Genomic DNA, 143309 nt, shown 5'->3' with positions numbered 1-143309 from the left:
TGCGTGTACATTTGCGTGTGTGTGTGTGTGTGTGTGTGTGTGTGTGTGTGTGTTATCTCACTGCAGTCCTCTTTCCATCCTGCCCACTGCTGGTGGACAGAGAGAGCTGTATCTCTGCTGCCCCTCTCAGGATACAGAATGCAACTGCATACATGTATCCTTTGTCAGTATTGCTTGCTTTCCTTTCTCTCATTTCTTCCTTCTCTTCCTTTACCATTTTTTCATCTACCCCATATTGCGTATGTAGTAATGTGAGGTTCCATGGTTCCGCATCCTGTTGATACCTCCCTCTATCTCTCTCTGTTTTGCTGTCTCTCTGCCTCTGTCTCTCTGCCTCTCCCTCTCTCTCTCTCCCTCTTTGTGTGTGTGTGCGTGTGTGTGTGTGTGTGTGTGTGTGTGTGTGTGTGTGTGTGTGTGTGTGTGTGTGTCGTGGAACAGACTCAACCTGAAGCTCATCCCCAAACTGTTCTCTTTTGAAAGAGAGAGAGACTTCCTCCCCACCCTCCTCAGCAAGTCCATCAGCACAAATACAAAGAGAGAAGGAGAGAGAATGAAACAGAGAGATATATAGAGGCAGAGAAAGAGAAAGAAAGGATAGCCATAGACTACATGTCAAAGGAATTGTCATTTTGAGCTTTAGTACGTCCACACATCCACAGTTTAGAGGAACTAAACTCTAGTCTTACTAAAGCATAGACTCTACAAGACCTAAAAGTCAGGGTGCATTCTTTAGATAACGGCTAACCTTTCAAAAATCTCTCAGAAAAGCTCTCTGAAGAAGTAGATCACATTTAGCCTCACCAGCACAGTCACGGGCATCACACGCTCCAAAGGAAAAACTAGTTTTATCATTACAACTCCAGATAACCTCTATTATATAACCCATATTAGGTATGTGAGGAACAATGCTGGATTTACCTCCTACAAAAACACAGGGCAGAAAACCACAGGGGTCATTAGAGAGAAGAGAAGCATTTGTGACATTTCAGCTGGAGATTTCACATCCCTGTAGTGTGTGTCTTCTGTACTTTTATCTCACTGTTTTTAAGGTTAAGTGCTTTTCTGCTTATGCTTCATATTCTTCCAGTTTTTTGCAGATTTCTGCTGACACCGCTGTGCTCATTTTTTAGGAGGTTATTACGTAACCTGGCACACATTAACACACAGAGATTGTCTCCCTCTCTAACACACATACACAAACACAAAAACACTCAAATGTACGCGTTCTGTATTCAGCATCAAAACTTCAAAGCCTCGTCTCCATATGTTACAAGGCTTTATATTGTTCAGCATATACACTTCCCAGTCTTTAAGGCTTTCACTCTCTTTCTCTTTCTCTCTCTCTCTCTCTCTCTCTCTCTCTCTCTGTCTGTCTCTCATAGTCATACACAAACAAATTTCTCACTCAAACGCAAACACACAATCTGTCATTCACACATTAACATATTCAAAGCATTACACGCTCAGTCTCTCACTCACCTACATGCTTCTACACAGACTCACAATTACATAGGCACCAATGCACAGCCCTTGCGTTGGATACTTTGTAAACAAAATAAGGCCTCTCCGGCCAGAAATTTAGATATTCAGAGCAGACTCTCTGTGTTGGCATATGAGCTCCATTTAACCTGAGACACTCTCCAAATCCTTTCCATTAGTTTTAATATGAGAAATGTTTGTCTATACAAACAATTACACCCAACACACTAATTATGAGCAGCCTTAGCCCATGCTGCATTATTCATACACAGGTATGCGTGTTTGTTCTCTGTAATTGTGAGAACTAATTTGTCAGGACTGAAATGGTGATTTTTCTTTGTTAGAGTGATCCCAGTGCTTAGAGAACTGGAGCAGATAGAAGTTATGTACACTTAGAGACAAAGTCAGAGAGGGAAGAGAGACAAGAGGAGAGACAGTGGGAGGGAGTGGGCGGGAGTGAGGACACAGGATTGAAAACGGAGGACAAAAGAGAGAGAGGATAGCTCTTTAAATTTTATTCCGCCCCAGTCATTAATCACCTAATTGCATTTAATTACCTGATTGAGTTTAATTACTGCCTCTGATTGGCTGTGCCCAACCCCTTTCATTACCGTGGGAACACTTAAGATATGCAGACTTACAATGGTCCTTCAGCACTCTGAGGGACCTTCAAGAGAGTGACACATCATCATCGTCATCATCATCATCATCATCATCACCTACTCAACATTACCATCATTTCATTGCTACCAAACACTGCCTACCTCTTCACTACACTACTGGGTTCATGTATTACAAATTACCAGGAGAAGTATGTGTGTAACCCTGTTCTTTTTATTTACCCATAATGAGAGAGATGACATGGCGTGCAGCCCATTCTAAACTGGATTACATAACTAAGTCAGGTGTGAGGGAGTGCTGACAACATACTCTCAGACCTTCATTAGTCAGCTGTGTCTGGGCTGTGTGTGTGTGTGTGAGTGTGTGTGTGTGTGTGTGTGTGTGTGTGTGTGTGTGTATCATGTCCTCTGGGACAGCTGCAGGATCTGTCCCAAATTCTGCCAGCTGTGCAGACCCCCCTCCTATTTGAATGACCTGTGTTCTCCCTTCTCCTCCCAGTAGTATTGGAGTGCTGCAGTGAAGTCCTGCCCATTTACACTACTGTGTTGTAACAGAACTCGCCATGGGAAAACGCAAAACCCTGAGAGACCGTGCACGCTGCACACACACACACACACACATTATCCTAAACACAGACACACCAGAGAATACTGTTTACAGTCGACACATGAACATTGCACATGCTTAAGAAATTCATAATCAGTCTAAGTCAGAAATCAGTAGTTTGCATAGGTTCCAAAAATGACTGCTTTCAACAATGAGTATTAAACTGTGCATTAACAAAATGTTCTGTTGGATGTTATTTTTCTGATATGGGATCATTCTCATGTACATGAAAATCACTAGGCCTCAGAGCTGTGGTAGAAAGGTATGTCTGATGTCATTTAAAAGCTAAGTTTGTGACAGAAATTCTGAAATGGGCAGAGCAAAGCTGAAAAATAACTGAACTGAATAATATTTCTATCATGAAGTTATGAAGGAAACATGCTGTTTGACAGTGTCGTTTACTCAATAATGTGACCACGGGAGAAGTTTCCCATGCCTCCCTAACTGCTTATCTGTAGTGTCAGTGCCAATTTTACTGTCTTTCCAAACACTCTGTCATTTACCTGGACAAGTATCTAACTGCTAAAACATGACTTTGAATATTGGGGAGTTTGCTGGAACTAGAGATGTTGCCAAGCAGCTCTGTGATCTCCTGTAGCCCAGGCCTGAGTGCTGCCAGGCATGGTAACAGACCTCAGATAACAACTATATTCACAGTCCAACATGTCCAATGCCTCACTGACTTTGACATGGCTAAAACGAAGCCGGCTCAACCACAGAAAGAGGATCTTCAGTGACACTGAACCTGCACAAATCCACATCATTGACCTCCGTGCGTTGATTCCAGAACTTTCTTCCTCTGGTCGAAACCCACGCCACCAGCCAGCCAGCTCCCCAATTATGAGTGATTAATTTAGGAAGTACTATAGATTAAAATAATTAACAACACTAATAATTAGACAACATTCCAATAGCATAAATACAGTGCACAGGCCTACATGCAGAGATTACACACTCATAGTAGTTACACTGTACTGATTACACATGAACATATGTTTACACACAACATAAACAGCCTTAATCAGTGCCCCCCCCCCCCCCCCCCCCCCCCCCCCCCCCCACACACACACACACACCTCAGCACATCGTCTCACTTGCCAAACTCTTGGCTCTTGTTTGGGGTGGTAGCCAGGATTTAGTTCACATGTTGGTACTGCTAATGGATCTGTGTGTGTATGAAAAGAGCCAGAGTTTCCTGGGTTCTTTCAATATCCTCAGGCTCAACTCTCCACATCCACATCTACATATCCTCTCCTCATTCCTCTCCTCTCCTCTTCTCTTCCCTCCTCATTCTTCTCCTCTTCTCTTCTCTTCTCTTCTCTTCTCTTCTCTTCTCTTCTCTTCTCTTCTCTTCTCTTCTCTTCTCTTCTCTCCTTTCAACTCCACTTCTCCTTTCTTCTCTCCTTTCCTCTCCCATCCTCTTCCATTCAGAAATGAGTTATTCTACAGAGTACAGAGGCAATTATGTCACTTCCTCTACAGACTGTGTGACAGTCATGTTCCAGAAATGAAAACCAACCTCTTGATTATTAGTGTCACCCTGTCTGATGAAGGAAAGAGGAAAAAGAACAGCAAAAGCAAAGTGACCAGTGCACTCATTTGCAGACATCATTCTGATCCAAAGAAGAGTCCAACACTTTGTATAAAATTTCATATGCTCTTGGCTCAATCATAGCATGTCAAAGGCACTGCAACACTTCACCAGTCAATCATATATGTCTCTCTCTCTCTCTCTCTCTCTCTCTCTCTCTCTCTCTCTCTCTCTCCCTCTCATTAAGTTACAGTGAGTCTGCATAGGAACAGATTTTGCAGTGGAATAATTCAAACTCTGAGGGGCGTACATTCTGTTCTGAGCTGCTGGCGGGATGGATCCCTTGAAGAGAGAGAGGGAGAGAGAGAACTGACTGATTGTGTATGCCGTTAGATATGATTCCTTTTTCCGCTGGATTTGTGTTTTTGGAAAGTCTTTTTAAGCAGCACGCTGCTGGCATACATAAATAGCCTACAGGCCAGGAGGAGGGGAGCTGGAAGTGTCACAGAGAGAATCAATTAAGACCACGCACCTCTGCAGCCACCCCCCCCCCCCCTCCCCAACCATCACCCCCTCCATACACACACCTAACCCAGCCCAACCAATCTCACCTGACTTAGAGAATCTCTCTCCATTTCTCTATCACTTACTGTCTCTCCATTACTCTAGCCTTCCTGTCCGGGGCAAGGCAACTCAATACAGTGGAAGATTAGAGGCATTCTCTCCTTTACCAGCATTCATGTCTCTGCACCTCCATCTACATTTGCATCAAATTATGCATACACGCCATCTCTCTCTGTCTCACCACCCCTGTGTCTGTCGCGCATCTCTCTTTCTCCACGGGTGTCAATCTATCACTTCCAGTCTCTCTCCATTTGTCTTACTCTATCTCTTTTTCACTTTCTGACTCTCTGTCTTATCATCTTTGTCTCTCTCCATTAATCTCTTTGCACATCTTACATTCTCGACAGAGTTCTCTCAAATAGCTTGCTTTATAGTGTTGGGATGAGACAGACATATAGACACACACACACACACACACACATATCTCCTCAGTCGGTGGTGTGGTTCTGTGCATCTCTACCCTAATGATGTGTCCAGCTCCATTAGCTGGGTTAACATCTTAGTGATCAATGTATTCATTATGCAGAGTTTTTACGCTCTGCGGCTGGTGTTCGCACACTGCTTCAATGCTCTTTGTACTTTACTGCAGAAGGAAACATGAGGCAAATCACCATCCAGACACATAATGATATGAAAGATGGAGAGCACTTGATGTCAGTGTCAAAACTGCTTTAAACTGGATGGGTCTGTCCAACTCAACTACTGGTCACCAGTCAATCAAAATTCATAGATATTGTCTCATTCATAGACACTGGTGCACAGTTTGTTTGCCTCAAAGTGAGTCTTTTACATTACTATTAGTGAAGAGGTGAGAAGAGGGTCAGTAGATGACCAATGTGACAATAACTCCCTAATTTCGGTGTGCTTTAAACGCAGACCATTCCCCTCTGGATAAAGCTTGGTATTGCACAAAACTATTCCATAATGGACTAAAGACATATTAAAAATCTCTCTGCTGGGTTTGAGCATACACCTTACATATAATTCCAGAATTTACTTATCAGCTCACGTCCCTTGCCGATGGTCACGCTTTCATGTGCTGCTCAGTTCCCTCTTTCTTTTTGTGCTGCTCTGCTGCTACAACCAGTGCAGCGCGTCTGCGGTTCTCCTCTCTGGGGCTCAGGATCAAAGCATCGCCGCTGGAACCCACATCACAGCAGACCTCTGAAGACCAATAAATCAGGGATTAAGATAAGGATCTGCCATCCATTGGAATTCATCTCTCTCTCTCTGTCATATCTGCACGCACGCACACACACACACACACACACATACACACACACGCGCGCACACACACACGTACACACACACACACACACACACACACACACTCAAACACACACATATAATATGAGACATATATGTATGTGTACATGTTTAATGTGACGAATTTGACTTGTGTCCTAGTGATTCTGGTGTCAGCCTAAGAGAAGTTGAAAAAAGAGTTTTTAAAAAATCTTAAATCTCCTACTCTCTCTCTCTCTCTCTCTCTGTCTCTCTCTCTCGCTCTCTCTCTCTCTTGCTCTCACTCACTTAATCTCTCTCCAGTTCTCTCTTTTTTTCTCTCTATCTTTCTGAAAGAAATATTTTACTTTCATATTAAAGCAATATTCCCTTTTTTGTGCCAAGCTCTCACTCTGATGTTCCATATAGCCGATCAGGCTGATAATGTGGGGACTTAAAGTGCTTCATTAAACCCATTTTTCACAGAGAAATTGCTGCGTCGCCCCAAGTCTGCAGTCAGCACTTTTCCCTCATGTCACTGTTGGATTGTATAAGCACTTCTGATAAAAATAGTGAAGATTGGCATCAGAGAGCATACAAGAACCCACACAGCTCCAGGAGACTGCCCCTGTAAGCAATCACTGTATAGTCTCTACAGCAACTAAATGCCAGCACTGCTGTGTTTAAAAACATGATTTTTTAAAGGAAAAAATTAATGTTATTTATTTATATGACAATGAAATGTCTTTGTAGGTCGAGCTATGTCCTAACGTAGGTTTAAAATGTAGCATTTTATGTCTACAACATGCTGGTCATGCAGACATGCCTGAATATCAACAACCTCTGTTTCTCTTTTGAGGCACTGGGCAAAGATAAATTTGTTTTTCATTACATGTACTCAAGATTTGACCATCCAACAGAGCCTTAACCTAAACACACAAGCACAGACACAGTACTCATTATTTTCACCTACAGAAAAATGACACAGAGAGAGAGAGAGAGAGAGAGAGAGAGAGAGTTACAATTCTCTTTCCAACATTTTAACAGTGATGTAGGATGGCACTGAAAGCCTGCAGCGTTTTTCTGGTCAAAGCTACATCCTGAAGCCTCACAGTGGTTTAGACAAGCAGAACAACGCTGAGAGCTTACAGAAAACACACACACACACACACACAACCAACTCTCTCTTAAACTCACAGACATAGAGAGACAGTAGTTGACAAAGTAACAGCATTAAAAGCTTAGAGGACACACGAAAAACCAGCCTCAAGTCAAGTTCTACTGAATCCTCACCACGGCAACTTTAACAGAAACTGACAACTGTTTCCACAAAACCTTGTCAAGAACTTTCAATTAAACCAGACTGGCTTGTTTTGGCAAACCTGGCCAAGGTCTGAACAACAACAACAAAAAAAGCACTGGTAATAGGACCAAATAGTGCATGTGGTTCATTAAGTTATGTTAACGAATCAGATACTGCAACCTTACGAGGGCAGTGGAAAATGATTTTCAGAACAATCAAGGGGATGCTCTGTCTGTGTGTGTGTGTGTGTGTGTGTGTGTGTGTGTGTGTGTGTGTGTGTGTGTGTGTGTGTGTGTGTGTATGAGTGTGTGTATCTTGTATATGTTAATGATGTGTGTATGAATGAATGGTAAATATGTGCACTCCCTTTTCAACCTTTCTTCTTGGTGACTTTATATTTTTCTGCACCGTGTCATCACTGAAGACACAAGAGGTGAGAGAGGGCTGGACCTTGACCAGAAGATATAAGAGCACTTACATATGTGCTCTGCCCTACCTGTACCCATGTCCCGCAGTAGACTGCTCTGACTAATCTTTGCATTGAACACACACCTCAGCTCATGTAAAATCGCCTCACTCCTTACATCTGTCTCACTCTAAATCTCTCATTTTCATTTCTCTCTTGCATTTTTCCAATCCACCATCCCTCTCTCTGTCATTTCTGTCTTCTTCTCTTTATCCCTAATTCTCTTTCTATCAGTTATTCTCTTTGCCTCTGTCCCAAACTCCCTCTTCCGCCCTCACTGGCCTTATGGCAAGCAGATCCTCATAAAGTCGACCGCAGCTGTCAGCGCCGTGGCCCGGACATGTCGCTGATGGATAGTGCCCGTGCCCTGGGGAGCCCGGGGACTCTGCTCCTGCTCCAGCATGTCACACACACAGAGGCCTGCCAGGCTAACACAGCACCCATGCTTCCGCCCCAGGCACTGATGGTGTGACCCAACATATACACACACACAGTCACGCACACACACACACACACAGTTAGTGGTAAATACAAAGGGAAAGATTGCCGTGCGGTGGAGGAGTATGGATGTATTGTGGATTGTGTGGGTTGAGTAGGTACAAGTGAAGAATTATTGAGTGTGGGATATTCACACACCAAGCTGAATCAGAATAACAGAGATATCAAACGGTCCAACCAACAAAGCAACAAAGAAAAGACTCTCTCTCTTCTCTCTCCTCCTCTCTTTCTCTCTGTAGTTGTGTCCAGAGTAACTGAATCCTAGGACCCTCACACTAAGAGCTGAGTCAGTAACATTGAGCAAAAAAGCAATGCAATATCTGGTCCCTGCCCTTCAGTCAACTCAAACACTCCAAAGGTCTCAGTCTACCCCTAAGTAATCCAGTTCATCCTTATATGACACACACTCAGAACTCCAGACACACACACACACACACACACACACACAAAGAACACTGTATTGATGTGATCGTGGTGCCAGTATCCAGGCCTTTTCTGGTTTGTTGCTTACATTTAATTTTCCAGCAACTATCTTAACCATGAATGATACTCTACACAATGAAGAGTTGAATATGGAAATAGACAGGATTTAGGGTGGTGATATGAATCAACCAAAGCTCTTTGTCCATCAGTTGAGCAGACACAATAATGAAGGCAGTCAGACCAATATTGTGCTGATTGGATTGAACCTTTTTGAACTGGGAAAACATTCTCATGAGCCTGCCACACATCAACTGCACAGCACATGCTGTCCTGGGTGAGTCTGTGCACATATTTCTGCATGTACAGAATGTGCATGCACGCACACATGCGCACCTATGACACGTGTGTGTGTGTGTGTGTGTGTGTGTGTGTGTGTGTGTGTGTGTGTGTGTGTGTGTGTGTGCGCGTGTGTGTGTATGTGTGTGCGCATGTGCTTGTGTGTATGGGTGTGGGTGTGGGTGTGTACGTGAAAGTATGTGCATGTGCATGAGAGAGTGTGTGGGTGTATGAGCTTTGTCTCCTCTGAAAAAAAGACTGCATTGCAGTCGAGTGGAGTATTTCCCCTGAATCTCTGCTACTCTCGTTAGTCCAAAATAAAAGAGAGAAACTGTCAATTCATGTGAAAATGTCCCCATTTACCCTGCTACAAAAAATGCAAATACCACTATTAGAATTCATGAAAATGTTCACAAGTGCACTACAGCAATACTTCTCTTTGTTAAATAAAAATATGAGCATGAACATCACCATGACTTTCATCCTTCTCTAACTCTTTATCTGTGTGTGTGGGGGGGGGGGGGGGGGGGGGGTAGCAAGGGGGCATGTAGTGTGTCTGTGAGGGAGAGAGAGAGAGGGGGGGGTGACAGAAAGAGAGAGATGGCAAGGAGGATGGAGTGTGTATCTGTGTGCATGTGTATATATGTGCCTGTCTGTCTGTCTGTCTCTCTGTCTGTCTAGCGTGGTTAAGAACCTGTTGTGTGTGTTTATTACACTGACTCACTAAGATCCTCATGCAACAACAAGAGAAAAATAATGCAGTCCTCAGATGCTGATGACAATGAGTTTGCCACTGTGAATTTACTTATCACAGATGCCAGGGAAATTAGCACTGAAATTATTCCACTGATAGAGTCTAAGCATCCCTGACCACAGACTCCCAAAATATATCTTTACAGATGGCAAGACAGAGAGAGAGAGAGAGAGGGAGAAAGAGGGAGAAAGAGGGAGAGAGAGAGAGAGAGACAGAGAGAGAGAGAGAGAGAGAGAGAGAGGCTTCAGAAACACACCCACTGCGGAGCCCATGGACTGTGACATTGTGCGTTACCATAGAAACCGGGTCGTGAGCACTTATGTGTTAACTGTTTGCATATAGATTGAAATGAATGTGTATCACACAGCCTGACTACTGTGGCTATGATCATAAATATTTCTGTATGACTTGCTCTCCCTATGCTTTATACGCTGAAGCTGCTCTTTCAATTAATGCCACGGTTAAATTCATTTAAAATCCCACTGAAACTTATTATCGTCATAATCACATGACAAGCATTATATCATTTTAACAAGTCTAATCATAAAGTATTACAACATGAAGAACCATATTGCTATAAAAAATCTTTCAATTTATGCAGTGTTCTCGTAAGAAAAAAAAAATCAAATGTCAGCAAAACATGAACATACAATAAAACTGAAAATTATAAAACTTTGATTGAACTGTGCTGTACTGGAATATCAAAATATTAACCAAGACAAAGGAACGATGCAAGAATTATAACAATTCGGGTTATTAGCAGTTTTGAATTGAATCTGCCTGTTTGGTTTAGTTAGGATTAACAGGAGCTAGGGAGTGAGGGAGGGAAAGTAGGGCAGAGATGTCTCACCCTGCGGTCTCTGTGCCATGGCTAGTGCTGATGGAGTGAGTGGGTGCATTTTTAGGTCAGCAGTGCCCGCAATCTGCACACACAGCACTCTTCTGCCTCACACCAGCTGTTCCCGCTCTGTGGCAAAGCATTAGCTCTATCTCCTCAAACACATCCTCTTTGTGTGAGGCCATGGCTAATTGAAAATAAGGTATCCATTTTTTTCCCCCCACTCGCTATAATAATGTTTGGATATTAAGGGGTGAGACAGAAGTGTGGAACTCCACCAAGCATGCAAATCTAAGCCATTAGAAAATATTGATCGTTAGAGCTAAGAGAAAGACAGGAGGAAGTTTCCCTTCGATTTTCTCTTTTTCTTTTTTTCTCACTCTCTTACACCGACTCTCTGTCGTCGATCTCTAAAGAGGTGTAATGTCATTACTTCTGTGAAGAGGAAGAAGAGCTGATTATTCAGGCCTGAGACAGTAATCACTGCTGAGCCTCAATGTTTTTAATTACAATCTTATAACCTTAACAATGCCAGAGAAAGAAGTAGATTTAGTGTGTGTGTGTGTGTGCATGTGTGTGTGTGTGTGTGTGTGTGAGGGAGAGAGATAGGGTAAAGAAAGAGAAAAAAATGTAACTCATTTAAATGTGAAGCTTTTTCTTTAATAACTGCCAATATTATGTGCAGTGTTGCTGTGTTAAGACACAGTACAATAGCAATCATGACCCTGTTGTTAAGCTGTGTGACCCAGCAATGCAATTTAATTTAACCAATTCAAGCACAGGAGTGCGTTTTTCAAAACAACTACTGCTTCCAACCACACGGAGCCCATTTTGTCAGGGAAAATGCTTTTCTTTTCAATGTGACAATGAAATACCTGTACATGTAATTGCCTCATCAAAAGAAAAGTGACAAACACATGATGCTTTGTCCTTGTGATCCACTATCATCAAAACTAGTCAATCAAAGTGCACATGAGAAAAACAGTGCTATGCAAAGTTTTTTTAAGTGTGACTTTTTACAGGAAGTTCGCACTAGGAGAGGAACACTTTTGAACCAAAAAGGCAGGATTTGCGTGTAAAATACACACAGATTTGAGTGCATGTAATATTTCAAGAATCCATAAAGCAAGGAAGAGAAATTCCATGGTGGTGATGTTGTTCTGTGGGCCTGTGAACATTACGCCTCTAATACAATTCAAGCAGTTTATGCATTTAAAGCAGTAATGAATGTGTGGATTCTTTACATTTGAAGAATGCTGTATATATGCAAGTCTTTTAATGGCTAATGTATAGACTCAAAGTCATGAATATGGATTAGGACAAGTAGGAGGTAGGAGTGGAGTGTTGGAGGGTTAGCTTTACGCTTTTAGCATTTAAATGCACTCATATAACTCTGATTAATTTGTTATTGTCTCTCTCCACCATTATATACTCCAAACAAGTCTGAATCAATACATACTTTTACCTTAAATTAATTCTTTTTTGTCTTCCTCTCAGGAATGTTCTTTAAAAAGCCTCAGAGTCTTTCAGTGAAAAGCTTAGCACCAAAGTACAGACTCACTGGTGGACACCACACACACAGGCACAGAGCTGAAATAACAGACAACAGGTACAACAAACTAGCACTGAAACATGACAGCAGGGGGGACACTTTCCAATTAAGCAAAACAAATTAGCTGAAGAGACTGTTTGTTCAGAAAGACTGCCATTAAAAACTTTCAAATGAGACTCTAAGTGTGTGTGTGAGTGTGCGTATGTGTGTGTGTGTGTGTGTGTGTGTGTGTGTGTGTGTGTGTGTAAGCAGGGAAAGGGTCAGTAATGGTTTATTTGGACAGTCTGACGGTTTGGCATAATAGCAGAACTGCCCTCACCAAATGTAGAGACATATGGACTGCGACAAACAGTGCCAAGACTGTGACAATATGTTGAACCTTGTGCTGTAACCATGGCAATACATAAAAAAAGGACTGGAGGTCTTCTTTCAGACCAGTAAAGGGACAAGATGTGATGAGCATTGAAATACAAAGCATTCCAGTAGGACTTTAGCTACAGAAAGAAAGAAAGAAAGAAAAAGGATTTCACTATATGAATAGAACAGGATAAACAATGTTGTTGACTATGAGGTCAGAAGTTAACAGCAACAGGGACAATGACAATAGGTACAATACATAGACTGTAGATGTAGCAATGGCTTTAGAATGTGACTGGTTAAACCCATTTGCAGAGTCGTGGCCCTGCTGTATTTTTAAAGCAAATGCCCTGTGGCTTCTCCTCTAGCAGTCAGGGTAGTAGACCAAGAAAGATCACAGGAGTCATTGACTGAGAGGGGCCCAGTGCATGGAGGGAAATGGAAGATGACAGAGAGAGATGGACAGAGAGAGAAAGAGAGAGAGAGAGAGAGAGAGAGAGAGAGAGAGAGAGAGAGAGAGAGAGAGAGAGAGAGAGCAGTATGGAGACATAGAACCACACATGAAAAGAAAAGGATAGAGAAAAAGAGGAACACAAGGCAGATGGAAAGTGGGAAGGGAGGAGAAGGAATAAATGAGAAGGCAATATTAAAAAAGAGATGGCCAGCGGAAAGAGTGAATGATACAGAATAGAAATGCATATATGAAACACTGGGGGAACGCAGAGAGAGCAAGAGAAACTAATAGGGATTGGGTTGTATTGAAAAAATGAAATATGCAGACTGTAGAGAATACACTAGCTGAAAACACTACATGCATACAGTGAAAGAGCTGAAATAACATAGCAGTAGCTCTCATTAAGAAGTAAACAAACAGACATTTAAAAAACAGATACAGTTTTGTATAAATTCAAGAAAGGAACAGTTTCATTATTAATAACTACGGTCATTGTCTGAGTCCCTCAGATGACTTCCAGCTGACACTTATGACCTAAAACATTTGAATTGAATAGAGTGGCTTAATTTCAATGCTATTTGAAGCCTATTGTTGAAATTCTCAAATTCTTCCATATTGCCCATGAGTAAGCCAAATAAATTACTAGCAGGTCCAATGTACACACTGTCACAAGATGCTACAAACAATGTCAGCAGTATAAGAAAACTGTATTTAATACACACAGATTACGATTATGAATTATGTAAGGGGCAGTGTGTGATGGCCGCCCTGTAGACTCTGAATGAGGGGCACTATTGTATGGCATGAGTAAAGAGCACACAGTAAGAATGCGATTGAAAAAGGCACAAAAGAGGACTTTCTATGACAGAGGTTAGGAGCAATCAAAAGAATGTAAATGAAATGTGCTGAATAGGACACGCATGAGGAGAACTAAGTGGGGCACAAGTGTATAATTCAAGGACGTTCAATGGGAAATAAGTCAAGGGAGCACCTCAAGGGCACTAAGTAGGTTCCAGGGTTCCAGACCAGGTATATAAAGAAGGGTGCGATTCAAGGACTCTCAATGGCAAGATTTGGGTAAAGTTGTTAGCAAAGCATACCAGGTAGGCTAAAAAGGGTAAGAAATGGGTCCAGATATATGAGTCAAGGACACTAAGTGGTTTTCAAGGGCACCTGGTAATGAGGCATGTGGTATAAGACAATGGTGTTATGTAAAATAAAAGGACAGTAGGGGCACCACATAAGGGACATAGTCCAGGGTGTTCTGCAGGATGTGAGTTAGTGGTGCCAAGGAACCTGCTGTATGGTGTAAGGAGATATGACTGTGGGGGAGACAGGGTATATTATACAGACCTGGGTCATATCTATTCCTGAGGGGCACTTGGGTGATGTAGGGGGGAACAACACTGTGAATGTTTATTTCATCATAAGTTCCTGCAATGCCCATCTGCAGTAGTCCATACCTCAGAGGAAATGAATACCCCTTGACTGCTATGGAATACAGCTTGTCATCTTTCAAGTCTACCGTTTCCTTTTCTCTTTCTCTTTCTCTTTCTTTCTTTTTCTGTTTTTCTCTTTCTCTTTCTCTCTCTCTCTCTCTCTCTCTCTCTTTCTCTCTGCGTTTGTGTATGTGCGTGTTTGTGTGTATAGTCATCCTGCAGGGGCGACAGGGTTGCCCGTGACGACTGACTCTAAATGGGCAAATTTCGGGGCTGACAGTAATGACAGGAGACAGGGCGAGCCATGTGACGCAACACATTACACTTTAATACCTGTCCCAAATAATCTCTCTCTCTCACTCTCTGTCTGTCTGCCTCACACACACACGTGCACACACACACACACACACACACACACAAAATGTTGGCAGTTGTACTCCAAGAGACTTAAACAAAGTTAGAAGCATCAGCCAGAACAAAGTAGGCAGTGATTTAATTACAGATGTCACATTAATACACAGTGATGCAGAGGAACTTCCAGAGGGGCAATGGTTTGTACAGCGAGTGTGTGACGTATAGGCTACGCACATGAACAGTGAGTGTGTGTGTGTGTGTGTGTGTGTGTGTGTGTGTGTGTGTGTGTGTGTGTGTGTGTGTGTGTGTGTGTGTGTGTGAGAGAGAGAGAGAAAGAGAGAGAGAGGAAACAAAGACTCAGAGAGAAAGAGAGAAGAATGTAACCAGAATCTTCAACCGACAATTATAATCCTCATTTAAAACTCATAAATGATCTGTGTGAGATCTTTACCTTCTGTTGTTGCAATATATATTTAATGAAATGTCTATTACTCATCCACATTCATATACATAACCATAACTTCAGCCAAACACCGTTTTATATGGAGAAGACCTTGATAACCAGGAATGCAATTTTTTTCTCTCTCTCTACATTTCATGTTCATGTCAGGCCAAGGACCGGCTCATTGCAGTCCATAGCCCCACAAGAACACAGCTTCTTTCCTTCATTGTTTTTTCTAATCCAGCAATTAACAAGAATTAATTAATGATAAAAAAGAAAAACAAGCACAGAGAGCCTTGAAGATATAGTTCTGCATCGTAAGCATTTAATTCCCCTCTCAAGGTCCTCAAGGTCTTTGCCTATGTTTCTGATCTCTGAGCTGAGAGAGATTGGAAGAAAGAGGCTTTGATATGCCCCCGCCCTCTCTCTCTCTGTCTCTCTCTCTCTCTCTCTCTCTCTCTGTTTTGCTTTTTTTGCCTTTTTTAAGACTACATGTGCACTTAGAGCCCACTGGAGAATGTAAAGGTCATGGCACAACTGTTTACCGGTACACACTCATTGCAGACTCTTTTAGCATAATAAGATCAGGAAAGATCAGATATCAATTCATAATTTTTGTTTCATATCCAATAATATAATTTGTCCCATTTTGGTTTGTTCTTTCCAAAGCTGAAGAGCTTTGTTTGAATAAATGTCAGCTTCAGTGATAGATAGTGCCACAACTGGAGTTACTATTCAATCTAGAAAAACACAGAAAGAGCTATGACTAGTAATGTGCGCTTGTGTGTGTGTGTGTGTGTGTGTGTGTGTGTGTGTGTGTGTGTGTGCGTGTGTGAGAGAGAGAGAGAGAAAGAGAACTTGTGTAGAGGAAGATGGAAAAGATAAAGAGTATTCATACTAAAGCCAACCACCTGGGTAAAAAGCCCAGGTACTGAAGAGAGAGAAAAATCTGTTTCGTTCCTGTATGACCTCTCCTGCCCCCTGGTGTTCATTCCTAATCATGTCTCCCTGCGAAAGCCGCAGTAAGCTGACGAAAGACTGAATAATTCTTCACTCCTTACAATCACAAGTTGTTGGCAGATATACTACGGTCTCTCAGACACAACAAAATAATGAAAACAAAAACTACATCATTGATTGTTGAGCTATCACTAGTCGTCTCATTTCTAAACTGATTAAACATTTTGGTATGTGCCAAGCTCTGTAGTGAATCAGGTCTATCTATATCATTGCATTACATTTCCATTTGTATCTAAAAATGCAAAAGAGGGAAGATGTCAGCACCACAGAAAGCACACCCTCACAACCCACTTTATCTCTCACAGTCATTACCAACAGTATTCTCAAACCTGTCTACTTTCTAAACAAGTCAGTCAGAGAAACACCTTTCCTACAGCTGTTGTCCCAGTGTCAACATGAGGGCTGTGATCTTCTGTCAATACTTCTCTATCTTGTGTGTTTCCCTCACCAACAGTAAATTCAGATGTGGAAGACTTGGCCTAATGCAGAAGAGACAGTAGTACCAACTAAATTACCCTCATTTAGCAACTTTATTGAGTTTCTTCAAATTTTGATTATGACCGGAAAAGTTAGTTTTTCAAGACACTGTGACAGTTCTCTACTTCAGATTGTAGGCTATAGATTGTTAAATATAATTTAATTCTAGATATTGACTAAGATATTCATGCAAATGACTCACAACATCAGGATTATATCTGTAGTGATACACAAATGCTTGCAGAGTCCTGAGAGGTGGAAATGCCGAGCCCTGCATGAGAGAAACCATCACGTGTGCCAGTATGGGCGCCAGAGACATTCTAAACATATCTTGAGCCATGTGTTGTCTCGTCCTTCATTTTGGGGTTACTCAGTAAACCTGCCCCTAACTACACTCATGCCCCTGAGGATGTGGCTCTAGAATGGTTCCCAGATGTCTGAGCAAGTACCAGCAACTTAGTGGAAGATGTTTCTTGTTAGGACAAGAGAGGGATGTTTTTGGAGAAATGAATATGGGTTTTCCTTGGAAATTTATAAGTGAGGCCAAAACCACACTTCAGTGTTAACTGACTGTGTGCGATGAAATTGATTTTTTTTTTTTTTTTTTGATCATAAATCAGTGTTTAAGCAGTCTTTGGAAAAACTTTTTTGGGGGGTGGGGTTAGTTTGGCATGGTGCACAACAAGAATCTGTTTGTTCTATAAGGAAATGCGGAGTTTTCTTTAACTTTGAAACTCAAACCTGAACATGGTGCTCTCTGGAACGTTACCATACCATTCCTACAGCAGTTCCTTTCATTCACCAGCAGATGGCATTAACAGTTAAAACAGCAGCTCTAGAAACAGAATGAAATTGGAAAGTCTGTTCATCCTGTCCTAACGTACTGAGACATTTTACATCTACATCACTGGCATGCCTCTAATTTCTCTCTCTCTCTCCCTCTCTCTCTCTCTCTCTCTCTCTCACACACACACACACACACACACACACACACACACACATTTTGAGAACTGTTTGTGTCTTCTGCGCATTTACACTCATATTGAATTGACTGAGAAAAACATGCTTCTCAAATCAATAAAACTACCACAGCAAGGATTAGATATTGACTAAAGTAATGATGTGGGGCTAACACTGCACTTGCCGCAGCCAGCTGGTGACTCCTTGACTGTTACATGGCCGACCAAATTCACAGATAATTTCCCACAAATAGTTGACACATACATAGTGGTGTGTATGTACACACAAAGAGGAGAGGAGAGACTTGTCTGTCTGTCATGTGAATAAGACATATATTGTGTGCAGGGATATGTATATTTTAATACATGAAAGTGCTGTTCTCTAAAAGGCACAGTATATGCACACCATGCAGGTCGTTAAAACCTTCAAAATCTTTAACACTTTCAAAAACAGATTTAGACTTGAGTTAAGTGGAAACTTATGGCTGGACATACAGACACACATCTGATAATGACGTCTAACAGTGACTAACAGTGAAATGACATCAGCTCCTTCAGTCTGGCTTAGATAAATATTAAACGCCTATAATTATATAATAGTTCAAGAAAATCCCATGGTTTCAAACATAGAAACAGGAAACAATACTATGTATCACTGGTTCTATAGCCTTCCTATGTAATTATCTGCCGTTAAGTTATAAGCACTTTATTTTCGACATCAGGTCAGAAATGCATTAATCATTGGAAGGAGCATTTTTGCTGATATTCCAGGTAATGATTTCATATAATAGGGAGCTACTATATACTCTCATTTTTCAAACTACATCTCAGTCCTGACAGCAATGTTGAGTTATGACATTTCTCTCTACATATTACACAAACAGAGTGTCTGGACTGTGGAGTGACAGATCCTGTAAAATATCTCCCTCCCACTCATAAATGCAATAAAATATACTATAACACTATAGCATTCGCAGTTATAAAACACTACATTGTTTCAAACAATTATGTCAGTTGTTACTTACCAGTTGCACTTATTATTTAGTTACTTACCTTAGCTGCAATATGCTAAATGACATAAATTTTTTAAGTACAGTAAACAATAAACAAGCCCCTCCTAGTATTCTTATACTAATACGTTGACCTCACTAGTGGGAAAAATCCACAAGAAATGCATTACTCTACCACGGGTCCTCAGAAACGCTTCTCACTCTTATGAAATGGCAGTGGGGCTTTTGGACGTTATGGATTAGACCAACTGTTTAGGCCAACGTTATGGATTAGGCCAACTACTGAGAAGGCCTAGATCCACGAATGCTGAATCCTTCACTAATACCAAGAACAATTTGGCATGCCCTGTATTGTTTTTCGTGCTGTGCTGCGCTGGAAATGTCCCTTGCAACACAGAAAGAACAGTTAAAGTGTTATTTGAATAGAACAACACTGGACAGAACTATAATTTGGCAGTTTTAGAGAAAGAAAGGAGCATACTGCTACCGAAAAGGCATGAGGTTGGCCAAAACACTGAGGCTGAGATCTACAGGAGTGTTTTGGTGTGATGGTAGTATATCTAGTCTCTGTGAGAAATACTGCTCTTTCTGGTCATCTTGTCAGAGCTCACAAGTACACAAAGACCATTTTCCTCCAGAACAAATGACTGCACTCATTCACCATTCTCAGCATTCTCCTCACTGATTTCCAGTGATGGGCTGAAAAACCTGATTGATGTTTGGTCTAGTATCTGTGTCTTCTGAGAACTACAGCATTGCTTTCATTAACCAACTGCTACAATAAATGAGATTACTCTACAAGTAGTTTTAGTTCCCTTCCATATCACTTCTTTAAAAACGCCAATGACTGTTCAAAGAATTGGAATGAGAGTGCTTTGTCCTGGTTTTAAACAATATCACCATCAAGACCTCCAAACACCAAGGCAAATACTACTCCATAACCTGATGTAACATTATAATGACAATGATGCAACATTACAACAAGAGTGTTCAGCATTATCCAACCACTCTACTGAATCTGTTGTTAATGGACAATGATTTGGTTTCAGGGCCATGCGAAACGAGCCCAAACTCAGGAAACTGAGAGGTTAATGCATTTGTTCTATCACAAACCTTAAAGACCACTTTCACAACCATGATCTTGCATAAAAATTCATGACAGCCAATGAGAAACAGTGAACTTTCAATATACACACTGGTGCAATACAGTAGAGCTCCAGCTACCTGAATTTCAGTTATTCCCCTTGATGTAATTATATTGGTATTGGTGAGTAAATGTTTTAACACTCCAGTTGCATTTTATGTCAAATTAGGTAAATTATATCTTGCAATGGTTTCATTTTTAAGAATGCTCCCGATCTTAAACTTCTTGTTGTAAAAAAAGATGTTACCATATGTTTACTGCTTACTCTGGCGACTATGTTATCTGTGTGCTGACTGCATCCATTGTTAGCTCGCTCATTTGTTCACACATCAACAAGCTAAAAGAGGAGACCTGTTTATTCGTAGTAGAGATGTGCTTGCATGTGATTTGTTGTCTGAGGATCTACTTCTGACTTATGCAATACTTGAAATTAAGCTCTGCATTGTGTAGATTAAGTCGTGCTGGGTGGTGTTCCAACCAGTTTGTTAAATGCCTTTTCTTCAGGCGCCCGCAGTGCCTGCGGACCAAGGGCTAAACGCGCCTGCGCATATCACTCATCGTTTTTTCCAATTGGAAATCAAAACAAACAAATACACGGTGCACCCTACTCTATCACGAGGACAATCATTACTGTTAATTTCATTTTACTGTAGTGAAGGAGGGGTTTGGGGCGCAACTGATCAATTTCAGATTCCTGAGCGACACTTCACGTTCTCCACTGGCGGAGTTTTGGCCGGGGATGCGTTCAGTACGCTCACGTGCGGACTGCTGCGCTCCAGTCACGCGGCAGAACAGAGTGCTCCTAAATATATACTGCGTGTCTACGGAAGATACAAACTGGCGCCGTTTACGCGTATCTAATAATATCCTGGAATATTTTTATTTGATTCTTTATAAATGTACAAGGTTTAGGTGCACCTAATGACACTAAAGCGGGATAGCATCACTGATGAGTGGCATACTGGATAAGTGAATGGATGAAAAATAAATGAATGAGTGAGATATGAATGACTGCTTGCTGCATATACATTGGCGGGAGTAGCCCACTGTTTGTACTGTGGTGATTTAAACTGGGACCATACTAAGTCATGAATGAAACGGGCATCCGAGACGAATGAACGTACAGTTCACTAGGCGCAAATAACTGAGCAAGAGGCTTTGTGGTTATCGATCTCTTATCGAATATCCTACGTAAATACACATTTGAGATGAGTTTACCCTGTTATGCAAGCAATATGTATAAAAATATTGATACCTGGTACAAAAGCGCTAGTGCAATAGCTATTTTTGCAGTGCCCCTAAAATTTCGAAAACCCATTTCGACCCCCGCCCCCCCCTCAAAACAGCATCCAACAAATTACAAGACGCACGATGTACTGACTAGGTCGCACGAGCTCCTCCTGACAGATGACTGCTGGAGCTCGGCACTTTCTATTTTTGTCCCTGTGGCGCTGTTTCTGCTCTTACAACAATTTCTGATTGCGGACGGGAATAAAACAGACCGGAGAGCGCTCTCCCCCTGTCCACCTCTCTGATTCGCATAACCCGGCCAGCCGTTTAAAATAGTCGTGTGTGTCGTGCGCCACCCGTCCTTGAGAACCTTAACGTTCTGAAGTAAAAAGGAGGGGTGAATCAGAAGATTATGGATTGATACAAATAGTTGCTCGCGCCAACCCCAGCCAGAGTTGAATTAATGTGTTACTATTTTTGGAACTCCTGTGTTTCCAGGGGAAACCTAATGACGCAATGACGTCAATGCAGGTCAACAGCAGACTGGAGGAATTGAGTGCTTCCATTAGATTTTGCAGTATTTTCCAGAAACACGAAAAGGACAAAATGGATTAGTTTAAACACACTGAAAACATCAAAGTGTATTTTGAAAACATAACGTTGAAAGACAGAAGCTGAAAAATATACGAATTCATAGGATGTGATCGTTCGAATTCACGCGGATTATTAAAAAAACGAAAAAATAACGATCTCCACTTCTTCGGACCACTGATCTTTCGGTAAGTCTTTGCCGTATTTTCTTTATCTTCCGTTAGGTTCCGCGACGTCTCGTGCCGCTCATTAATGCGGTTACCAGGGCTTGGTGGTATGGCTGAACCATTGAAAATGTATTTCTGAGTTGGAGATGCGTGATGGGTAGTCCTAGGGAATTGTTTTCTTCTCGTGGGAATCACCTTCTTCGACATTGAAATCAACAATCAACAAGGGGAGAACACCCTGTTTTAACTCTTCCTTAGTGAGTGGGTGCGTGAGCACCGTTTATAAGCAGGTATAAATAAGCTATAACGCTCGTGATTCGCCCTGCATCACTGAGCGTTGCTCAGAATGCATTTAGGCATAGTTGTTTTTTGTTGTTGTTGTTGTTTTTGTTTTGCTACACACAGTATAACGTGTGTTTTGCACCTTAGTGAGGATGTTAATTTAAATCAAGTTTTGAATCCAAAACTGCATTATGTAAATTCTGTCTCGTGACTGAATTTCTGATTCTAGTTTAACTTCGTGATCTGGAATAAGCTTCATGCGTAAACCCATTGGAATATTTGTATAAAAATGTATGATATTTTACATAACGTACAATTAGATACGTTAATGATGCCGTTAGCATACAGTTTTACATGGCTGATGAAAGGGCCAGTCGCGGGGATAGGGTACAAATGACAAGACAACCATATCCATGTCCATACACCATAACACGAACCATGTCTAACGTTACACTACACTGGCAGATGCGTCGGAAGGTATTAGCAACAAGTACTGAGGATTTATGGTGTGCGAAAATTCTTTGTTTATATATGCCTGCATGTATTTCAGTGTATGCAGCCCTCCCTACACACACACACACACACACACACAACACTCAGATATGGCCAAACATATGGCCAAAGAAGCGGTAGAAAGACACTCAAACAAAATATTTTGGTCCTTGTGAAATTTGGTCCTTGGTCCTTGGAAAATTGGTCCTTGTGAAATTTTTGGTCCTTGTGATACTCAGATTTTGAGGATTACTTCGTAAGTTACATAGTTCAGTTACATTGGGTATAATTTTTGTCGACTTTTGTTGTATCTAATTTTGTTATAATCATAACTGAACACACTTCTTTTTCTCATTCACAAAGTATGGTTGTGCGCTGCACAGGGCGTTCACCGCAGCGGGTGGGGGAAGAGACTGACTTCAGCACCACGGACAATTCTCAGCACCACGACGCGATCGCCAGCCCGTTCATAACCATGGACAGCTCCCTCTCAATTAGCGCGCCTCGCTCTCCAACCAAAACCATTTCACTCGGCCGGCTGCTCATGTATCACATCGGTACTTAAAATTACGATATTTTTCTTGTACAGGTGAGAATACTCAGAGAGAGATGGTTGGTCAAGTTAGGCATAAACGTCGTGGGCTAGAGATGACACTATTCACATTTCTAACAATGAATATAATTTATTGAAAACAACAAATTATTGTTTATTTTATCCAAGCGTTTAAAACGTAAGAAGAATAAGTAAACCATATCTGAGGCGCTCTCTGTATAAAGGGGAGGGGAGCGCGTGTAGGGAGGTGACACTTTTTACACATATGACGCATTTAGTGAGGTAAGCTTAATGGATGCCTACGTCTACAGACTTTGGCCTGTGGTAACAGTCTTCGGCCCGTGGTAACAAGCATTTTCAAGGGGCAAACTGAACAGGCCTCGTTAAACGAGATATTTCGTAAATGAAAGCATTTCTGAACTTAGTTTTACATATCATTCAGAGCTTGCAGTACTGAGAGAAACCTTATCTAAATTGTCCCATACATTTTAATGAAACACGAGCAACAGGACCCCAAATTCCTGGTTTTGAAGACTAGAACATGGATGGACCAAAAATTTCTTCACTCAAGCGGAAACTTAAAATTTGAATTCTATGGCTCATCTTCACTCTGAATGTGATGTGAACACAATTTGATGAAACGTATAGATCGAGACTGGTGTTTAATATTTACTGAAGCAGTGTGATATTTCCCAGTATTATCGTGTTACGTTGCGCTTTGTTGTATGCAGCAGCAACAGTTGTCATTTGGGATACATAAAAGCATTGTAAAAGAAACCTAGATGACATTTTAAATGAAGTGCCTGAGGAAAGAGGATGATCCATTAAGAGAATGTAAAGAACACTTGTCCATTTCGGGAATAAAGTAATGGATTGAAATCTGTTTGAAACAAGTATCAAAGATATGAACACTCACTTTCTACCAAACTGTGTAGTCTCTATATTGTATATTACGATCTACTGTCTAAACGATCCACCCACTGCAGTGTACATACACACACACACAAATATACGCACACACGCACACACACACACACCCGCACGCACGCATGCACACAGACACAGACACACAAACTTCTTACTGCACCTGCTGTGTTTATTCTCGTTGCAACAGAATATGATCTTGCAGTGAAAAAAACCATCAAATTTAGTTTTAAAAAATATTATTAGGAATTAATTATTATATAAATGATAGTGAGTCAGTGTAGAATATCATATTTTCATTGTAGACTCTACAAAAAAAAATTAGATTCAATTGCATTAAATGAAAACATACACTATGTCAGTCATATATCCATGTCATGCTTACCTCTCTCTCTCTCTCTCCCTCTCTCAATTTTACAGATGGATGAAAGTAAAGTTTCACAGTGGTGCTTTTTGTCCTTTTCAGGTCTTTTTGCGGTCTGGGCTTGCTGTTCCTTGCACCAGTAGCCAGGAAGCCCTTACCCCAAAAAGTATCTGCAGAGGGCCATAACATCTGAGGCCAGGCCCTCAACTCCCTCTTTAAAAGCCTAAGCTTGTACAGTTTTTTTTTCATTGCTCAGTAACAATAAAATCACTGCTATACAGTAATCAATTATTCAGTATGGTCTATACTAAAGCTTGTCCGTACAAAATACTGTAAACACAGAGGTTTCTAGCAAGCTGATTACACCTGCTTCCAAGGTAAAGAAAGAAAGAAAGAAAGAAAGAAAGAAAGAAAGAAAGAAAGAAAGAAAGAAAGAAAGAAAAGAAAAAAAATCAATCTGTAATTATGAGATGAGGGCAAAATCCAGCAGAGCTCCAAATATTCAGGACCGTATACAGGGAACCTTGCACATTTCATCTGCACCAATTCCCCATTTCCCTTGTCGAAATCCCAGGTTCTTTGCTCTCATTAGTGTTTGTCTAATGTATCAGTCCAGTTGTAGGTCGTTTCAGAGTTCTTCAAACCCTTGTGTGCACCCCTAGGCTGATTACTACAATATAAATATGAACTACCAAATTTTCTCTCATGCCTCATTTTGTTGAAAAAAGTTACAGTCCAAACAGGATGCAATTAACAACTATGGTTTTGAAATTCAGTGAATGTATCTCTGTTTCCCCTTTATTATATGTGATAGAAAAATAATCCGTGAAATGTCCTTTTGTTGGGTTTCACATAAAGCCCGACACTATCTCAGGAGCATAATTCTTTGGTTGCTCTGTCCTGCATTGTCTTGGATGTTAGTGAAACAATTTATCATGTGGCCTTGTCATATGATTCCTGAGCAAAATTTGTTATTAATGGTTAGTTGCATTATGATTACATATCACTATGACACTGTGCAATACACTGACATCGCACGGCTCAAAATCCTTTATGCACCTTCCTATATAGAGAAAATCTAAAGTTGTCGCATGAAGCATTATGAAATTTTAAAAGTGCCTTTTCATTGTCATGATAACTGTAATGGCTGGGCAAAAACATTAATTAACCATTTGGAATCTCTGACTAGGAGCTTCAGACAACTTTATATTATATAAGCTGAGTATTCATACGGTGCTTTGGGCATGCACACACTAATGTAGAAACTAGGTACTGTGTATATGAGCCCAGGGCATATCCTGTTACTTCCTGTCCATTCACTGTAATTTCAGCTGAGTGCTTTGATTGTGTAGTCATGTGACCTCTCTGTCCGGAGGCCTCAATACTCATCACCAGCATTAACTTGCATGACAGCATTAAAAATGAGTGCAAAGATCAGGTTCACATCACTTAGAAGTAACACTGCACATTATGCAAAAGAAACCATGATTTGGTAAGGGATAAGTCCAAAAGACAATTTTTGCTACCTTAGGGAAATTAAGAAAAAAACATTAAGCCTAGTGACGTAAATTCATTTAGAGTATTTTTTTTGCATGACTTAACCTTCATGTTAGCATTTTTTTTTTTTTTTGGAGGAGTGGGCTTTTGAATTATGAACTGCAAACATGATACACAATTTATTTGTCACAGTGTAGCCTTGGGAAATGGAGCAGCTCTTCATCAATGTCATCAACATCGGACATACTGTGTCAGATATGTACTTCTGGTCTTCTGTGCTTGTAACTGAACCAATGATGTTGCTGAGTTCGTATGTTAACAGTGGTCAATAAACAATATATTAAGGAGATTTATTTTCCAGACGAGAAAATGATTTTTCTGGGATGCAAAGGCCTCCTATTTGTATGGAAGAACTGCTTTAAAAGTACGCCTATTTTACCATTAAAGTACAATGCTGCTGTCCAAACTTTTTTCTTCAATCTGAATCTCTTTGGCTTCAATCCAAATTGCATAAATCATTTTAGAATCAGTTTTTAGCAACTTTAAACAACAATTAAAAATATGTAAAAGAATAAGCCACCGAAAACCATTCTGATTCTAGATCCTGTATTATCAAATTCAGACAGTAAGCCCTCATGCTCAACAGACACTCATTCCAACACACACCTACAGATAACAGTGGAGAGAAAATTTACACCATTTTGGCCTGTAACTGGAATGAGGAATGTATCACATTTTTGTAAACCTACCGCTATAATCAAAACTAAAATTTCCAATTTCAAAATTAAAAATGACCCAAGGTTCAGTGGAACACATTATCACCACATTAGCTAACACACATTAGTTAGATTGGGACTTTATCCACATGCATCTTAAAATATGACAAATATATGTGTTAATACATAAGATACCTTTACACCGATAATTTACAATTTAGCATTTAGCAGACACTTTTAGCCAAAGCGACTTACAATCAGTGCATCAGTCAGATTCCTAATACCTCATAAGCAGACATCGCTAAAAAGACTGAGTGTCAATTTACTCCTTCGTATTGCTAAGACACTTCAGACCAAATATGACAATGTTACAAATGTCTTTTCTAAATTCGTACAGAGCAAAAGAAAGAACAGACTCACTACTGAGGTGAAATGAGTACAGAAGGTTTGAATTAAGCAGCACATAGGGGTTGAGTAATACAGAGCAAAAAAATCCATATCTTGCTATATTATCAGAAAATTATCATCACAAATTATATTAAACACACAAGTCATTCAGCTGCACAATGAATTTTTGTCAGCCTTGTACTTACCTTTTTTTACGTGGTTATTTAACACACACACACACACAAAGAGTAGAATTGCAAAATAAAATCTGGGTAAGAGTTCACTTAATGATAAATTTTCACGGAGGCATCAAAAATAAAATTTTCAAACTTTAAAAATTGTGGGTCTTTTTTAATCATTATATTTTTATCAATGGTGCTTTAAAAGCGTGGAAGGCTGGTGTGTGGATCATGGTATGCCAGACCCTTACAGTATGAATTCCACACATATGCTCATGGTGAATCACACAACCCTATGTAATACACTTTTTCTCTCTCTCTCTTTATTGCAATCGTACTTATTTCTTTACAGTTACCTGCCACCTCTGCATGGTGCTCAAATATTTAAAGGATAAGTCACTGGATCCTCCTACAGGTCAAACGTAGAACTGCACTCAAAGGTAAATAAGTGAGAGATGTGATGCAGTATTAAGCAAGGGATACACTGGGGACACCCACTCTGCTTTTTTCAGTGAATTAATAACTAGCAGAAAAGTTCAAATGTAACATTTAAATTCACAGTCATATTTGCTGAGCAAAAAATGTAAAATGACTCAATGAACATGGTTTGGGTGTCTTTACTAAACAAACACAATTCAATGAACAATGGGTTGCTTCCATCCAATGAGCAAAAAGCATGAAAAGATGAGGGGATGATGTAACAAAATTCATAACATCACAACATGAACACAAGAACACAAATACGGTCAAAAGAGAAGGACAGAGAGATACACACACGTGTGTCTTCCCTGACCTGGCATATTAAGGACTGGTCTTCCTGTGCCCTTGTTTGGACAGTGATCATGTTCATGTGTCTGTGTTGTGACTTTAGTAGCACAGCCACTTATTCTGTTCATTCTTCTGGCTCATTTGTGATAGAAGCAACCCATTGTTCACAGAGCTGCATTTGTTTAGTAAAGAGACCCAGATACCTGTGTCATTGAGTCATTTTACATTCTTCCATAAAATATTTCAATGAGTGCCTTTTTAAAGACCTAGGTTTTTGACACTCAGTATATGTCTCATGTACTCTTACTCTTATATGTCTCCTATAGACTGACAATACCTGCCAACATTTGCTCTTTCCTCTCAGATAACTGTCTTTCCTCTAAATAACTGTTAGAGTTACAGCCGATATGTGAAAATTATTTTATGCTAATCCTGATTTAAGTACTGTACTCTAACTGTTCCTCAGTGGGTCTCTGTGTGGATCTGGAGACGATGTGGTGGAACAAGAATGAAGGGAATAATATACTCAGATGAGTTCAAATAAAAGATTGTATGGTAACAATAGCGGTGATGGTTTTTAGTCACTGATATATCACTTTATTAACTCTTGGATATAAGCAACGGCCATATCGCATTCCCTCAGTGTGCTCTCATGGCATTTACACTTGATACGTATTCTAAATACAAGGGATACCCAAATTTGATTCTATTACAAAGAGACCCACAAAAATTCTTAATACATTATAACTTTATCACAGACACTCACAGAAATAATCTTGATGCTTTTGTTCAATACTTTTCCGATACCTGACAGTTAACTGCTTTCAAACTGCCCACTCACAAAAAAGACCAGTTCTTTTCCCCATGATCTCAGATCTGAGCAGGCTTTTGTTTCAGCTGGCATGGGATGACTTATTCTACATCCGTTTTGTTGGAAATATACCGGTGGGCATTTTTTTGTCTCCCATTTAATCATTCCCAGATGAGGATTAGCACCATCACAAACGTCCAAGTAATAAAATAAGTGGTGCGTCCAAGCTGACTGTGCAAAACTGAGACTCAATGGCAGTTCTCCAGAAACAAAAGCGTGTCTGAAAAAACGTTTTCAATCCTGTGGGATAATATGAATTATCAAGGTCAAAGGAAGGTTTAACAAGCCAATGTGTTTCTTTTTTCACAGTGACAAACTGGAACAAACCCAAGGAAGTGTGAAAAGTCTGTTTTGATAATGGGATATAGTTTAATAGTTTTAGTGAGTGTGCTTTACAGCACCCCAATGGAAATAGCTTTGACATGAGACATACTTTTCTAAGCTGCGGTTCCTCTTTCCAAAGTCATTCCACTGACATGATTCTAATATGCTATTAAAAACAACAATGATCCCCTTCATTGCAGTGGGTACATTTTGTAATCATGACAGGAAATGTTTAAAAATTAGAATTATTTTTTAAAAATATGTCATGAGTGATCAGATCACTCTTTGCAGATTCAACACTGGGTAGTCACACTAAAGCACAAACGGAAGGAGATTGGGAACAACAGGATTTATGAAATATCTGCTTCCGAGAAGAGAACATGCACTATTACCATCAATGATGTAACACAGGCCAACAAAATTGTGCGCTGGACACACAATGGGTCTGCTGATTAGGCTATTTCTCACACATAGCTGAATCTCAATACAGTGTGAATTTATGCATCGTAGCCCCCCAAAAAAACAACAGTTCAGTGGACAATGCGCCAGACATACTTACAGTAACCAAGAAGAAGAGATAAGCCAAAGCTGATTACTCATCAGACATTATACAAAAAAAACCCCTCATCCACAGAACACGTTTAGGGGCAGGAGGGCGAGACATGCTGGATGGGGGAAGAAGGCTGCTATTAATTAGACCACTCATATGTTATTTGTTCAGAGGGCATGCAACCAACCCTCATTAGCCCAAGCTGTGTGTATGTGTAAGTTCACTGAAGGTTTAGCAGACATCATGGCTCACCAGTGTGTCACAACAGTTTGAATGAGACCCCAAAAGCTCAGAGCAGAGAAAACCTCTCACCAAACAGTGTATCAAAAGTCTCACCATTCCAACATGACATGAACTAATCCACTGCCAGTAAGCTCTCCCTGGACATCCAACAATATTGGCATCTGACAGAAACTCAGCACCATAAGCCCTGAGAAGAAAAAAACAGAATGATTTCCAGGAAATATATACAAATGACAAAGTTGTGTTGACAGAACATTTGCAGAGTCAGAGTTAAACTGAATCACTTCCACCTATCAGGTCACTCTTTTGAACTTTTAAATGGATGAAATGAGTCAGCACGTTAAGCTTTGTCCCTTTTTGAGACTCATTTGCCTTTTGCCTCATTCCCATATTCACGCCCATGACACATAAAAATAAAAAGAATGGAATATTCAGTAGCAAAACAGCATGAAAGAAGCTAACCATCATCATAAATGTATTCCAAATCTAAATTTAAGACTTATTTCAATTATATCAAGCCCGCCTTTATGACTGCTCTACTCGGAATCAGATTAACTGCTCATCAGTTAATGAATTAATGATTATTTTACCTCCTGTACATATAAAACAACTGGGACTATGTATACTGTTGTAGTGTCGATTTGTATCCATAAAATATGTTCTCTTCCTCTTCTAGATGAAAGGGGACTCAAAGTCTGAATGATTTGAAGTGTTTTCATGGATAGATGATTGAAAATCCTACCCACAAATTTTCCTGTCCCACAACACCAGATGTCAAGGTTGGACAGTGTAAAACATTTATAAAATGTCGAAATGGCCAAAACAAAAGATCTATTTATTCTGGGTTCTCTTTAAAGTGTACAATCTTGCTGATTCAAAAGTCATGCAATGACATAACTACTAATTTTTTTTCCAAATGCAAGAAGCACAAACACTGGTTTACCAAGATAAAACATTGGAAAAATCATATCTACAGTTCAATTACAATGAGACAACTGTCAAAATGGGCCCATATGTCCACAAGGTTTGTGCACTGAGCATGTTAGCAAAGAGACAAATACCCTCTTTGGCAATTTAATCCAGTTTATTATTGATATTTGATTTAAATTACCAAAACAACATGTTGAAAAAATGTACAAACAGCCTGGTGCATCACAACATAATATAATTGTCAATGTAACTGCTACATATTTTAAAGACAAAGACAAAGACAGGGTTAAATACTGCTCTAATTATTTTACAATGATGCTGCGGTGAACTGAAAATTTGGTAAAAACTTTGGTGTGTTGGAAAATGGCAGATGTGCATTATGAATTTTTTTAAATGTCCTGGGGGAGGAGCCCTTACCCAATTCGGTTCACCTAATAGTCAATTATGCCACTGGCATTAGCTTTAGTTTAAAAAAAACACACTGAATTCCATTCTGCCTCAGGGGATATGATAAAACTAATTATTATTAATCATTTTCCATGTCAAACACTGCACATATTGTGGTGGTGTAGCCATAAGGACTTGCCTTTCCCATGTACATTTAGCATTGACTGAAAACTTCTTAACCCAAAACTGACATCAGACACTGCTACTTGACCAACACCATTAATGGTGATTTTTGGCTAAAGAGTTTGTGCACCATTGTTAAATCTTAACTGCAGAGGTACGTCTACCTCACAGCTGTAAGAGAGGGAGTGAAGCACAGAGCCAGAGTAATCTAATACATGCCATTTCCAGGATTTTACACAGAGAGAATCGAGGACTGACGTCACAGACACAGACAGACATTGCAAAGAAAATGGCAATTGCTCTTGTCATAACAGACATCTGAAAGAAATTTAGACAGCACCCATGTGGGAAAACTGGTCCTTCAAAGCCTGACTGCCTCCTTAATGTGCTGCAAAAAAAAACCACTTTGTGCTGAAATAGAAGTCTCCATTTGTCATTTCAAAACCTTCACAACTTAGACAGTCAAGAGTAAGTCAAGTCAATGAGGTCTAATATTTGTGCCATGAATATGAGCTCCAGATAAAACAATATTTGTAGTCATGCAATTTTGACATACCATGCATTTATGGCTAGTACGTCACCAGTAATTAAAAACATATTAACACATCAGCAGGCTATATGTGTTAGTCATATTAGGAGATGAAGATCAGCCTGAATGTTGTCACAAACTATTTCATGATGGAAGACAAATGTTCTTTTTAAATACAATTAAAGTTTGACAGTTTACACAAGTTCATAGTTTGTGATTCCCAACATAACATAAGACATGATGAAAATTGAAATCATATTGTTGAGTCCTTACCTGGGACCTTGGAGCGAGTGTGTACGTGTGGGGCTGTCTTAGGGCAGTGTTCCTGCAGAAGACAATACTGGAAGAGGAAGGAGGCTCCAGAGCCAGTGCAGGGGGTAAGTGTGATTCATGCAGGGCCGATGAGTCAAGTCAGGGCTATAAAAGAAAGGAACTCTTACAGAACTTTCTCCATGTCACCATCCTACATGCCAGAAGAGGTAAGATTTGCTCACTCTCATGCATACACACACCCACACTTTGCATGCAGATATTTAAAACAGAGTGAATGGAACAAATGAAACTCAGCGCACTGCTTAATTTATCTATGCCAGACTACTTGAGCTAAAGACTAAAACACAAATATTTCAAATCAAATTCAGGTTTAAACTTGAACTGTTCATAATCTTTGGAACTGATTAAAAAACAAACAAATAAACCAAATGTGTTTTCTTTATATAATCATTTCCAAATTGAAAGTATATGCAGATTTATAATCATGTTAATCATCTCATACAGATTGTATATGTAAGGAAAATGCATTTTACATTGTTACCGAAGCAAAGATATATATACTTCTGTTGAAATGCACAGGAACAAGTCTATGACATAACTGTAATGTGTGTTTCATTCTCCAAGACAGAAGGATGCATTCCTCTCAGGCTCTTCTTTTAGTGTTAGTGCTGGGTTTGGTCACTCTGTCTGCCAGCCAGCCGACTATCACAGTGAACATGATCAAAACTATGGCAAGAACCACTGTGGCCAGAATTAAAAAGATTAAAGACGAGGTAACCCACTGCACCATTTCCTTTCTTTAACTGCTCGATGGTTCACAGAAATACCTACTAAAGGGCAGGATCAGCTGAAGAATCTCAAAAGATAAATGTGTATGTATGGTGTTAGGGTACTGTATTTTTAAAACACAAAAAGTTAAAGTTTCACTTTACTAAGTTTAATGAGTTAAAAAGTAACATTGTAGGTTATATCATAGACGGTCATCGTGTCACAGTATCACTTTGGACTAACAAAATGTATCCCTGTCTCAAAGCTATGTAAATCAGGCCTTGCATATGTTCACTGTGAATTAAACAAATAATTCAAATGAAAAAGCTTATTTGAAAGATTTCCCTCCTTTTTCAATTCATACAGCATTTCCAGATGTCCCCCGAAATTGACTTTGGCTCCAACTTTGACAACCCTGTTGAGGGTCTATCATCCATTATAGACCACCTTAGCTTCCTGCAGGCGAGACTCAAGGTTCCACCAACTCAGCATCTCAGGCAGGTTCAAGGGGACGTGGACACCCTCCTAGGTCACCTCCAACGGCTCGCTCTTTCCCGAGGATGCCCACAGCCGAAGCCCGAGAGCTACTTGCACAAAGTTGAGGCTGTTTTCCCTATTACCTCCAACTACATCTGCCTCCTGGAGCTACAGAGATACCTGGAAAAAGTGTGCCTGAACCTTGAGAAGCTAAAATCCTGCTGAGGTTTAACATGCAAGCTCAAGTAGCCCGCATGTACAAAATGCACATGCACAACACAAAAACCAGGGTTTGGAGCTCTAATTTATTCTAATTTATTAGGATAAAATTCCATTCTTGAATCATTGTGTTGTATTTTATTACAGTATAAAATGTTTGGTTACGCTTTTATGTAATAACGTCTGTTTTTAAGATATTCATGCACTGATACCATTTTCTGTAAACTATTAAGATACAGTCAGTTTAATGACTTTTTAGATAAGGATTGAACTTGTAATTGAAATTGCTTTTTCTGCATCTTTTGACTTAAAGTACTGTTTTACAAGTATGTTCACAAACCTAAAAATGAGGTTCTAAAATATTCACATTGTTTTGCACTATGAGGGAAAAATAAACAACAATGTGTTTTGGTAATTGTTCAGTATCATTCACAGGCAAATTCAAAAATTTTACAGAAAGACACTTGGCAGATTCTGTTTTTTGTTTTGTTTTGTTATATTTTGTTTTAATGTGGGGCAGATATCAGCCAAAATAACGGCACAGTGCCAGTAACAACCCAGTTAGCCAGTTGTGCATACGGCTACATTTACAATGTTCCTGATCAAAAATCTGTAACTTCAGGTAAACATTCGTTCCTTTGAATTCACACTTTGAAATATTACTTTGAAAATATGTATCAGACTTTATTTATATGGGCTGACATACACGTTCAACAAAAAGTGATTAATCTATTTTGACATACTGAAAAATACAGACTGATTAAAATAACTTGCCATAAATCAAGACGTACTTTTTCTGACTTCGTAATCGCTGGTTTTGTGAAAGGTTATCCGTCGTCTTGTGTAGAGACAGGCTATAGTCTTCCAATGCTCGAAGGTTAGACTGTTAAAGATTAAAATTTGGGGGTTTTTCTATCACTAATGCGAGAGCAAAGCTGTCTTAATCAGTTAATAGGTGTAGGTGGGCATAGTTTCCACTACCCACGGCACATAGCGCAGCAACTCAAACAGCGCTCATGAAACTTGCCTCTGTGCTAGTCTGGACACTAACATTACTGATATTGTGTGGTTACATTACCGTCGTCCAGCTCAAATCATTGCCGCATAACAGTTATTGCAGGGCTTTTGGTTTAAAAAGAGCTTTTTCCCATATTTGGCCAAGGTATGCACACCCTCGTGCGAAGGTGTTGTGATGTGAACTGGTGCAATCTATTGTCTGGTTTGTGATAAGCAGCTTAGCTTGTAATACATAACTTTCTGTCATGACTGATTTGTGGGAGCTACCATTGTCATAGTTTTCTGTCGATTAAGCCAGTTAACTTAGACCTCTCACTAAAAGAACAGTTCAGATAGACAATTCAGTAGGTCATGTCTCGACCTGTCTGAATGCGAGGTAACAAGTAACATAAGAACAACCGTTGTTCATACCTTTCTTTATTACACAGAGCAAGAGCTGTGTTAAACGGAACAAAGAATAACTTTAACGTGTCAACTTTCTCGAAGCATGGCTGTTGTTTTCTTCATCCCAGTTCATTAAAGCGGCACCTGTGCCGTGGGCTAAAGTGAGAGAGATGAAGAGCTACATTCCTCGAAGTTACTTCGACGTGAACATGAACCTGATGTGACAGCCACTGCAACATGAAGGTGAGGTCACATTTTCACAAAATGTTGTGAAAGCTCAGTTACAACAATGAGCTATGTTTTCAAACTATAATATGGAACTACAGGGGTCGTTGGATGCTAACCGATTTTTTTTAATTATACTCACTTAAAGGAAATCATTACTGCGCTGCTACCATGACGAGAAACTGTTCATTTGAGAAACAAAGCTAAATTTCAAAATGAGCTGTAAATGGCTACAAACCAAAATAAGTTGATGAGGGCATAACACATTCTAATTAGTAACGTGTCCGACGTTAATGGCATATCGAGAGCATGGTCATTTGCAGTTCAGTTGATAATATAGCCAGATACGTTTCGATTCAGCGATATTATTTGCAGCTATATTCCCATGTGATGATATGATAAACTATAAGTGTTAACATGTTTCGTTAACTGTGCGTAACCTGTGAAATGAATCGGTTTCTGAAGAGAACGTTTGAAAGAGAACCTCTGTTTGAAAGAGTTTTAAAATGGTCACAGAACTCCGTTTTCTGACTGTAATAGTCACCAAATCCTTATAATGATGTGTATTCCTTGTGGTGTGTTCATTTCAGTATTACTTGAATGACCTTGAATGGGTTATGGTCAACTCAAGGACGTGCAGACACAATTTATCCAAAAACTACGGTGCTTTATGAGTTACAGCATGTAAATAACATTATCATCAATATTTTTATATAATAAAATGGCCTTGTGATTCTGACATTTATGCTGTGAATAATCAAAAATATAAAAATAAATCCGGGTCTTGTTGGGTCATACTTTGGAAGAGTTAGTAACTCCACACTTGCACGCAACAAGAGAACAAGTGAATAAGTGGGTCTTGTAATGTTTTCAGTATTTCACCTCTAGAGGGCACACCGACTAAATTAATTCACTAGCAACACCCTCCAATCAGGGCAAACTGACTCCCATCAGATAGATTTCCATTAGAAATTGTTTTATGATAGCCTGTTGGAGAAAGGATGCAAATCAGAGTATGATATGCTTCATTCAAGGCTCATATGATCAGTCTAAATTATCTCACACATGAAGTTCTCCATTGTATTTCATTTTTACAGTGAAGCAAGAACAAGATAACTGGACACTAAAAAGTAAGTTAACGACAACAATATTTATCTAAATATAACTCAAAACAGTGCTAGGAAGGTCAAGCTGTGGAGGTACCATGATTAGAACTCTGAGCCACTTTAAATTGTCCATAAATGCAACTGTGATATACTTCAGCACCACAGGGTGGCATGAAAAGCCAGTACATTAATACACTACACATCTGTGTGTGTGTGTGTGTGTGTGTGTGTGTGTGTGTGTGTGTGTGTGTTTGGGTGAAGAAGAAAGCACTGACACAGAAACAGATTACTTAACTTCCTCATATTAAACCAGCCACTGGAGATGTGGTACAGTTTTAGGTCACTTCTGTCTTTCTGCTTTCTCATCCCATTCTGGCCCTGCCTCTCAGAGTATTCTTAAAAATTCACAGCTTTTTTATTTCAGAGCACTCACTTTGCGGGGCAGTCATGCATATAAATGTCTTATTGATGATGAAATACCCCAAGCTCAGAAAGCTGACCCTGTGGAGCCCCCCTAATCACCCCACCCTGCTTTCATGTATTTAACTGGTCCAACCAGCTGCCATTGTTCCTCTTTGGCCTTCTATTGTCTGATTGTTGGGGCTTGTGAGGGGGTGGTGTCATGCCTCTCTAAGTCTTATTTTTTCTGCACATAAGAAAGCCACTGTCAGAGTCTGTGGTGTGTTAAATTCCTTTTTTAAACCTACACATTTTTTTCCCCAGATAAGAATGGCCAGTTCCCTGTACTACTGGGCTTGACGTCAGTCTGGAAAGGTAATGTATGCATCCTTCAACACATGCTAAGATAATGACTCCTTCTTTTCGTTTGCCAGTTTATAAAGGTTCTCCACAGGTACACAGTACATGAGGAGGTCCATGTTATTTCCCTATATTTACCTGCAATTGTGCATGTCTCCTGTTGACACATGGAGTCACTGAAGTGAGAAGACAGGGAGAGTACCCTGTCCAACACACCCTCCCTGAACACAGCCAGTGGTGCTCTTTGTAATGCCAGAGTAAGTCAGTGGTAATGCTGAGTTCTGAACTCATGACCCCAGCTATGGAGGCACAGTGTACTTTACTGCTGTGCCACCTGAGTGTCCTTGAGTTGAATTCCTTCTAAATCTTTCATTTTCAGACTCTTCAGTTTCTCTCTGTGTTAATATCTGTTTCACTGTCTGGTGGTTTACTCCATTGCACATCTCTGTTATGTTTCTAACACAAGAGACAGGTGCAACACCAGTCCCCATACTATTGGTATCATTCTACATGTAGCAGCTGCATGTGACCTTCTAGGATAAACATCAACTGCTGCATTAAACATGTGCACATTGATTGACCATAGCTGATTTGCATGCCAGTAACCATTGATCTATGTCACTGTCATGAGCCAGAACAGCTCTGCTCAGCATTCCACTGTATATTACAAAGAGAATACTTCTAATATCAGGAGGCTCCTGAAGTTCCCTGTCTCTGTGCCCTGCAGTTTTTGAAGTACAGACATCACTCTGAAAATGGCTTTACCAGAGGTGCTGTTTTAGCCTAAGGGGGCTCCACTGTGCCTACTTACTTAAATGGAAATCAGTGCAGATACCAAGGTCATCCCCATCCCCCGTCCAGCAGTGGCCGCCAGCCATCAGAGACATCTCCAGGGATTTATGATGCATTATGACCGCTCCCCCACACTCCCACACACACACTTTTGGATGCACCAAACAGTGTTGCAAACACACATGTGCCCACACATTAATGCACATATGTGCAAAGGTGATACACCCATTGTATGCCCACACATGTTCTTTTACATGCATATACTTAAAATGGCCCATTGACTTAACATTTAAACATTTCTTTGAAAAGTAAAGCAGTAAAGCAATGGTAGAGATGTTAAATACCAGAGCTAAAGATGGAAGGATTCTGATTCTTCCATCAGGCTGTGCTGATAGAAAGAGAGGAGAGGGAGATTGTGTGAAAGAGAAAGACAAGCAATTCATGCCTTACTGTGAATCTTCTTCTCTTTTCGTTTTATATGATCCTTCTAAATAAAGATCCATCACTGAAACTCATAAATACATACACATGTGCATGCATACACATAGATTAACACTCATGCATGAATAGCTTGTCTATTTGTGTAAAAGGCTGCCTTTCTGATTCATTCTCTTTCTGAAGGCTAATGAGAGAAAATCACATATGTATATGAGAGAGGGATGAAAGAGGAGAAACAACATGTTAATCAGTTCATTTAATTCTATCATCGTGGCTCTTAGGTATGTTCTTGCCTGTGTATCTTGGAATTGCATTAATATTTCTCATAGATTTACACACAAAAACAATCTCCTGACATTGTACACTGACAATATTTACATATGCAGCAGCAAAAGATGACATCTTTCATCTCACAGTTTTTCACAGCCATGAATTTATAAACTATACTGGTTTGTTTTTGTATGAAAATGACTAAAAACGAAAAGAAGATACCATATCAAAAACACCTGTAATTAACATGTCAGTAGTGTCAGTAGTTTCCTAAGAAGAGGGGAGAATAAAGAAATGCTGAAAAGTGTTGAGACACACTGATAGATAACTCAGACCCTTAAGAGCCATTGTTTCCGTCAAACAAAGCGACTCCATTACTGTCACAAGCTTCTATTGTCTGGTCTTCTGGAGAATTGTGATGAACCGGGAGAGCTGAACAGTCTATCTTTGTCATCTATCGCTCTAAAAGTTCCTTAATGACTCAGTAAAGTAGAGCCCCTGCGCTGAAGAACTCCAAGATATTACACAAAGCCCTGATGTTTAAACCGTCATGAACAATGAAATAATACATCATATTCATTCTATCATTATCAGTAGGTTTAGTATGGTTCAGCTGCACTCAAGTCAGTCGCACTTCTGTAAAGAGCATTTGCCATTTTTCCATACAAGGATGACGACTGGCTGAACCAGTGAGAGAAATGTGATCCAGGAAGAAAAATGAAAATTAAATCATTCTTGCTTTTTTCACTGAAACATTTCATCAAGCACATAGAACACAGATCCACAGCATATGGCCTCATTGGAAATATTTAAATATTCATCTGGATGTACAGAATGCCTTGTCTTCAATCCCAAAAACAATTCTCATCTGCACAGGAGCTCTATGAGTCTTAAAAGGAAACCATTTGGAGAAGCTTTTGTAGAGCAGACAGCTGGTTACAGCACTGCAGTCTCTTTTGTAGAGCTGAAAATATGCTGGCATTGCATTGTTCCTGACTTTGAAAAGCACTAAAGGTTTGAATAGAAGTAGAAGATCGAGATCATTATCATTATGAGTAAACACAATGCCAGGAAACTACTGATGAAACAAAATAACTTTCAACTCCAATGAAGTTCCTGGAATCTTTGTCACAGAATTGGACTTCAGTTTTAATTCATGTTAGTCTCTGCAGTTAGACCAACTAAAACAGCCTGAGCCCTGTGATCAGTATCAAACATATCTCTACCACAGAATCATCTGTCATCTGGTTATGTTTGTGGTGTGTATGGATCCAGAGTGAAAGTTAAAGGTAAGAATAGTGCGAGCACGAGTCAGGGTTAGAGTGGTCCTGAGACACACAGCTTTCATCCAGTCAGACTGGACTCAAAGGAATTCAGTCAGAATAAGCCTTCCTGATCAGGAAATTACTTTTCCTTGGGCAGGGACATTTCTGATTGTTTCTAAGTTTAGAAGAATTCCAAGGGATCACAGAAATCTCCATTGTCAGAAATGTTCCTCTTTTTTTTCACATGGAATAGAATGGGACTTGAAATCCAAAATATGGATGACAGTGTAAGACCTAGCAATTTAAGTGTCATAAATGTCATGTTAAGTACAAGACATAGCAGTTTGTGCTGCTGAAAGTATGTGTAACTGTGTGCGTAAAACAGTAAATGGGAGACATAGCAATTTGTGTGTGTGTGTGTGTGTGTGTGTGTGTGTGTGTGTGTGTGTGTGTGTAAAATGTCTTCACATGGGTTTCTTTATATGGATATTTTCTGTATGGATACCTAGTCTACATTCAAAGTTCATTAATCTATTGTACGTTTACCTTTGGTAGAGTGTGTGTGTGTGTGTGCATGTACTCTTATACATGCTTGTATTGTTAATTCTTGCTTTTCTGACTCTGTTGCCCGGTGCAGGCAGTGTCTGCCGATGAACAATCTACTCAGTGATGTGTGACCACTGCTATTGTTAGTCTTCACAGTGGACTACTGATGGATTGTGAGAGTGAGAGGGAATGCAAGAGAGAGAGAGAGAGAGAGAGAGCATGAGCAAGTGGGAGGGTGGAAAGGAGAAAGAAGGGGAGGACAGACTATGGAAAGACCGTGGCAGAGAGAGTGAGAGAGGGAGTGTGTGAGGTGGAGAGAATGAGAGATCGAATGAGAGCGAGTGAAGCAGAGAGGCAGTGAGAGAGAGACCAAGGGAGATAGAGCGTGGATGAAACTCAGTTCCTCTCTCACACATACTGGAAGACAGATCTCTTCTGCTGCTGCTGCTGCTGCTGCAAGCGTGAGCCTGTCGTGGATTTTGTATTTTCTTTCCTCCTCAGCTGTAAAAGGGTGAGTGCTCATTCTCTTCCTACTGGTCCTTCTGAGAATGGTGCTTCTGCTGGTGGATCCTCAGGCAAACAAGAGAGAGAGAGAAACACATGTAAATGCATGGATACACACGACACACATACATATACACACACACACACACAAATTCACCATGGTTACGAAAGGGAAAGAAACATATTGCGTGTACAGCATCAGTGAAGGCAAACATGGACTCATCTCGCTTGTCTTTCTTACATTTGACACAGGTAGGGTTAAATCTGCAGATAACCCTATCCATAGTCAGAGGGGTGTGTGTTTATGTGTGTATACCCTTGTGTTTTTATGCTACTCATCCTGTGGATTTTTCTCTGGGATTCTGTGTATGTACTTGTGTTTATTAGATCTGTCCAAGGCTTTTCAGAGATAGACATGTAAACCATACAAACGGTTAATATGACACATATGTTATGAAGGTGGTGGTGAACACTGATCTGATTATTTGGTGAGCAGAATTAATCTCATGTAAAATCAGTGGTTAGGAGGAATAAATTCATCAGTCAGGCACATTTGGCTTTGGATATCACTTTGATGAGACCAGCAAGCAGAGCAGCAGGACTTGAAAAGAGAGTTTGAAATAATCAGGTGATCCAGATTCACTGAGTGAACACAGAGGAAAAAAAAAACATTAACATGACAAATGATCCAGGAGATTTTCACTGCCAAGCATAACTGACTCTCTCAGTAGTGCACCACCCTGCATGCCAGAATGCCTAAGGACAGACAGCAAATAATCAATATTCATCTTGAATCAGTTATAGGTGTACTGAGATGTTTCCATATGTTGAAGTTCTTGGCAATGAATTAATAAATAAAAAATAAAGAGGGAGAGAAATTAAGACAGAGACAGAACGAAACAGGGACCTGTCGACCAGTTGTCTGGATTTTTCGGAGAATCATATATCAGCAGTGGAATAGCTGTCAGATTAATAGCTGGATTCAGTTTAGATACGATGTATTTCGGTTGTCTTGTAAATTCTCATATTCTTTCACTGTGTCACATTCAACAAGAGCATAAACGAGGGCACCAAGTGCCAGTCAATACTGGCTGGGTACTATCGACCATGGTATATCCATGTATCTGCATATATGAATAATTGGATTGCTCTTAAATTAGTCTACTGTGACCGAAATGAATATTATGCTCAGATTTTATTTGTAGAATACACCGACCACAGATTGGGGTGATCTAAGTCTGGTGATGTGGAAAATTAGACCGTGTAGAAAATCAACAACATCTCATTTCTAGTGGTGTGGTGTGAGTTGATTCATCCCATTTACAGACTTTAATCAGTTAGGAAAACACAGAAATGATTTCACACATGAAAAGGCTTATAAACTAATATGATTTTCAAATATCTTAACTAAAATGGTGCATTGTTTGTTGTGGTTGCACGACTCAGGCTTCAAGCCTATAAATCCTGTTGGATTTTGTTTCTACCAACCTTCACATCTGTCTGACTGGCTGAGGAATGTATTCACCATTTTCATAGACAGAAATCAGCCTCTGATTATGTGGAACAGTCAAAAAGCAGCTACACTCCAGATCACAGCATTCCTGGGTTAAGAACAGTTACCCTAAGCAGTGTAGATCACAACAGACCTGTCATTCAGATTCACAGAGGAATGCACAACAACAACAGTAAATGATATTTGAGAATAAAAATAAAGACATGATGATGAGGAACACTATATTTCATTATGGCAGCATAATGGAGATTATGGTGAAGTTTAACTGAATTGTTACATTAATACTGCTAGTTAGAAGCTAATATTCAGAGAGTGGTGGTATTGCCCTTAGAACTGGAGATCAGTGTCATATTTTCACATATCTAATGATCATGTTTGAATGGTCACATGGGAAAGTTAATGGTACAGTGTAATATAGTCACAGAAGATGAGGAAATAGATCCATCTGACATTTATTTTATGAAGATGTGGACTTCAGAGTTAGCTAATGAAGAGTTAACATGGAGTTGGGGCTATAGAAAGAGTTGACCTCTTGACTAAAACTCTAGAAGCTCAGCTAGATGAAAAGTTTTACACTTGGGGGTCTTCATTTCAATGTCCAAAAGGTCATAAATATCTCTTAACCCACATGGGAGGCACCAAGCTCACAGTGGACCTGTAAATCAGTCTGTCACACGACACAGACCCTCAGTTTCCCAGTTCTCATGTGCTTATGGCACAGCTATTAAAGATTAGCAGTGTCAAGACAATTTAATCCATCACCTTTTGAGGAGCCCGTCAACGATAGAAATCCCTTTGCTTCACATATGATGGAGTGTCAGCTCTCAAATTCTCTTGTTCCCTCTCACCCCCACTTCTTATCTCTTTTCCTCCCCTTCCCATTGCTCTCACATTCACTTCTGTATGGGCTTGACTTGTACCTTTGAACAAACATAATTTTTCATTGTGCACTGTATTATTTCACTATTTCATTACATTATGAATGCATCTCAAGAAAGATGGTCCTGTTCAAACATTAGCCTGTTATCAGTTAGGAATAAAATGACAGTGTTTTATATGAGGTCTGACGATGGCCACCGCTAAAGCTGTTGTCAGAAATTTAGTAATTTGTTGTAAAAAAATGGAAAAGAATGAAAATTTATAGGAAATAATGATAATCCATCTTGCGGGATTATTGGTGTAAGAATGAAATTAGCAGGTCTATAGGGGCACTGCCCAAATATAGAGAGAACAAGTGAGGGATTTGATCCCCATCAGTTGTTCTCTACACTCTCTCTCTCTCTGTCTCTCTCTCTCTTTCTCTCATAGTGTCATTTAACTCTAAACATCCCAACAGTTAGGTCTCACTCTCAGTGCCTACGCTGTTTATCATAGTAAACGATTTCTGTGGATAAGAGTTACATTAGTTCAGAGTACATGAATGTACAGGCTGGAAAAGGTCTTGGCAAAACTCTCCCTGAGCCCATTTAGAAAGTCATGGTTTACTCTCCTCTCTGAGTGAAATAAGACACATATTCACTTGTGTAACTGAAAGAAAAAAAGCTTTGTCCCCCTTTTGAATTATTCACTTCTTTTATTGATCTTTTATTGATCTTCCATGGATCAACGACACACAAGACAAACAAGAAAGGAGAAAACAATACCACTGAGTACAATAATTAATTAAAACAGTCTGTGAGAAATATGATGATCATTTTGTCCTTTAAACAGGAGCTGAGCTCTTTAGGTCTGCCCCAAAGGTCTTATTGTTTGTTTGCGCAAAAAAGAGAGCCATTTTATTCTGGAGAGCACATTAAAGAAGCATGCATCCTAAATTGTTTAACTGTCAAAGTGGCAGAACCCCTGAGAACAGAAGCCAACAAGCATCTTGCAACTGATCTACAAGTTTTTGCGCAATGAGGAAGCACATGTCCATCAATCTTAATTTGATCCAAGAACACCAGCATTTTTAGAGATTCTTAACAGGTTCTGAAGCTTAATGAAATAGATTTAGCCAGACAGTGATGGAGAAGCCCAATCTCTAGCAAAGCCTTTGAGTGAGGTTATTTGAAAGATTGAGATGATAAAGGGTGATTGATTATTGAGTCTTTGGACGCTAGGATACACTAAGAGGGAAACTGTGGAGAACAGAGAAGAGTTATACAAGGGGGAAGAAAGGGAGTTACAGAGAAAGAAAGAGATTTAGAAAACCTCTTCCTCTGTTTACAGACAAAAAAGAGTGATGTTGCACCCAGTTTATCCAAGTTTGTAGAACAAATCAATGGTGGGCTAAAAAGAGAGAGTTGGGTGTTGGGGGGCAGGGAGAGTGGGCAGTCAAGTCAGAACACACAGGTTCCTCTCTGAAAGAAATTCCATTGGTGCTCCAATCTCCTCACTGAGGCAACAGCACATTGGCTTTGAACTACCAAATTACTGCCCTGCCCCAAAAAAACACAGAGCACCACACAACTCTTCCCAAGCACACACAAGAGGCTCCACTCCCCCATTCATGTTTCCAGAGATCACCATGCTTGGAGCTGCCCCCTCAAAGGAACACTGAGGCCAACCATTGATCCATAAGCTACAGCCAACCGCTATGAATCACAAACCTCTCTCGCTGAGTTCTCAAATCATAGATAGAAACATCTTAAAACATCACACAGAAAAAATGAAAAAAGAAATCTATATCTTGCAAGAGCTCTTTGATAGCTTATACTCAAAATATGTGTTGTAGGCACTGTTAAAGCTTTTGTTCCACTCCAAAAGCAGGAAAAAGACCATGTAAAGGCTGAAAGAGAACACATGAAATCAGTCAGGGAGATTCTATTCTGCCGTTGTAGAGGAGGAAAAAGTAGCTCAGTAGTAACTGGGAATGCTGGAAGCAAGGAAATCATAGTTGGGCAACTGGTGGAAGCAGCTGAGTCTTTTGCAGCTGAGTTTTTGCTGTGTCTGTTTGTCTTTTAGGTCACCTGACAGTGGTGTACAAGAAACTTTGCAGGCAACTGGATAAATGGAGGACATCATGTGACCAGTTGTTAGTGCACCGAACAGAGAGGCAACATGCTTCTCCTCCACAGAATGTTGGCTCTCTGTGTTTCCTTCTCTTTGCTTTGCACTGTAAATGTCTGGTCATTCTCAGGCAACGTGTCACATCCTAAATCGCAAGGCAAGGATGTCGCTATCAGCTCAGAGAGCTCCCTCTGGTCCACACTGACTTCCTTACGGAGCAGGATCTCAGATGTGAAAACACCCTCTTTCCTCTCCCTACCATCATTCAAACTGCCCTGGGGCTCTTCTTCAAAACCTGAGGACACTTTCATTACCACGACAACAGAGAGGTTAACAACACCCCTCGACAGAAACAGACAAGATTACACAGTCTCACTGGAGAAACCAACGAGCCCTACTTACTGGTCTACAGCGATGCTCCATAATACCATTACAACCCAACCTAGCTCCACCTTAACCTCACCTCACACCAACACAACCTCAACACAGGTGACAATGACAACCTCATCAATGATAGGTACTATGCTATTACAGAGAGGAATAAAACTGCCTGCTGATACTCTGTTGAGAAGTAATCAGCAAACAGGGAAGCACACACCTCTGTCTGAGCCTGACCCTAATTACGATCTTGACTTCTGGCCCTCAAACAAAGAAAGGCATACTGAAAAACCTCCTCAGACCACCACAAATGAAATACTCACCAATCACACCCCAGTGACCTGGAGAACAACTACACAAGCTGTCACAGCAGAAGGGTCTTACAAAAATGTTTTGCAGAGCCCTAAAAATGACCAAACAACTTCAAGAATGTGGCAGTCATCAACAACCACAAGTGACCAAAGTAGAACTTCTCTTATCTGGGCAACAACATCACAGCCAGGGTTTATGACAACCCCATCAAAAACCACACCAGACACAGTATTACCACAACCTGCTGTATCCAAGTCCCTATTTACTGTGACCACAAGACCATTGAGGCCTACCGTCACTATTTCACTGCCAGTGACCAACTCACGCAAAACTGAAGCTACAGAGGAGATTGTACCCACTGATACCCTGATTGATAGGGTTATTACAAAGGTCAGAGGTGGAGACCTGGAGACATCCACAGGGACAAGGCCAACTACAAGTGGAGTAGAAGAGGGCTTGGTTGTGGGAACTGTGTCAAATCCCACTTTCACGGCCACTTCAGAATCGCCACAAGGTAAGGAGACGCAACCTACCTGTATTTTTCTGTAGGCTCAACCCAGCCAGGGATATAAGTGGAGTCATTCCAATAGTGATATGCAACCACAGTTACTTCAAACTCTTGTTTTTGATGATCAGTTTGTCTGGTGAGGTGTTAAAGTATATCGAAACAGTGCTGTTTATGTGGGAAAATTCACTTTCTCCCTCTCTCTCACACACACACACACACACACACACACACACACACACACACACATACACTCCATGACCAGCTTTTCTGTCTGATTTCTGTTTATATAATGATAGAGAAAGAACCCTTATTGATTGATAAAACACACATTCTTTCCAGATCAAAGGGCAAATCATGCAGCAAAGAGACTTAAGCCCTGGAACAGTGCAATATAAATGCCCTTAATACTGATATGAGTAGGATAGTCCCTGCAAATTTATAGATTAATTCTGCTAGACATCCTCCCAATTCATACATCATAAACATGCTCAGTTATAATGTTTCTACAACATCTAATTTCTATGCCAGTATTTCTATGTGGGTGTGTGTGTGTTGGCTCCCAATGTAGTGTGTACTGTATGAACATCGGTGATCAGACAGCATACGCAGTGATACAGCGATGAATCCTGAGGGACGTTCTGTTTCCTTTACCGGGTGATGTTCATGGTTACTAAACATGCCTCTTGTCATTTAGCCTCTCTCTGCCCCCTCCCCAACCTCCCCTCTTTTCTCGCTTTGCCATTTTTCCCCCTCCAATCTCTCTTCACTCTCCCACCAACAGCCTGTCATTTTTTTTTCAGAGACAGTGAGCCATGGCGATGGCAAGATTAGACATACTTCGGAGGGAAAAGGAGTTAAAATGGAGGACATTCTGCTGTTTTCTCCTTTTCCCTCTCACCTACTTATTATCACCCGCACACAGAATATCAGTATTGCTCTGCAATCAGTCAGACATCGCAAATGAGCACCGCACAATGTCTCAAGCAAACGTGCCGTGCACGTCAAACACAGCGTGGTCAGAGCAGCGGGATGAGACTACCATGTGATACATTAAGCTGATCGGTTAATGTAGATGTCTTCACAGAATGCTTTTTGACAGAAATAAGTTAGCATGGGGAAGCATTAAGCTAGGACTAAAAATGAACAGCTCATTACTGGTTGCTTGTTTCTGTTTCTTTTTTGGAGGTGCAGGCAACAGCACATTGTATTGCTCTCTTCTGACAAGCACAATCCAAGGTCAATTAGGAGAGAACTGGTGAGGAGGAAGGGGAAAAGGACCAGAGACAAGAGGGGGTTGCCAAGTGTGGGGGGCTGAAATGAAAAATGGGCCCCTCTAAGAATGAGGAAAGAGTCTGTGTTCTGTGTATTGACTGTGTATTGTGTATTGACTCTCCCCCACACCTTACCTCTTTCTCTCTCTCTCTCTCTCTCTCTCTCTCTCTCTTTCATTCCAGAGAAACAGAGAGGGGATGTTAAAATGTGATCTGTATCATAGACTCCAATTTTATATCTAAAGCAGCACTTAAATCAGGTTCCTTTGTCGATACCCATGCTCCTTGCGAACACAGCCATTTGAACAGGCTGGTGTGAGGTTTTCAGGCTGTGGATTTTAACACTGTGATGTGTTCATCTTGAAAGCACAGAGTAGTAGATGATAAAAATCTATAACTATCCATGAATTATTTTATTGAAATTCTTACGGTAGACTTTAAGTGTCTATGGCAGTCAGATATAGGAATTAGTCCTTCACTCAAGTGAGTGCTGTCTGCTTTTGTGTTTTCTTCATGCCTGTCCAGTAATCCTGTGTTGTTGGCTTGGCATGTTTGCATGTGTGAGTGTCACTGTTGTGATGTGAACAGTCTGTTTTTAAACGGACTCTTTGAAGAGGCAGTGGATGGATCTGGATCACTGCCTTAACCTCACAGTGAGTCAACTTGACAGAATCTCTAAGAGCTCTGGACTTAAGAGTGGAAAACAACACTTCCCGTCTCCTTTGAACCCTTTTAACTTTGGCATAGAGTAGTGATGGGTTTAAATGAACCTGAATATCTTAAAATTGTGCATGAGACATTCCACCCTATTGTCCTTTCCTCCACTTTTTCTTCTTGTCATTAAGAAAGTGATTAGAGCAGAATGTGTAATTTTGTTAACTCTATAGGCCACGGCTGCATTATTTAATCTTCTCTCTGTCTTTCCTGCTTCTCAGACATGGGTGGTGTCATGTTGACAGGGGAGATAGACCTGCATAATGAACAGCATATTCATATAGTGGGTTTCATTAAAACCGGATTTAGGAAAAGGGCTTCTTATTGCCATTTCCTCTTCATATCAGCCCAGTAATGTCACCCAGATCTCCACGCTGGTCTCAGAGGATTACCAAGCCTTTTTGTCTAGACACTTCTATGAGATTGCATTCTTTAAATGACTGTATTTATTTATGAAATATAAAAACAGAATATTTAACAAGGTGGTTTGTTTGTTCGTGTGTATTTGAGGGGAAACAGGGAAACAGTACATGTTCCCTCTCCCATAACAGATAGAACTGCAGAAAACAGTAATGGCCAGCACAGCACATACTGAAAAGTGTTGCCATGACAACATCACTGTTGCGTTCTGGCTGCAGACATCTAGTGGCCATGTCCCTAATTCCCTCTGATATATGCTGAATTGACCGTTCACGAGCCTCGCGTATGCCTTCTGATATAGTGTTTCAGTCCAGGCTGAGAAGTCTTTAACCTTTAACCAGTTTGAGAGAGAGAAAGAGAGAGAGACAGAGATAGAGACAGAGTATGAACACTAAAGGTGTTTCAGGTTGGACTGGCTGTTTTATGGTTAAGCTAGTTAAGCTGCTGTGGAGTGGAGCACTGCTGGTGAATTAGGGATGGGTGCAGCCTGTGGCCTCCTTATTTTTCTCCTCGTTAGTAGTCTGCTTCTTTGGAGGAAGAATAACAGATCAGGTGGTCACAGCAATCATACCAAAGGAATACTTCCTATTACATTAGATATCATTACTTTCACTGCTCTCCATGTCAAAAAAAAAAACATTTATCACTCTAAATATTCAGGGCTTTTCTTGATAAAGCTACTTTGAAAGGGGACCTGATCTCAAACATTTTGCTGCTCTGTTTACCGTACTTTACAGAGCAGTTACTTAACAGCTGCTATAGTTGTTTAACACCAATTACAGTGTATCTCTGGGTACAGAGTTTAAAGGAACTGTATCAAAAAATGTAAATTTCAAGATTGCAGTAAAACGCATAAATATGAAACGTCCATTAAAAGAAGTGCCTAAAATATTTTGCCAACTTGATCTATTTTACAAAGATGTGTTCATAAGTTAGGCAGACTTTTGATGTTTATTGATGTGCTTTAAGCAGTGTATATGTGTATGAATGATCAGTGCTCAGGAAGTGATTCAGTACTAGAACTTCACTGTCTCGTTTAAGATTATACGGTCTGTCCCATTCATTTAGTTTCATTTCAGTCACCCAAGCATTAGGTCCTTATAATAAACCAACGTCTGTGTATCAAGCCATGGCTTGTATTTAGTTCATTGCGAGATGGACGATGTTAGAGATACATAATGGTATTCCATAACAAGCACAGTGTCACAGAGATGGAGAGAGTCAGTGTAGTTATGCTGGGCTAAACGAGGGGCTATGGTTGACTGGACCAAGTTGAGTGCATGAAAAGGATTTGTGTGACATAACTGGGTTAAAAAGCATCCCTCCCGTCACAGTTTCTCAGTCAAACCCTTTGAGCTCAAACTTTCTCAGAGTGCAGTGGTTTGAATCATGTGTTTGATTTTTGTTTGCAGGCTCTGATGTGAATAGCATAGATCTTGTGTCTGAAGATACTAATGGTTCAATGCCAGAGAACAGAGCTGGATTGAAGACAGCAGTTGCTATGGCAACACAAACACTAAATACAGGTAATCAGTTTTGTTCAATTATTTGTGCATTATCATCAGTGTTCATTAATGTTCCCCTGTGGTTACATCTCTATATGCAGTCCCAGCATAGAGTTTATCAACTTTTCCAAGAAGGCATTTAGACTTACTTGGAGAGTCAGTGGATAGAACATTTTGAACAGAGAGTTTCCAAATCATCTTCATAATCATCACATTGCAGTTCACAAAAGACTGCGATGCTGTTGCTCTAAATGGAAGTGACACTGACTGCAATAATGTGCCATGACAGATGTATGTTTGACAGGCATAGCAACACAACAATCCTTTTCTGCTCATGCCTGTGATACACAGTTACAGTCTCATATCCTACAGACTGTGATACACAGTTATACCTGTGATACACAGTTACAATATCATATTACAGAGACTGTGATACACAGTTATACCTGTGATACACAGTTACAATATCATATTGCAGAGACTGTGATACACAGTTATACCTGTGATACACAGTTACAATATCATATCACACAGACTGTGATACACAGTTACACCTGTGATACACAGTTACAGTCTCATATCACACAGACTGTGATACACAGTTACACCTATGATACTCAGCTACAGTCTCATATTACAAACTGTGCTATACAGTCATGACTGTGATACACAGTTACAGTCTCATATCACACAGACTGTGCTCTACAGTCATGACTGTGATACACAGTTACAGTCTCATATCACACAGACTGTGCTATACAGTCATGACTGTGATACACAGTTACAGTCTCATATCACACAGACTGTGCTCTACAGTCATGACTGTGATACACAGTTACAGTCTCATATCACACAGACTGTGCTATACAGTCATGACTGTGATACACAGTTACAGTCTCATATCACACAGACTGTGCTCTACAGTCATGACTGTGATACACAGTTACAGTCTCATATCACACAGACTGTGCTCTACAGTCATGACTGTGATACACAGTTACAGTCTCATATCACACAGACTGTGCTATACAGTCATACCTCCGATACACAGTTACAGTCTCATATCACACAGACTGTGCTATACAGTCATACCTCCGATACACATATCCTCTCATATCCTCTAGACTGTGCTGTGTCGGTGGCTGAACTCAATTCCATAACCCATCTCCTGCTGCATGTAATTGATTCCAAAGGGAGGTGAGACAAACTGTAGATTTCAACGTTTTTAGCACCTTTCCCTAAGCAGTAGGCAAGCAGCTAAACTGTGCAAGCTGCAGTATACAGTAACCTCTGATCAGGCCAAAGTAATCAGTGTTATGCATGCTGTCATCAGTGTGGTATATCACACTGTCTGCTGGGCTGATTAAATCCTATATTTCAGACCCAGTTTCTCTGTGGTGGCACCTAACCCAGTTCCTGCACTGCAGTCAGTAGGCTAACCTAAATTCCATTAATAGATGGACAAAATAGGCCTCCTGGATCTTAAAACAACAGGTGACCAAATGTTGTAAGAATATATATATACACACACACACACACACACACACACACACACATATATATGTATGTATGTATGTATATTTCTCAGAATGCCACCTCACATATCATAACCTGAGTGGTTTCAGAGCTGTCTTTGAAACAAAAACATAATTTAAAAAAGTGATCACATAATGTGTATGTAACTGATAAAAACAAAAGTCAAGTCTCTTTGGCCTTGTACAAGAGCCACTGTTATGTCTTGTCACAGAGTGTGCATGTTACGTTTGGATTAGCGGGTTTTTTCTTCCTTTTTCCTCTAGTCCTGCTTTTTAGCTAACAGAGATTAGACCTCATTAATATTCATGAGACTGTCATAGTGCTCACTTGGAGTCCTGACTGACTGAAAGTGAGGCTGAGCAGATGAAAACCAAATGAACCATTGGATTCCATGATGCCGTAGAGGTACAGCTCAAACTGAAGAGGCTGCTGTCAGTATTGAGTAAATGAGACTGGAGCTAAAAGTTCATCACTGTTCCTCATTTAGAGACAGGTCAGGAGAGAGGCTGAACTCATGTACAGTACAATGATATACACTCATTATCAAAACGATGATTCTGACCTTGTCCAGCATTATCTACCGGACACACATGAGTATGGCAAAAACCTGAGCCCTAGGGAAACCTCTGAAAGTAACAGCGTCATAAGTCTATACATTACATGGGCATATCCAACAGAAACCCTGTGGACAAATAGAGACTTTCCCCTTTCTAAGCTTCCTGTCCACTCCTCACCATTTCCTGTGCACACCAGCACAATACTGTTGTGTAATGTCTGGTTTGACGGCACCTCAGTTAACTCTTTGCTGTCATCTCTCCCTGGTGTTGACGGGAGTATTGACGGGAGTTCACATAACTGATGGCTAAATGATAAATGGATGACAAGGCAACATATAAGACAACGATGTAAATGTCCAATCTGATCATGTTCCAAATATCCCAAAAGAATTCAGAATGAAAGAGGTTTTGATTTATTGGCGTTGAGTTTCTGATTGAAATTCTACCGACCAGTCATTTTTTCCATACCCGGGGGCTTCAGGGCATTGGCTGGCGAAAGTAAACAGACAGACAGACGCATGTAGCTCCTGCTACAACAAAACCTCTTATCAGCCTCTGGGTCCCACACCACCTGCTTCCTCCTGCTGGTACAACCACCCAACACACAGAGCTATGAGCAACCACACTCAGGGAGGGCACCAGTTTGGGTTTGATTAAACTTGTATTTGTCTTTATAGCCATTATGTAATACTACAGCCAAATTGAAATGTGAAGTAATCTGTTCCTATGCAGCCTCTTTGCATTAAAACAACAGTAGGCACTGTCCCATTTTTCAGCTCTGAGAGACATTCACACTGGGTTCCTGGTCAGCCATTTCACTAAGTAGCGTGTCTACTCCTCAGAAACATTTGGTGCACACGCCTGCCCTAACTAGCTTACATGCTAATGACACACTGGGGCTCTGGTTTAACTGCATCTCATTTGTGATCATGAACAATTCAGCGGGTCTAATAAAAAAAATACTACATCATTAAAACCAGAGCCACTTAGAGTCTGTATGTAGTCAGTAAGTCACATAGGAGGGACGTCTTACGTCTGAGTATGCACAGAAACAACATATCAAACCACATCATCATAATGTCTGTCTGTCTCTCTCTCTCTGTCTCTCTGTCCCCCCACCCCTCACCCCTCTCTCTCTCTCTCTCTCTCTCTCTCTCCCCCTTTCTCTCTCTCTCTCTCTATATATATATATATATATCCTCCAGTAGAGCTTTCCTTTCAAGTGTCAGTTTTATTCCAATATTGACAGAGAGAAGGGGTAAATGAGGCAGAATTTTGAGGGTAGCCACTGACACTCCGAGGGTTACCCCAGACAATCACTAGACAACAGGGCTGACTGTGATCTAAATGTGACACACAGTTAAAATTATAAGTTGGCCAGCTCAGCTCTCCTTATAGCCCTGATGAGTGTTTCACAGTGTGTAGTGCTGTGGCTGCTCTGATTAGAGAGAAATGCCTGTTTGTTAGGCTAATGAAGAGAGAACAGACATGCTTCAAAGACACTGCGTATACCCTCTGTAAACACACACACACACACACACGCGCACGCACGCACACACTCACACAGATAATCAGAAAGAGAGAAACCAGAGCATCTATTCGCCAGCAGAATGAGCAGGAATGAGCTTTTCCAGAGCTCAACAGACATTAATGAAATAGAGGCCGGCACACCACTGACCAGACATGGAGGGGTATTTTTGGCGAGTAAAAATGGTCGTCAGAGGGAAAGCATAACTAGAGCAAAAATAACAAACCCACCTATGGGAGGGGCCCAGTATTTCTTGCGGCTTTTTTTTCTTTCTTTTTTTGAGCAAATGACATAAACAAAGCTCTCACTTTGTAGAATGGGTGTGTTAGGAAATATGGGGGCAGCACTAAAGGCCACAAACACAACCCAAAAACAAGCCAGGGTCTCACCAACACCAGTTATGATGTATTCTTCATTTGAGAGAAAGTTCAGACTTGGAAACGTGATGAAAGAATGAATGCATTGCCAGATTTTGTAGCATGATCACTTTGGGTAGAGATATTAGGCAGCTGCCTTCACTTGTTCATATGGCTTTCCTCTGAACACCTCATTTATCTCTGTCCCTGAAGCATATTAAGATCGCAGGCACCTTCAGCATATCTGATAGTCTCTGGTGGGACAGGCACTGAATGAGTTATGAGTCTGATTTGCTTTATAGACAGTGTAATTAGACATCTCCCTCTCTATGGTCCTATTATACAGATCCTGATACTCTGTCACACCCATGCAGAAGATACAAACCAGCATCATGCGCTGTTTATCTGAAACGACGAAATGCATTGTGGTATTTTCCTGTTTGTATTGGCAGCAAGATACCATGTTTTCCCCTTCGACTTGAAAGCATTTCTTTCAATCTAATCCCTTCTGGGTGCGATACAAGTCTTATATACAGCAAGCCCATAAAAAGTCACCACAGACTATATATAAGAGTCATGAATCAAGCACAAGAAAACAGTTAATGAAAGTAACACTCCTCACTGACAGAGCCAAACCACTGAATCAAAAACAGAAACTTTCTCCCACGCCATTCTGTTACATCCATGATACGGTCATAATTACGTTTGCATGGAAAGAGCAGATGTTGTCTATTCTACTCTGTAAAAGTAGCTATGGTCTCAACCTACTGATAACTACAGTAAGTCTTTCTCTCACAGACTTACCCTGGAGAAGCCCTCTTTGAGCTGTTTTCTTTAATACAGGATTAAGACATTGACCGTGCTCTGAAAGTCTTGGTCCTGTGCCAGCTTCTCTCAGGTGTTGATCAAATCTTATCATATTCTCCCATGTTTATTCGCATTCTCCTCAACAGTGCCCTCTTGTGGTTTTCATATGTTACTACAAGGCAATCCAGTATCTGTTTGGTAAGATAAACCATTGAGCAGTTGATGTGTGTTGTTTTCTGGTTAGGTCAAGTTTTATTCCTTGATTCCAATCCTGTTTTTAAAATTGGAGTGGAACAAACCACTTCTTTGATCAGCACTTCTGCCTTTTTGTTATTACAAAGCTTATCCTAGTTTCTCTTGTGTTCCAGAAGGGCCCACTACACTATCTGAAGACTGGCTGCCTCAGACAACCGAACATCCAGCACTGCCAGACTGCAATGCAGAACATTCTGCAATCTGCAGCTCCACAGAACCCTGGGTTCCCACTCCTAACACCAACAATAACAATGAAAACACAACTACTTTTCCAAACAACCAATCACAGAGTCCCCTCCTGATACCAGCCCTGCCCATGTTTGTGCCACTCTACTCTGACTGGAACAGCGCCATGGCAGCATGGGGCTTGGCGTGGGAGGCCCATGTGTATGGACTGGGCGTCATGTTTTCTCTGGTCGCCCTGGCCTCTGCCCTCAACCTCCTCTGCCTTCCACTGCGCTGCCCATCAGGCTGTGGCTACTTTGCTTTGGTCAGCCTTTTCCTGCTAGCTGCTGGCTGCACACGGGCCTTTGCTCTGCTCTACGACGCCTATGGCCATCAGGACAGGATGACCTCTGCTGAGACATCTTTGCTGCTCTATGAGGCCCCGTTCCCCTGTCTGACCGCTGCGTTTGGCCTGGTATTTCTTCTCCTCTCTATGCGTTCCCGCATGCAGCTCTCTTACTCGGCTTTCCAAAGACCCTGTTTCCTGGCGTGTTTGGTGTTCTTGCATTTTGCTGCTGCCTTTGGTCCAGTAACATTGCTGCGGGTCGACCAACGAGGTGCTCCATTCTGCCTCCTACTCTCCCTGGTCTCCAGAGGTGCCTTTGTGGTGCTTGCTTCTTTCCTATCTTCTGCCTACTTTGTGTTCTTCTGCTATGTGCGTGCCGACTCAAAGCACATCTACCACCTGAACAACACCTCACCAACGCCTGCTGAACGTTATAATCGTTGCCCATTTGCTGAGAGTCGAGACTGGGATCGTGCTGCTGCGGCAGTGTTCATTTCAGCCCTGTTCTCTCTGGCATGTGCTGGTCTACAGCTCTATGCTATGTTACATGCACTGGGCCTGGCTGGGGGAGTTGAGGTCTTCCAGCCTTGGCCTTGGTGGGCTTTCCAGCTGAGCTGCCGTATATGTGAGGTAGGAGTTTGTTTCACCCTCGCCCTGGTGGTGGCGCAACCCGTTTACTGCTCAGACCATCTCCCCCAGCCAGGCAGCTGCTGGACAGAGTTGCTGGCCTCTAAGTCACCCATCTTGCCAGGGACCTACCAGTGGTCTCTGACTCAGCAAGAAAAGCTGGCCATCTGCGATCCTATTGGGCACAGTGAGACAGAGTGTCTGCCCCTCTACACACTGGTGGATGAACGGCTAGGAGGCAGCCTGAATGGACTAGACCTTCTCTATCATAGTAATCGGGCCCTGGCTTACCGCGATCTTGACTTAGATCTACCTGATGCTGTACCCGACACCAGTGCTCCATCTCTGGGTTCATCTTGCACCAGTGACTCCACAGCAGACCTTCGGCCTCCATCACCAATCAACTTACGGCGAAGCATCGATGAAGCACTCTTCAGTGAGGCACTTTTTCCCATGAGCCTTTTCAGCCCTCTAAGGCCTTTCACTTGCAGTGACCGTTCCCTGGATGTAAGGGACACACCCACCAGTGGTACCCAAACCCTCAGGGAGACCCTGCCATCAGACCCAGGCCTCTACCGCACTTCCTCTTGTGTGGAGGTGCTACCACAGGCCCCTCTCCCCTCTAATACCCAGCAGGATGCTCCTGAAATGGTTTTTCCTCCATCCCCAGCCTCATCCATGTCCTCTTCATCTTCTTGCTCATCTACAGAACGCTGGCGAGGGAGTTCCAGCTCCTGCTCTCTGTACAGGGCATCTATGGGAGGCTCCTCTCTGGTGTTGTGCTCCAGCCCAGAGGGTCACCGCCCTCATCCCTCATCTGTCAACGGCTGCACTACGCCCTCAAATCATCAGGGAGCCACCAGCCTCCAGAGGCACTACAGGACGTTACATTCAAATTCCAACGACAGTTTAGTGCAACACTCTGAGATGGACCAGTCTGTCCAGGAAGAGTTCATCAGTGTCTGCAGACAAATAGACGCACTAAGTGTCTGCAGTGAGACTATTGACCTGTAAGGGATGTCCCTCTGCTTTTAAACACATAATGTAATAAAACAATGCAGTTCAACTGCAAGAAACAATAGATAGTGTTGAGATTAAAAAAAAGAACAACAATAAAGAAACAATAAAATCTACGATAGAGGCAAAAGTGAGGTGATGACGGTCTGTCTATAAGGCGCGATGGCTGATTTGCTTTTCCCTGAATATGACAGCACACGTTGGGCAGTCAGATGAAACTTTGCCAAATGTTTTATGGATTTTGCTGACTTCAGAAGCAACAGAGCTGTGGAGAAATTTTATACGTTAATAAGCTATCAAGGACCACAAAATGCCACAAAATCTACAGCAATTGTTTTTTTTAAATCAAATATTTCCCATTATTCTCAGACACCGCAATTTATTTTCCTTTTATGAAAGTTTTCAAGTTTTCACAAACGACTTATAATGTGATAAAAGATCTGTTTGTACACAAAAATATTCTCCTACAGTATAAAAACGACTGTGATTAACACTGACTTCTGACTACAGCGCTGTAAAATAAGTACTTTCAGTTTCAGAGAATGAAAAGTAAATAATACAATGGACATATATATGGTTATACAAATATTATTCCATTTCCCATTTAGAAAAGCTTTAACTTAAAGTTGAAACATTTAAATATGCTTTCTATGCTTTATATATTAGTGTAACTATGAACAGGACATGATGGGATGGCAGTAGAAGCTGTTTTTTGTGCTGGCCTATGACCTTATTCATTTTGTCTCACATGGCTTCAGAGCCTAATCCTCCATTGGCACTGGTAGGAAACATTCCCCTTACCATTTTATTACAGCGATCTCTGCTGGTATTGTTAGAGAAAAGCTCCTATAGTCCAGCTGAAATGTAGCATTCAGCTAAAGTGCTCATCATACCTCTGGATCAGGAAACACATTTCATAAAAGCTTATTAATTTATCAGCCAAAATATCTTACCACATTTACTCATTTCATTATAAAATAAAAGCAGACTATCCTTTTCCTCATTTTGTAGTGTGCATGTTTTTATAACTTCGCTGGTGATCTCTGTGCAACAGAGAAGGTTGATATAATAAAATGTTTTCATTTTTGCCAGTTATAATAATATTAAATTTATAAAAAAAAAAAGGACCATATCCAACTGGCTTCATGCAAAAAAATAAATAAATAAAACACAAGTCAATGATACTCAGAAGTTATTTGAATTTATTTGCCCAATATGATTGAACAGTATAGGCAACCTCAGTTGAATATACTGCAGTAAACACAGATGGCTGTCACACGGTGAAGGCTCTGACAACAGTAAGAAACTGCTAACAAGCAACAACCACTTGAAAGAGGATGCAGGTAGGCTAATTCGTTGCACATCTTCATACATATTTACTTTGTGTTTGTGCCACTGAAAGGATGGAAAGCGAATGTGCACACATCAGATGAGGTACTGTATGCCACATTTGACACAGAAGTCTCATAACCCTTCATGAGGTCCTAAAACTCATCTAAAACTGACAAATATAAATCCAAAAAAACATGTCTAAACATCACCTAACTGACATAACTTTCACTCCAGAAAATTCTGATTGGTATTGGAAGTGGACACACAGACAATGGCAGAGGACCCAGTGGGCAGTAGCAGTGTATTTCTTTAATTAAGACTTCAAACTGTCGCAGACTTCATTTATTCCCACTTCAAGGCATATCTCTGGTTTTCCCAACAGATAAAGCTGGGTGAGAGAAGATGTAGGAAAACAAACACACACACACACACACACACACACACTTAGTGGGGAACTATGTAACACAAAAAATGCTGGCAATAAACAGCAATAGATTTGGCTTTAGTAAAGAATTATTTTGTACAGATGTGTGTCACAACAACGCAAATTCTATTGGCAGTATGCAAATAGTAAAAAGTGTAGTATAAATATGGCCAAATTATGGCTTCAAAAAATAGCATGCATATCAAAACCCTTCATGCATGTTTAGCACCCGGATATTCCACATTCTGCCCAGAACTGATCATTCATTTAATGAGTAAAAACTCCAATCAAGGGATTATCATAAACCCATTGCAAGGGGGAAAAAAACCCTAAAAATAATAGCCAGGACTAACATTTGGTCCAGATGATGATAATATATGACATGGTATTCTAAAGAAACAAACACAGGCTTTGGTTAGTCATAGGGGTAGGTGACACCCTGCAGTCGTGTGTGCAGTAGGTCATCTCCTCTCTTACTGCTCAGTCAAGGGTGGAGTTAGTCATCAAATGGAATTTGCAGTCAAATGAATGTGAAGGACTCAAGTGTGTAACATCTGATAAAAAGAACAGATTGTATATTGAATGGTTACAAGTATAATACACTAAACAGTGCTTTGATACACATCTACTACGTCTGATAGCATGACCAGGATTTTTCAACACATGAAGAAGTGGAATTCAGATGATGCCTGTTTTTTTTTTTTGTTTGCTTTGTCATTTGTTTTGAGGCATCATTTGCTGGTGGGAGCTGATCCTGTCATAGGGTCCAAGGCTAAATGTCAGTAAAGCATCAGGGGGCAGACAAAGGACTTCACTAAACAGTATACGTTGTCATGCCAGACCCACTTCAGTATATAGGAGTGTGGTTGGCAATACCTACAAGCACACACACGTTCACACACACCTGCAGCTGAAAAACTGCCTCTCATTTTCATGCACACTACAAACCAAAAGACATCATTTACACACACACATATGCATTATAGCTGCTTGTGAACTTGCTGTGTTGGGCCTTTTCTGAGGACCCTGATGCTCCAATTTAGTGCAAGTCCCAAGTTTTCAAGAATACACTGAACAAAGACCCTTCTCCTCTGCGCTGCCCATTCAGGTGACTGTGTCAGAGGGTTTGAGAGTGGAGGTCTGTAGGGTGCAAGGGTGAGTTTCAAATACTAGATGTGTTTGGTCACTGCTGGGGTGGGGACATCAGGGCCTCCCCTCATCCGTGTCCGCGTCCCTCCCTCAGTACAGCCGCTTTTCGTAACTATGGCAACAAAAAAGGGCCACTGTTATCATGACCATCACCACCACCAATGCACAATCAACAGCCAAACACATGTTACACTACAGCCTACTACAACCAACAATGACTCATCGCCATATCAGCATTTCAATAATCCAATCAGCATTAACAACAATGAAATATCAGTAACCTGATGGTTTTAGGAGGAAAAAAAATGGGGTTTTGCTCAAAAACACCCTTATTATATTAGACAGCTTTGAGAGCGACAGCTATCTATTACTGTTACTGTCTGAATAATGCTAATATGGCAGGCAGCGCTACTGTTTTAACACTACTGTAACCACCTTCACAGGTCTCTTATTTGCTAAAAATGTACTTACATGGAACAAAAGAATATCTATGACAAAAGAGACAGAAAACAAAGGAACATTTCTTGCTGTAGAGTGTAGAGTGACTGAACAGTATTGTTTTCAACTGGCACAGAAAAACTTTTGACCCCATCTTTTAGAGAGTCCATTGTTTCAAGATGTGATGGCAATTATTCCAAGTGACAAAATATTCCCTTCTGAGAAGACACTTACGAGTGAAGGCCGTGTACACCTCCCTCAACCTGAGCAGACATGGTCCTCTTCTCAAACTTCAGCTCTCCAGAATACATCATGGAGCTGTGATGGACATACAAAGTCAGCCATTTCTGTTAGAGATATCTAGAATACAGCCACTCACGAAACCACAAGTGCCTTTAATCACAGACACATTCACAATTTGACCAAAAAAAAACAAAAAAAAAACCAAAATAAAAATATTCATAGAAACAAAGTGAACCAGCACAATGCATCAGCATAGACTGTGACCTCACCGAAGCACAGAGAGGCTTTTGGCACCAATATCCTGACAGCCGTGCTGAATGCCAGCGATGAGATAGGGCACAAATTTGTGGATGGAGCCTTTGTCCTGGACACAGCCAGACACGCCCTGAGCCACTTTCACCTTATCTCCCTCACTGCCAAGTGACCAGTCAGAGCGGGAAGTGTTAGACTCAGGTAAAGGACCACATTGAAACACATAGCAGGTTACAGGCTTCTTTGAATATACTACAAAAGTATGAGAATATTTGTGGAGTCTCCACTCAAATTCCAGACAAGTCCATGGAGAAACTGTACCTGAAGTAGCGTTTCTGGCTACTGGTGCTCTTGTCCATGGCGTCCAGTGAGCCCATGCCCCTGTATTTCTTCAGCCTCACTCCATCTGAGAAGAAGTACTCACCAGGGGCCTCCGTAGTGGCAGCAAGCAGTGAACCCATCATTACTATTGGTGGGAGTTAAAAGATCAGTTTGAATATGGTCTACTTGATTTGATTTTTTTGTCCATAGTTTTGCCAAATAATTCCTTAATATGTGGATCAAGCACTCTACAATCTTTCTGATGGTGGGAAAACCTGTGAAATACCATACTGGAATAAGACTTCCATTACGTTAAATCTCTGAACGTGTGGTGGTGTTTACTTTGTCAGCTATGAGAAGCAAAACAGTAAATTAGTGTGTACAGACCTGTGGATGCACCAAGAGCCAGAGCCTTCACCACGTGGCCCACAGTCTGAATGCCTCCGTCGGCAATAACTGGCACGCCAAAGCGGCGGGCATACTCTGCCACTTTATACACAGAGGTGCCCTGAGGCCGACCACATGCCATGACTGAAACAGAGACATCGATCGACACCCATCAGCACAGCAGCAAAAACAAATCTCGGCCTTTCTCCTGGGGCCATAAAACAAATCACAATGGAAACATGTTTTTGGGGGGGTGGGGTCAAGCAAAAGCAACAACATGCAAACAACTAATTTGATGACTTGGTTAAATGTATTTTTAAGGGTTCACATAACATGTGTAATGCACAGCCTCTTATTCCAGAACATTCTCCTGACCTTCCTGTGTGATGCAGATAGAGCCACAGCCCATTCCAACTCTGAGAGCGTCTACCCCAGCATCAATCAGGTTCTTCGCCTGGGCCGCAGTCACCACTACACACAGGGAGGAGAGGTTATTAGCCCATCACATTCCTGTATTTACCAGAGCACATGCACTCCTAAAACCCAATCAGAATTTATATGCCCCAGCACGCACTACTCACTCACCATTTCCACCCACTACTTGTAGCTCTGGGTACTTTTGTTTGATGTAATGTATCATGTTTATCTGATACACAGAGTTGCCCTGTGAGGAATCCTGCACATCAAAGACAAAAAAACTTAGTGAATGAGGAAACAAAATGTCATAGGAGAAAATGTAAATACATATTTAGAAACACTAAAGAACTACTGAATGAAAGGATGTAGAGCTGGAGGACTCACTAGAACTACCATATCCACCCCAGCCTGAATGAGCAGATCTAGGCGGTACTTGTCATCCTCTCTTGTGCCAATGGCAGCGCCACAAAGCAGCTGTTTGCGAGAGTCTTTCGAGGCCAGTGGGTAGTCTCTGTTCTTCTTCAGGTCAGTGCGAGCAATGATGGCTACCAGTTCATCATTTTCATTCACTATGGGCAGCTTCCCTAAATGAAAAATAATTCATTCATTAACCATGAGTATTGTCTTTTTGTTAAAATTTTTATTGGTCACACACACTCTAGGAATAGTGAGCAGTGAAGTTCAACCTCTGCATTTGACCCGTCCTATACACACACACACAAGGAGCAGTGACCACATACACACAACTAGAAGCGGGTAGTACCGCAGTACCGCGCCCAGGGTGCAGTTGTGGGTTAAGTGCCTTGCTTAAAGGCCAGGGGATCAAACCAGCGACCTTTCAGTCACAAGCCCACTTCTCTAAGCTTTAGGCCACGGCTGTCTCTTAGTTGAAATGAATGTTTTGTGTAAAAGTGCCAATCAAGGTTTAACTTTAACATAAAACCACAATCGGTGCTGGCACTAGTAGGCAAACATCACAGTGCAATTTAGGAATCATCAAAAAACCTGCATCCTCAGATCCTCACCTTTCTTACTTCTCTGGAGAATGTCATTGGCCTCTTTCAATGTCACACCTGCTGGGGCAACAACCAGCTCCTCCCTTTTAGTCATTGCCTAAGAAAACAGTCCAAGTAAAACTGAATGAACACACATAACTGAAACAAAACACTAATGAATCAGTCATATGTTATAAAATAATAATAATCCACTAAAGCTAAGTGTCCACGCCAGCACCCAAACACATACCTCCTCAAGGGGCTTGCTGTGATCTTTCTCTGAGAGGAAGTCAATATCACGTGATGTGACGATTCCTACCAGCTTGCTGCCCATCTTGCCTGTCTCTGTGATGGGGATGCCAGAGAAGCCATGCCTGACTTTGGCTTCAAACACATCACCCACTGTGTGTCGCGGACTCATCACCACAGGGTCTGTGATGAATCCCTGTTCGAACCTCTGCACAACACACAAGCCATAAAGACATACGATCATGATAAACAAAGGCATGTCCAGTATACACATCAAAGAGATAACCAACCCACAGTTAAACAAGTGAAAAATAACGCACCTTGTAAATCCATAAGCATAAACACCCAGATAAAAAAAACTAAATGATGTACGAATACTCATATGCATGTGTACATTATAAAGTTACCAGGCACTACAGGCTAAAAGATTTGTAAAGGTGCTAACTCATACCTTGACTTTGCGAACCTCATTGGCCTGAAACTCAGGGGTACAGTTGTGGTGGATGATTCCGATTCCTCCCATGAGCTGAAAGAAAAAGGAGTGTTGTTCATGTGAGTGACTGTCAGACAGGCAGATTCAGAGAAGTGAGAAGTGAACATAGAGGGGAAAGGCTTACGGCCATGGCAATGGCCATTGATGACTCGGTAACCGTATCCATGGGAGAGGAGATGAGGGGTGTCTTCAGAGTGATCTTCTTGGTCAGGGCAGAGGTCAAGTCCTGCAAGATGATAGAAGATGTGTGTAGTTTAACAACTGAACAAGCAAGCTAAGTACATGCATGCACACATAGACTCTAACGTAAATAACTTCAACAAAACAAAACTGATTAATAGGTTATCGACCATGTATTCCATATTTGGCCACAAGGGGGCAAACATAACTATATGTTGTCATCCTAGTAGATTTAAATGAATATCAGAGGGTTTTAATGGAAATTTGAATTGGAATTGAGAGAAATATCGCAAATGTATGTCGAAGACACTGCAAGACCAATTTTTAATTTTCTCAAGGAAAAATCATTAATTCCACATTAAGAAGCTAATGCTGACCAATTCAGTAGGTCTCAAACTGTGGAAACTCAAGGTGAGATCTGTGAAAAACGTCAGTGACCTTCAGTGAGACCTGCTGTTTGCCATGGGAAAATTCCTCATGCTCAGATAAGAACAAATATTTCTCTCTAGCCATAGCTCTAAACTCACTCAGATCTCACTCCTGTCCCAAAAATACCCACATTCAGCACCAAGCCGAATGTGAGGTGACAGACCGGTCCATGTGAGGCAGTGCTCTGGCACACTACTCTATTCCAGTGTTTCCCCTAGACTGTTACTGTGCTCTGCACTGACAAACTTCTGTGATGTAACAAAAAAAGTTCATTAATGTTTAACGTGACGAGACTTCTAAAAACATTTTTATAACTGCAGTCAAAGTAACGGTGTATCCAAACATCTCAGGTTTGAAATCTGACATAACTGTTGGACTCCATTTTAATAAAGCGAACTTTTAAAGTGAAATGTGTTTGCTTCAGTAGCCACCCATCTGCACTCAGCGTAGCAGTGTGGATACGGCTGCCTCCATAACCATCACTTATCAAGCCTGTGGATGGGACTGAGTGCTTAGTGATTCATTAGATGAAAGGCCACATTATAAAAAGGAACTGGCAGTCTCCCAGAGCTTTGCATACATTTTCATGTACATCAGCCCTAAGGGTGAGACATGTAAGTGGGCCCTAGATGTAAACAAGTACCAAACAGTGAGATGGAGAGCAAGAGTGGGCAGGAGGGCAGTCATTTGAGCTAAAAATAGGGTGCAAGCAGATAAAATTCAGACAGCTGTTCAAGCAAAACCAGCCTTTACACAAACAAAGTGTTGTAGGAAAGGGGACTCACCACTTCATCCGAGGTGAAGTCAATAAAGCCAGGCAGAATGAGGAAGTCACTGTAAGACAGACAGAGAAAAGAAGAGAAAAAAAAAAAAAAAAAACACACATTGTGGTCAAGACTCTGACAAAGATAATGATCATGGTATTCCTGTGGGCCCAACAACACACTACAATAATCAGATCAGTCCCCACAGTCTAAAATTTCTGAAAAGGGTCCTTCTCCTTCTCAAATCATGTACTTAGCCTAACTGATGACCTGAACAGAATTTCAGCAGTCATGACAATGAGTATGTTATTAATGGGAGGAAGAGAACCATCGACAAGCACTGGATAACAGTCACACCACAGCTAAAGACTTGGCACCTTATGGGGGACTCCTTACACTCAGAGCATGGTTCTTATCACAAGCTGCTTAAAATGTGTCATCAATCAGGGACCTGAACTAAATCTGGAGCTGTCTGGGTCTGGGTTAGATTTGGAGTAAATTTCACTGAAACTACAACTCATGCAGCAAACTCCAACGTAAACAGAAGATCTGAAAGTGACAGAAAAAAAAAAAAATCATTTAATTCGCCGAACTCTCGTCTACGTGAGAAGAATCCTCACTGCTCTGTAAAAACCACTGGTATGCATACTATCTACTGGTTAGTATATTACATAAACACAATGCTGGCCAGAGAGAGTGGCACTGAATGTCCTCTCCACCCAGACAGCCTGTACTCTGAGTGGTTTGGCAGAGGAGTGCAAACACAGCCACTGGAGAGAGAGAAATAAGCAGGGTTTTGTTTCATATAAGTGAGGGAGCAAGTGGTAAGAAACACAGGGAGGGAGGTGAAAAGAGCCCCGCCCTCCCCTCCAGACCACATAACTATACAGACTACAGATTTCTCCACTCCTCCACTTGCGGCGAGACAGCAAAGCTGAAAATAGGACCAGGTTCACAGGGAGGGGTGCAACTGTACCCACATGTACTGGCAAGAGTTGCTCAAAAACATCTGTAAGACACAAAACGATCTGGACCCAAAAAAAAAAAAAATCTGTCAACATTTAACAAATACTAAAGTCCTTGTTAAGAGCTCAGAAAGGAGCTGTGATACTCCACAAAATTTGATGAGACAGTATTGAAGGCCAAAAACAACATCTAATCTTCAAGCGAAGGTACTGGTTAAAACTTAAAGTGGAAAATGACTACCTATGATATTTTTCTATTTAGAAACAAAGTTTAATTCAACAGACAACTGGCCTGCATTCATCTAAGGATCTGGAGTACAAAGAGGACGTTTTGGACCATAACCAACAGCTAGACTGGAAGTGGACGGCATATCTCCAGTGAACTTTATTCTACCTTTCCAAACCAGACAAACAAATGACAATACATGCAGTGCTGCAAATCACCACTAAAAGCCCAAGCTCTTTGCTAACCAAACATCTCCTTAACATAGGTAAAGCCAATAAGATACAAACATCATCTGGAGCTCCTTGTCTTGTCTTTTAGATACACTTTTGATGGAAGCTTTCTCTTTAAAGTAATACCTAGGAAACTCTCATATGGTGTTGAATAAACCATGCATGGGGCACTACAACCAGTCCAACTTAGCTATGCATCTCCCATAATTTGCATAAGTAGGAATGCAAATTTGAATGAATAGGCCTAAACCTCATCATCTCATGCTCAGGAAAATGTCCATGATGAAACTGCATGCAGGCTATCTAAATGATCAACTACAGTGTGCTCAACCAACATCCATTACATTTCAAAGTAACGGATAATAACTTCACATTATTAACTCCATTTATAAAGGGAGCCACCACCTCCACTGACAAATCTTTTACATATGACACTAGAGTCCCTGAGAGTTTTCAGACATCTCTTTATAGCTTTCTGTCTGTAATTATGAACTTAAAGGAGATTGAAAAAAAATATTTCAGGCATATGATTTGGTGACGTGACATGATTTATTCAAATCCTTTTTTTCTCTTTTTTCAAAACTGAACACCAATCAAATGTCAAGACTGTGGTAGTAAAACACTGAATAGTGTGGTCAGGTAACATCTCTCCCAGACAGCACATAATGAGTTGGCAGCGTTGCTTTAGACCACCTGGGGTGTTTCCAATGTAGCCTGCAGCATCCATGTGTGTGGCACTGTCTGAAAAGGCTTAAAATGCTATGTCTAAGACAAATATTTCAGGCCTGGTGATTCAAATATTTTAGAAGATCAAAACATGCATAAGCTGCCTCCAGATATGAAGCTAAGAACCTCTGAGTCAGGCGACATTGAAAGCATTTACAAAGATCAAGCCAGAGATACTGGTCTGCCACCAATTAAAAACTGTGAATACAACTTATATAAAATGTTATTTCACAATACATGCATCTTTCATCTTCAGCAACTGCATCATCTCAGTGCAAAGGCTTCTTACATCATACCAGAGGGCACACTAGTGTGAGGCATTTAGCAAGGAGCTATCTGAAAGCTAAGACAAAATCTCTCTCATGTGTGATGAAGGGCTGAACATGAAATGTACAGTTATGTAAACATGCAGTCATACAGGTTGGCTACACACCGAAGAGCTTACTTATCTAGCACCATACCAGTCCTAGCTGGCATGCACATGACATGAAACTCATCACAGAGCATGTCTAAGTTTCTTCACTGGCTGTACAAATTTGTGTGTGCATGTGAGAGAGAGAGAGAGAGAGAGAGAGAGAGAGAGAGAGAGAGAGAGAGAGAGAGAGTTCACCCATTAATCTATGAGGAACATCTCCCTTTCCTTCACTTTAAGTATCTCACATGATGTCGCTTGAGGATAGTCATGTGCCCCATACTAAATCACAGCACGCAGTTCATTACCGATTAGAGTGGCATCATGCATCACACACAGCCTTCCACACTCAATTATCCAATTTCCATACCTCTCACAAACTCTCCTCAACCCACGACCTGAGCCGTACAACAGCTAAGGATAAGTACACTGTGCAAAAAGTACTGCAATGCAGAGAACAAGGGTCCTTTTGACTCTAAACTTACATAAATAAAAGATAACACTAAAGTAACAAACTATGCACTATGTATTTTTGAAAACTGACTACACAGAGAAGACACATTTTAAGTCACTGTGGTATTCAGTTCCTTTACAATATGATCACGAGAAAGAAAGGCACTGAAAATATACAATATTTCTATATAATGAACCCAACAGATCCAGCTCTGACAAGAAGGGCAGCAGATACTACAATTAAGCTCCATCTGATTGTCTTAGAGATAGAATGTTCACTACTTTGCACCACGGGTGAATGAAGCTGTTAGCCTGGAAGCTTGATTTACTGCACGGTATTATTCGAGTCCATCTTAGTTCCAAAATTAGTGCATCAGTAAAAGGGGTTATCAGAACAACCAAAAGTTACTGGTCAAGAAAGAAAAATGTTAAATGAAATTGACTTTTAAAAAAGAATGAACTTAAAAATATTACAAAAGCATACTTCATGTAGGATAGACAGTATGAGAGCTTTGTCTTTTGAGAATCAATGTAATATAAGACTTCAATACAGAGCCATTGCTTCAAAGAATCAGATGTTGTGCAATGTGATGGCAAGATGCAGCCATACCAGCACCAGAAATAAGAATCATTCACAGACATAAATGTATGATTAGTTTTAGAAATCAACTGCCCAATCAAATTCATTCACTTAAAGTTTAAGACTGCAAAACGATTACATAATATTCCCCGGGCATACAAATGAGACTGTATCCGGTGTCCTTGAAGAAAAAGCATTAATCAGGATCACCATGAAACAGAGAGAGAGGGTTTGCTTCTCTATACGTGCTCATATGAGAGACACAGCTTGATAGTGTAATTTTGCAAACAAATGAAGGTCCACTACTCACTTGTAAGTCAAACCGTCCCCTTTAGAGCATAGCTCTTCCGCCGTGAGTCCGTCTGCGACAGACCGTTGAACCGATCTGCCGATTCAAAACGTAATGTGTTGCCCATTACATACGCAGAGGCGTTGAGCCATCGTTTGGGGTTTACACACAAAAAACACCACAAAGAGGGAAATCATTTAGACTACACTTACTTGTAAGTGAGGCCATCCCCGACAGAGAAGAGCTGCTGAGCTGATAGCCCATCGTCTGGAACGTACCCCGTACCTCCACTAATCAGGTAATCTGCCATGCTGCAAAAGAAATTCAAAAAAATATACTGCACTGAAAATCAGGGTTTTAATGCTGCATTGTGGATCATCTTATTAGCACAATTTCAGTCTCGCCCAGCACTGCCACATAAATTTCGGGCCGTCGGACTGTCCTGCGACGTGCCATAATTATACACCATACAGTCACATTTGTATTTGAACTCCATCCAGTATGTTTAAATGTCATCCGCGCTAATTCTAACGCGAAGAAAGATGTAATCTGAACAAAGCCTTTGCTCAAAATAATGGACCGGGCGTCAAAGAGGCAAACGCGTGGATTCGACAACCCATGCTCAGATATATTTTCACGAGTAAGGCAATCTGTACAAACACAGCGGTTGACGACAAACGTGTCATCCACATGCTACTTCATCTACACGCTGCGTTTGTCAAAACAACAGGCTCGCAGACATTAATAAACAACTCTTAGCTGTAGTAAAACATGGTCATGTCGATATTATCTTTGACGCATTTGGTGCTGTTCTAGCCTACTGGCCTGCTGACCTACATTTTGTAAACACATTTACTGGGCAAAGCAAACCATCACGAAAATATGAAGCAATAAAGGGACGAACACCATGACCGCGCGAATAGCAAACCAAGATTTCAAGCTGACAAACCGAAGTATTAAGAGTCGTATTAAAGAGTTGAACCAGCTGCATATGTTATTTGCACAGCCCCTTACAACACCAGGTTGTCATTAAAATCATAGAAACAAAGGGAATTGCCTATTACCGATTTCGCCAACCGTATCATCGCTGTTTACAAAGAATTATTACAGAAGACGTCTGTTTGTGAACGAGGGTTAAGGTGAGCCCTACACAGTTGTTGTAGTCGTAGTTGAATAGTCTACATAGTTGTTACTAGCAAATAGAGAGTGTGTGTTTCTGATGTCTTTCAGAGACTCTGTTGACAAGAACCCACGCCATGCAAGAAGATGAAACTGTCTGTGACAACAACGGCTAGTGTTAGCGAGTGTTTTGTTACGTTCGAAAGACTACAAGCTGTCAAACCTGAGGTTTCAGAGCAAGATGAAATAATGCTGGCTTCAAAGCTAGTCAAATAACCACAGTAAACTGAAACGAAAGAAAACAAATTCCAACCTCTCCTAAAGATGACAAGATGTACACGTTCTCTTCCTCGGACCCAGCTGGCTGATGAATGGTGCGAAACGTGGAGAGCAAACCGGAACGACCTTAACTCTGAGGTTACGAACAATGGAAAGAAATCGTTACAGGGAGAACACAAAAAAATCTGTCTTTGCAGGTCAGCTAGATGCTGCAAAGTTGATCTTGATGATTGTTAAGTGCCACGCCGTTTCGTCTTATGTAGACTGAGAGCCACATAAGACGCGTCACATCCTCCTCATGCAATGGCAGGAGTGCATTATCCACGTGGTGACGGCGTGGTTAACTCTTTCATATCGCACACACTGTTGGCCCAACCAGCCTACTGGAAGTACGTTTAGGTTTCGTTCGAGTTTAACCTATGACTGCAGTTAGGCTTAGTAAAATTGCTGCGCTCGTGTTGATTTGGAGTACATTACCTGGTAAAGTTTCTCAAATCAAGTCAATAAAGGACTATCAGGTCATTTAAAGAAATTAAGTTCAGTTCTGACGGACCAGAACTGATCAGAATACATTCTCAAGGATGGGATGCTGTACGTTGAACAGTGCTGTTTTGGGGGGGGCATTAGTTGGTTTTTAGATTCCTTGTTCATTATAATAACTGGTCTGTCAAGTCTATATAGTTTGAGGAGCTTCATTACCAAAACCTCTATGAACAATTTTTTTAGCATCGTCTAAAAACTCATTCCCTCTTTCCACTTCTTCTGTATTCCTTAATTGCTTCATTCTCTCCGTTTTACCTTTGTTAGTTCCATTGAAATCAGTTCTGCTCCAAAAGGTACTATAGCTGAATAGCTAGCCAGGTTCACAAATTGGTTTATTGCTTTGGTACTTTCATTACTTTTTGTAATGTTGTCTTTCACACTAAAATTATTCTTGTGTGACATTAGGAATGCCTGTATTAGCTGATGAGAGGCAAAATGATGTATGCTGTAGGCCTACCCATGCCTTACTGTATCACTACTGTGCCTCCCCAAGGGTAAAGTCAAGTCCAGTGAAAAACATTATGTGCTTAGGGCTTTAAGTGAGTCCAATGAAGTATGCATTAAATAAGCAGCAGGGACAAAGACCTCAGCTTCCATTAGCCAGGAATAGAGACTTCACTCAGATACATCCAGAAACCAAATGCCTTGCACTCACAGCCAGTGCATAAATGTTCACTTTATCATCATATGCTTTTCCACTGGGTCAGTCAGTCTGTTATTCATTCAGTAACAGAATCACTTCAGTGAAGATAACATACAACTTTTCTGTGAACAGAACTGGACAACATCAAGATCAGACTTGCTGTAGTCATGTCTGATTATCATCTCAGCTCCTTAATGTGAACCTCATGTGTTTACCTCAGAGAGGCACCTGACTACTAGGGCCAAAATATAGGGGGGTTACAATGAAGATCACTGCATTACTAATGGCTATGTCTATAGCCTATGTGTCTTTGTCAGTAACAAAGATCTGTTAAAGTTTACAGACGCAATATCATTCTCTATTCTTTCAGCACATAAAACTGTGGCCATGATATATAAAAAGCATTTTTCCCCCATTCCTGAATACTGTAATTAATCACAAACAGTTTCTAAAATAATTTAATTGCAAAATGCAAGTGGTAAATTTTATCCTCAAACTTTAGTGTGATAGGTTGGGAGGTGTTCTAGACAAAGAGGAGGTGAGACCAAAATATGCCTAGATTAAAATAAATTGCACGTCAGGACAGAACTTTCTTAAAAACTGAGTGCTGAATGATTTTAAAAGCCAAGCCCCTAATATGACAGAGGTGTTTAAAATAATATCTTTCACCACAAAACAAAGCAATCCAAATAGCTCTGGCTCAATGAGAAAAAAAAACCTTTAATGCTGTGAAGAAAGAAGAACACCCACAAACCTTCCCATATTCAAAATTATCAGCACATTTCAAAGCAATTAAAATTAATGCAATGCTCCAACTTGTTTCCATTGCCCAGGTAATCTGTCTCACCACACTACTACATTAAAGCCTGGGTACTCTGTACTTTAATGCCAGATCAAGGTGACACATCACTGGATATTCTGACAGCAAATGTCGGTCAGAAGAAATATAGGTCAAATATTCCTAAAGCACGTGGGGCTATTTCAGGTGCTAGTTCTGACCTATCTGAATTTCAGCTGGACTTTGCACCTCACTCTGTCACCGAATTGCTTGTGGGATCTGATCCACCATCCCCAAAATAGCTCAGAAATCTCTGAAAGGCCAAAGCAGTTGTTTTAGTGGCAACAGCCGATAAGCCACCCTTTTACCGACCACTATTTTCTCCACCACGGTATCTGTTTTAGAGACACATGCCTTCTAAAGAGTATTCTTATGAAACCACAGTAACAAAGACTACATGATTAATACAGTATTTACTCTAATTAGAATTTCCTATAATTTATGTTTGCACTCAATTCTAGACAATGTTCCTTAAAGAAACGTAATGTCTACTTCAGTACATCTAACATTATTTTGTCCTTTTCCTCACCTCTCTGGTTCAAATCCAGCCTGAATGCGAGTAGCACTGTACCGCTGGGCAGCAGTCTTGTGTCCATGCCCGTATCCATGGGAAAATCCCTGAACATTATAGTTGCCATCCACCAACAGAACATGTGGGTGAGGAAGTTCATTTTCATCCACTATACTGTTGTATTCCATCTGACTGCTTTCCCTCTCAGAATCCACTGGAATCCCCTCCATTTCTTGGACTGCAGGGGAAATGCCCTCCAGGTTTACCTTTTCAAACTATGCCACCTCTTCCTAAACGTCCCGTTTGAGCTGGATGAGCTCAAGTGTTGCTTAACACACTTGCCTCGGTGCAAATTCAAATTGTCCACCAACAGGGTAATGGATGTAACCAAAGTAGCTAAGCAGTGAATTTGAGATTCAGATTTAGGTATTGAAAACCACACCAGTGGATTACGTCCACACTTACATGAATGTAATATAGACAGTTTCCCTTTATAACAAGCATTTCACAAAAGTTGTAACAATTTTTCTCATAGTTTACCAGAATGCAGTCTTTATTCCACTTGTGTTTTTAGTCCAATGGAGACGGAATGCAGAGTTCAGTCAGATCTGTGGAGCTGAAAGTCAAGCATAGCTCTCAGGATACGGAGGAGGTCTCTGCATCTGTGCTGTGTGCACTTGCTCACACATAAACATGGCTGTAGAGGGAGTGTCGCCGTGGAGATAGTCCCATCTCAGTGTCCCTCTGGCCTGAGCGTGAATGAGGGTGTAATGGGAAGAAAAAGGGAGAGAGAGGAAAGTGGTGAGATTATAAAGGAGTCTTCAGGCCCAAGGCAACAGCAGGCAGCTTTGAACACAGAGAAACATAGTGGCAGAGAGATATAAAAGAGACTATTTTTGTTTTTGTCCAAAAGCTCACTGTGTAAATCTCTCTCTCTCTCACTCCCTCTCTCTCTCTCTCTCTCACTCCCTCTCTCTGCGTGTGTGTGTGTGTTTTGGTGAGTGGCTTAACCCCCCTTCTTCTGTCAGTAGCACACATCACAAAGAGGATTGGAGAATTAAAGTAAATTGGACTTCAGTTGTATGCAGGGCAGAGAGGACACTTAAACACACCTGTTTTACTGTTACCAACGGTGTGCATTTACATGTGACATAGACTGAAATGGAGCAAAAATGTTGTGATCTTCCAAGGGTAAGGGAATACTGAGTAAGGGAATACTACCCTTGAGTACACACTGTTGAACATTAGCACAAACTTATAAAATATAGAATATAAAATATATAGAATAGAGATATTAAATAATGTGCAAAGGAAAGAAGGGAAAGAAATACAAAGTGTATAGCAAAGTATAGTGTAACACTTGTCTGTGGTACAGTTTCCAAAGGTGACAGTAGCAGCTAATAGAAATGTTGTTTAGCTTTTTAACACAATATATGTGGTATTTAAGACATTGGTCCTTTGTTGGCTGATAGATTGTTGCTTAGGCAGATCTTGTTGAAAGTTCTCCAAAACCTAAACTTTCTGATAAACCCTCAGTGCGGTGCAGTGCTGTTTACGTAAGCAGAGGCATAGAAAATCCTCTTAGTGCCCTTATCCTGCACACAGCCTGCTGCTACACATATAGCTCTGACAACACCATAAAACTGAAGCAACTCTCTCTCTCTCTCCTCTCTCTCTCTCTCTCTCTGGAATTTGGAGCAATTGGATAACATGCCTTAGATGTTATGTGGCTTTATTCAAACCACTCCATGAAGACCTTAGGAACTTTATCCTTCTCTTCATGTGATTACTGTGACAATGCGTCTCATGCACATCTATTGGATATATCTTTGAGTGAAACAAATATAAGCACATGACAAATGCCCTCACCCATTGATCACTGATGTGTGTGTGGTGCATGATAGATATTGGCAACAACTGCAGGCACATCACAGAACATATTCCGTCAGGTGATCTAGTAACTAAGTTTGTGCAATAACCTCAGTCACATTTTGTCACTAAAGGAATAAATTCTTCTTTTTCTTAACATGTTACTGCAAATTAGTTGTGTCACCATGTCCCGACCCTTAATTTCACATGGTTATCTTTACATGGTCGAATTACATACCATGTGGTCATTAAGTGGAGCCATTTTCATTTTCAGTAAATTACATTATAATATTAGTTTATCTCTTTATCGTATGTAGGTCAAGCTGCTTACATGTAATTTATTTCTTTGAATAAATTAAATCTCACCAGTGCATTTCTTTAAATGAATTAAGTCTGACCACCTAACATAAGACCTTAGGGCCGTTTAAATCTGAGCCCAATGTTCTGTGAAGTAATCAATGTTCTCATAATGTGGAACTGAGTCCATCTAGTGTCGTATCTTTGTAACCACAGTATTAGCGCTAATTCTGTACTCTTTTCTAGTACAGCATCAGGAGACGGAAACAGAGACCATGAATTTATAATATTACAGGCAACATCGCCTGTGATGTGTAAAGTTTTTTTAATAATCCTGTTGTAAGTCTGGTCTTTTGAGGTGTAAAGAATAGGTGCACCGGATCACTTACGATAAACAGCGTGTGTCGGGCGAAAGTTGTGAGGGCATTAGCCTAATTACGTTGATGTTCCTCTTCTTCTTAATATTATTATCATCATCATCACCATCGTCATCATTAGTAGTAGTGTTGCTATTTAGACATGTTAACACATTAATTTCCTTTCGCCTTGTGCATTTCTCTCGCTCACTCTCTCTGTCCATATCTAAATTTCTCCTAGGCGGTCAGTGCCCGCGAGGGAGGCGTGTCCTCCAGCTCATCAAAGCAAAGCACATCTTTCTCCGATTTTCTTCTCAAATGTCTAGTGACTGAGAATAAATTTACGATGCACCCGCAAACATCCATAAATCCCAAGTGTGGACTCGGGTTTTACAGAAAATATGGACATCTTGATAAAGTGTGGCAAGACCCAAAACTTATCGGGCCTATAAACGGTTCTTCAGTTTTATAAGGCTACTTCATTTGTTTACATCTTGCATTGCGTTAGTATATGTGAACATACCAGTAATTCCTTAATAAAGAGACCTCTTTGACAATATTAAGTTGACATGTTTTACTCGATACTACTTTGCTAAGAAACATACATTATATGGAAGTGACCATTGTAATTTAGCCAATGTCCTTCGAATCGAATCGGTGGCTGCTGAAAATGAGGCCATCTTCGATACATGATCATGTATCGACATGGGTGTCCTTGAAGGAGCTTCTGAAGGAGCTACATATACCACTAGGTCCCTTCGGTTCTGTTCAAATTGTGCTATGTTTGTCCCCGGTACAGCACGATTCCACTGGGTCTGGCTTCATCATACCCATGATACTTCATTTTAGATCACTGGTAGAGAATCTTGTTCATACAAAAAGAAAATCCCCGTGCTTTCTCGTGAAACTTGGAAATTCCCATTAGGTGAAAGGATCTGTGATGTCATCGTTTCATTTCCCATGAAAAGTGAAGTCGCATTGCTTGAGACGCACTGATTATTAACACTTAAGGCTCAAGTCTTCAGGCTACTGGGGTGTTCTATAAAGTTTAACTCAAATATTTACCAGCAGCAGAACACGACCATCGGTAAGAGCATTGAAATAAACACTGGTCTGTGAATTTCCCACTCCTGTGCATCTTTTCCGTGTGTTTCAGAATATAAATGTGCTTCCGGTATTTAACAGTGGGCTTAAAATTAACTTCATGATTCTTTTTAGGTGCTAAGAGACCAGAAGACACCTTTTTATCATGCCTGAATTTGGACTTCTAAAATTGTCGCTAATTTCGGCGGCGTTTTCAATGTTGGCAGCTCTTTTCTTCCTGTGTGATTCTGTTGGGGGTCTGATGTACATCCAAGGAGCTGACAAGACCGAAGCCAACACAGACAAATATGTCTGCAAGTCTCGAAAGGCTTCGCTTTCTTCCAGCCCTTTATCAAGAGCATGAAGTCACTTACAGGTCCTGTTTGTTTTGCACTGATAAAGAACGATGTTCTTTTGTCTTGCATGCAAAAGTTAAATTAAGCAATTTACTGACCCAAATATTTGCCTACGCACGCTGTTCCAGTGCCGTATTGCACTATGGTGGTGTATAGGAATGTGCATACCTCATTAATCCCATCAGCCTTTTGTGTCTATCAGCACAAAGTATTGGTATCTGTACTGCCTTGTTTTCATTTAACAAGAATACTGTGAACTGTTACTCATACAGTGTACTCCAGGGATGGAAGAGATTCTAAGAGCAAAATCAGCTGTCGTAGCCTATCGCTTAAGGGTTGAACTTGATGGTGTGACATTCTGAAATACACCATTAACAGGCTAATTTTTATGCCTGCTTGTTACACCGCCATTGGTTGCTTGGAAAACATGGCAGCTATATATTCGGACACTAGGATACTGTTTTTATTGCTGTTATCTTGAGTTGAAATTACTGTTTTCCTTTGTCACTGACTAGACTGTTTTGTATTTTGATTGAGCAGCTATATGACTGTGGAATAAATAAAATAACTTGACATGTATATGTCTGACTAAACTTGATTTTTTTTTAATGGAGGGGGGGGGTGAAATGGGGTACATACATATTTATTTAAAAACACTCTCTGCAACAATGTGAATATAAAATGAATACATGGATAAACTTTAGCAACTTTTTATGGATCAGGTTGAAGTGAGTTCTTCAGCTGCTCCAAATGAGAGAGAGAGAGAGCATGCAAATGGATACTGCAATGGTTGCTAAACCTTACATTAGCATTAAGATTACAAAAGGGCAAAACCCATAGTGATTTTAATAATTGTTCTAGTGAAAGACTGTTTGAGGGTCAGTATTATTATTTACTTGATGTAGTTTAGCACACAGCTGTGTTCTTCTAAATGGAATACTTCTAAATGGAGCTGCTGTCACCTGGTAAACCAAAGACCTACACAGCGGATCTTTTTTTCTTGTCCTAAGTAATCCCCTTCTGAGAAATATCTTACAGTCATGCAGTATGGTGTCTAGACCTCTGCATGTCACAGAGTTTTTTCTCATATTTGAATGTGTAAACATGTAAGCAAATAATAATGATAAATTGATACTTGCAGAGAGATGTCATGTTAGCACCATGTGGAGGCTGTGTCAGTTTTCTTGCACTTAGAGGATCACCGAAACACAGCTTTTTGACAAGAAGTGTCCAGAGATTTGCACACAGCTGCACTTTATTTTAGTCATTTCTCATATCTCCTATGAAGACTTTAGAGTTCTCACTGTTCTAAACAGTACAGTATTTAATACGCAAAATAGTCTTTAAACCTCAGAACTTTCTTTGTGGACTGAATGATGCACACATATGGCTAAGTCTCAGACGTTTGTGTCCAGATTTTCATCCCTTAATACAGATCAAAAACGTTTAAACTTGACAAGAAAACTGGGGCATAGCCAAACAATAAGCGGGTACATCGACGCGACAATAAATGACGCAGCATCGTTCTCAAATTTGGGGACGTGGCAACTAGTAACCAATCACACGCTAACCTATGAGTACAACACAAGAAAGGCATTTGCCAGTCCACTTTAAGTCGCTGAGCTCGTCTGTAGGTATTGATTGGCTGTCTTCATGGATTTTACCACTCAGGATCTAGTGCGCTGTGCAACGCTGAATAAAACCCCTAGCAGTTGTTGCACAGCCTTGTCATCATGCTGAAGTGGACCAATGATGATCGGGAGATGCCTACTCTGCAATCCAATTGGATATAATTTTCCCCATTAAGGAAATGGTGGGATATAGGGGTGTGTGAGTAGCGGTACGCTGGTCTGGCTTTCATTTGGAAATCAAGTGTTCTGTGAGGAATTTTTATCATTGTAAGTGATCCAGCAAAATTTCCTTTCCCTCTGTGTACCTGAAGCTATCTAGTTATTCCTGAATGTCCATGGACGTCGCTCATTTATTCATTTTCCTTTGAAATTTAATGAATATTTGAACTATTGAGTCTGCTAGGCTAGTTAGCTTGCATGTTAGCCTTTGGAGTAACGGTTACTTGTACCGTAATTTTTTGTTTGCTAACTTAACTCTGATGTTCTCTTTCTTCAGATGAAAACACAGATGAATGCATTTTAGTATCTGTACAACTATGTTAATGTTTTAAGCGGATTTACTTTTCAAAGCGGAACGTCAGAGGCTTAATGCAAGTGATGCCTTGTAAGATGAAATCGTTCTCTTTCTTGTCTTTCTATGGTTAAGTAGTTAGTTGCCTCAGAACTGGAGCCTACACAGTACATATTTAACACCATGGGTGTCGAAAGCGGGTCTTGGAGGCCCAAAGTCCAGCTGTCGTTAATTTTCACTTCTTGATTACATGCTGATTTTTAGCTGGAAAATCAGGTGTGTGCGCACTCTTCAGAAATAAACTGCAGGACTTTGGCCATCCAGGACTGGATTTTAACACCCGTCCTTTATGATGTGTTTGAATAGCCACGTCTATATCTGGTGAGAGTCGGGTAACTGATATTTAAGGGTTAAAAACCACCCGGTGCGGGCATTCTAGAAAGCAGAGGGCTGTACTACGAAGCGAGGTAACTGGCATATTTAGGTAACTTCTGGTTAAGTTAACTCGGAGTAAATAGTAAACCTCCCACCAGTTTTGCTTTTACCTTTTATCTCGCTTCATAGTACAGGCTTCAGGTTTAGTGAAAACTCAGTTAACTCAGAGCAAGTAGTAAACATCCTAATAGAAGAGCCCTGTGGCTTTGTTTTGGTAGGAGAATGAAGCCATAGGGCTCTTCTATTAGTAGGTTTATTACTTACTCTGTGTTAGCTGACTCTGAGTTTTCACCAAACCTGTTTTCTGGAATACCTCCCAGGTCCTTCTGGGTTGTTTAAAAAGATATGGGAGGCACTTAATTTTTTGGTAGGGTCCAAATAGCCACAGTAAAGGGCCAGGTTATGATGGTATTTCAGAGCATGGCTTGTCACACTTTTTTGCTGCACTTTTGTTGACTCATCTGTAATATTAAGTGAGGTTCAGGAACCTCCCTGTAAAAAGCATCAATAAAGAGGTAGATAAGTGTATTTCCACTCCAGTTTTATGCATTGGTGCTGAACTAGACCAAATACTTGATGATATCTTGGAGTAAAGTTGAGAAACACCAAGTTACACACTGTCCTTGACTACGCAAATATATAAAACGGATGTGCATGTGTTGACATTTTTCCTGTTTAAAAAAAGTGACATTTCTCTGTGGAAACCATATATCTAAACTATATCCTGTCACAAGTAAAGCTTGACTTCCTGCCAAGAGTGTCACTGCAGTATGAGCGATCACTTGACCTCAAAATGGCATTTTTCATTGACGCATCAGATCCTGTAAGATTGTCCTGAAGCAATGAGACAAAAAAAAGTCAGATTTTTTGGGGGGGGGCTGATACATTGTGAAGATCTCCATGTTTATGTTTGGATTGTTTTAAATCATCACATTTGGTATTACTGTGTCAGACCCTCTTTTTCCTTTTTTTCCCCTCTTGCCCTTTAGGGTGGCCGGTGAGGATGGAAATAAGGCCTTTGCTTATGTGCTTTGCTTTGTGTGTGGTGTATGCCACTAGTAAGCCCACAGAAAAGAAGGACCGTGTCCACCATGATGCGCCTCTCAGTAGCAAGGAGCATGATGACACAGAGAACTTTGAATACGACCACGATGCCTTTTTGGGAGAGGAGGAGGCCAAGACCTTTGATGATCTGACCCCAGAGGAGAGTAAGGATCGGCTTGGGTAAGGGCACTAGAATCTGACCTGAGGATGTGGTGGACGAAGCATGGCAGAGTTTTAAGTCGTAAGAAATTATTAGAATGTGTTTGGGTGATGGGCTTTCAGAAAAAAATTAGTAATATCCCCCCCCCCCCAAAAAAAGTAATAATAAAAAATTAGAGCCTATCCCCTACGTTAGTGATATTTTTCTTTATTTTAAGTTCAGTACTAACATTTGATTATTTAGAGCAACGTAAAGATGTAGGCTAACACTTAATTCACACAATTCATATGAGTCTGAGCCTTGATCACCATATAACAGAATCTCCACATAGCCATTATCTTGTTTTCTATTTTACAACCTGTTTTATTCTCTCTCTCTCTCTCTCTCTCTCTCTCTCTCTCTCTCTCTCTCTCTCTCTTTCTCTGTCATCTTTCATCAGCAAAATTGTGGACAAGATTGATGCAGACCAGGATGGCTTTGTCACAGAGGCAGAACTGAAGGCATGGATCAAGAAGGCTCAGAAGAAATACATTTATGACAATGTAGACAGACAGTGGAAGGACTTTGATGTGAATAATGATGGGAGGGTGTCTTGGGAAGAGTACAAGAATGTTACATATGGCTCATACCTGGGTAAGAACGATATGGGCACAACGAAACGCCTTTAGCTGTTCTTAACTTGAGTGTCCAGTCAGTCTCTCATATCTGCATGCTTTGGTTTTGAGATCACACAAATATAAACAACATTTATTTGAAACAAGTTATTTTAACAAGGCAAGAACTGTATTCTTGTTTTGTCAGTCTATAGCATGACATCATCAAAATGATTAGTGTCTGTATCATTAATTCACTGTTGTAACACAGAGTAGTTTTGCTATACTGACTTCCACACTTTGATATTCTCGAGGTACACGATTAGCCCTCTCTCAGAGGACAAGGTAAGCACTGTGGACGGTTTCTGACTCCCGACACCCAGCTTAGTGGATATAAGTCTCGTCTCCTTTGTACCTATAGATGACCCAGAGCCAGATGATGGCTATAACTACAAGCAGATGATGGCCAGAGATGAGCGACGTTTCAAGATGGCAGATAGAAATGGAGACCACATTGCAGATAAAGAGGAGTTCACCGCTTTCCTCCATCCTGAGGAGTATGAACACATGAAAGATATTGTGGTGTTGGTATGCACATGTACCTTATTGCACTCTTTTTTTAAAAAAAAATAATCATTGGAAATTAGAATGTTTGCCCCTCTGAATAAGTGACACTTGTCTCGACACCTTTCTTACCAGGAAACCATGGAGGACATTGATAAGAATGGGGATGGTTTTATTGACCTGGAGGAATACATTGGTAAGTAATGTGCACTTGTATAAATACATTAAAAATATATTTATATAATATAAATATAATTTTATATATTTTCACCACATTCTTCCCTGTCCAGGGCTAAGTAGGTTCCCTTGCTTTCTCATACATGTAATGTTGGTTAAATTGAAGCTGGCTGATCATTTTAGCGGTCAAGCAAAAAGAGAAGGACGAGACACACGGTACTTTAGTTATCTGCATTTATCTTTGTCTTATTTCACCCTAAGGTGATATGTACAACCATGAGGATGAAATGGACGAACCAGAGTGGGTAGCGACAGAGCGGGAGCAGTTTTCTGAGTTCAGGGACAAGAACAAGGATGGGAAGATGGACAAAGAGGAGACCATGGACTGGATCCTTCCCTCCGATTACGACCATGCCGAGGCTGAGGCAAAACACCTGGTGTATGAGTCTGACACTAATAAAGTGAGTTACTGTTACTGGCCATGCCAAATATCCACAGGTCTGTTTTTGTCTGATGTTTGGCACAGAGGCTCAATGCTACCAGTACCTATATTAAACCTCACATACCATACACACCACAACTGAATATAATCTTAACAGGGCAGGGGAAGTTTGTTCATTTTGGAATTAAATTTGTTTTGGTGCTACGAAGAATTGATTTTCATTCACAACTTTTGTTCTTTCTTGACAGGATGGCAAACTCACCAAAGAGGAAATAGTCAACAAGTATGACTTATTTGTGGGAAGTCAAGCAACGGATTTCGGGGAGGCGTTAGTACGGCACGATGAGTTTTAATGTTCTTTTGTAGTTAGATAAAACTTTTAAATTTGACCTGACAAAAATATTTATTTTATACAGTATGCAGTTCAAATACTAAACCAACTCTACTTGGTTTTTTTTTTATGTTCAATTGTTTTTGCATCCAGAATTAAACTTCCATGTTATTTTGTATGTAATATTTTCTTGTAATACACATTCCCCTACATTTGTGTTCACTGAAATAGTATTTTTACTACGTGTTGAACTCTCACCAGTATATTAACCTACATGGTATACATTTATGCTTCAGAGCATGGCAAGATCTTTAAATCTTTATCTAGCAGTTGAAAGTGTAATGCAGAGTATAGTCCGTGATGGGCTAGAATGCCTCACTCTCATCAAAGGCTCTTTATACTGCCACATGACTGGACTTTTACATGTCAAACCAACTTGGACTATGCCTCACAGTCATACACAGTCACAGTAGCCAAGAGACAGAGAGAGAAAAAGGTGCAGATTTCCTTCCTATTCCAACTTTATATCTCCTTAATCAGTTTGTGCCTTTTCTAGTCTAGTTGTGACTCTTGTGTCTAAATGAGAAACAGTAAACTGATGTTATCTTAAGAGCAAACGAGGCTGCTGCACTGAAGATTTGTGTTAGCTTTTTTTGTTTGTTTGTTTTGTTTATTTGTTTTGGGGGGGGGTTTGTTTGGTTTGGTTTTGTTATTTGCTTAAGAGCAGATTTTCCTTCTTGGTGGATCCCACTAAAAGCAGCTCTCTGACATCACATGGTGTGTTTTGTTTTTCAACACAGTGTTATTATTTCTTTTGGAGAGCTCTCATCCCCTCGTTTTCAAAGCCTGAATCAGCAATGGTTCCTCTGATTCTGAGGTCCTGTTTAGCACATGTCACATATTTGGGAACAGACCCATAACATTAGTTAAAGCACCTTTTTTTTTGCCAGTATATTGATAGTGCTTTTGTATGAACAAAATGTCTTGAACCTGTTCTAAAGGGTGTTGTAGACCAAGCCTGTGTTACTGAGCTCTCGCTGTGTCAGCGGCCTCCTGTTCTGACTATATTACAACTGCTGGGACCTTCATGGACCGGTCAGTATATGATTAAACCAGAATGCAGTACAATGCAGATGTCATTTGTGATTATGTTTGTTTAGACTTTCCCTTTCACTATTGATGTGCAGAATATGTGAACATGTAAGGATTTGAAACAAGTTCTCAATAAAAATATTATTTGGGAAAAGATATTTGTTCCCTGACTTTATGTTCCAGTTGATAATTATGTATTGCATCCTTCATGTATTTGTAACTCTACTGCGAAATCCATATCCAGTTCCACAAATACAGATAAATCAGGTAATTTTTGTGTGAAAGAACAAGGCCCACCACTGTTTTAGAAGTGCACATGATACAAATCTTTATTTATGCTATACATATATGCTATTATCAGTCATTACAGATAATGAACTGTACTGGAACTGATTCACGAACCCATGTTTCTTTTTTTACACCTTGAATATGTTAAAGGGTTAGCAGAATCTTTTCCAAGGTTACAGTTACAAAAAAAATATTTTTTTGTCTTTTATTACCCCAAGTGAATTGGGGTTTTGCTCATTTGAGTTAGTTGATTATCAAGTTAAAATTATACTTATATATGTATATTGACATTTTAAACATCCTGGTGATATTAACTTCCTTTAACACATTTAATCACAGATGTATTCATATCCAAGGTATTGTTGAAATAGGGTAGGCTCTGTGCCAGTCGTAAGATAAACTTGGGCAATGTAAGGACGGAGCAGTATGGCCACTGATCTGAAGTATTTTGACCTGGGGGTAGACTGGACGTCTTTTGACCTGAGGGTTGATTGGACCTCTTTGGACACTGGTTTCCACATGCTCCCTTATGCAGCCACAGAGGAGGTCTCGGTTTTGGAGGAGACCTCTGATGACTCCTCAATCTTCTTCCCGAACACAGTCTCCATGATACAGGCATTGAACTAAGAGAGCGAAATAAAATGTTACATTAAAGTGATTTTTAAATTCAGAAGGTTTTGAGAACTAACAACAAGTTTTCAAATACAGGTGAAATGTGGAAAGGATAAGAGAGTGTGCAAGTGAATTCACCTGTTTGTTCAGGAAGCAGTAGATTAATGGGTTGTATACTGAGGAACTCTTGGAGAAAAGCGCGGGGATGGTGACCAGACGGTAGTCCTTAGGTGTTTCGTGGTCCAACGTGTAGTACATAGCGGCGAGGGCATACGGGGTGTAGCACACCAAGAAGGAGCCAACCATCACAATGATCATCCTGGTCACCTCTCTTTCAGCCTTCTGGGTTGATGCAGATTCAGCCTGTTGCGCTGCCACCTAAACCCAAATAATCATAAGAGACGTTGTCCATACGCTCTCTCAAAACGATTATCACTGCTACGAGGATGACGGAAGCATTACGACGGAATCTCAGGAGCAGCTTTAAATATTCATATGTCGAGGTTACTATGTTCATGAACATGGTCTTTTAAAAAATATGTTTAACTGTTATAGGATTAGGTTTATTATGTTAATTGATAATAGTGGTTAAATCATGACATTATTTTAAAAGATGAAATGTTTAAAATATTCCAAGGTCCATTCACTAAAATGGGTTAGTACTTACAGCCCGGAGAGCACCCAGCAACTGTGAATATGAGAAGAGGATGCAGAATAGAGGCGCGATAAAGCAGGTGACCATCAGGAAATAAGTGTAGCTTTCCGTGTTGTACTCTGTGCCAACTGTATACCAGTCTGGTCCACAGGAGCAGCCCAGACCCTCAGGAATGTATCTGGATTTCACACAAATAATAATAATAGTGATAATAATTGCCGTTAAAACTTGTAATAATCTTTGTGCAGGTTGACTTTTGTTAAATGTTCGTTACTTGAGTACGGATATAAATTGGCGAGGTTGCTGTGCAAACGTGGCAAAATTACGCAAAAATATATAGTGATGAAGGCACATGAAGCGGTTATTTTTCAAGCTGTCTTGGGTCGCAAATATCTATAATAAAATTTTAAAGCATGCAGCTTACCTGCTCCATCCGAAAAATGGAGGGCTAGCACATCCGACTCCAATGACCCAAGTGAAGCCTACCGCTAGAAGTGCCTGAGTGTTCCCAAATTTGAAGTTTCCGAATGGTTTACAGATAACCACGTATCTCTCAAATGCGAGGACGGCCAGAGACCAAGCTGTAACCAAAGCTGTAGAATGCAAAAATATCTCCGTTACTCTCTGTCACCGGCAATGTCCAGATTTGTATAATATTCATCTAAAGCAATGTCTTATATCACAAAATGTGGGCGACTTGTAGTGAGCCAGGTCCACTAACAATTCATCATCAGAGTCATCAGAGAAATGCAGTGACAGTTATTAAAATAGTGAGTGAGTTACTTTACCTGCTATTGTTCCCATGGATGATTCCAGAGCACACATAGTATGACCTAAGAAATAGTATCCCCGTAGACTGGCTAGGAACACTTGACTGACTGAGAAAACATCAAAAATGAAGCCTCCAATACAGATGTTGACAAGGATGTAGTTAAGTGGTTGCCTGAGCTTCTTGTATTTCATGGTAACAAAAAGAACAATTGCATTGAGAGGTGTGCCACAGAAGAACACAAAGCCCATAAAAGCTGCCTGTAGATAAAAGAAATATTTTGGTGCCAAATGGTACTGTGGCCCTTCAAAAGGGCTGACGCTGGAGATGTTCTGATACAGATAGAAATCTTTCGCCATCTTGAAGCTTCCTCGATGTATGTGGCACCCACAACCCCGTAAAATGAACCACCAAAAGGCACCCAGAGAGGCCCTTTTTATAAGGTCATAAACCACTTAAAATCATGGCAGGAAAAGTCTTCCGCCTCTAAATCCTGATCTTCTTGAAGGAGCAAATTTTTGGATTAAGGAACAATTGTCACACACCCCCTCTGGCATTAGATGCTTTACTCCACCCCTTAAGGTACTTTAATCCCCTTTGATGAAGTAGAGACAACATGTTCACAGAACTCATTTCCTCTAGCACTTTAAAGGGAGAAAATGACATCCACAAAATGACGTACCATTTTCATCTTATTGTCATTAGTCTGGTATATTTTTGAGCGAAGATGCCTTGACCCCAAAACTGTAACTGCAAAATTCCTGACTTACAAGTTTTTCCTATCAAGAATAAATTGACAAATGAGTGTATGTTTCTGTTAGTGTATATTTGAGACTAGTGATAAATGTAAGGTGACCATGAACTTACATGAGTGTCAAACTTTAGTTCTGTTGATGTGTGAGTTGTGGTGTATCTGATTGTGAATTTTGTATGTTGTGCATTAGGAGGTCAGTGAGGTCAATGTTAATTACATTGTATATTTGCAAGATATTGTGAGAAATGAAAAAAAAGTTAAGCAAATAGAAAGATTGCATGCATGTACTATTTTACATGTTAGCAATGAACTGTACATGTTCACCGTTGAACTGGATGTTTTCTTAAGAGGAAGAAATTCTTCTCACCTGCATACATCATTAAGCTGATGTCCTGTAGAGAGGGATAATTTGTGTCCTTGTGTGTGTGTGCACCTGTGTGTGTGTGTGTGTGAGCACCTGTGTGTGTGTGTGTGTGCACACGCGCACATGTGTGTCTGTGTGTGAACTAATTAAAATGGACTTACATCTAATTCAGATCCGTACGTAACCGATGTGCTGGACCAGTGCAACTACGTCTCACTTAATCCTCAGTGTTGTCCTCAAAGTAACACGGGTCTTTCATTCTGTAGCCGACAACTTTTTTTGTATATCTGAGAAACAAACATGATCCTCTTGTATTTTGCCACATTATTTTTGCAATGCTTGTACATTATTATTCCCTTAGATTAAAGAAAGGCTGATAACATGATTGAGGGCCGTGTCCTTGGGCTCATCTTATCATTACTTATTTCCATTTCCAAATGTCTCTCATACAACAGAGACTTGTCTGTCAAATAATCCAAGCTGAGTGAATGTATTTATTACTGTATTTTCTGACAAAATGTTTCTTTTCTCCTTCGAAAACTTCCCTGTAATATGGGACTCTCAATCTGTGCCTCTCTTTAAGTAAGAAGTTAATCATATCAAAGATTTTTTTAAGTACACATTTTTTTTTTCTTTTCCACTAATCATATTAACCAATATATTTATGTTGAATCTCACTCATTCTCCTCAATGTTTGTTGAACAGAGATCACAAACAAAGAAAAGTGCATCAAATGATATAAATCTTTATTAATTCTAAGTACAGTACAAATGAATATATTCACACATACTGTATTTGTTTTTCTAATTGCAGTCAAACATATAAAGTGATGAAATAAATACATGCATTTCAAAGACTGACAGAGGTCACAGCCATAGAGCTGGAATAGAAGTTAAATAGGTGTCACCCTCAACCATTCACCTATTTAAGTGGATGGTCAGGTTGTACCATGTGTACAAAACCCCAGTAAATGGTATCTCAGCTCAGGGCAAGCGGATGGTTGCAGTTAATTCCCTGTGATCTGATATTGCTCAGCTTAGCTGCAAAGCCTGGCGAAAGTCTTTTAAAGTTGTTTAGAAAAGCAGGAGCGAATAAACCTGTGTCTCCACTTGTAGTCTTCTCCTCCTCGCGCATGGCAATGCGCATTTTACTTTTCAAACTGCATTTTACACGCCCTTTAAATTTGGAAGGGTAGGATGATTGCCTGATTAAGTAGTGGGTCTTGCTGTTACAATACCAGACATGCCACTACAGAAACAGAACACGCATCCTGAACTAATGTAAAAGCAATATCAAGGTTGAACAATTCCACATTGTGATTTTTTTTTCTGATTTTATCTTGCAGCAATACAATTAAATATTCTACATCATGAAAGAAATTATATTAACAAAAGTGGCGAGCAAAAGAGCACTATTGTATGTTACAAAAAATAAAATATGCTGTGCAGGAAACAGTGAAATATCTTGCACAGATTGAGCATTGTTCGGACAAAATGCTGAAATACTTCGGCCATCAGCTGATTTTAAAACTGTTAGTCTTCTATAAATGAGAGTTGGGTCACAGGGGGGCAGGTCCAGAGGAGCTGTAGGTTTAACATGGGAGCATTTATGCAGCAACAGAGGAGGTCTCGGTTTTGGAGGACACCTCTGATGATTCCTCAATCTTCTTCCCAAACACAGTCTCCATGATACAGGCATTGAACTGGGGAGGAGATAAAATCCAGCGTAGGTTAAAACTGTATTTAATGTTATTTATTTCATATATGTTGTTGTGCTTTTGTGTGTGTGTGTGTGTGTGTGTGTGCGTGTGTGTGTGTGTGTGCGTGTTTGTGCATGTGTGTGTATGTCCCTGGTTTACACACCTGTTTGTTCATGAAGGCATAGATGAGGGGATTGTACACACAGGAACTCTTGGAGAAGAAAGCTGGGACGGTGACCAACCTATAGTCCTTATTCTCATCTGCAGCATTGGCAAAGTACATTGCAGTAATGGCATATGGAGCGTAGCACAAAATGAATGAGCCAACCATCACAATAACCATCCTGGACACCTCTTTCTCTGCCTTCTGAGTGGAAGCAGATTCAGCCTGTTGAGCTGCCACCTACACAAGACAAAATAAAAAATCTGATTGATTTCTGAGATTCCACAAAGCACATATACTTCTCAAGGGTCCACCACTGTCTGGTCGATTCTGTGTTTTTCAGTATAATTTGAATATACAATTTATGATTCTGTGGATGTCTTGTGACAACAAATAAACCAAAGACAAGGTGGACGGAGTGAGTAAATCTGGCACACGGCTAAAGTGAATAAGCAAATAAGAAATCCCCTTTCTTCATTTTTAGTCTGCAAGACAGCTGTACACAAGTACTCCTAAATACAGTTTTTAGTCACGTGATTAAATATGGGCACAGACCACAGAATTGTTACATTAATTCAGAGTGCTTATATCCAGTAAACCAGTGTGCTGATCTCTTATTGGAGGCTGAATGTACGAATATGTTTGAAGGATGAACAGGTAAAGATAGAACTCACAGCACGAAGAGCAGCCAATAGCTGAGAGTATGAGAAGGTGATAATGGTCACAGGCATCATGAAGCAGGTTATTATGAGGAAATAGGTGTAAGACTCTGAGTTGAACTCTTCACTCTTTGAGTACCAGTCAGGTCCACAGGAGCAGCCCAGGCCCTCTGGGATGTATCTGTACAGAGCAAAAAAAGTCAGATAAGACACCAGCATGTATAACTGGCAAACAGCTTGGGCTACAAATGCAGTATGAGTTTCCATGTGTTGTTCAGGCCACTGATGCATTTCAAAACTAGAATGTTTTTTGACTTCACAGTTAGAGGATGGTTACTGGCAAAGGCAAGACTAGCTTACCTGCTCCAGCCAAAGAATGGAGGGGATGCACATCCAGCACCCATGACCCAGGTGAAGGCAACAGCCCCCAGAGCCTGGTTGTTCCCAAATTTGAAGCTGCCGAAGGGTTTGCAGATAACTACATATCTCTCAAAAGCTAAGACTGCCAAGGACCATCCTGTCACCAGTCCTAGGGGAATGTATAAAAACAACAGTGTTAGACAAGCTGAAGTTCAAAACAGATTTTTTTAGTTATGACAAGTAAGTCTACTTCTAAAAACACCATGATCTCTCTTTTTTTACCTGCAACTGAACCCATTGCTGCCTCCAGGGCACACAATGTGTAACCAAGGAAATAGTATCCTCGTAAGCTGGCCACAAACACTTGACTCACGGAGAATGTGGCAAAAACGAAGCCTGCAAAACATATGTTGACCAAAATGTAATTTAGCGGCTGCCTCAGCTTCTTGTACTTCAATGTTACGAAGAGCACGACTGCGTTGAGAGGGGTTCCAACAAAGAACACAAAGCCCATGAATGCTGCCTGTAGGTAAAAGGCCCACTTTGGTGCCAGGTGGTACTGTGGCCCCTCAAAGGGTCCCACTTTAGAGATGTTTGCGAACAGGTTAAAGTCAGCCATTTCGGAGCCTGAGGCCTATTCCTTGGTAACCTTCGCCTCTGGGATCGCTGTATCATCCGAATAACAGAGTCTGGCTGGTAGGACCTTTTATAAAATCCCCAAAGTCCTGTGGGGTGCGAAAAGAAGGGATGGACAGGGATGAAAAGGAAGATCATCCTCCTGGTTATCTTCCGGACATGCTGCCGGGATAATCCTTTGTCCATGAGCATTATGCTAAACTCTCTCCCTGCTTTTTCTGTGCCCCAGAATAACACATGTCCAAGCCACACGTGTGTGCTCAGTGACAGGTGGATTGAGATGATCAAGGCCAACAAATGAACTTGCATAAGATTCACTTTTTGGTATTTTTCTATGGGTCATTCCGTGTCAAATCAGATAGGGTTGTTGCAGCACCATTTCAGATTTTGGTCAAATCTTGTCTATGTCATGGATAGGTCCCAAAACCAATGCCTCATATTCTTTCGGCCCTTTATGTTATTTCATTTTTATAGCCTCAAAAATGCCTTATCTCGCAAGCCATGTTTGGGCATTAATATCTTTAAAAGTATTGTTCCTAGCCTCACCAAACTTTGTAGGATGGAAGACAAACATGTTTTCAGTATGACTGAACCATTAAATGTTTGTACAGCATCCCTATTGATTTTCTATAAGGCCCTTGATTTGGAATTATTTTTTCTTCGAATACAATCTTTTATTAATATCTGAGGTCTCTACCATCAACTTACATGAAGATATTATGAAGAAAACAAGGCATGGTAGCATTTTTTGGTCATTTTCATAGGAGCAAAAGGGTATGTGGAGTAGCTAGTAGGAATGTAAAAATGTACATGGAAAATGCTTGATGTATGGTTATTAAGGGTACAAAGTGCCAATGTCCTTCTGTTTTTCCTTCATACAAAAACAGACACAGATTTGAGAGATATTTTACCTATCGCAGAATAACATCCATTTCAGGATTACATTTTTTGCAAGGTATGATGCCACATTTGGGTATATATATCAGGTTGGCCAGTATTAGGGAGCATTGACATTAAGCCTATCTCAGGTCACTCCCAACCATGGCCACACTACCACCTTATTCCACTGCATCTCTTTTGGAGAGAAAGACTGTAACAAAACTTCATACTGCTGTTCCTCTATGATTGAAAGAAATGCTGTGCAGAATGTTAACCTACTCAAACACAGAACTGGATTGCAGTTGATTTCGGATGACACTATATGTCCTCACGACCAGGACGCTTACAGATTTATTCTTTTTTAAATATGGGATATAACATTTAACCGCTCCATTGCATATAGCATCTATCCGAGTTAATGCCTTATTCTATAATGAGTCCCTGATAGTAAAGAATATAGCCTGCATTAATGACCTATAGTAAAATGAGCCTACAGAAAACATGTATTTCTTTGATCCAGTCAGTATTTCAGAGGGCAGGACACACATAAGTAGAGATAATATGGGAAGACCCTGTTTCTTTACTATGGATGTTGTTTCCTAAAGGTCAAACAATGCCTTTAACTATGTGTATTTATCTATGAAGGGAACATGGAAGAACATTGGCACTTTGTACACTAAATGACCATACATCAAGCAATTTCCATGTACGTTTTCATGTTCCTTCTATCTACCCCACATACCATTTTGGTCCTATGAAAATGACCAAAAAATGCTACCATGTCTTGTTTTATTCTTAATGGCTTCATGTCCATTAGTGGCAGAGACCTCAAATATTGGCACAAAATTGATAGAAGATTGTATTTGAAGAAGAAATAATGATTGATACCATATATTGAAAATATAAAAAAAATATTGGGTTAATAATACCCTCAATATCACTCTTGTTTAGGAATTTTGCACTTTTTTCCAGAAAATCAATAGGCATGCAATACAAACTTTTAATGGTTCAGTCATACTGAGAACATGTTTGTCTTCCATCCTACAAAGTTTGGTGAGACTAGGAACAATACTTTTAAAGATATTAATGCCCAAGCATGGCTTTCCAGAAAAGGCATTTTTGAGAGTGTAAAAATTTTAAAATATCAAGGGCCGAAAAAATATGAAGACATTGGCCTTGAACAAAAATATTTTATAGGCCTTAGTTTTGGGACCCAAACATTATATAGACAAACTCTGAACAAAATCTGAGATGGTGCTGCAACCACTCTCCTGGATTCTGTTTGATTTGACACGGAATGACCCCTGTACATTTTCATTTTTCCAAAAGTAAAATATTTTGTATTGTACAGAGGTACATTCCAAGGAAGTGATTAAGTAACTATAACTGTTGTTGCACTCTTACAGTTGTTACATTTGTTATTGGTGAATGTTAGCATCTCATATTTGTTTGCACATTTGAAGATTTTAACTCAGATCAATCTTGTGACCCATCTAGTGGTGACCATACTACTGGCATTAATCAGCTCTCACTTTAAAAACAGGGTGAGCGTGTTTCCATTTTACGCATTTTGTTATTTCATCAATGTTTAGACAAACTGGTGTTACTTTTCAGGAGTGGCTGGACATCTGTTTTGCATAGTTATTTCAAATAGTCTGTTTATTTACTGAATATCACGCATGCAACACATTAGAAAGTAATGAGGGGGAGTGATTTTTTTTTTTTAATTTCTTTCTTAGTTTGTCTTTGCCTTGATAAGTGCCATGCTGTCTACTCCCTGAGTAAAAACAAACTCAGAGGCAGTTAAAATTATTCCATATTACACAGTCTGAACCAAGCCTGTCTGCTATTTATAGATGGCAAATTGATAGTGTGTGACCTTTTATCTTAGTATTTTGGTATGACAATACAAATATTAATGGCAAAAGGAGGCAAGTCAAGTCACTGACCAGGCCAGAGCAGAGGTTGATAGTCAGTGGCTTTAACAGTATAATCTTTACTGATAGGATGTTAGGACGAAAGACAGCCACACACCTCAGGGTCATATTCATCCATTGTCTGCATCATTCCAGTTACTGTTCTTTACATGTAAATGTATGATGCCTTTGACTAGAGAGCCATTTCACAGCCATTTCTCTGTTAAATTATGAACTAAGAGGGTGTATGTCTGAAGTACTTTTCACTATGTAATATAATGTAAGTTCTGTGTATTTTGAGTATTATATATGCAACTGATGTGTAGCTGTCATGGCTTGGTTGGTGAGGTGCTCCCCCCTCGCAAAAAAGTGAGGGTCGGTAGTTCAAGCCTGGCTAAGCCACAGTTGACGACAGCAAGGGCATGCAGTCAAGTAAAGTGTTGCACTGCTGCATCCGAAGTCCCTGCAAAGGGCACCACCTTAGCCTCTGTACAAAAGAAGGGGGAGTCCCTGGTGTAAAACAAGAACAACATATATGCAACTGATGCGTGCCTGTATTTATGACATTGAGCCTTGTGAACTAAAGGCAAATTCCCATTATATAAACACAACAGAAAATAAAGTTCTCCTTTCTATTCTTTTATTTTATTAATTGAACATCAGAATATATTCTTCCCCTTTTTAAATTTGGCAATGATTAGGACAAAGAAAAACTTGCACCTTGACATTTTAATCAATATATTTTTAGCATAAAGCAATGTAAGACATTCTTTATTCGGTTGCAAAAGACCAATCCATAAGCCAATTAGGTTTGACGTACACTGGGTCAAAGACAGCATTCATTTGAGATGTAAGTCTATTTGAATAACACTGTCCTCTTGACCAATGGTACCCAGCAACTTTAAGTTATTTCTGTTACTTTGGTATACTTTAAAACAATGTTAACATTAAAACAGGCTGCACAAGCATCAAATTACCATTAAGATGAATGACTACTTGTTCTCTATTAAAATCTTCACTGTCCAAGTGAACTAACATGAGTGCTTTATGTCACTTTATTCATAATAAGTGCAATCATGAATTTCCATGAGACATGTAAGATGAAAAACATTTAACTAAACAGGAAACGTAAATGTAACGAGTCCGTTATAATCTCTGTGCTGACACTTTAACTGAAACATTGGCATTCCCTTGTGTACACTCCAAGAAAGAAATTTAGTGTCAAAGTTAATTTATATAAGCATTGGAGAGAACATAAGCAAAGGCAAAATCAGCTGGTGATGCGTGTGAATTTTTCTTTTTTTTTTTTCTTTCTCAAGTTTTATTCTGTCCACGAAGTCATCACAGTCAATATCTCCTTACTTTCATGGCTAGATAATTGAGCTAGATTTTTGCAAGATCACTGAGAGAAAATTATTTATATTAACTAATATGACAGTAAAATGATACTTGACACATAATTATTCATCCTTATATTTAATGTAACTGTGTACATTAGTGGGAATATCTAGTGCAAGTCTGCAATCACCCATGCTAGCTAAGTGTCTCTACAGACGGAAAGACTATTTTAAGAGGAAACTGAAGTATTGTATATATGGGTATGACTTGCTCCAGTTTTTTTGGAGAGCTGTTGACTGTCCACACAGGCAATGTGATCAGCCCGCCAGGTCTTGGCCTCCCCTGCCTAAGTACTCGCACAAAGTGGAACAAGGCAAACAGGAGTCTTAAGATGCTTCAAGCACAGGGATGAGCTTTAATCTTGAAACAAGATTTACCTGGACAATCCGGAAAATCCCTACAAACCACACTGTTGTTAAAGTAGGATTATGTTCAAACCGTATGTTTATCTTGTTAGCTAATACGTAGATTGTGGTTCAGGTTTGATAATCTGGGGATGGATCAAAAAGGGGTTAACCATTAAATCCTATACCTCCGTTCCCTGTTTTATAAACCTCTGTTCAGTTCCTACTCATCTTCTTAGTACTTCTTCACTTGTTCTTTTCTGCATCATCTTTCTGTCTTCCCTGTATGCTCAGGTGGGTTGTGATGTAAATAGTTTTAGATTAGACTCTCTACCTGTGTTTAAACAGCTTTATAAAAACCAAATTCACTTTGTGTTTTTTGCTTGTTTTTAATATTGCATTGTACCTTCCCATCACAGGTATTTATGTTTATGTAATGGTTATTTCTCAGTTGTATGTTTTCAGGTTCATGATTTTCTTAAACAAGTTTGCTCTCAATTTCTTTTTTGCATAGGTTGTTATAGAACAGATATGCATGTGTTTGCCACATCTGCTCTCAAGGATAGCAAACTTTTGCATCGTTTAGTTGTGCAGGCTAATGGTAATCTAAACTGACAGCACTCAGATGCTTTTATCAGTATGGACTGTAAACATGTTTTATGGTCTTCATTTCCTCCAATGCTCTTGACCATTTTAAAACTGGCAAAGCATCTTAATCGTTTTAAAAACATGTTTACTGCACTACTTAGAACATTATCAACAGTGTTCTTAACTCTAATTTATTCAAAGTTTTTATTTACTTACATAGTTATTTTATATTTTTATTTTAATACCTTCACGCATCTTTTCACATGTAGTTGAGGGAATTTCATGATGGTAAATATCACACATTGTCACTGTATTATGGTCTAAACTGTATTTTGTTGCTGAGCAAGTCACTGCTCTAAACTATATTAATCTACTGTTGTATAACACAAACTCTTAGCATTGCAGGTAAACACCACATCTGTATTGTGTCTTGGGAAGATGAAGCTGAGATTCGATATAAAACTGCCATTAGAAGCCCCCCTGTAACCCGGGGTTGTATCGTAACCAAGCTGTGTGTCTTAGGCGCATGGGTATGATACGACCTGGGTTAGATGAGGGTAAGCCACGCCTGTTATACTGGACCACTGTGCATGACTTTGGTGATAATTATACATTGAAAAAAAATGTGTTGATGTTTTGAGCTCAAAAATATAAAAAGATATTGCCTAACATCTGTTGTTGTCATAGTATGCAACATCACTTTGTACCCCCACTATCAATACTGTTATATCACCTTAAAACTCTATCATCTTTTTGGACTGCCATTGTGAAATTTGAATCAACATGCTTAAATAATCAATACAAAGAGAAACAACATAATTACAGGTAAGGTTTTTAATGGGGTGACATAGATCAGGCTTCACATAAAATAATAGGAACGGCCACTGAAAAATGATTTGAACTTTGATGTGACAAAATCTCACTTTAAAACGATTCTACATGATTCATATTAACTTCAATACTATTTGATGATACATTGTTGCTATTAGTGACTTTTTGGGCACACTTTAATATGGGGTTTCCAGCATTAGTATCCGGAATCCGACAGATTTGAGGTGATATAGTTGACACTAGAATCCATTTTCAGGAATGTATTTATGGGAGTAACATCAAAAACAGGATACATATGTAAAACAAGGACAACTTGTGTCAGGAAGGTGGAGGAAGTTGAAGTTCTGCAGGGATAGATGGGATTGGATAATGTGGTTACTGAAATGTACCAATCTTAAAGAGAGAAACAGAGAGAGGGAGAGAGAGAGAGAGAGAGAGAGAGAGAGAGAATCAAAAATAAGAAAACTAAAAGTGGCCCGTTAAACTAATCACTTCAATGATTAATTGTTTATGTCCATGATCAATTAGCGCATTCATCAGTAGAGTTTATTAAAATTAATTAAATCTTTCAGTGAAATTTCATGACAGATGTCAACCATATGGTTAAATCATAGTTTCAGCCGTTGTATTAAATTCCATTGGTCAGATTCTGTATTTGTGCCGCACTGCTGGCGAGGCGATCGAGAACGGTGTGATACCTTCACAGGGCCAAATTTCTGTGTTACTATAACGGACGGCGATAACGTGTCCCGTGTTATTATTGGGAGTCGGTTAACTGAATTCACAAAGTTTTAAAACTCAGCCGCTGCAGCTCCGTCTGTCCCAATTAATGTTTTACCTGAAGTTGTTCAAACAGAGCCGGTTATGTTTCTACTGAGAATGTAAGATAGGGTACAGTATATTGTTGTAGGCTGTTACTTACTATCCGTGTATAGTCGAGGCCATGAGCAGTAAATCACTGAAAATTATATGTTTTTAAATCAAGCTTGTAAAAGGGGCTACCGCGTGTTATTAATAAACCGAGCAGCTCATTCTTCAAATCTTGTTAGTGCCGGGGATCTCTCATCGTTAACCTACTTCGCCAACCTACATCATACGTTTTGAACAAAGTGAACGCTTCAACTTGCTTTAACTTGCTTCATTCGCAGCTATTTAGGTAGGCCACATGGTAAGTAGTTGGATACGTCCTGCAATGTTCTTTTAAAAAATAAATAAATAAATAACATTTTTAAAATTCTCATTTTATTGTGTCATGATATATTTGTCAGTTTGTTTTTCATGTATTAAATTGTCTAAATTGTAGTTGGATGAGATACTGCTATGACAACTGAATGTCCAGTTGTCCTTCTAGTTTTTGAAAACATCATCAAGCTGCTCTGAGAAACTTAAAAATATCAGTCCATTCAAGTTGGCTAACTAATCAAAGTTTGAGAGTATTTCCCTTGAATCTATGCAAAGCATTGTTCTGCCTCGGGTGTCGCTTGACCGGTGGGATTTGAGCACTGCATAGTCCAGTGAAGAAGAATACATCGTTTGGATACTTAATCCGAGAATTAGATTTAATTGCTTTTCTCGTTTTGTTCAAATATATTTTAAGTTTTGTTTAACCTTGCTGCACAAGTAAGAAAGCCTTACTTAAATTATCAGTATTACTTACAGGGAGGCTCGCGCAAATCATTTCAGATGCTGATTTATTGTTTCGTTGTACAGCAAGAGTAAAGAGACGTCTTATTTGTGGGTGTAGTTTAAGCAGTTTATACATTATACAGGCTACAGTTCAGCTACAAACAGCTAGTGATTTCTGCTTAAAGCAAAGACTGAAACAAACAAGAAGTGTTTATAAACTCTAAACAACTTGGCTGATCTAACTTGACTGAAGATCAGTCAAGTTAGATCAGCCAAGCTGTTTGCAATGCATAAACTAAAATGTTTACAATGAGAGCATTTGCGTGTTCAGAGAGCCAGCTAAACAAATGTAAATTTTTGGATGGGTCTCCTAAGCTTTTTTGACAAAGTCTACCTGCCAACTGGTTCGTAGGAAATCTCCTTATCCGTTGGCTGACAGGGCAGTTGATAGTCCGGATAGAAAAAAAAAACTTTGTCCATGTCCTGTTTAAGAGCCATGTATCTGAGTTAAAAGTACAGATGTTTTTCTCTCTCTCTCTTTTAAAGTCAATTTTACAATCACATGTTTTCCAGTGTTAAGGTGTGGAAATAAAGTTAGCGTTCTTCTTAAACATACTCAGCGGTACGTTGCATTATATAGGCTACTAGGGGTTGTGCAGAGTAGTCGAGCATCCGAGTACTCGAGTAGTTAACTCTGGAGTTTCTAATATCATCGAGTACTCGTTAAACGCGTGATGCTATAGATCTCGCACTCAGTCTCCAGTTAGAGCCCATGGTAATCAAGAGAAAGGATGGCGACAGCAGAAAAGGGTGAATCAGTTGTTTGTTTGCTTTATTGTTGTTTTTCCCTGTGCCAATTTTCTTTCCCAACTGTCGTTATGATGAAATAAACGTGCAACAACCGAGTTGTGTACGGATTTCTCAAGGATGGCTCTAAGTCTGTCATGTAATAAACTAGGCTACGACACTAACGCTGCTAAACAAATTAATGTTGTTAAAACACAGATGCAAGCTAATATGACTCATTTCATTTTTATGTCGATTAGGCTTGATGATGACCAGGGGGTATTCCAAGTACGTGGTTTCGTGATTTACCCGGATAAATTAACTCAGAGTATATTAGTAAACCTCCTAATAGAACGGTCCTGTGGCTTCATTCTCTAAGCAAAACAATGCCATAGCGCTCTTCTATTAGGAGGTTTACTACTTACTCTGAGTTAATTTATTTGGGTTAGTCGCTAAATTGCGTACTTGGAATACCTCGAAGATTTCTCTGAATTTACAAAAAAGCCGCTATATCCAAACACAATATGAACACTTAACGGAGAAATAATTATGCGTTTTCAAATTTACCCGGGTTAGTGTGGACAACCTACTTTGTCGACTGAACTTTCTATCTCGGGCAACAGTAGAATGTTGGTAACAATAACGTTAAAATCGTCGGTAATACCGACTCGGTATCATCCATACTTCACCATTGCGTAAGGTAAGGTAGGGTAAGGTAAGACCCACAGAGAACTCGAGTTTTTCAGGAAAGGAGTACTCGAGTTGTAAAATTGTGCACTCGTGTGCAACCCCTATTATATACCAACCATAAGTAACCATGAAATATTTTATCTGATAGATAGATAGATAGATAGATAGATAGATAGATAGATAGATAGATAGATAGATAGATAGATAGATAGATAGATAGAGCAAGTCAGGTTCCTACATTTTATCTGAATTATGTAAATACAGAGCTATAGCCTATCTTTAAAATGTGTGGGAAGTGGATTGCAATGCTGCCACCCAGAGGACAATTTCAAACAGCCAATAGTTAAGTTTGCTCGGCTGTGATGTCCGAAAAGAAGTTAATAAATTAAAGTAGAAGTAAAAGCTCAGTCAGAAAACGTTAGTTTTCTGAATCTCGGCATTATGTTCATCACGGCATTACGATGTTATGTTCTTCAGTTGCCTTTAAACAATAAACAAGTTAATTATTTATGACTGTTTGGATACACCCAGTTCCTGTATGCTTTTTTGACATAATGCACTTTGCCTATTCACGGCACCTTTATTGGCACATATTGCTATTTATAGATTTTTTAAAATAGTTTTAAATGGTTTTAGGTGATCTTAAAGACATTACTGAACATTTAATTAAATGGGCGTAAGCTAATGGATCTGAATAATAAAGGACATGGGTGGTAATAGAACGTCGTTGATAACGTTGTCAGCAGTATTTAACTGTGACATTTTAAGAGATGACGGACACTTCTATTGTACATAAAATGTTAAATTTGATTAAACGAACAGGAAGCTAACTGCCAAGTTTTTGAAAGTGCTCCTGTTTTTCGAGAAAGGCTTTAGAAGCGTCGTTGTATCGAGTTAGCCACAGTTCCTACATATTTGTTTCCAGACGAGGACTTTTGTCGAGTACACAGTAACCCTGTGTGTGTTTGAGATGGCGGTCGGAACGGAGAACATCAAGACTGAATAAAAATAACTACCAATCCTTACTCTCTTGGGAACCTTATAGCGTTTTATTGATTTTACTTCCACCGTTTAAACAGTAATATAGAATAGATATGGATGGCGGCAAACCGTCCCTTTCACTTGTGTATCAAGCGGTTCAAGCGCTTTACCATGATCCAGATCCTGCCGGCAAAGAGCGAGCCTCGGTGTGGCTCGGGGAGCTGCAAAGATCGGTGAGTAAACGAGAAAATGGGGGGCTCCGGAAACGGCCTTCATGGACGCTTTTAGACCAGAGACATGGGTGCTTTCGGTTGCGACAAAAGAGGCGTTGTTTGCAGTAGTGCTGTACTAATTAGCGACACATACATCATATGCTAACAACTGTGTTAGCACAGGCTAGGGAAAGTGGTGTGTGACTGTCAAATCGCGTTGAAAGTCTGTGAGGTAGCCTGCTAACTTACTAGCTATCAGATAGCCCTGGTGAGTCACACAACGAATAGCTACTAGCTAACTTGGGTAGACCCTATATTTTGGCAGCAGTATCCGCTGTATTGGGGCTGAATGAAGAGTAGTTAGCTGCTACGAACAGCATATGGTGTATTTTTGACACGCAGATTTTGGTGTTTGTGATTTTTGCAACTTTTGCAGTGACGACATGAGACTTATTTCCAGTGAAAATACCCTGTTAGCATAGCTTAGACCGCTAAGTTACAGATACTTCTACATAGCATGGTTAGCTTAGAAGTTGTGTAGAGGCGCGTTGAAGCTTAACCTGCAACACTCAGCTGTAGGGCTGATGCCTTCATCAAACAGTCGATAGTTTCCGCATTGATATTTCCGCATCATCATTTGACAGATATGTAAATTTATATCCAGATATAGGCCTGAACTGTATTGTCAAGCCCATTACATATCGCGAAGTATTTTACACATTTGTTAACTCGAAAGTGTGATAATCTGACTCAAATATCAAGGGGTTGATGGTCAGTTGTTAAGTATAGTCATGCAATATAGCAGCTTTGTGGCTGATGGTTTACAGGCAAAAGCGCAGAAAAGTTTTACCAGTTTGCATAAATGATTATGCATTTGTATATTGGGCAGAGTTTACCAGCGTGTAGACGGAAGTGGTGTGCCGTAAACAAATAGCCTACAGCCCCTGCTTGTATGCCTTACGGTAATAGGCCACAATGTTAACGAATGTAACGTCAAACATAAGTAAATGACAAATATGCAAGTTATGACGACATTGTGTCCGCATGAAGGCTATAAGAGGTAAACACCCAACAGCGTTAGAAGCTTTAAACATTAGAACTACAGTATCAAGGTTTTAGTCGAGTAATTCAACTGTTCAACACCTTTGTCGAACATTGCTTCCTAGATTAATCCACCCCAAGACGTCACAGTAACAGACTCCAAGCCCTCAGCTTAATGCACATCCAGTTGCTTTGTTTTGGGACTGTGTCTGAACTGACTCCCAAGACCCGAATGTGGGTGAATTTGTTTGAATGAACCAGTGACATCTAGTCTTTTACCAGTGAATACCACAGTACACAGTACACAGCCCATAGCCTTTGTGAGCCTCCACAGTAATTTTACTCCAGAACATAAGTTTTCGTCTTGCATAAGAAACATGTAATATGCTACAGAGTACCTGAAAGTGATTGGGAAGCAGTACTCCATCATTAATTTGATACTTTCACATTGAAACAGGGATAGCATCACCTTCCATTTTGTAATGACTCATAGAGAGAGTATTGTTTTTGTCAGAGGTAAGCACCCTCTTCAGTGCTGAATGCGGAGTATTAGAGGGACAGGAAGCATGTACAATGCAACACTGTTAGAAGACAGACTGAATTGCCATAGTGGAGTGATTATTTGCTTTCATATATATATATGTATATATATACACACACAGACACACACAAGAAGAAGAGTCCTGTTCCTAGACAACATTAAGCCTATGCATGCTCTGTTTTTATTTTTTGTTTTGCTTTTTTGTTGTTTTTTTTTAGTTTTGCTTTGAATCACCTCTAAAGATCTATAACTGAATTCACAAATTTTGCAGTGTTGTAAATCTTCATATGCGCACATAGGCCGACCAAGTTTGAACCTGTAGTCTGAATAGCTGCCATTGCTTGACTCTGAAAAAGAAATACCCAGAGTGTGCATTTCAACTAACGCGGCAAGGAATCATAAGTGTAAATCTAAACTGCTTTTATTATTTTTCCAATATTCTGGCATAACCTGTAAAAATTCTTCTTCCGATTCATTTTAGATGTCAATTTAGAAGTCATACCATATGAGCTTTTCCTGAGGGAATGCTTTGTGCTGTACCATCCCCTACAGATGTATGCATGGGAGATCTCAGATCAGCTGTTGCAGCTGAAGCAGGATGTTGAATCCTGCTACTTCGCTGCCCAGACCATGAAGATGAAGATCCAAACCTCCTTCTATGAGCTGCCACCAGAGACACACATCTCCCTCCGCGATTCGCTGCTCTCACACATACAGAACCTCAAAGACCTCTCACCCATCATCATCACCCAGGTAACACCCATCCACTTCCGCTTTTTTGGCTTAAAAATAATCACAAATGATTATTTACTGTTACACCTTACAGAATGTCTTGCTAACCGTTGAATCGCTGGCTTCTAATGCAGATGGGACTTCAGTGTTAAGTACTACATAATGGCATGCATTGTGCTGTTGCACTGGGAATATGTTGTTAGCCCTGTAAATAGCAATGTCATTCTCTCTTCCAGTGTCCAATGTCTTTCTATCTTCCAATGTCCAATATCTTTCTCTCTTCCAATGTCTCATGTCGTTCTCTCTTCCAATGTCTCATGTCGTTCTCTCTTCCAATGTCTCATGTCGTTCTCTCTTCCAGCTGGCTCTGGCAATCGCTGATCTTGCCCTGCAAATGGCTTCCTGGAAGGGTTGTGTTCACACCCTTATTGAAAAGTAAGACAAAATCATATATATATATGTATGTGTGTGTGTGTGTATGTATGTATGTACATATACATTTTTTCCTCTGTATCTTTACATGTTTAAAGTTACTTGGACACATAAAATTAACCACTCTCTCCATCCATACTTCACCTCCTCAGGTACAGTAGTGATGTTTCCTCCATGCCTTTCCTCATTGAGATTCTCACAGTTCTCCCAGAGGAGGTTCACAGCCGTTCTCTCAGGATCGGAGCAAACCGACGGACAGAGATAACTGAGGATTTGGCCTACTACTCAACCACTGTAGTCACTCTCTTGGTAAACATATGTTCTGGTGTCTTTCCTTTGACCGTGCTGTGTCTCACTTTCATCCAAACCATTCTAGACAAGAACAGCTCCAGTCCTCATATGCTAAAATGGCTGATAATTCTTTTGCAACCTTATGTAGGAAGTTGATAGTTTATCACATATATCGCTAATATGATAAAAGTTTAATTGAACTATAGCTTTATCTTTCAATGCTAAGTCCCTGACGTACATGTTTCCTGTCAGAATTTTATTTGGAATAAGTGTATCTCCATGTGCCTGCACCTCTACACATGCAAAGGTAGAGAATTTGGATGAAGCTCATTAATCTAGGTGGATCGTTTCAGTATTACATTTATGTTGAATTACATTTTTGTGGCTAAAGCTTTCTTGCATAAGTATCACTTGGCACATGTATAACTTCAGAGCTAGTCAGTAATGTGTGGTTACACAGCTGACTCTCTCCCTTCCAGCTTTCATGAAAGAGAGTAGATTTGAACCATACTATGAATGCACACTGTTCCTGTGTCTTTTGTGTGCAGGTGTCATGTGTGGAGAAGTCTGGGAATGATGAGAAAATGCTGATTAAGGTGTTCCGCTGCCTGGGTAGCTGGTTTAATCTAGGAGTTCTAGACAACAATTTCATGGCCAGCAATCAGTTACTTATGGTTCTCTTCCAAGTGTTGGTAAGCAGCATCAGTCCCTTCCACCTCTGTTCATTTAATCAAACACTTTTTCATCTATTTTCATCCACTTCTGACTGTGTTGTAGATGCTATCCTTGTTTCCCCGAGCTTAATACAGTACAGCGTTTTATAACACCAGTAAACAAAGGCACACATGTTGTCTGATGCTCTCTGTTACCATTGTAATAGTTTTGTGTTTAAACCTAATCCCAGGCCTCTCCAGTTTATTTCTTACTCATCCATCTTTGACTCTGACTAAAGTGTTGTGTGTTTGTCTGATGTGTAGCAGAGGGATGAGACGTCCACTAACCTGCACGAGGCTGCCTCAGACTGTGTTTGCTCAGCACTGTACGCCATAGAGAATGTGGACACACACTTGCCTCTGGCCATGCAGCTCTTCCAGGGTGTTCTCACTTTAGAGACTGCCTACCACATGGCAGTAGCCAGAGAGGACCTCGACAAGTAAGATTCCAGTCTGTTCACCATGGCATTGATAGTACATGTATGATGTGTGGTCTAGAGACATTCATGTTATATTGACATATCACAGGAATGAAGGTCTTTTATCTCAGTTTGGCATAATCATAGTGTGCGTGTGGTGTTGTTTTTTTTGTTTTTTTTAAACTAATTGTTCTTCACTGTCACACTCTGGCAGAGTGCTGAATTACTGCCGTATTTTTACCGAGCTCTGTGAGACCTTTCTGGAGACGACAGTGAGAAGCCCAGGTCAAGGCATGGGAGACCTTCGTACCCTGGAACTGCTGCTCATCTGTGCTGGGCATCCACAGTATGAGGTAAGGACTTACAGGGCGTGTGCTCATAAACCTCCAAACGCACAGTCTCACATATGACAAATAACAGCTGAGGATGGTTATAGACACCTCAGTCACAGTGTTACACATGGGTCTGTGTCTCGTTCATTAGGTGGTGGAGATCTCCTTTAACTTCTGGTATCGCCTCGGGGAGCACCTCTATAAGACTAATGACCCAGCGCTCCACAATGTGTTCAGACCTTACATCCAGAGACTGCTGCACGGACTGGCTCGCCACTGCCAACTGGACCCAGATCATGTGAGACTTGTCCTCTATTTTTCCCCTGCCTCAGACAGAACCTTTCTCTCTCTCTCTCTCTCTCCCCCTCTCTCTCCTCAGCATCCTGGTCTTTCAGCTTTAGTGGAGTCTGTATAATCTCACTGCTTCCAAATTTCCTCTTCAGCAACCTCTATACATAGTATTCCCTAAACCCTGTAACCTACACTCACCACCTGCTCACTGTGTCCTGTCTGATATTGGTCGGCTCTCTAACATGTGCAGGAGGGAATCCCTGAGGACACCGATGATTTTGGGGAGTTCAGGATGAGAGTGTCTGATCTTGTGAAGGATGTTATTTTCCTCGTTGGATCCACAGAATGTTTCTCTCAGGTAGGGTGAGTTATTGTTATTTCAGTAGTCTGAAGGGAACAGTGAGATGACAGATGAGACAAATTTCTCATTTCCATTTTCATGCTCAATCTCTTTTTTTGGTCTTAGCTGTTTTCAACTCTGAGAGAAGGAAACCCACCTTGGGAAGTCACGGAGGCTGTTCTCTTTATCATGGCCGCCATTGCAAAGAGTGTAGATCCGTGAGTGAAACCTTACTGAAATCACACATACTGTCTTCGCATGCGCCCGCTGTATCAGTGTAATTACACAGAAAACAAGTGTCTCAGTTTTGCATTTCTTCTGTCTAAAGTCAATACACTTTGTTAAGCTTTGAATCTTTCTCGATTCAGGGTTTCATTTTTCAGCTCTTGAAAGTTTGACTAAAATCTGAAAGCCCTCCTTCTGTATGCAGTGAAAATAACCCCACTCTGACGGAGGTGTTGGAGCAGGTGGTCTTGCTTCCAGAGACAGTCCATATTGCCGTGCGTTACACCAGTATTGAACTGGTCGGAGAGATGAGTGAAGTTGTTGACCGAAACCCACGCTTCTTAGGTAAGTTTTTTTTTTTTTTTTTTTTTTTTTTTTTTTATGCCAACAAATAGTGCAAATTTCTTTTACTAACCTTAAAAGCATTTCACAAAACAAAGGGAGTACATAAAATAAACCCTCCTGATTTCAAAAGGAGAGACTTGTTTTATAATGACAGGTGGGTGGTGGCGTGTTTTTGATCAGACCCGTGTACCTGTGTGTTTGGTCCCTGAGCAGATCCAGTGCTGAACTACCTGATGAAGGGCCTTAGGGAGAAGCCCCTGGCCTCAATGGCAGCTAAAGCCATTCACAACATCTGCTCTGTGTGCAGAGACCACATGGCCCAGCATTTCCAGGGCCTGTTGGACATCGCCCGCGCCCTCGACTCCTTTGCCCTATCTTCTGACGCAGCCATTGGTCTGCTAAAAGGTGTCTCAGAGTTGAACCTTTTTCTTTTTTAGCCTGTAATGTTTTTCATGTTTTCAGTTAAGGGACTGAAATCGCCAGGATCGTCCTGCCCACTGTTGAGTGTGTTTGGCCATGGGTAGTGACAGTGATGTACTACGTAACATATGTGTATATGATAGAGAGAGGATTTTTGATTTGGCTGTTTTCTGAATCACTCTGACAGGCACAGCCTTAGTGTTGGCCAGGCTTCCCCTGGAGAAGATCTCTGAGTGTTTGAGTGACCTGTGTGCAGTACAGGTCATGGCTCTTAGAAAGGTCAGTAATGCTCCTCAGCTGTCATTGTTTTAAGTAGAAAAGATAGTGATGTGTGTGTGAGAGAGAGAGTGAATTTAACTGTGTAGATGTGTGGTTCTCACAATCTGTGTTTGCGTTTTAGAATATGGCAAAGTCTGTCTCTCAACAGCTTTTAGCTCAGGACTCCAGCAATGGTAAATCTGCGGATCCTACCATTTGGCTTGATCGACTGGCAGTCATATTCAGGTATGTCCCCACACAGTTTTTGTTTGAATAATGTCTCCAATGTTTTTACTCTGTTGCTCTGTGTTAAAACAGTGTTGAGGATTGATCTGTGATGTTGATTTTTACAGACACACAAATCCTATAGTAGAGAATGGACAGACACATCCATGTCAGAAAGTAATTCAAGAGGTTTGTATCCTTCCCTCACAGTAGTTTCTTTTTGTAATGTGTTTTTAAGGTGGGCTCTGTCAGTGCTGTTTCTACAAATACATCAACAGAGACTCTTCTCTTTTCTCTTCAGATCTGGCCTGTCTTATCAGAGACACTGAACGCACACCAGGCTGATAACCGCATTGTGGAGCGCTGTTGCCGGTGCCTGCGATTTGCAGTCCGCTGTGTGGGAAAAGGCTCTGCTTCATTGCTCCAGCCACTTGTCACACAGGTGTGTGTCTGTCTGTGCCTGTCTGTGCATATGATTTGTCACATACCTGAAGAATCAGAGTTTGTATTGTCAGAATATATGGTGAATATATTACGTGTGTCTATTTGAAACTTATTCTACCTTTAGAGTAGTGTGTCTGTGTTCTTGAGGCTTCTCTTGCTCTCTGACTGTGAGTCTGACTGTGTGTTTGAGATGCCTGTGTGTGAAAGTGAATCTGTCTGACTGTGTGTTTGAGATGCCTGTGTGTGAAAGTGAATCTGTCTGTCTGTGTGTTTGAGATGGCTGTGTGAAAGTGAATGTGTTGACTGTTTGAGATGCCAGTGTGAAAATGAATCTGTTGACTGTGTGTTTGAGATGCCTTTGTGTGAAAGTGAATGTATTGTGTATGGTTCTGCTAGTCTGACTCTGGCCTGTGGTTTCAGATGGTGAATGTATACCAGGTTTATCCACACTCCTGCTTCCTATACCTGGGCAGTATCCTGGTGGATGAGTATGGCATGGAAGAAGGCTGCAGGCAGGGTCTATTGGACATGGTCCAGGTACATCTCCTCCTGTCAAAGTACTAAACTTCGTATCTCTTGGTTAATCAACTAATATCTCGACATGCAGTCAGAGCCTGTGAGCAGAGCTGAGTGAGTAGAAACTCTACTCGGTGTGAGTGACACTGCTCCGTGTTCAGGTCCTTACTCTGCTCTGGTGTTGGTCTTGTTCTTGCTCAAAGGATTTCGCTCCAACTTGGGTTTTCTCGGATGCATCATTACTTGTGTTTGACGTCACCTATATGAATCAGTTAACCTAGTAGCCCAATTTTGGTTAATGAAATTTATTTAGTGAAGTAGACTGCTTCATGAATGGCAACATAATTTATTACTTTTATTTTTATTGTGCGTTTCTAAGAATAATATGCCTTGTTGTAATATGTCAAATTCCATTTGGAAGTTGTATCTACCACCAATTGCATGTGGTAAGACGATGGTGAAGCAGAGCATTCTGGGTGGCATCGGGGTGAAGTGGACGGGAGTTGAGAGGCCTGGAGCAATAACGCTTCAGTCTTGCAAACTGTGCTCCTCACTCCAGTGAAATAATGAACACTCCTTCTCTGCTCCACTCCTCTCTTTCTCACACTCCTGTAGCAGACAAATCCAAACTGGACTAAATGTTACATTAGCAATCATTTCTCTCTTGTCCTCTCAGGCTCTCTGCATGCCTACCTTCCAACTGCTGGAGCAGCCCAATGGTCTACGCAACCATCCTGACACTGTGGATGACCTGTTCAGACTGGCCACCAGGTAACGGTGTATGCATGTTTCTCATTAACCAGATGAACGAACTCACACTGGTTTTTTTTGTTTTGTTTTTTTTGCATGGTTAAGACATTTAGACATCCTCACAGCTTTAGAGATTAAGTTATTTAGCTTCAGTGAGCAGTTGACATTATTGCACTAAAATGGAAAAGCACTGCAATTTTTGTTTCTCTCTCTCGTATTTCTCTCCTCATGCATTTTCTGTCCCTGTCGTCAGATTTGTCCAGCGCAGTCCTGTCACACTGCTGAGTAGCAACATCGTTGTCCACATCATCCAGTGTGCCATCGCTGCCACTACCTTAGACCACCGAGATGCCAATTGTAGTGTTATGAAGTTCATCAGGGACCTGATTCACACAGGGGTCTCCAATGACGTGAGTGACACTTAGCCATCTGTATGTAAACTGACCAGTAATGAGGAAGGACAGGAACAAAGCTGATTGGTCTTTGAGCAGTACAGCTTGATTAATAAATAATGAATATATAGGGTCATAATGTTGTGTCTTATGTGACCAATAAAGTCAAATGTCATCATCCTGTCAATGCATGCTAGTCCTGCCTTATTCACTGACCAGAATGTCATTAAATCAGATAAAATCTCTGATGGTCATTGTTTATTACATAGTCTAACTGGCCTTGGTTTGTTTCCGTAGTTTAACTGCTGGATGGGTATTGAGTGGTCCATTCATTTGTTGGCTGTTGTTTTAGCATGAAGAAGACTTTGAGGTGCGAAAGCAGCTGATCAGCCAGGCCATGGAGCAGCACGGCCAGCAGTTGGTCACTCAGCTGTTGCACGCCTGCTGTTTCTGCCTGCCGCCTTACACACTGCCCGATGTCGCAGAGGTGCTCTGGGAGATCATGATCTTTGATCGGCCGGTCCGTATTCACATACACGCGTCCTCGCTCATACACTTCCACTTTCTCTCTCTCTCACAAGTGCACATGCTAGTGCACATAGATTCTCTCCATTCTCTTACTTCCTTTTTTTCACTTATTTTTCCATTCATACTCGGTCACTGGATCTGACAAGCAATCCTGTAATATTCAGCAGATTCGATGCTGAAAAGAAGCGCAGTTTCTCATATACCAATTGTTTATTTTAGCATAAGGTCACCTATTTCTAACCTAATACATTGTATTTAATAAAGAATGAGGAAGTGCTTTTAGATAATCATAACTACATTGGGACCATTAGGGTTTTGTTGATGCTGTTTGCCCAGTAGATTCTGTGTATACCTACAGCTTGATGGATGACTGAATGTTTATGATGTTGTGAAATCTTCCAGACGTTCTGTCGTTGGCTAGAGGCTGCGCTGAAGGGTCTTCCTAAAGAGACATCAGGAGGGGCCATAACTGTCACTCATAAGCAGCTCACAGACTTCCATAAGCAGGTCACCAGGTATGTTTAATCCTGACCTGTTGAAAGACTTATTGTCAGAGCTACATGTTCATCTTGAGAGGATTTCTCTCTCAGAACACACTGTGCACGCTGAGCTGCAGGCTCATTTTGGTCCTAACCCAGAGTGTGACTAGACAACACACTCAGTTATACTCAAGCAAGTGCAATCCCTCCTAAATGGGTGTTTAGGAATGGTCATTTGATGAGGTTTTTTTTTTTTTTTCTTCTAGGTCATAGAGCTTGTGAAAATCGGTTTGAGTAAACACTTTAATGCAATCAGAAGCAGTCGGTGTATCATTAGCCTAGTTTTTATAGCTGTGCATAACCATTAATATTCTCTCCACTAATTGTACCTTGAGCTGTTATTTTCTCCATGGCCAGACAGACTATCATACAGCTACCTGTCTGTTAGCCAATCAGAGAAATGCTGTGGTTTTCCCAAGGCAGCTTCTACTGAGCATGCTCATTAGGTTAGACCAGGAGCCATGCTGCAGGGTGGGGTGGCTGAAACACACTGGTGTATGTGGGTAGATTCCTGAACAAGTCTCAACCTGACCAAGAAGATCAGGACAAAGGAATTCAGTCTTTCACTTCTATGTGACCCGTCTCCAGTTTGAAACAAGCTTTGACTACTCAGTCACATACTCAGAGTATTTGACTGCATGTTGTGGTAAAATGTTAACACACTCAGGTCATGAAGCGGTGTGTAGTACTTGGAGTGTGATCTCAGTAACACGTGTTACACACCATTAGACACACCATTAGATGAGTGTCACTGGCACTGTTTGGCACGGGTTAGGGGCTGTATGACTCTAATGGATCTGCGTTTGGAAATGCAGGTTTTTACAGCTTGTGTTATTTAATGCATTTAATGAGGTGTACGGTGTCTTCACAGTGCCGAAGAGTGCAAACAGGTTTGCTGGGCGATCAGAGAGTTCACCAGGTTGTACCGATAGTCGTCTTCACTATGTTACGCCACTAGACCAGGTAAGACAGCAGACATGCTTTTTAAAGGTCAACTGCATTCAGATAACAAATTTAAATGGCATCCAAGTCATTTGTATTATTTCTGCCTGTCTGTTATATTTTTGTTTAAAGTGTTTAAAAAACTTGTTCTTTCTTTAAAATGATCAATATCTTAACCTCTTCAGGTCAAACCTTTTGTTTGCAAACATTGAGTTGACTGCTGTTGAGAAACTAAAAGGAACTCCTACATGAAGGATGGGTGGGACTTGGCACCACTGAAAGCCAATGAGATGCATCACAGCTTTGGAGTGACAGGGTTAAACGAAACTCAAATTGCCTTGAAGGTGCAAAAAAAGAACAGACAAACCCCCTCCCTTCGCCCTCATTAGCCTGCTGTCACCACGGCTGCAGCAAGATGAGGTGTTGGGAGGGATGGCCTCTTTCTTGTGGGGGTTGGAAGAAGTGGAGTACACACCGACACAATGAAATGGATTTATTTTTTCAGTTGGATTTCTGTGGGATCCATCTTAAAAAAGGAACACAAAACGGGAAAAATGAGAAACAAAAATGAGGACATAACAAAGATGTGCCTGGTTGCAAATCATAATGCATTATAAAAAAAAAAAAAAGACCTAAACGTTTTTAAAAAGATAAAAAAAAAATGGAGAGGATTTATTTTCTTGGACATGTCTTTAGAAATCAGAAAATGGCTTTGCTGTTTGTGCCATAGACAATGAAGAGCAAACCAGTGACAATGACACACATCTACAGTGACAGCCTGTGCATGTTGGATGTGAGGAATTGGCAGAAGAGTGATTGCTGGGACTATGGCATCGCTTTTGTCCCTTTTAAAGATGGCTGGAATTTTACCATTACGGAGTTATTGCCAGATAAAGCTGTAAGATGCTGTCGCTTTGACTCTGGCAATCAGGTTGGGTTGTTGTTGTTGTTGTTTTTTTTTTTTTTTTTTTTTTTTTTTTTTTTTTTGTTCCACCTTTTGGCATCACCCATTCTAGAAAGAAGCAGATATCATCTGAAAGTGTGTAGCCATCTTGTCAACAATAAAAAATGACCCTGAGGAACAAAGGCTTGTCTGGTTATTTATTTTTTATTTTTGGAGTGTATGGGAACCTCGACATGCTCTCCCCCTCTTTCCTCTGGGAACCTGTTTGACTAGATTTTTTTGCAATAACACAACCCTCTCTACACACAGAATTTAATCTGTCCTCTATTGTCCATTTGCCCTCTGCCTCTTCAGGGCTCCAAAATGTGTCACGTGTCATTCAATTCAGCCTGTGTCACCCCCAGAGGTAACAGTGTCATGTTTTTCACCATTGTTTGATAGTATGACTTTTTCATCTAAACACCATTTACCACACGCAGTCCTGTGTTCTCCAGTTCAAATTCAGTAGCTTAATATCATGCCTTCAAATGAGGACTCCTACTTGATGGAACAATTAAAAGTATGTCATGGGACATGAATGAAAAACCACGCTAAATTTGCTTGTTTTTTGTTTTTTTTTAAGACACTGAACCCATGCAAGTAAAGACAGGACTCATCTGATGTTGGTTTGTGTCATAGTTTCTGTTTAATTAAAGCATAATGATAAATGTATCAAAGACACTTATGGCTTTTCCTGGGATCCACATAATGCAATAGACAAGTTTTACGTTTGTAATAGTGTCCTATTTGAAAAGAGGTTAAATGTCTATACATTCAGGTCTTAGTTCTGTAAGAGCAATGAAGTTTTTTTATATGATCACTTTAACTAAGTGAAAAAGAAGAAAGACACAAAAACAGGTGAATACTTGCAGAGGACATAGAGAGTGTCTGCAACCAACTAAAAATACTGCTATGGTATTTATTGAAAAGCATTTTCTCAGGATGCAAAAATCAAAACAATAACAAAAAAAGGAGGGGGGGGGGGTTGCTGAGACAGTTAATTGAAGTAAAAACACAGAAGTCTGGTCCACAAACATCTCTTTGCTGAACAAATGACCAAAGGAAATTGTCTCCAATGGGAAATTATAGTCAGATGTGGGGTTTTTTTCCAGTAAGGGAGCAGCACTGGTGTTCAATGGAGGTGCGGAAAGAACTCCTGCTCCACAAAAACATCACGGCACAAGCAAAAGTGGGGACATTCCAGCATTGCTTGGTCCAAAATGCCAGTATTGTGTAAAGCAGTTATAGGGCCCTTTCTACTGTATGACCATTTAATGTGGAGAATCCAATGCTACTGGATGTTTTGGATCCAAGGGCCCTGAGCGTGCTGACTCTGCAGCAGCCGCTGCAGCTCTTTGAACTGCTCTACTGTCTGGTCCTTCAGATCAGGGTTAGAGATTTGGAGACGGATGCTGTCTGTGGACCAGGAGAGCTCTCCTGAGAACATCTCTGTGAGGATCCGAGCCACTACCGGCACCACCTGTATTTAGTGGAGAGACAAAGAGGGAATGAGTTACACCAGAGGCTATTGTTAAGATCTCTTTTTCAGCAGTAATACTGTCCTTATAATATCTGTCTGATACGAAGGGTATGTTTAAACAATGCAATACACTAACTAAAATCTGGCATTAAATCTACATACCTGAACAATTATCAGCTTCTTCTCTTTGGGCTTTCTGTCTGGCCAGTCCTCTCCAAAGCAGAAGTAGATTTCAAAGGGAGGAGGGGTGGGAGTTTCGCCCTTCTGGTACAGGATAAGTTCTGTAATGATCACAAAAAGCTATTACAGCTTTGACAGTTTCTTTAAAACTCAATCACTGATCATACAATCACTGAGTCATCTTCCCCGAGCACGGTACTGCGGCTGCCCACTGCTCCTAATGTGTGTGTATAGGATGGGTCTGAAGCAGAGGTTGAATTTCACTGGTCACTGTTCCTAGTGTGTGAGTGTGTGTGTGTGTGTGTGTGTGTGTGTGTGAGAAAACTTAGGAACTCACTTATCTATGAGTGTAAAAAAGTACTCTTATTGCTGAACAGAATCAGACTGAAGAATATACACTAACTGTTTTACTTTCATAGATATGACAGATCACCCAGTAAAAGAGACATTCTTTCCAGGGACATTCTACACAGCTCTCACTGTATAAGCAGCGAACACTGGCATTTGAATAAAACTATTAAAATTCATATACTTATTCCAACTATTTGCTCCATTCTAAACTTGGCAACCAGGCTCAACCACCAGAACATCCAATTGTGAAACATAATCTTTTCCTCTTTCTTTATCACCACAGAGTATAATCTTAAGTAAGGTCTTCACTTCAGAGGTAGCTTTGCTCACCCTGCAGAAAGCTGTTGAGGCTGAACACTTTAATCTTCCTCTCTCTCTCCATGGGATTGGGCGGGCCCTGCTCTGGCACTCCAGGCCCTGACCAGAACACTTTACACTGGCAAAGTCGCACGGCGTAGATGTCTTGCCCACGGATCTCCAGGATCAGTCCGCGGTCCATGACATCGAGGAGGTGGTTTGTGTAAAACCTCTGCTTATCATTCTGAATTTCACCAGTTCCAGGAAACAGGACTTGGTGGAGAGTGACTGGGCCAAATAGCTCCACTTGCTCAGGTGTGGGCTCTAGGTGGCCAGAGTAGAGCCTGCAGCCCTGAGGGTTGCTCACTGTCAGAGACCCAGCTGCCCGACCCCGGTACTGGAACTTGATGTCAAGGTCAGTTACTGTAATTGAGATTCAAATCATTAGATAAATACCTGACAAATATTTTAAACATGTTGAATGAAGAGACCTTTCCTTTGGTTCCAATTTTATTGGATAGTTGCTTGATAAAAGTTCATTTTTTGATGGTTAAGAATATACTACTTCAGCTGAGAGTTAAGAAAAGCTGCTGCTATCAGACATGTTTCGGATGAAGTAACTGATGTTTAAGGTTAGACTGAATGAATAACGATACAAGCATGGTTTCAAGACCAGTCATTCCGTACACACCCCAGTAAGTAAGGGAACCAGAGTCAGTTAACGAAAACGAAAGGGCGGGACAGACAGTTCTCTGAAAGGGAAGTGCAGGTATGTCTACATTTGCGACTGGTTTACATTGTTTGGCAATAATTGAAATGAGCGATAATTTGTCCTTACAGGGTAGCATGTGAGGACTACTCAAAAGGTCATAGATGCAAGGTTGCACTTGACTCTCCCCTTCAGTCTGTATTCCTGGCATTGGGCTCTCCCCCATGGACACTGAAGGGACAACCGGAGGCACGGAGATTTCTGCGAGTGTGGGAACGGACATAACCCCGCTGTCCACGCCACATCTGTCAGACAGACCTCTGCTGTGCACAAATCCAGTCGAGTCCACGTCAACAATCGGGACTTGACACGGAAACTCAGAGGGTGTCATGGTGGGCTGGGAGAAGTCTGTTGTTATGGCATTGCTGCCATTGAGATTACCATGCAGAGGCATATGAGGGTTCAGGTAAGTGGTGGTATACTGATTCACGTTGATGCGGTTGGCCGGAAATCCTGGGTAGCTTGGAGGATCGTTGTTTCTGGGATCTGCAAGTGTGATGAAAACAGGAGACATAAGTATGAAAAGAATATACACATACATATATTTTCCATGAAATACAATAAGGTTCAATATTTTCTGCAAGTTGCATATCTCAAAACATCCATCTATTAATAGTGATTGACATGCAGTGGAACATTTGGGAGATTAAATATCATACATGCAGCAAACCAAACTAATCTGAAGAAACTGAACAAAAACTGGTTAGTTTTTTACACCATCTAAAGTGTCCTGAAGCTGATTACTCATTACAGCCAAGAAGAGAGAAAGACCTTACCGATTGAGAGGTGCTGAAAATTCGGTATCTGAAAGCAAAGCAGAAAGTTCTAAGTACAAGGAGACAATACTGGGCACCTCTGAATTATTGCCTGTAGAGGGCATGGATAAATAAATCGTTGTCACTTTTTGGATTTTTATATCCATAATGTTAGCTCACCTCTTCTTCTTCATCATCATCTGTAAAACAAGGAGAAAAAAAACCCTTCAATTTTAAAAGTGATGGTTGTGTAAACGTAAATATACTCTGTAACGTTAACTGCCCCTCATGTTCTTTGAGGTTATGGGTACAGGTTGACTAATCATTTTTAAATATCAAAGTATTCTACAAGATGCTTATATTTTTGTACCTCCCCAACGCATTCATGGTAACGAAATCAAATTTAGGGCTCATCGTCTCCAAATCACTCTCCCTCCTCACCTTCGTTGACTGGCTGGTCACACACCTCATAGATCTTATAGGGTTGAACAGGAGTCTCCTTGGTGCCATCATATTTGAGTCTGAACTCCCGACTCTTGTTGAGTGCACAGCGGAGGTTGGCCTTCCACTTGGCTGGATCTGGTTCATCTACTCCTTCCTGAAACTTCCCTGTCTCCAAGGCCCAGGCCTGAGCATGGAAATAAGAATTCAAAGTTCATTATGATACAGTCAGAGACTTTCAGTGGTTTTATGTTAGGTTTACTTAAGTACAAAGTTAGTACAAAGCTTATGCTTAAACAGGCCCTGTGAAGGTTCACTTAGTTAAAATTATTGGCAAAGCTGGGCATGATTGTTGTATAATGAAACACTGTATAATGAAATATTGATTTCTCCTTAATACCAAATGCATAATTTCATTTTAGATCTTAAATAGCAGTAATACTGCGGTAATTCATTTAAAAGATTGAAACACCCGATTACAAAAACCTGGAGAAATTTGCTAAATTGTGGACAACACACAAAAAAGGAGAACATAAAAGTACATGTTAAGGGTGAGTGAAGCAGTTTTTAAGAGACCTCATGGCCAGAACTTCCTTAGAGTTCCTCTTATTAAAACCCAGAGCATGGGATAACAGTGAATTGAAACTAAAGCCCTTTCAGTTCTCTAAATCTGTTGTAATAAGAACACTGAACAACCCTTCCCCATTCAAGGCAGCAGGTCTAAATGCAAATCTTTTATTTTTATTCTGTTTCTGTCTTTTCATTTCATGAAGTCAACACAGAATGGGCTAAGGATTACGACAAATGGGCACTGTAGCCCCGCAGGTCTCGATCTGTACGAACAGATGGTATTCTTACTGTTGCAATCCTGACTAAACTGTCAAAACATCAGTACAGTATTCATAAGAAACCTCGGCATCCACTTGAGTATGTTAACATCGAGGCTGACAGGAGACAATGTAATATTATATTGTCTTGCTGCCATGTCAGACTAGGTTGCACATGCAGATTGTGCTAAAGGTTTCACGTATAAAGGTTTCGTGCCATTCAGGCCACCTGGCAATCAGCACTCACCTTAAATATGGTGTTCTCCTCCTCCAAGGTGGGTGTGTGACGTGTGGCATGGCGCCAGGGAATTCGGAACAGTTTGTGATCTGGACTGAGCCAGTGAAGACCTGGGTACTTCCCACTGTTCACCTGTGCCAGCAGCCACGGCTTCAACCGTATCCGCCTTGGCTGAACACTCATGATGATGGTGTACAGGGATTAGGGTAGGGTGGGGACGATCAGCACAATTCCTCGGATCTGCTCCGGTGAGAGGAACAGGAAAAGGTCTGTATGTGTATTGGGATAGGAAAGCTGCGGGTGGGGGACGAAGCCGAACTTAGCAGCGTTTGCACTGACGATGGTAGCAGTTCTCTCCTCTGGAAATGCGAACACAGAGACAGAAACAAAGCAAGTCAAAGACGACCTAAACTGATGTGAGGATGAACACCGACTTGGTAATCTGTACGCAGTCACTGTGATGCCTTTTGAATGTTTCAACCCATTCTGAATGGATTTTTAAAAATATAACTTGCCATTGAGGTAACCATAATAGTATGCAAGAATAAATATCAGGCTTCTGTGATACAATTACAAGCTTTAAAAGCAAGAGCATTCAAGTCCTACAGCAAATTAAGTCCTTGGGCAATTCCAAAAAGAAAGCAGCTGCTTGAAATGACAGTGTCAGTATTTCATTAAAAGTGTTTTGTCAGGGATAGGTCAAATTACATACATGAAACTACAGAAAAACTGTCCATGAAGTAAACTGTTAATGTAACCTCACATTATTTGGGAAGAGAGAAAATGCATTTAGACCTGAAACTGCATGATGACACCTTCACTGCAGTGGAAAAATTAAGTGAAAAATAATGTTACAGCTTTGAAATATAAAGCCTGTAGTATCATTTGTCTATGTTAAAGCTCTATGTCAATGACAAGTTCAGATTTCTCCGATTAAGACGAGGTCCGTGAACATACTCATTCTACACTGGCTCACTGCACACCTACTTGTTTGAGAAGCCACGGTTATCTTCGGTCGGGGTTTGAAATTCTTCAGTGAGAAAATACAAGTGGATTCCAAACACTTTTCTCACTTAAAATTACTTAATGTACACACATTTATATTATTGGTCTTGCTGTCATATAGCCTAGGCCTTCGCACGAAAAAACGATTTGTCTATTTTAAAAGAAACTATTAACTGGGGTTAATAATCCACATTATGACAACCGATATATTGTAAATATAAAGAAGCCTTTCGGCACGAAACAGAACGAGACCGATGCGAGAAAATATGGCTTCCTCAAAACACGCCGAGATTAACTTCCGATTTGTCGCAAATGGTTCAAAATACTTCAATTAGCTCGGAGATCTCAAGTTTTCAAAGTGGTTTTCACCGTGGTTTACAGACCCAAATCCGTGAGTGATTATACAGGCCCAATAGTTTACTAGGTATGTGCAAAGCCTACAAAGAGTTGGCTTTTACGCCAAGTACAACAGAACGGTTACTTCAAACATCATATTACAACAAATTCAACTTGTACATTGCCTAAGAAAACAACCCGGTAGAATCCAAACTTCTACTCACCTTCCGTAAAATGGGAGGGCAGAATCCGTTGTGTTGTGCGTTGATAAATATTAAGTAGTTCCTTCAGGCAAAAAGAAAACACAAGCGGGCGAGAGGTAGGTGTGCGTACAGGTAGAGCAATGAGCCGGAGTCGATATTCCTGTCAAAAAGTGAAGTTAACTTCATATGAGTACTACACTTATGCGGTTATGCCGACGTATTATTATCATAAACTTTTCCGCGCCCCCACAGAGAGGACTTGGGCTACATCGCATGATGAGAAACAGCGTGCTATGGTGTTTGGAGAACTTATACAGGTACCACCCTTCCGGGTGATGGGGCAATATGTAGACGGAAGCAGTAGTTTATTCAAAATCCTGTTATTTTGGTCCACAGGCAGGTGAAGCTCACTACCGTTTTTATTCAACTACTAAATTTCCCAGGTTCACAGCAATTACGTATTCAAATCTAGACTAATCTTTATTTTATATACATAGATTTTTGGTAAAGAGGCATATAAAGTAGATCAGAAGTAGGGCTGTCATAACCATATCAGATTTGATGCAAGGGACGGCAAGTAGTTTACAAATTAGGGTCAAAGATTTGAATAAAAATCAGATTGTGGTTTGAATCTCAAAGAGAACCACGTAGCCTGATAAACGTCGCTGAAGTTGGAAGCTTCACCCGTAGTGGTGCTGCAGCCCTTCAATGTCATTTGTATACCGAACATATGAACAAACAGTTCAGTTTAAGTTCCTCTTTCTAGATTTCATACTTCTGTCAAAACGAAGACAAAACAAAACATGCAAACAATGCACTGGACTTAACACTTTAAGCCTTAATAAGAATAAGAAAAAGAATAAGAGTAATGTTATTTTCTCGACTGGCTTCAAGTTGTTGCAGTATTAAGCTGACGCAGTATTAAATGTTGACTAATATATTTCAGTGTCACACTCTATGCCACTATGAGGCCGTAACAACTCCGCACATCGTCGCTAAGCCTAGTTTCGGTGAAGACAGCATGAAATTCAAAACCGACCCGGGTATAAACTAGGTTTTAGTGGGGTCAAGATTGCCGTTGGATAGATGTGTGTGTGGCCCTAGTTCACAGCGGGACTGGTTACGTTTTAAAGAAGTTCGGAATTTCTGAAAACTATCACCTGAATGTAGCCTATTTTGTACATCAGCTTGCTGCTTCTCTATAACGTTCACCTCTATTCTTTCTATAAAAAACAAACAAACAACAAAAAAAAAACTGGATGAATCATCTTTATAAGAGATGTTCAATTACAAGCCATGAAAATGATCGTTCGAACAGTGGAGACTTTAAAAATAAACGTAACGTTAACCTTGTATTTCAGCTGTTTTTTTGTTTGTTTGTTTTTTTCTTTTTTTTTTTTTTTAATTCTTGTCAGTTTTGGTAGATTAATTTGTTTTGCTGTCTCCCCTACATATTCGGCTTTCATCTTCATATCCAATTAATTATCTAAGAGGTTAAGGATTTCAGATATGAGTTGCGTACGCAAACGACGTAAAATCGAACAAATTCGAAAGGGGTTGTTAAGAGTAGCATACCCTTGCAGTTGTGAGGCTGTCATTTGGAGTGCTTAATCAACATCAGTTTCTGAGTTCTCCCATGGTACGTCGGGTTGCTTGCCACTGAATGAATTAAACAACTTTTTGTACAACAACCACTTTCCCTTCATCTCCTTTCATTTATGCAATAGTGATCTATGGCATGTCCAAAGCCACAAAAATACCCCCTTGTATCATAAAATAATTTGCTTACGTCACAAACCTCGGAAATAGGCTATAACTTGTGGCCTCACTGCTGGAACGTAACCTAGTGATGTCCTCCGAGATTGGCACTGACACGGAGACGAGGTGGGCCAATAATTGACTAATTAATTGCTTCCTCTTATTTATTCAAACGTCCATTTATCAATGATTTGTGTTTTGCGATACAAGGAAAAGCAGGCTGTATGATTTAGTGCGTTTGGTAGTTCAGTCATCCCATCGTTCTGTTTAACTGAATGTTCCTTTCGCTGACGCTAGATGGCTGTACAGACTTTTAGTAGCGAACCTCCGAATGTCTTTATTAACTAAGTTGGTAAAGGCTTGTTCTTTTATCACATTATGTGCCAGAACCAGATTTAGGCTGTTAAGGATTGTTAACTACTCTCTATCATTTGATTTCAACAATGATCCCTTGAAAGTCATGTCCTGCGCGTTTCCAGGTTGACATCTGAGAACGCTGTGATAAGCAGTGTGCCACAGTATGTAGAGACCTCCCTGGTCTCTGGTATCCTTGTGCCACCCACTCACCCTCATGACCTTCCCAAAGTACACAGTGATGTTGATGATGGTGTCAGTGGTGGTTCATCTTCTAACTCCAGTGCTCCTAGCAGTAAAGATTATTTACTGACTATGAAGCAGCAAGATGAGTTTGATAACTTTGCTCAAAAACAGCATCACGTCAAAGGTGAGAGATGTCATAAATACGGATTTTTATGATCTTTTTGAAATTCTATGCTTGTGTGACTTGTGTTCCAGGAGCTAAATTCCCATAGGAAAGTACACTCAGGGTAGCGTAATGGGCTGCAAAATAATGGCCATAAATAACATCTCCATATAATTTTATGATCATCACAGATTCATCCATCACAGTCTGAATGTGCTAAAAAGTTATTGTTTAAAATAAAAATTTTAGGTAATTAAATTGTGACCTGTGATACATAAGTGTGAGACATTTTGAAGTGAGCAAATCTCTTTCTTTTTATATTTTCCAAAAGAACCGTTGGTCAAAAAGGACAAATTCCAAAATCTCAAGAAGCCAGACAAGACAAGCTGCCCTGAAAATGTTGAGCACAGACCAGTCATAGGAATTCACCAAGGGCTTAACTCCAAGGTATTATATGATCAGTGTGGAGAGATGATTAGGTTAAAATCTTTAAAAAAAAAAAAAAAAAAAAAACTTTATACAATGTGACCAGTCTTGCTTGCTGAAGTGTGATGGCGTGATTGTCTCATCTTTAAGGGGCCTGATGAGTTGGACAGGGAGATGAAGGTTCCTGAGGACAGACAAAAAGAGCACATGTTTGAGACCACAGCTTGTGATGCAAACCTGAAGTCAGAAATGAACATTTCTCTCATGGCATCTTTTGCTAGACTTTATGGCAGAAATATTCAAGCAAATGTAGTCCAAGATGCTTTGTGGCTTTGCCTTGTAAAACTAATAAAACAGTGTATCATGCTGTGTTTCCTTTGTGTTTTAGACTAATGCAAGGAACAAGCACCCCAGACTCAGAAGACCATCTACACCAGTTCATGAAGAGGTAACATCATATGCGTATGGAATACAACAAATTATTATCAGAGAAAAATTCAAAAATTGTTTCTAGAATTTGTGTCTCTCTCTCATGTCAGAGGATCTTGTCAGATTTGAGTGTCTTGTTTGCCCCATATCAAAAGTATGATTAGATATTTGTTTTAACCTTGGTGTGTGTTATAGCTCTTAGCCATTTTTGCAGGTCAAATACAATGGCTCATAGGTATTGTCACAGAATCTTCCAGATAATCAGCTTTCCATTCAGCCTGATTTTAGTTTTCATCATTGAGTTGATGGCATTCATCACACAGAATATAATTAAGGTAAGGCACTCACCTGGAAATAAAAGCTTTCTGGCTGCTGTTTTTTCAAATATTCAGCTCTTGTTTCAATAGGAACACAATATCTCTCATTTATATAGCTATCTAAGTTCATAAATATATTGAGTTAATAATCCTGTTTGGGGATGTTATACATTGTACATAGTATGTTTATACAATATGTATTGTACATGTCAATCACAGAACACAAAATGGCCGATTTTTGACAGATGTACATGTAAATCACAGAACTCAAAATGACCAATTTTTGACAGTTTCTATGAAACTTAAAACAGCTTTGTACAACCCCATTTAGATTTTTATGTTGCATATACTTTTAGACTTTGTCAAAAGTTTAACCAAAGCCCATGTGATGTGAGCTTATTAAGCATGAACAATTACATTTTGTGTGTGTTATTTTACTTTAGTTTAATTTAGTTTCTTAATATTTGATTTTGATCACGCTACATTATCTTACCATTCCAATTTATTCTTGCTGAGCTGCAGGACTGAAATGTACACATGCATAATCCAACTTGACCTGGTGAAAGCGAGTTAAAAGAGACTTTGTGTTCACCCGTTTGTGTATTTATAAACAGGTACTGATACTTGGATTCGTCACAGTACTAGGAGACCATGTGATTGCAAGCCTTATGAAGGTGGTGTTTAACCAGATTATTCAGCCAGTGCTCAGTTCACTTATCAGCATGTCAGTGAGTGTCAGAGACATACTGCGACCTCTTCTCGACATCACAAAGGAGATTGCACTTCAGATAGCATTGCCTCTTAAGACCTGCCGACTAGTGGAGATCAACAATATTGAGAGGGCTCAAGGAAAACAGGACGTGTGAAGTCCAAAATCTGACCCTTCACCGTTATGTACATAATGATTATAAAGTAGTTGAAAGCATCAAAGATATCTGCAATCAATCATTTTAGCAAGTGACACCAGTAGATGAAGTATATATGAACAAACCCTATTTCTAGTCACAAAATGTTTTATGTACAGAATGTAAATGGTAATTCAAAGTTTACTAATACTTACAGGAGTTTAAAGCCAGATTTTTGCATAGGTTACATTCAAATATGGGTAATAATATGGAAAATAGTTTTTGTTATTACAATGTGTGGTTGTAATACAATTTTTTCCATGTGTCACTCTAATTAAGACCATTGCCCAAATTTCCAGCATGTGCAGTTAAGGCTCATAATTAACAATTCACAAAAAAAAACATTTTTTCTCATAGTCCACATATGTCTCAAAATAAACTTAAGAGGAACTTTCCCAATTCTATTTCCCAAGTTGGGTTTTCATTATTTTTTGGAGAGATGCCTCTGTGTTCTTATTTACATTTCTTTAAATGCCTCAATTTAAAATTCAATTGAATCTTCCACAAAATACAGAAGCCCAGCTTGTGAAGGATCAGGCTGAGGGGTCAATTTGACAGCAGGGCCTTCATCTGATATAGATGATGTCTGGTCATTTCTCTTGGCTCCTGAATCATGTTGCAGTTTGTCCCTGTTAGCCTGGGCAGCTCTGTTCATTTGGTAAAAGCTTTTGTTGCTTGGTCCCTCCTTTCTTCTGGCCTCCTCATCACTGACAGACATTCCAGAGCGCATGGACTTTTGTGCGTTTTGTTGAGCTTGCTCACCTTCATCCCTTCTTTTTTGACCCTCTTTATGTCCTGCTGCTGTTTTTGGTCTAGAACTGTTTTCTGAACTCTTCTCCATGTCCTGGTTGTTTTCACTGCTTACCATGCCAGTCACTTCTGCCCTGGTGACAATAATGGACTGATTCTTTGGGAGCACCATTTTCTCTGTTTGTTTATCCTCACTTGGCCATTTTTCTTCCTGTGCACTAGTTTTGTTTTCCCCTGCATTGCCTTTTAGTCTCTCCTTCTTTGCAGTTTCGTCCCTTGAAGAGAAAGATTTATCCATCGTCTTCCCATTGGACACCGCAGATGGTGCCTCAGGAATCACAAGTATTGGTAACATGTCCTTTGGAGGCATCGATTTCTCAGTCTCTCTGGTAGTGTACAACCCAGCTGGTGGTGGAGGCATTTCATCTCTTTTGGTGTAGACTCCTTGTCTCCCATGGAGACTGCTGGTGCTTGAGGCTTCATGGTCGATGAATGCCTCATTGTGGTATGCGGCCTCCTCCCTTAAGGGTATTGGCCGTCCTGAGTTGACCTGTCAATCACGAATAAAGGGCATTTAGGGTATCCTTGAATAACACTTTTGCACCTGTCATGTCCATTGTCGAAGTCCTGTTTCACTCTTCTAGTTGTTGGAATCATCTGAACTGATGAATCATGTACAGTTGATGCTTTCTGTATTCATTGACTTTTAGTCTCCTTTGATCCAACACAACTTCACAAAACAGATTACTCACAACACACATCCTACAGTGGATACCACATAAAGCAAACGGGGGTATTTACATACTGACCAGCTTAAATTTGATACAGTTCCAATTCTACAGTACTTTGGAACCTGTCAATTTGACTGCCTGATGTAAGCTGGCCTGTATGTACAGAAGGAGTCCAACACCAGAGCACCATCACACTTTCACAAAGCACAGGGTCACCTCGGAACATACGCCACTCTACTGTATGCCAAAAACGTACCTGCTGGAACCACCTTAAGCTCTACATGAGCAGCATTTGTAAGGAGATCAGAGGGCATAAGGGAGAATGGGTTGAAAGGTGTAGATCCTCAAAGATTTAAAATACTCCTGGACATATTTCAAATAGTGATAATAATGTATGGGTTTGTAAGATTCCATTTCTGATTCGTAACATTAAAGGCACACAATATATAGTCTGAACATTTCTGTTAGTCTTACATTGTTTTTCTTGAACTGATTTGCCTTTTTGATTTGTCCTTGAGTAAGAGGGTTGTTGTAATTTGTGGACTTTGAGTTGTGCATATCTGTGTAGATTTGCTTATCTTACTCTTTTCCTGTTTGCCTTGAGATAAGGAATATCTCTCTTTTTAATGTAGTTACTCAAGATTTTATATTAACCGCTTTAATTTTGTGAATGTGTGTAGTTCATGCATGTCTTTCACTATTTTATATGTATGTACAGGCATTTAACTTGTCTGCCTGCCTTAAAATGTAAGCAGCAGTCATATAGTGTCTTCTTTTAGGTGTTACTGTGTCGTGTCTTAAGAGTGCAGACTATTTTCATGTCTTAAAAGTCCATTTTAGATCCTGTCTTGAATTTTAACATGATCATAACTTGCAGCCATGATATGTTTATGTAGAGTAAACAGAGTCAGGCGTGCATGTCACTGCATGAAGTTAGATAGGCATCTCTTACCACATTAGGGTGTTTTCCCAGGGCCACTGAGCCTCTGTCAGCAGGATCCTGCCTCTCTCTCCGTCTCCTGACCAGCCGGATTAAGAGAAAAAAGGCTGCGAGCGCCAAGAGCAGCACCATAGCAGCAATACCCCCAGCCATCCCTGCATTCATGTCTCCAAAAAGTCGCTCCTCTCCAAATGGATTTCGGGGAACTGTGAGGATGCCAGAAAGAGAGTTAAAGGTGTTTTAAGTGCCTTGACCTGATGTTTGAAAGGATCACTGCACTCATGCCAACTTTAACACACTTTACTCTGCGATCTAAAACATTTCAGAGCATAATTTTGCTTAAGATAAAATGCACTGAGTATGAATTTAGCATCTGACCCGCATTCAAAAGTGTTACTCTTGGGTACGAGCAGGTTAACGCCATACACATTAAATGGCTTAACTCTCACTATCATGTCTAACTCTTTGCGTGCTAGTTTGGAAAAGGACACAATGAAGAGAAAGGATCTTAGAGAAAGGCAGTTGCTTAATTGGAAGATAATGGCCCTAATCCAGTTAAGGAAGCTGCAGGCTCTTACTGTCACCTAGCCTTGCTGATTATCAGTGTTGACAATCAAGTGAAACTGCCAAAGTGTGCTTTTATCAGTTACAGTCTGTGAGAATAAATGGTGACAGCTCCCTCCACCGTAATGATATTAGACACCCTGGCCTGTGTGTGCACATGTGTGGATCTCTGTCTGTCTGTTGAACTGAAGATATTTACCGGGCTGTCCTCGCTGTAGAACTTCAATATCAATGGAGGCATTGGCAACATCACCTGACTCTTGGTCTGTCGCCACCACCTGTATTATCAAAAGTGTCAAAAATTTGTTTTTTTGAAATGATAATATTGGATGGAAATAAATGGAAACACCATATTGCGTTATTATACGAGGGACTGAACATAAGGATGTTCCACTTTTAATTTTCAGTGAGAGCAAGTTTTGTGTTAAATTTTACCACTGTACTGCATGCTACAGCTATAGAACTGTTCCCTTATATCTTCTCATATACCAGTATGAACATATCAGCATGTATACTAATGACTTGTTTGGTGACAATTACGAATAGTTGATCATATTCATTTATAACATTGTGACCCTCTGTTTGTAACATGTATTGTATCTTTTTAGGTATTGCACCCTTTATGGCATTTAATCAAGTCAAGATTGAACCAATCCTTAGACTCCAAATTCCCAGAATTTTCAGATTTAGACAAATGAGAAAAAGATGCAACACCTCTAGAATGTGCCTGTCAAAGGCTCTAAGGTGATCCGTCTTTGCAATGATGATGCCGTCCTGGGTGATATGGAATAACTTGGTGCTGGGGTCAACAGGATGAAGAGCATAATGAATTTTGGGATTAACCCCCTGTGAACGTATTGAAGAGGGCTGTGGTTAAAACGAGGCTTAAATAGCTGTACGCACATAAGAGCAAATAAAGCATTTTAAATGACACTGTGAAAAGCATTGACGTGATCTGAGCTTATTGTTACCATAGTAACAGCATTACTCTGGAGTTAACAAATTGTCTATATTGTGTAGACACATGCCCTCACATTTCTAAACTATTACCATACAGTGAAGGTAAATTGTACGTGTGGCTTGTGAGACAGAGTTTTCACCGTACATCTTTGAAGTCTCCGTCTATGACCTGAACCTGCAGGACTTGGTTGCCGTAGGTGTAGACCAGTGTAGCAGGACTGGAGTTCTCTATGAGAAAACCCTTGTATGTGGTTTTGTTGAAGTAAGGAGGGTAATGATTTTCAGCCACCACATGAACCAGCGCTGTTGCCACAGCATATTTCTTTAGGTCGTTCATTTGGGCAGCCTGTTAAAATTTACAGTTCCACCATAGAATTAACAAAAAAAATATATTAATTTCTTAATGTATTTGTACATTAATTTATTGATTGATCTTTTTTGGCTTTGATGAATTCTGAATGTAGTGTGATATGCAGTTGATTGTTATGTTCATTCTTTTTGCATTTTTCTTTATTGAATGATTATTGCTGCAATTAACAGCCATCTGTTTATGTGTCAGTTTAAAGCTTGAAAAGAAGCAGTGGATAGCCTTACCATGATGCGGAGTCTGAATAAGGGTGTGAGCAGTCTGTTTTCTACTCTCCGTGTTATTGTGATCTCTCCAGTTTCATGGTCAATTATAAACCTACCGTTGTCATCACCTGTAGGGAGAAATATTTTCACCAACTGTTTTTTAACACTTTTTGCTTTTTTTTTTGTTTAAGTTTATGTACTGAGTATTTGATCACCAGTGAGTGTCTCTTTGTTACTCTACCTGATAGAATAGCATAGATTAAGGGAGTCATCAGGTCTCTGTCTCCATCTTCAGCATAAATTTGACCAGGGGAGAAATTAAGTATGGTGTTCTGAAATACAAAGAATTCACCTAGGAGTTTTATTTCTCTTTAGTTCCTTCACTCTTTTTGACAGCCCCCCCCCCCCCCCCTTCAACTCACACACAGACTTAAGAGGTTTTAAGAGGATTACAACCAGTCATATAATACTACTTAACTACTTGCCTGCTCCTGCCTCTGTAGACTATGCCATCAGATCTCTGATTTCAGAGAGGAATTACCCAGAAGTGCTGATTAACAGTAACCTGAATTAAGTTTCCAAAGGTTTGTACCTGCTCCCTCTCTGTGATGTTAACTGTGTAGACAGGGCTGGTGCAGACTGTATGGTTCTGATCTTCATAGATGAGAGAACAAGGCAGGAACTGTGGATACTGGTCATCACCATCTACTACATTTATTGTCACTGTGGCTGTGATGTTGTACTTCTCCTTTGTATTCATTTCCTGTTTTGCCACAAATCAGAGACAGGTGTTAACAGTATTTCTCATGTTCTTGTTTCCTTTAAATGTAAACAATAGAAGATAAAATGCAGAGTACTGTAAAGTACTTGTGTTTTGAATTATATGAACTTTTGTACTTTAAAATGCTCATTTGTTCCGAGAATAGACCTGATAGAGTAAATGGGGAATGATAAACTGGAAACGTGTCTCTTACCACTGCATATATGAGCACATGTAATTGAGTTTTTGTCTCAAAGTCCAAGGGTTTGTCCAGGATGACTTTTCCACTGTTGGGCAGGTCTATCCTGAAATAGTGGGCATCAGGCTGGGACAGTAAGGCATGCTGTTAGTGCTCTTGTGGATTTTAGATTACTGCACTATTTTTCCTGAATATCTCCTTGTGTGCTACAGTTAACTTTAAAAGGCCATTCTGTCTCTGCAGATGCCCACAATTATGTACATCACTCTACTGTATGGTTTAATTTTCAACTGATCGTATTTTGCGACATACCAATGATCTATCAATGATGTATATGATTGTGTCTCCATCTGGATCTTTGGCTTTGACTGTAAACACCACTGAGTTCACAGCTGTTAGCTTGAAGAGGAAATGAAATACAAGCGTGAAGGCTCTGGAAACAAGGAGACTTTTTAAATCTGTCATTGAGGGTAAGGGAATGTGACTCAATACATGAAACAGACTTACCTCACTTATGTACCGTGGTTGAATGGTCTCTGGTAGAAAACCTGGCCTGTTGTCATTTTCATTCAGAATCTCAATCATGATCCGATACTCGCTCTGAAAAATAAAAAAAAAAACATGACATGCAATGTACTGTCTAAATTTGTGTGGAATGGGTGGTTTGCAATTACTTGATGTTGATGGATGTCCATACCTGTATTATGTCATCCTCATAACAGGTTAGTGCAGCCATCATAACTGATCCCTGAACCTTTTGATGAAGCAAAGATTCATCTTAGTCAGTCACACCAAAAGAGTACATGGATTTTGTGTCCAATAAAAGACTTACAGTAACTATTTACTATTACTACATGGTATTTTAAGAGTCTTTTCTACCTTCTACTTGCACTCTTGACATAGTCAGTTATCAATAACCTTGTTCATCTAAACCCCGTGTGGCAGTCACCTCAGTCAAGATGGGTCTGGATAGCACTCGTTTCATTCATAACATGTGAAAGCAGTCAGTCGTTTTTCCACACTACCAACATGCTTGGGATAGAGCTTTACTCACTTAGGTAAAGTGAGTAATTACAAAATCACCTGACTGTCAGGGACCACCACCACTCCATAAGAGGGACCCTGGGCTGCTTATTTGGCGAAAGAACACAGCCAGGTCTGTCCCTGTGGCCTCCTGGCTATTGTCTGAGTGTTTCACAGCTAGGATTTCTATTCCGTTGTGTATCACAGATGTAGGACACTCCTCTTTGGTAGTGTCTTAACCAGCTGTGCCACATAGGAGTCCAGGAACTTTAATGTGTTTAATCAGACACCTTAAACTGTTTGGTGTGTTGCAACCTTTTATGTGTGATCCAGAAGTCTCATGTGTGACCTTGTGAAATGGTAGTTAGATTTTGTCAGGTATGGCTTGTTCTGTTGCACTTATGTGTACCCAGTGGCCCATTATGTTTGACAGCTAAATATTTCTATGAAAACACAGTAAATGACCATAGTCGTAAAGGCCCACCTCTCGGTCCAGGACTCTGGAGGAGGATGAGTTTAGCCTAATGGTTCGGCCCTCGAGGAAGAACCAATCAGCATTGGCTCCAGTGAGGCATAAGCGAATGCTGTTGGCTCCAGGGTCACCAGCAATGCTGAGATTTGCGATAAATTCCCCAGTGGGACTGTTTTCTTTTACTGTTGCAAAAATATCCTGGCCTCCAAGGCATAGGTTGGCTGTTAATTAAGTGTGTCAAAAATAGGATTCAAAATGAGCACACAGAGGTCTACAAATGAGTAAACTGAGATTAAATGATTAAAAAAAAGTCATGGGAAAGAGAATAGTTGCCTAGGCTTTAAAATGTGAAATGTTTTTCTGATATGTTTTTTTTCCCCACAAATATGTATGTATATGAGCATCTGATTAGGAATTAATCAGATTTCACATTTCAACATTTGTGGAAAACATGAAATTACATTTGCAATTAAGGTAGCAGAGAAAGGTTTTGACTTTCACTTTTTTTCTGTCAGCATGGCACATTTTGTCCAGTTACCACAGAACTGCCTCCATACACATTAATGAATCTTAATGAAATTAATGAAATATTACCCAATTCACATGTTAAATAAAGCCTTCTGAACATATAGTATGTGTAAACCTTAAATCAGAAAAGGAAAATGTACTATGTGTTGTATCATCCCTTATCAGACCCAAAAGATGAATGTTGAGAGTCTGGCATACCTGTTACAACGTGGTAGAATGTATTGAGTGCCATCAGGCAAAGTCGCAACTTCCAAGGCACCAGCATGTTTCTATTCTTTATCGGTCTTTGCACCAGCTGTTAAAATATGGAAACAAATGAATAAATGTTTGAAAAAATATGACAGTATTACAATTTTCTAGACTCAAATGTGTTTAGTCGTTTGACTGGAGAGATGTAGATCTATGTTTGTGCTGACACTCCTCAGAAACTAGTACTAAACCACGATTTTATCATTATATGAGTCTCAGTTAGTACATTTTTCATCTAGCTGCTACAAATATGTGATCAAAAGTGTTGCTCTTTTGAAAAGACCTACCATGTGGTCGTCACACCTGTTGCTTGTTTGTTTGGTTCTGTGTTTTCACTCAGTGTTTCCCCACTGCGTAAAACCTATTAGACTGTCTTTGGGCACTTTCAAAGCTGCTACCTTGGTAGTGCTGCCATTAACGTGACTTTCACTGCTTAGAGAACGTGCTCTTTTGACCTACCTCACACACTCTCTCATCCAAGAGCTTTTTTTGGATTCAGACGTAATGCCTTCAAATCTGTCTTAAGTTGTTTTTTTCATGGTCTTTTCTGGCTGGACTCACTAAACTGAGGTATCTGTCTTCAGTTTGGATTTATTTATCACTGCTAATGCATTTTAATCTCCAATCTGTCATCCTGACTAACTTCAGCTCCTAGCTTTAGCGGCGCTTTAAACCGAGATCATCACATTGTGCACATGGATCAGAGGCTCTTTCATATGCATGCTGTGATACTGGACAGCCACTAGATGACTTCATCCTCCTTTTTAATGGTCAAAACCTGCAAACCTCTTGTTTGTACTATGCTTATTTTTCGTGTACACTGCTGATTTTCTTCCCTAAAATGAAACTATCAGCACAACACTGTAATTCGTGGACCTGTAAGACTTGGCGGGGTTGATTGACCAGATGGTGGCACACTAGTACGCAATACACATTTTTGGTTTAACCCATGGGCTGAGGAATCATAGGTTCCTGGCCATAAGACATAGAAAGCCCCCATAGTCCCATTCATTTCCAGGTTCTTGGGTGTTCCTGGATATTACACCACCTGTTGTCTGATCAAAATTTAATATGCATTAAATAAAGAGGCATTGTTAAAAGTTTTCAGAGATGGAGTCAAATTGCAAGCATTGCTTTTTTGAATACATTGTGACATTTCTCCAAGTGATTTCTGAATGATAGTGAAGTGCCATGCCCAATAGGCCATTTGTCTGATTAAGTTTAAATGCATATAACATTTAATATAACATTTTTTTCTCCAAAAATATGGTCAATAAGATTTCAGTACGCAACAGACAGACTTAACAACGGCAAGTGTTTTGACCCTTCAAGTCCCTAATACTATGTAAAATAAAGGATCAGTTGATTCTTAGATAGTTACATAAAAATATAGCAAGCAATACATAAGTGGATGGCCAAATTTAGTAGTCTCTAGATTTATGAACAACTTTGTCTCCAGAACTCATACTGCTAGATATTTTGATTTTCTGTCATTTTGACTTTTGCTGAAAATCTTCAAAGACTTTCATCCAATCAGTGCAAAATTTTGCACACATTGTCTAGAGAGATGTCTACAACAAAGTTGTAAAAATAAGTGGTACAGTTCCAAGTATATGGTCACTACAGTCCAATTATTTTGAACAGGTGTGAGCTTTTTTACATAAAACATCTCTGTCACTCAAACAGATTCTGCAGTTATCACCAAACGTGTCTCCAAAGTGGTCTCTGCATGATTACAGAGCAGCATGTCAAATTTGGTGCCCTTGACTACCAGGTGATGCATTACCAGCACTACAGTGATACTGAAAGTCCATAACAGCTATGATGCATGCGTGATGAATTTTAAAGTTTGCACTCTGCATCATTTGTGTCTGACTTTCATAGAGCTCATCAGTTTTTCTACCATTCAAACAAAACAATGTAGAGAACAATGCAAATACTTCATTAATACAGAGGCTTCTCACTGTCAGATTGAAACTTCAGTCTCTGAGAAACGTGAGAATACGTATCAAAACAGAGTGTCAATCTTGTTATGTAGCCAATTCCATGGTGTAAACCTGAAAAGAATTCTGAATTTTCTTTTGTTTGGCTTGTGGAACTTCTGTTTACTGCTGGGTTGTTATTGGTTTCTGATCTTGACTGAATAGGTTCGAAAGATCGAAATAGGTTTCAGAGGGAGGGAGATCAAAATATCGGAAAATGTAGTCTCACTTCAGCTAAAAAGTCTGTTTTGTTTCTTTCATCACCACCATATCCTTTGGTGTAGTATGTAATCTTTCCTTTTAATGTAATGTTATCTTTTTTAACTTCACATGGGTGGAGCATTGAATCATTCTAATGTTTTCTGAAATTGTTGACAATATAATTGTGTCAGTAGGTTGTTGGACTTAAAATGAAGTATGTATACACTAGCAATGATCTCCATAGCTGCCTAAGGATTACTGAGAGTGATTACTATGATAAAAGAAGTGGGTCTCTGATACAAAGCCCATTTTATGGGATTATGACTGAATGTTATTTAATATCCGTGTTCAAGATGTAATGGTTTTACAAAACATTTGTGCAGATGACTCAGCACATGATTTAGCAGATGGTGTGTGTGTGTGTGTGTGTGTGTGTGTGTGTGTGTGTGTGTGTGTGTGGTCTGTCTGTTCTGCTGCCAATATTGTTGGTTTGAATGAGGTCAACTTTGATGACATGTGTTAAGTGTGATCAACTCTGTCAAACTAATGCAACCCAAGTTTTGAACAAATCAAGCGATCATGATTTTAAAAAGTCCACTGACAACACTTTCTTTATGGCAGAAATGAGCTAAACACGTTAACCTAGTTTTATAAGTTATGGATCTGTTGGTGTGATACATCATGGGCAGAGTAGCCAAATTTCTAGTCAACCAGTGAGAGGAAAGGTCAAGTAAACCAAATGATCAACTCTATTTCAAAATAAAGTCTCATGTTTTCTAGATATCAGTCATCTGATATAATCAAGCTGTGATAATTCTCATCCCTGTGACTGATATGATGCCATATGATTGGTTTGAATCATTTATACAAAAGAGAAGAAAAAGTGAGGTCCATGTAAAACCTCTCTTACAGAAGTGCACGCAGTCAGATCATCACAAAGGGTCAGAAGTCTATTTTGCAAACCTTCACTACAATTTATTCACAATAGCTGACATAATCTATTGTAAGTTTACGGTCACGTCCAACAAAACACTAATCATTGAATATTGGAGCCTAAAAGACACAAGGTCACACACTCAGATACACATAGATACTGCTAATAAGATGTGTCACACATTCTCTGATATGGGTGCTCACTTTGTTTTCCTGACCGTTACTGAGTGGTTGATCCTCTTGAAGTCGGGATCTTATGCCTCGTCCCTCTGTTAGCCCCTCTCATTCCCCGCCACATGCCTGTCGTTCCAAGGTGACTGAGATCTCTGATGCCAGGGAAAGTGGCAGCAACAGTGCAAAATGCAGCGGATTTCCCTCAGAGAGAGGGAGAAGAGAGAGAGCAGACTGTGTGTTTAGCTGAAGAGAATTAAGAGCTACTGCGTAGAGCAGACTGGGGGCTTAGAGGGCATTTCCAGGACAGGATAATTCATTGGCGGCTAAGAGGGAGGTTAAACCGAGAACGTGGGCTAATCGGTAATGCAGCCAAGGGACATGGCCGGCCCCTCACAGCCACTTTGTACCGTACCCATAATATCACACATGAAGGCCTGATTTGACTCGAATTGCCTGTTTGTTTGTTTACATGGATCATTAACTCCATTTAAAGAGCAGAGCTTTGAGTATGACTGTGTTTTGTCATCATGTGGCAGTACCTATAACCGTTGTGAAATGTGTTCAGTAAAGTACAGCTGAAGCCAACTTTTCCCCCATAGCTTGAGCAGGAGCTTGTTTTCCATGTCTAATGACTTCCATGTCTCTCTCTCTATCTCTCACCTCCCAGAAGGCTCTGGGTAACTTGGTACCATGACCCTTACGCGTGACAAAAGATTCAACCACTAAGACATGTATTTTTCTTAATTATAATTTCACTCTTCACTAAATTATTCTCTTTCACTTAACACCCCCCCCCCCCTTGTACATTATTTTCCTGTTACTTAGGAATATCTCAGGTTTCACTTGACCCTCCCCTTATGGTTGAGCACCACAACAGATAATTGGCTTATGCCTCTTACCCACGTGCTGAGATTAACCGCCATTGTGGATTATGCGCATTTCTATTCTCATTCATATCTCCATGATGGCATCATCACATCCAAGTTTAATTTGCTGTTTTATTGAGCTTCATTGCAACATGTTCAGATTATTTTCTTGTAATAAAAGGATATTGGATTGCATTGCCGCTGAAATAAACTGAAATAGTCTCCTGCCATTCTGTCCTGCAGGTTTTATTCCTGTCCCCACTTTCCCAGCCTGGTCATTATCTGGTGATGATTGTTAGAGCAGGGAGGGCTGCTGAAGATTCTCCTGTGCTGTTGCCTCTGAATCGATTGGTCTTAGTCAGAGTTCACCTTTAGATCCTTTCTCTGCATTTAGTGACAGATGTCCCTTCCTTGGAAAAGGGCATGATGTGACACACCACAGCTCACAACACACGTGTGCATGCTCACACACATATACATGCGCAAGCGCACACGGACACACACACAAACACACACACACACACACACACACACACACATGCACTTGAACACACAGAGATTATTGTGTATTGTGCATCACTAAGTCACTGAAGGAGTCTTATGACTATTGCATCATGTACGTCATGAAACCACTTTCATGAGTGTGCCCAAAAAGCGCTGTGTCCAATGAATTGATCCTCTCTCAGATTTAGTTGTTCTATATTTCCCATTCAGCCTCCTAAAACGTGTTAAGGATCATTTAAACAAAGGATTTGTTATTCTAAATAAACAGCTTTGAATACAGCTTGTGCCAAACAACATAAATACCCGTTGCATGCAAGAGGGCAATTTTGCAGAAGAATGGGACCCCGTCATGCTTGTTTATAAAATCATGCTATATTGAATTTGTTTGCACTGACTGCATCTGTTCATTTTATTTACTGGACTACTAACTTTTAATGAACTGTTACAGGGCACCCAACCCTGTCATTGTCTGATTCTTGTATTTATGTTAATAAGCCCCAATAAACACTCAAAACAGTGCCTTTGTACCATGTAATTTGTTCTCTATAATTGAATTACCACTAGGGAGCAGTCAATATCCAAATGCATGTTTCATGAATGAGAGTGAGGGTTTGACAATTCAAACTACGTGTGCGTGATTTAACAATATAGCTAGGAGTAATAATGTGTGATATTCCTGTTTCACTATGTTTATCTATGTGTCACTGAGTCTTATATTCTACATAAACTATGAATGTATAAAAAAGGATTTCTTTGTCTCCTGTTCTACCTTTTAAAGGCTAGTTTCTTCACTTGTCTTCATTTTGTTTAGTGACCATTCTTCATTTGTCCTAATCTACTGACCTTTCTTTGCAGGCAGAACAGTTAAACATGACAAGACTTGATCAGTTCTATTTTCATATTTTTACTTTCTTTGATATTTTATTGAAATCTGCCATTGACTAAAATACCAGAGTTATGTCATGTGATTATAATGATTTTATTCATGTTTTCACTGCAGGTCATTAGGAGTCCCACAATGAGTCCAGAAAAGTAAAGCTGTCACCTTAAGAATAAGATATCCAGTTTATAATAATCATAAGAAAAGCATGTTTTACCCCTGCCTCAGAACTCAGAAAGTACTTTATATTTGAAAGTCATGAAGAGTCAATTTGGCTCTTACTCTCTGTACATGGCTGTGTGGTGTTTACAATGCAAAATAAGCTAAGGTAATCTATACACTTTAGTTTTATGTGCAACAAAGTCTTGAAAGCACAGCTATATTTATTTTTTGTGCTTAATCTTTATGTTTTAAAGGATTCAGATGTAGTATCATGATCACGCGGCAGGACTGTTGATGCTGGTTACAATGATTTTGCAGCTTTTTGGAAGCAAACTGATGTTGTGGAAGTGACATGATGGCACTCCCTGAACCATTCTCAGCTTTGAGAAATGCCGTACATTGTATACTAAGGTATAGAGCAAAGAATTTTGTGAACATTCAAGCAATTAGATCAGATGTCAAGTCCATATATAACAGTTTTCTATTGATATGTATTGTAGACATGTTAGAAGAATACAATAGTCACTCATATTTTACATCAAGTTCCAAGCTTCCTCAGCCTCTGCTTGTTCTCCCCCTCACATCTTAACCTTTTGTTGAAGCTCTGGTGTGTAAGACTATGACTGACACCTTAATGAGATTTAAGCATGAATATATACATCAACATTGATATACCTTTGCTTTTGTTGTGTAAAATATTCTCTGTCTCTCATACAACCCCTCCCCCCCCAACCACACACACACACACACACACTCATTTGTGCTCTGTCTTGACAACACTCTGTCAGTATCAGGTTGTCACTGCAGTTTTTTTTAACAGATAAGTGAAGAACCTTATTAACACGCCACAAATAGGCTTCTAAATACGAAACAGGTGTGACTGAAGAGAAAAGGAAACGTTGTTCGTGAGACACCAAGGGTCTTTGGATTTGCCTCAGAAATAGTGTCATTCCACAGACAAGACATCATCAGATGATTAATATCATTATTATTATTATTGTTGCTCATAAAATCACACAGATTTTATGAAGTTCCGTGATCATTCAGTATTTGCATTGTTTTTGTTTTTTTTTGTTTTTTTTTGAGGTTCTGGTGTTCATGTCTGACAAGAGTGCACTGTATATACAACTGCATTACCTTCAGTGATGAGCAAGTAGGCTTGATAGCAGATTTCACTAACAGATTTTGGCTAGTATCTTACACTTCAGTTTTTCTTCCAAATGCTATTACGATGATTCATCACAGATTTTCTTATTTGCATGAAGAGCTGACTTTTTTGTTCCACTTTTTTTTTTGCTTTTGAGCTGTCAGTATGTACTAAGATGCAAAGTGCACCTCTCAACAAGCTCTAGGGCTATGATGAGTCTCATCTCATTTTAACCAGGATAGAGCTTTAAATGATCACACAGCTGAATCTGTCGTTTCTTCAGGACACAAAATCGATTGATTGAGTGTGAAGCTGACAATAACTAGTTGCATAATTCTTCCCCACAGAGAGCCTCTTTTCCTAAGGGCAATATCTACAGCTGGCATCAGAGATAAATTATTTACTGACAAATCTCTCAAAAAGATAACCGTCAACACACAAATATTGTCCAGGGGTACTTTGTGTGTTTGGTTGCCCTGTTCTCAGACATGCCTCTGAATGTTACTGATTCAGAAACACAGTGATTTTTGTCTGTTCTTTTGACCAGTCATTAGCACAGGGCAAAGGTTAACAAGGTTAAAAGGTTTGGGTGGCGTTATGAAGAGGGCGGAGGGTCAGGCTTAGTTTAGTTTTGGCTTAGTTTTGACATCTTTGGAGAAGAGTGCATTAGATTGATGAGATAGCAATAGTGTATATTGGTCTGTATAAGCATATATGTATGAACATACAGTATATATATATATATATATATATATATATATATATATGTATATCCATGGCATAGAATAGAATTCCACAGTTTAATATCAGATATCAGCTGACACCCTTATTCAGAGCAATTTACAGTTACTTACTATGTTAGAGTATGACCACCTCTGGACCTGCCTTGATATTAGCATAGACCCACCAAACTATCATTGTTAAACTGTAGAGGTGTGCTGAAAAACACAGTATGCCATTTATTTTCTCTGTTTGGAACTTACCTGTCTGTGCTTGAAAACTGTAAAAAGAAAAAGAGTAATTCGTTTGACTGAAGAGTACAAAATAGAGCATGAGTCAAGGCCTCTATTATAAGAGGTGGATTTTACTTTGCATTCTTTTCCTTCTATTGCAAAAGCCATCTCCCCTAAGAATGTAACAATTTTTTTCTGATATTTTTTATTCATTTGCTTTGCCATACCACTCCATTTCATTTCAGGTCCAGGAGAATACATCTCTGTTTTAAGTTAAATTAGCATTGGTTTGGGTTTGTGAATTTGGAACCTGATACTGATCCGTGCAATGCAGACAACATTTGACATTTAAATTTGCCACAGTGTCCAGGCATTGAAAATTACTGGCGTGGAGTGCCTGGGATGGAGCTTTGATAGTCCATGCACTTAAGATGAAGGATGCCCTCTGCACAGTTTCATTGTACCTTGTTTCCGTGGTAACTCAGAGGTTTCATGGCTGTTAAACAATTCTCTAATCTATTTTTGTACACTGGAAAACTGGTCATGTATCGTGTGAGACCACAGAGAATCTCCTGGGTTCAAACTGACAGACCAGCAGACACTTATTCCCTGTTGGTTATCTTCTGAATAGATGTTAAACCTCAGAAAACAATAAAGGCTCTTCCGTTGTGACAGACCATCTCCGGGTTGAGAGTGCAATGTAAGCACATGATTTGTCAAGGGGTCTGTGGGATTCCTTTTTGTTTCTTTCTTTTTCTTTTCTTTCTTTTTTTTTTTGGCTGCAGCTGCTGAACCATCAGATGTGTTCAAGAGAATATTATATTAGCTCTGTGGTATGCTGGTTGGCTATCTTGTAATTCCCTCCTGTTCTACATAAGTGCCAAACCACCTGCATCTCATCAGTTCCTGTCTTGGAATTGTTCTGTTGTCTCATGTTGTGTTTGACAGCTGTGTTTGTCAAACAGTAAGACATATCTCTGATAGATGGGTGATGCTTTAGGGGGAATGGCATGATTGCTCTTCTCCTGGATAAGATGATTATCTGTGCTCTACAACATGTGTCTGGAGCAGATTAATTTAACTTCAAATAGCATTTTCTTTCTTTCTTTCTTTCTTTCAAATGGTGGTTTTTAAACAACAACGTACAGCAGGCATTGTTGGTTCTATATAACTGCCTTAACCTTTTCCCTACTTATGAATCACATAGTGGATTTTACCTGTGTGTTTTGCATCTGCTTCAGTCTAGCAAAGTCATGCTTTGGGAACATTTTAATTTCATTACAAGCCACATCATAAAGAAACAAAGAGAATTTTTATATGGGTGCTTCCATGAATCTGGGTTGCAACTGTGAATTTAAATGTGATCTAATTATATCAGGCTGTTTTGTAATGTCTTCTTTTTAATTATTTTAGTGCATTTTTGAAAAGAGTTTTGAAATCCCTGTCTCTCTCATTTGATCTGTGCCTAATTATCATATGGAAGTTATAAGTAAAATTATTTATTGTTTTTTGTTCTTTTATAATGAGTAGGAACATAGTTATGTCATAAAATATTGTAGGATGCAAACACATTTAGCCATGTGGAAATCATGGTCGGAATTTCTCAGTATAAACAGATGACAGCTGATTTTTATAAATCAGACTACCAATAGGCGCTTGAAGAATTTCCATAACTTTTCATTCACTGCTGCCCTTTATGGAAACACCCGTTTTACATGAACATGTCTACATAACTTTTTAAGCACTTTCATTTCATTTATAGATATGTATTATCATCCACACATAATGTTTAATATCCCCCCAAATTATGACGTATTTTCCTATGCTGGGGCGACCATATCCACATACAGTGTTGTCTCACGATTGATGTCTGATGAGAATTTTCATATGCTTGGATATTCATATCTCTGTTTTTAATAACTGATTTAAATTATACCCCAAAACCTCCCTCCCCATCAGCTTACTGAATGCCTGCACACTCAGCATTAAGTAGTACTTGGTATAATACAGTCCATCCAAAGTTACATTTGTTCACTTTGACAATCTTGTATATAAACCATGTATTCAAAATAAATAAATTATTTCAGTTACACAAAGAACACTAGGGCTTTTCACAATATATTTTGAACATGAAATCAAAACTGATAATGACATATCAAATACTCTCTTTGAAATGTGCACATTTTCACATATTTTATGCCTCTGGGCTATGATATCAACAGTACTCTGTAATCTACTGTGTATAGGCAATACATTTACAGGAATGAAACAGGATAAAAAGACACTGTGTATATTTTATTCATTATATGTGAACTAAGGCATCAGTTGAACTCCTTTGTAATACAGTCCTCAAATTTACCTATGCTCAGTGTAATCATTCTGTCTGTAATTTGCTCTTTGAGTCCCCTCTTGCTGAGCCTCAAATAGTTAGTTTTATGTGCGACAGAAGAGTAGTTTGTGAAAGACATTCCTGAATTCTACGTTAAAGGCGGTGTAAATGATAGGATTCACGGCACTGTTGACGTAACCGAGCCATGTCACCACACTTATCAGAGTTGGTCCAATATTACAAGACACACAGAGAACCTTCGTTACGTGCACAACAAAGAATGGTGTCCAGCAGGCCAGGAACACACCTGCCAAGAATGGAAGAGAAAAGAGTTTAAGGTTATGAAGCACATATAAAATTTATACAGAGTTTATTTTTACCTCAGCAC

The 143309-nt window shown here is 40.1% G+C and overlaps 10 protein-coding genes across 15 annotated transcripts in view; 4 read left to right on the top strand and 6 right to left on the bottom strand.

Annotated features, from left to right (window-relative positions):
* Positions 1-32983: 32983 nt before the first annotated feature.
* Positions 32984-33821, top strand: lepb (leptin b). Its single transcript, XM_030789283.1, has 2 exons — positions 32984-33124; positions 33486-33821. The coding sequence occupies exons 1-2, from the start codon at positions 32984-32986 to the stop codon at positions 33819-33821; spliced, it is 477 nt and encodes a 158-aa protein (XP_030645143.1).
* A 16867-nt stretch (positions 33822-50688) lies between these two features.
* Positions 50689-57921, top strand: prrt4b (proline rich transmembrane protein 4b). The gene is made up of 2 exons (XM_030790346.1): positions 50689-50751; positions 55883-57921. Exons 1-2 carry the CDS (start codon positions 50727-50729, stop codon positions 57919-57921), a joined length of 2064 nt encoding a protein of 687 aa, XP_030646206.1. The 5' UTR covers positions 50689-50726.
* A 2933-nt stretch (positions 57922-60854) lies between these two features.
* Positions 60855-71524, bottom strand: impdh1b (IMP (inosine 5'-monophosphate) dehydrogenase 1b). Of its 3 annotated transcripts, XM_030770317.1 has the most exons (16): positions 71311-71524; positions 70091-70189; positions 69900-69974; positions 66019-66067; positions 64749-64850; positions 64583-64657; positions 64133-64339; positions 63913-64000; positions 63272-63471; positions 63056-63146; positions 62846-62941; positions 62471-62614; positions 62084-62228; positions 61780-61923; positions 61502-61585; positions 60855-60941 (listed from the first exon to the last, which is right to left on the bottom strand). In XM_030770317.1, the coding sequence occupies exons 2-16, from the start codon at positions 70186-70188 to the stop codon at positions 60920-60922; spliced, it is 1620 nt and encodes a 539-aa protein (XP_030626177.1). In that variant the 5' UTR covers position 70189; positions 71311-71524; the 3' UTR covers positions 60855-60919. The 3 variants fall into 3 exon arrangements, with proteins under 3 accessions (XP_030626177.1, XP_030626178.1, XP_030626179.1); XM_030770318.1 differs by lacking the exon at positions 69900-69974; XM_030770319.1 differs by lacking the exon at positions 71311-71524 and having other exon boundaries at positions 69900-69977.
* An 8063-nt stretch (positions 71525-79587) lies between these two features.
* On the top strand, positions 79588-84906 carry calua (calumenin a). The gene is made up of 7 exons (XM_030778668.1): positions 79588-79670; positions 81339-81573; positions 81993-82186; positions 82568-82734; positions 82846-82906; positions 83149-83348; positions 83578-84906. Exons 2-7 carry the CDS (start codon positions 81353-81355, stop codon positions 83680-83682), a joined length of 948 nt encoding a protein of 315 aa, XP_030634528.1. The 5' UTR covers positions 79588-79670; positions 81339-81352; the 3' UTR covers positions 83683-84906.
* A 661-nt stretch (positions 84907-85567) lies between these two features.
* On the bottom strand, positions 85568-87435 carry LOC115812054 (ultraviolet-sensitive opsin-like). Its single transcript, XM_030774538.1, has 5 exons — positions 87096-87435; positions 86732-86900; positions 86320-86485; positions 85791-86030; positions 85568-85663 (listed from the first exon to the last, which is right to left on the bottom strand). Exons 1-5 carry the CDS (start codon positions 87433-87435, stop codon positions 85568-85570), a joined length of 1011 nt encoding a protein of 336 aa, XP_030630398.1.
* A 2365-nt stretch (positions 87436-89800) lies between these two features.
* Positions 89801-91700, bottom strand: opn1sw1 (opsin 1 (cone pigments), short-wave-sensitive 1). Its single transcript, XM_030769735.1, has 5 exons — positions 91358-91700; positions 91076-91244; positions 90731-90896; positions 90057-90296; positions 89801-89896 (listed from the first exon to the last, which is right to left on the bottom strand). The coding sequence occupies exons 1-5, from the start codon at positions 91692-91694 to the stop codon at positions 89801-89803; spliced, it is 1008 nt and encodes a 335-aa protein (XP_030625595.1). The 5' UTR covers positions 91695-91700.
* A 10061-nt stretch (positions 91701-101761) lies between these two features.
* Positions 101762-113631, top strand: tnpo3 (transportin 3). 2 transcript variants are annotated; one of them, XM_030774290.1, is made up of 23 exons: positions 101762-101983; positions 104097-104297; positions 104638-104711; positions 104861-105017; positions 105548-105691; positions 105977-106152; positions 106346-106484; positions 106615-106761; positions 107005-107112; positions 107221-107312; positions 107525-107664; positions 107878-108069; positions 108272-108363; positions 108512-108588; positions 108696-108756; positions 108869-109009; positions 109432-109548; positions 110204-110298; positions 110531-110687; positions 111022-111189; positions 111600-111712; positions 112608-112699; positions 112864-113631. In XM_030774290.1, exons 1-22 carry the CDS (start codon positions 101864-101866, stop codon positions 112666-112668), a joined length of 2772 nt encoding a protein of 923 aa, XP_030630150.1. In that variant the 5' UTR covers positions 101762-101863; the 3' UTR covers positions 112669-112699; positions 112864-113631. The 2 variants fall into 2 exon arrangements, with proteins under 2 accessions (XP_030630150.1, XP_030630141.1); XM_030774281.1 differs by having other exon boundaries at positions 108485-108588.
* A 1037-nt stretch (positions 113632-114668) lies between these two features.
* Positions 114669-119167, bottom strand: irf5 (interferon regulatory factor 5). Its single transcript, XM_030774302.1, has 8 exons — positions 118969-119167; positions 117895-118081; positions 117634-117653; positions 117475-117502; positions 116768-117184; positions 115963-116352; positions 115264-115382; positions 114669-115101 (listed from the first exon to the last, which is right to left on the bottom strand). The coding sequence occupies exons 1-8, from the start codon at positions 119140-119142 to the stop codon at positions 114913-114915; spliced, it is 1524 nt and encodes a 507-aa protein (XP_030630162.1). The 5' UTR covers positions 119143-119167; the 3' UTR covers positions 114669-114912.
* A 4321-nt stretch (positions 119168-123488) lies between these two features.
* On the bottom strand, positions 123489-136321 carry cdhr5-rs (cadherin-related family member 5, related sequence). Of its 3 annotated transcripts, none has more exons than XM_030778094.1 (15): positions 136111-136321; positions 132740-132836; positions 132026-132234; positions 131216-131272; positions 131026-131118; positions 130831-130917; positions 130534-130644; positions 130152-130322; positions 129801-129891; positions 129581-129687; positions 129132-129332; positions 128741-128872; positions 128226-128304; positions 127475-127668; positions 123489-123574 (listed from the first exon to the last, which is right to left on the bottom strand). In XM_030778094.1, the coding sequence occupies exons 2-15, from the start codon at positions 132804-132806 to the stop codon at positions 123536-123538; spliced, it is 1638 nt and encodes a 545-aa protein (XP_030633954.1). In that variant the 5' UTR covers positions 132807-132836; positions 136111-136321; the 3' UTR covers positions 123489-123535. The 3 variants fall into 3 exon arrangements, with proteins under 3 accessions (XP_030633954.1, XP_030633940.1, XP_030633947.1); XM_030778080.1 differs by lacking the exon at positions 123489-123574 and adding an exon at positions 125167-126341; XM_030778087.1 differs by lacking the exon at positions 123489-123574 and adding an exon at positions 125167-126341 and having other exon boundaries at positions 136125-136321.
* Positions 136322-143025: 6704 nt separating this feature from the next.
* The window catches only part of drd4-rs (dopamine receptor D4 related sequence), a 4138-nt gene continuing 3854 nt past the window's right edge, over positions 143026-143309 (bottom strand). The window contains exon 4 of the mRNA XM_030775481.1: positions 143026-143228. Coding sequence (XP_030631341.1) covers positions 143026-143228 — 203 coding nt within the window. The remainder of the gene's footprint in view (positions 143229-143309) is intronic.

Source organism: Chanos chanos, chromosome 1 (assembly GCF_902362185.1).
Source record: "Chanos chanos chromosome 1, fChaCha1.1, whole genome shotgun sequence".
Classification (NCBI taxonomy): domain Eukaryota; kingdom Metazoa; phylum Chordata; class Actinopteri; order Gonorynchiformes; family Chanidae; genus Chanos; species Chanos chanos.
The sequence above is the reverse complement of the archived record's forward strand: the minus strand, read 5'-3'. Positions and strand labels throughout refer to the sequence as shown.

What these genes read in the sequence shown, in the direction of transcription:
- opn1sw1 (XM_030769735.1), bottom strand. Translation starts at nt 91,694, where the DNA reads ATGGCTGACTTTAACCTGTTCGCAAACATCTCTAAAGTGGGACCCTTT. An exon ending in AGCAATGGGTTCAGTTGCAG is followed by an intron (nt 91,245 to 91,357) that starts GTAAAAAAAGAG and finishes ACATTCCCCTAG; the next exon opens with GACTGGTGACAGGATGGTCC. An exon ending in CCATTCTTTGGCTGGAGCAG is followed by an intron (nt 90,897 to 91,075) that starts GTAAGCTAGTCT and finishes TGCTCTGTACAG; the next exon opens with ATACATCCCAGAGGGCCTGG.
- LOC115812054 (XM_030774538.1), bottom strand. Translation starts at nt 87,435, where the DNA reads ATGGCGAAAGATTTCTATCTGTATCAGAACATCTCCAGCGTCAGCCCT. An exon ending in TGCTGGGTGCTCTCCGGGCT is followed by an intron (nt 86,031 to 86,319) that starts GTAAGTACTAAC and finishes ATTTGGGTTTAG; the next exon opens with GTGGCAGCGCAACAGGCTGA. An exon ending in ACTGCTTCCTGAACAAACAG is followed by an intron (nt 85,664 to 85,790) that starts GTGAATTCACTT and finishes TCGCTCTCTTAG; the next exon opens with TTCAATGCCTGTATCATGGA.
- lepb (XM_030789283.1), top strand. Translation starts at nt 32,984, where the DNA reads ATGCATTCCTCTCAGGCTCTTCTTTTAGTGTTAGTGCTGGGTTTGGTC. An exon ending in TTAAAAAGATTAAAGACGAG is followed by an intron (nt 33,125 to 33,485) that starts GTAACCCACTGC and finishes CAATTCATACAG; the next exon opens with CATTTCCAGATGTCCCCCGA.
- cdhr5-rs (XM_030778080.1), bottom strand. Translation starts at nt 132,806, where the DNA reads ATGCTGGTGCCTTGGAAGTTGCGACTTTGCCTGATGGCACTCAATACA. An exon ending in ACATCATTGATAGATCATTG is followed by an intron (nt 130,645 to 130,830) that starts GTATGTCGCAAA and finishes TTACTGTCCCAG; the next exon opens with CCTGATGCCCACTATTTCAG. An exon ending in AATCTATGCTATTCTATCAG is followed by an intron (nt 129,688 to 129,800) that starts GTAGAGTAACAA and finishes TTCTCCCTACAG; the next exon opens with GTGATGACAACGGTAGGTTT.
- impdh1b (XM_030770319.1), bottom strand. Translation starts at nt 70,188, where the DNA reads ATGGCAGATTACCTGATTAGTGGAGGTACGGGGTACGTTCCAGACGAT. An exon ending in GGGGACGGTTTGACTTACAA is followed by an intron (nt 66,068 to 69,899) that starts GTGAGTAGTGGA and finishes TCTGTCTTACAG; the next exon opens with TGACTTCCTCATTCTGCCTG. An exon ending in TCTCCAGAGAAGTAAGAAAG is followed by an intron (nt 63,472 to 63,912) that starts GTGAGGATCTGA and finishes TTTTTCATTTAG; the next exon opens with GGAAGCTGCCCATAGTGAAT.
- prrt4b (XM_030790346.1), top strand. Translation starts at nt 50,727, where the DNA reads ATGGCAACACAAACACTAAATACAG. An exon ending in AACACAAACACTAAATACAG is followed by an intron (nt 50,752 to 55,882) that starts GTAATCAGTTTT and finishes CTTGTGTTCCAG; the next exon opens with AAGGGCCCACTACACTATCT.
- tnpo3 (XM_030774281.1), top strand. Translation starts at nt 101,864, where the DNA reads ATGGATGGCGGCAAACCGTCCCTTTCACTTGTGTATCAAGCGGTTCAA. An exon ending in GTTCACACCCTTATTGAAAA is followed by an intron (nt 104,712 to 104,860) that starts GTAAGACAAAAT and finishes TCACCTCCTCAG; the next exon opens with GTACAGTAGTGATGTTTCCT. An exon ending in GTCAGAAAGTAATTCAAGAG is followed by an intron (nt 108,757 to 108,868) that starts GTTTGTATCCTT and finishes TTTTCTCTTCAG; the next exon opens with ATCTGGCCTGTCTTATCAGA.
- irf5 (XM_030774302.1), bottom strand. Translation starts at nt 119,142, where the DNA reads ATGAGTGTTCAGCCAAGGCGGATACGGTTGAAGCCGTGGCTGCTGGCA. An exon ending in TGACCAGCCAGTCAACGAAG is followed by an intron (nt 117,654 to 117,894) that starts GTGAGGAGGGAG and finishes CTTGTTTTACAG; the next exon opens with ATGATGATGAAGAAGAAGAG. An exon ending in ATGATGATGAAGAAGAAGAG is followed by an intron (nt 117,503 to 117,633) that starts GTGAGCTAACAT and finishes CTTTGCTTTCAG; the next exon opens with ATACCGAATTTTCAGCACCT.
- calua (XM_030778668.1), top strand. Translation starts at nt 81,353, where the DNA reads ATGGAAATAAGGCCTTTGCTTATGTGCTTTGCTTTGTGTGTGGTGTAT. An exon ending in TACATATGGCTCATACCTGG is followed by an intron (nt 82,187 to 82,567) that starts GTAAGAACGATA and finishes TTGTACCTATAG; the next exon opens with ATGACCCAGAGCCAGATGAT. An exon ending in ATGAGTCTGACACTAATAAA is followed by an intron (nt 83,349 to 83,577) that starts GTGAGTTACTGT and finishes CTTTCTTGACAG; the next exon opens with GATGGCAAACTCACCAAAGA.